Source organism: Perna viridis, chromosome 13, assembly GCF_037379345.1.
Source record: "Perna viridis isolate PV_CMFRI_1.1 ecotype Kerala chromosome 13, ASM3737934v1, whole genome shotgun sequence".
NCBI classification, from domain to species: domain Eukaryota; kingdom Metazoa; phylum Mollusca; class Bivalvia; order Mytilida; family Mytilidae; genus Perna; species Perna viridis.
In genome coordinates this window covers 15,378,541-15,522,719 of record NC_142457.1, presented here as the reverse complement: position 1 = coordinate 15,522,719, position 144,179 = coordinate 15,378,541, and the positions used below count along the sequence as shown (strand labels likewise).

The window sequence follows — 144,179 nt, the reverse complement described above, 5'->3', positions numbered from 1 at the left end:
TGTTGATCCTGTAGACGTATTTTTACTTTCTTGTTGTTGTCTTTCACTGTCATGAAGTATGGTTGGGTGTCTTCTTTGACAAATTTTACACGTAAGTCTATTTCTACAATTCGCTGTTCTGTGTCCTATTCTCAGACAACCAAAACAATGAGCTTTTGCTTTTAAGTGTTCATAACGGTCTTTGATGCTGAGCTTCAATATTCCTCTACAGTTTTCAAGACTATGATTTCTTTCACAATATGAACATTTCTGATCATTGACCTGTTTTTGTGTTTCCTGTTTTATTTTAGTAGCAAAACTACTCTTGACATATGTTGCCTCTTTCATTTTCGTTGCCTTAGATTTAGAAAACTTCGAGTGTTGTGAGTTTGAGTTCGTCATAGCAGGTTTTCCATAAACAGGATCATTCAGTTTCTTAGCCTCAGTTTTTATAAATTCCACAAAGGTTGAAAATTTCACTTGTTGTTTCTTGTCTCTGATATTCGACACAACGGTTCTCCAACGATCATGTAAATATAGTGGAAGTTTTTTCATTAACGACTTAATGTTTTCTGAGTACTCTAGGATTCTGATAGCATCTATACTTTCAATTGCGTTTAAACATTCTATCAAGAATAGAGAGAATTCATCTAGCCCCTTTGAATCGCCTGATGTAATGTCGGACCATCCTAATGCTTTTTTGATGAAAGCATTGGCTATTACTTCTTCATCTCCATATCGTTCTTGGAGTTGCCTCATTGCTGAGTTATATGCATTTTCTCCTATTAGCTGACCAAAACCAGATACTACTCTATGCGCTTCGCCGTAGGTAAATTGCTCCAGATATGTCATTTTCTCTTCTTCAGTGTCAGCATTGACTACAATTCTAGCTGTAAATTGTCTAATAAATTTCCTGAATTCTAGCGGGTCGCCACCGAATTTCGTTATATCTGGAACAGGCTTTCGTAATTACCTTACGATTGAAGACATTTCTGAATCGTAATGATTGTCGTTTCGATTTGTGTTAGCTTCTGGGTGTGGATGCAGCTGAAAATCCATGAATTTATCATCTCGATTTGGTTTTATTCGTCTGTCAATGTCATGATTGGGTGCTTGAGAACTCGCCTTATTAACTGATTTAACCACTTCAATTTCCGGTTCTATATGCCTATAAACTGGTTTAGATATCACTTCGACTATAGGTTCTATGTGTTTTCTCTCGTGTACATTGTCTACATTTAGCAAAGTTTGTTCATCTCTATCCTGTTGAGGTATATATGGGTTTGCGTACACATTCAGACTACTGCGTTTCATTTTGTTAACCCTATAAATACTTTCATCATGTTTTGAACTACTTTTTCCTGTGGATGCATTTTAAATACTTTCGTTTTTTCTAATTCGTATCTATCAAGTATTTTCTGTTTAGCATCAGATATTGCAATGTTTGTTTTCAATTCTAGCTCTTCTTCTTCTTCAAGTTTGAGTTTCATTTTCGAAAATTCTAACTCCTTTTTCTTATTCAAAGCTTCCATTTTTTGCATCAAGTTCAGCCCTAGTTTGTTATTAATCTCTTAGCATATATACTACTACGCATACCTTGACTTGACGCCTTACTTGATGAAGCACGTGTCCCATTGTGTCTGCTTGACCTTGAGCGTCTGTCATCTTTCTGTAACTCTTGGCTCATGGAACTGAAATACTGCATCATACGAGTTTTGAATAATTGACACATATGATTTCTTTCATCAAACTTTTCAATGTGTAAATCTTTATTATCATGAGTTATTCTTGGTAAAATGCGTTGGTGGTGTTCGATAAATTGTTCATATTTCTCCATCCATTGATAATGTTTTGATCTTGTTGAATCGAAAGAACGTTTTTCATCAATCATATTAATTATTGAATTCGCTAAAGTCTTCAATATAGTAAATTGCTTACTTGCATTGTTCATTTCTAATTGTTCTCTTTTCTCAGTGAAAGTTCTTGGACGTGTTCCTCTGTCCTCATAGCCATCTAACTTAATACCTTTATCTTCTGATCCTTTGTCGACGTTCGCATATGCTTTAGCCTCAGCTTCTGTCTCATGAGTAGAAATAGCTTCATGCATCTCAGTATTAGCAACAGCTTTGTCGTCATCCTCTTGTTGATCCATATCTTCTGGTCAATACGTTAATGATATAATGGTGGGCTTGAAGTCATATACTAATTCGTCTCATTCAAGTTTATTCAGTATCAATATGAGAACGATTAACTACAAAATATAAAAAAATAACATTCATAAGCATTTGTCAAAATACTTTCACAAAAATACAAATGTTACAATTCACATAAATAGTATTGCAAAAATACAAAATCCGATTCGTACTAGATACATAGTGGGAAAAGTGGAAATATCGAGTAGCACTTTGTGGACAGTGAAAATTGGAAAAATCGAACGCGACCCGTTTAAGAGAGAGTAACTTTAGAAATAAATATGTATTATTTGTGAGGAATGACAAAATATAAGTTTGGTGTTGTTATTGTCTCTGGACATTTAAACATTTACATGGAAAAGGACACCTCGGATAAATATAGCCACAAGTCAATATCTAGAACAATATATCAAAAACATTATGCATATATAAAATACACATATCAAATGGGTTTTCAAGAAACATAAATGTACATACCGTATTGGTAGACTCAATAAACCCTCAAAAGTGATCATTCTGATAATTCTTCATCGAAATAGATATGTGACCTTCATTGTTTTCATTTAAGAGTAAGCTTTTTTAAAGGGACATAAACCAATGTAACATATAATTCTATGCAAATTGTGTGAAATCAATCAATCACCAAAATCAAACACTTTGGTCTCAACACGCCTAATATAGTAAAGGCAATCCATTTACATGAAACCTAAATATCAGTAGCAAAATGTCACAACCCAGTAATTATTCCTTGCATTATAAAGAAGTCATCAGCCGTTTCAGGTGGTATTGCAGATATACAGTACTTATATGAGGAAAACTTCTCATTCGTTGGTATATGGGGCTGAGGAGGATGGGGACATTCGTTTTAAATGTAATTATTGACTTTAAAAAAGTTATATTAAATTTAAAAATACACTTTAAATGTTGAAGAATTTATAAATATAAACTTTATTTTGGTAATGTAAATATTTGATACGAAATGTGCAATGGGGATTAAACGGGGGGATGGAGATTTTTCTACAGGGGAAATCACAATGGGGAATGGGGATGGAGACAATGGGAGGGTGATATACGGTGTAAGTGGAAGTTTAAACCATCCAAGAGCTGTAACGGAGTGCTCCCGCAAACACCTTTGAAAAAAGAGTCCATATTAAGCTGATTAAATTACATAACAGACTCCTACAATGTCATCATCCATTTATAATTCATTGGTTTTCAAAACTCAATCCAGCATTTAAAAAGGGGGTGAGCGAGCAAAATGTACCATGAACGAACAGATGAAGAGAAGGACGAAAGGAAAAGACTAATAATATATTTCGTTTCTTCTCTTTTGATGTTCTTCTACGAAAGCAAAGGACACGTTTTGTAAACGTATTGATTTTAGAGTATACTTTTGTTTTATACTTATGACATGGAGTTCACTACCTTATACAGAATAACAGTTTATCATCACAAACTGTTAAGAATTAAACGCCTCTAATCATTAGCATCGGTCTTTTCCTTTTCTTTTGTCTATGTCAACAACATCTATCTGAAAAACCCAAAGGGTTCTTGATGAAACTACTATCGAGTAATAGTTTTGCATAACAAGTTTCATAAAGTCCTCCGAAGACATATAACTGTCCGGTTGCGAAAACAAAATCTTCATTTGTAATTTTCCTCAAATTCAGCTCAACTCAAACTTCAACCAATCAAATCATTTGAAATTGAAGATATGATGATACAATCAGATATTCTCAATTTGAGATTTTTTATATGGCATTTAAGTCGAGTCTACCATAATACAACCCGTGTAATTCCTACTTTGAGATATATTTGTTATAAAGCCTAGCTGGCCGATTGGTCTAGAGCGCTGGACTTTGTGCAGACGGTGTTGCCATAGATGTCAAAGTGGTAAGAGTTCGAGTCCCGCAGAGGGAAAGACCAAATATTTGCCTTGCAAATTTGACAATTCTAACATTTTTGGGGAATTTTCAGACCTTTATATGCTTACTTTATCTTCCCTGTATCAATTTGATCCGATGGAGCAGTGTAGCGAATAGAGTCGTCATATTCTGAGACGTTGTATTTATAAAGCATATACAATAAAACGAATATATACTTATATGGTATGTATTCGTTTTTAATCAATTATCCTTTTTTGTAACAGTAATGACCAGATCATAATTGTTTAAAAATATCTTTGGTTTTCCTCTCGACAAAGATCGTATCCTCTACTAAATTAAATGACATATAATTAAATGGAATCGAAGAGGCTGAGACTTGACACTTCCCTATTTAGCTGTTGAAGATAAAGTTGTAAAAATTTATTCACACCTTTTTAAAGCTGGAACATCAGAGTTTAGGACATGTCACGTGTTTGTCCATCTTAATTTACAATTCCAATAACAAGCCAGTCATATTTACAAACTCTCTAGTTGAGGAAAGTATACCACTGTTTACAGGTACGTTCTAATTTTTTTTTCTTATAGTCTTTATTCTAGATTTTATTTCTTTTTTATTTTTTTATTTTTTTATTTTTTTTTTCCTTTTTTTTGATAAAGCGAGAAAATTCTTTTAAAAGAATTTAGTAAAGAACTCTCTTTCGATCGGAATAAAAAAAATGTAGTAAAGGCAATGTAATTAGGGTCAAAGCAGTATTCAAAACTCGGCACCTAAGAGAAAAATCAAACTAGGCATTTCATGTTAGAGAAACAATAACAGATTTAGTAATTTAAACGCAAAATTAGAATATGAGAAGTACAGAGTAACATATAGACTTATCATTAAAGACTAAATTATTGCCATCTGCTTTAAATTTTCATACCTAATCATTTAATATTACAACACGTACATGCAACACTCTAAAAACACTGCATTTTTAGACTAAAATAGAGAAACTTCTACTTATTAGAGGTATATTGTAGTATTACCTTGCGATACACTAGCCAACAAATAGGTTACTTTTTGACAGACGAAAAAGGGGGAGGTAAATTGGTTCTGTCAGCCCAACCCACCAAAACGAAATATATAATTGCGTAATTAAAAAAATAACAGACATTTGATGAAGGGGTATATATCAGTAAATATTGTGATTGCATTAGCAAAGCTTTACTACAAACATGACTCCTCTTTTTGTATCTTGAACTTTACTTTCATTCATGGTAACATCCTGTGAGCTCCTGTGTACGGAGTTATCATATAACAATACATAATACCAAATATTGCATTTGATGAGTTTTTGTACCGTACTAGACTTTTGGAACAGGGTTATGTTACCACAAGATTTACGTCGTCACTTCAAATATTTTCATCATTGTTATGGTGTATCCATCTGCGGCATGAGAACCGATTTGTTCAGAGCTGACAACGCGGACTTGTTGTACATTACTAGACGTCTAACAATTGGGCTTCTGTGACAGGTTTTTGTTGGTACAAGACTGAAGTTTTTCTTCTTTTTTCAATGTCGGTGGTGCACACTTGAAAATAAACTGCTAAGCAAGTAACTTAGTGTGCACAACGTGATTGATGTTATTTTTTCATAGACCGAAAACTATAACAGTCATTCTGTAAAACTACATTAGCTGCCAAATTTGTTCAGTTTTGATTCTACTGAACTTTGATGATTCAGTGAAATAAGTTTGTAGTAATGCAATTGAAGCAATAAATGTCGATAATGCCCACAGAATATTGTGAAAACAACGTTCTTTTGTTTTAATCAGACAAGCTCGATAGCTCTGATCTAATTATTATTCGCCATTACTTCCGAAGATTGCCGACAGGACATTTACCTGGGTTCAAAATACTTTAACCTTTGTAAAAAATAACAATTCATTTCATTTCATCTACTTCTTGATTAGTTTTCAAATAAATAATGACCATATTTGAGCTACATTATATCACAATAGGTAAATTTCAAAAGAATCATTGCGTTATATTCGAACTTTTACGGCTTGAGTCCGTCGGTCTTCCTTACCGTTCAATAACCACTTTCACTTTGCAATCAGATTTGTTATTAAAGAAGCGACTCTTACAGCACATGCGCGGATTAAGGTTACCAGAAGTCGCATGCATACGAATTTATCTAAGTGGATTTTTTGTCTTGCAAGACAATGAATATATAGACACCTATTTCATGTAGTTAATGCATCAAAAAAGTTATACAGGTAAAGTACAATTTTGTAGATATGATTCAAAGAAAAAAAAATTATGAAAATGACAGCTAATGCAGCTTTAAATGTCCTTAATTTTACATGCCAAAATCTACATCAATTCGTGAACATCAAATTCTGTGGTTAGCTTAAATTTGTTGTTTTGTTGATGACTCCAGAGGACAATGATAGTATACAGTCCAAAATTATACCTTTTCGTCGTGATTTAGACCGTGATTTTTATTGTATATATATAGAATATTGTAACACATACTGCGCTGTAAACTTTTTAATTTTCGCAGATTCTGTCAAGTGAGCATATTCGCAGGTATCAATTTTCGCGATTAACAAAAATAATTTATATTATATAATGTTTGAAATCGATTTCGCGGGTACCATTGTTCGCGATTTCCTGTCCACCGCGAAAATAGCAAAAATAAGCACACCGCCAAAATTAGTAGGTTTGCGGTAATAATAAGAATATTTCTGGGGTTATGTTTGCAAGCATATAGAGGGTGTCTTAAATTTGCGGTAAGAGTCTTTACATCTTGAATTGAGGAGGTAGACAAACGGTAAGGGACACAACTTTTACAAATCATTGGAACGTTTGTATTTACCATTTTACTTCAATATCATGTAAGCATCAAAGTAACTTGGACTGATTTCATTCTATATCAAATAAAAGCTTGATAGGCTTTGGTGAAATTGAATATGATACAAGCATATCATTGATTTCACGAGTTATGTTCCTTGCACTAGGTTGTGTACGTCTGTTTTCCATGTCTAGTCTTTGTCCATGGATTACGTTCTTCTAATTCTAACCTTGGTTCCCTTGATTATTCTACCTCCTTAAATTTAAATAAAAGAAAGCTTCTACAATGAAAGCCAACGTGAATAAGAGAAATTTAACACAATGTGAAATATTTAGTTTTTACAGTAAAGTTAGAAATTAAAATTCAACTGAGTATTTCGTCCAGTTAATATATGCTGCATTTGGAAATAAGGGTCATGTTATATTTATTACAATGTAGGTCTTATATAGGATCAACAATATTCGTTTTATTTATAGGACAAATATACGTATATTTTGAGTTGATAATTGAGGGTATATGTAAAAGACAAAAGTTTGGTGTTGAGAAATCATAGATTAAAATCGATGAGATAATTATCATAAGTGTAATTACCAAATTACCAAATCCATGGTATAATGCATGTAATTGTCATTAGTGTATTTTCAAACGTTTACAAATTGGTAATAAATGTGATACATAAAATCTGAAATATTTCACGTTAAATATTTCATATTAATACATTTCGGGGATTGTCTTATTTTTTTATTAGGAGGTGGGGTTATATAGGTCATGTGATCCTAGTGTTATATAGGTCATGTGATCCTAGTGTTATATAGGTCATGTGATCCTAGTGTTTGTATTTGAAGGTTTAAATGGCGAAGCTGAAATTGACAAAAGTCTACGTTTAAAGCACAACTCAGATAATGTTCATTGGAGAAGGTACCGACATGAACTTCTACAAAGAGGTAAGAATTTGGTTAATTGAGTTCAAACTTATGAAACCCCCAGATATATTTCATGTTTTTTTTTTTCTATCCATGTTTGGGGTTATTATTTCTTCTTCAAGCAACTTTAAACTTTGAACCTTAATATTTCATTTTCACTTCATTTGAAACTATACATTGCTGAAAAAATAAACATTTCCCTCGTATTTTAAATCTCTGACAAAAAAAAATGTTCCCATAAGATGAAGTGACATATCTGCATTTTGATATGTGTTACTGAATTTCCTTACATGTAATACGTTAATTCAATATAAGGTTGATATACATTACAAATACTTGTAAAGCAAAACAATAAAGTTGTGAAACGATTCACATGACCTTGAAAAAAAGAAAGAATTAGAAAAAAAAAGGTTTGGCATTTTTTTTCATTTTTACGTAGCAATTTGAAATAACTATAAAAAATGAAAGTCTTAACATTCCATATTGTTTATTGTCTGATTAGAAGGAAACTTCTTATCCAATATTCCTCGTTTGTCTACCCCTATCCTGGTTCCCAGGACTACGTTCCAGGTATTAGCTACTAGCAATACTCTATATTTGTATATGTGTAACATACTGAATATTGCAATCGGGAACCAGTCTAGTCTACCCCGGACTTAACTTTTTTATGAGCCATTCGGCGGATGTTTCTAGAAAAGCAGAGGACGCTTTCCCAACCGGTGCACCTGGTCCATCCTCCCAGTTTTTAGTGGAGTCCAAGTTGCTCATTTGCTTGTGTTATGTATGTATGATTTTAGTTACTTTATGTTCTTTGTTGTGTATGTCTGTTTTCCATGTCTGGTCTTTGTCCCTGGGTTGCATTCTGTTGATTACCGCTATAACCTTGGTTCCGAAAATAAATCTAAACTGGAATGTCTGGGATGAATCTGTTATGCTGATTATCTGTTTGTTTTTGTATGTGTACCATGCCATACGTATGAATATGCATAATATATAATTTTGTTTACATTCTTGGAAACATATCCAAATACTGTTAGTCCATGGGCCATATATCAACACCCCAGAGAAATTTTTGTATACCTAAATAGATTGATAGATGATATATATCTGCCAGTGGCAAAAAAAAACATATTTTCTGCGTTGTCATTGAAGCCATAGTCTAAAAGTAAGTCCCAAGGTCATTTTTAGTATTATTTGAGTTCATGTTGCTTCCATACAAGTTAAACATATTATTTTCAATATAAAAATTCAAAGCCAATATACTCTTCTTTGCTATTTTGCTATACATATGTATGAAAAAGTTGCTAACTTTTAAAAAATTGAATAAAATACAAAATTCTAACTAGCCCCTCTTAAAAATCGCCTAGTTTATACTAAAACTTTTTTTTATTTGGGTTATATATACCCAAAAAGAACACAAATTATATTAATTATTAATGAGTGTGATACCAAAAATGTTATAATAGCAGAAAATGCTTCATTTCCCTTAACATATTTGTGACGACAAAAACCTGAAAAATAAGCAATTTTTTACACACACACACACACACACACACACAGATATATATATTTATATATATATATAGGAATGACCCGGTGAGCGAAAGCTATATTTTTATATAGCCTAGCTGGCCGAGTGATCTAGGGCGCTGAACTCTGTGCAGGCGGTGTTGCCATAGATGTCACAGCGGTACGAGTTCGAGTCGAACGAACAGAGGGAACGACCAAACATTTCCATCGCAAATTTGACAGTTCTTCCCTGTATCAATTTGATCCGATGGAGCAGTGTAGCGAATAGAGTCGTCACATTCTGAGACGTTTGTATATATATATATATATATATATATATATATATATATATATATATATATATATATATATATATATATATAAGATTTGCAATGGAACGGTCAAGTTTTGTTATGCGGCCAAATGTGTCTACTATTTCTTACAATGATCATATAGCACAAAATGCACTACAAAAAATGTATATGGAATAACATAACATATTTCATCAGTTTTTTTTTTTTTTTTTTTGTAAAATTTTTAACGATAAAATAATGTTTCCGACACAACATGATTGATTCGCACAAATGTACACGCCAATTTGATCTCCATTATTTAAGGTTTGTAGTGCATTCCTGTATAGCCATTTAACTCTGGAATTAACCAATAGGTACTTGATACTTTTCGGTGCTTCATAATCACCAGGCTCCAAACAAAATCATCTACAATGGATACTGAATACTTCAGGTCTTAAAACACTATGAGAATGACGAACTTGTGTCAATAGCCTATAATTAGTGAACATTTCTTTTTGTAACCATCTCAATAAATGATAATGAAGCGTATTAAAATCAACCAGTTTCATTCTTAATTTTTTCGACGCAATCGGTATAGTTTCGCTTTTTTTGCCCATTGACCTTAAGGACGCTCGTCTATGGAACACAAGTCACCTGATTGCAATTCTGTTTCACGATTGGCCAAATACTGATAACTTAGTGGCGTTCGAAAAACTGTATAGAAAATTTGAAATGACGTGCCATATGTATTATTTTCTTGACACTATGTAGAAACTTTGAAGTAATAGGAACAAAATTTTACTGCGTCGATTGTCTTCTTTTAAAGATAGTACTTGTTTACAACATACAGCTCAAGCCCTATTCTTTGGATATGAGTATTTCCGTTTATTTTTAATGTGACATATTTTAAAAATAAAATATTCACAAAATGATTTTGTCTTCGTCTACCGGAAGTAACTTGAGCTACTGTTTAGATGAACAAAATTCAAAAAAATAAATAAATGATATATATAATCAGGATGTATTGATTACTTTGTGTCATAATCAGTTTCACTCATTACAGAGATAAACACAAAATTAAAAAAAAAATTAAATATTAAGTAGCACTCCAGCTAAGAATCATGCAAAATGTGATTCATGGGTAAAAAGCCTACATATTTTTATTTTTGATATTTTGTTTGAAATGTCATAGTAAACAGAAAATAACATGTGGTTTTTTTCATATAATCCATGCTTATAGGAGATAAAAATTATATAGAATGCACTGTAGATTTCAAAATTAAGGGAGATAACTCTGTAAATGACGCTCAAATACAATAGAATCTACTGGATTTTCAATGTTGATTATCTCCTAAGAGCAGGCAGATTTGAATGAATAATTACTCATTTCATAGTGTAGACCCATAAAACAACTTAATTACAAAAATAAAAATATGTAGCCTTTTTTGGGGTGTATCACATTTTTCAGATTTTGCATGATTCTTACATAGACAGATGCTTAACAGTTCATGGATTTATCATAAGTTAATATCAAAATATCGAGAAATGATTGCAAAAAGTTTCCTTTTATATTTTTCATTGTAGCTACATGAAGTATTATTTAAGAATTTATTTTTCCCTAATTCTTAGAATTGCATACACCTAATCTTCATTTCTTTTCCCAAGGTAAATGCCATATTAGAATGTAATGTCCTCCTTTCTAGAGACAAACTTTTTTCATTAACAGAAAAATGTATTACTGCATTTGAAAAAAACGAATGACAATAAGTTTTAGTCAACCGTTCTCTAATTAAAGTGTACTGGAATATCTAATCATTCAAATGAAATAGTGAAGGATAAAAGTCCACCTGTCTCATTTTCGTCTGTATTCATGATCATAAATCGGTTTAAGTAGCAGTCTTATAAAATCAGACAGGAGGTGATTCTTCCGTGTCAAAAACCCGTTGACTTCACTTGTATTTCTTATCTAGATACATGAAATAAGCACTTTGTGTGAGTTATCGTTCTTGATTTCGTTCGATTTGGTTGATTTTAGTGGGAGATGTATGTAGGTTTTCTCAAAAGTACAGACCTAAATATGGAAAAGACAACTGTTTCGTAAAAAAGATAGGATATACATATTGAAAAAGCATTGTTTGTTCGGTGGGTTTTTCTTCATCATGAATCACTTTGATATGCACATTGTCTGAAATTTATATGGACTGGTACTTTAAATGTCTCATTACAAACAAACAACACAATGTATATCTCAGAAAAGAACTATCATAACCGATTCACTCCGTCTACAGAAACTATAGAGGATTGAAAAGTACAAACTGAAATTTCCCATTTTTCATCATCGGACCAAATTTCAAGTGAAATATAAGCTTTAGTTCATTCTGTAATTGTAGTATCACAGCAAATTCATCCTTATTATTATTATTATTATTATTCATGTTTGTACCAATGCAGTATAGTTATGGAAATGTGTAAGTCCTTAACTGTTATTGGGTGAAAAATGGAAGCCCGGCCTCAAGCCTTTAATTCTATAAATGTCTAGCATAACTTTTTTCTCGCAACAACTATAAGCCTCTTTGAACATTTACAAGTCATGTGTACCTTTGAAAGGAGTTTTATAGTCTTACCTCTAAATGAACCATGCTCTCAAAAGCTTAAAAACTTCGCCTTTTACTGGTATCTAACAATGTTTTAATGTTAAAAGGTCTCTGGATTTTCTGTTCAAAATATCATTTTAAAGAAGGCTTTTTATAAACTGAAGAGGATAGCTGCAACGGGTATTTAATTAAATTTCGGTGTTGTACGTAAGTTAACCAAAGCCGTCTATATGTATGAAGCGTCATCTTGCTACAACTCCTAGATGTCAAGGATGTACCAAGATGTTCGGAAAGAGAATGCTGGTCCGTGGTCTATATTAATTACATTGTTGGCATAAGGGTTACTAAATGTGCAAGTGGTACCAAAATAAACTGTTACCAAAAATTTAAAAGAACGTTCGTATAAATAACATAAGTGGCTTTACTTAAGGAGGTAGACCCACGGTAAGGGATACAACTCTTAAAAATCATTGGAACGTTTTTAATCGTCAATTTACATCAATCTCATGTAAGCATGAAAGAAACATGGATTGATTTCATTCTGATTCAAATGGAAGCTTAATAGGCATTGGTGAAATTAATTTGATACAAACATATCATTGATTTCAATAGTTATGTCCCCTACCCTATGTCTACCTCCTTAAATCACATTTCATTGCACTATATTTCCACTATTTAGTACCAGTTTTTTTTATAAATATCAGGCAGGAAGTAAATCATTCATGTCACAAAAACCCTGAATTCACTTTAATTTTTAATTCAAAAAAAGTTAAATATACATAACCAGTCTTAGTTTGTCGTTCGGTTGTTGCTTTTCTGGATATAAGTCATATAATGAAATTAGCACTAAGCAAGTCGTCTCATACCTTTTCTGTTCAATTTTCATTATTCCTTGGACATTAAATTCATTATTTTGAAAAATCTATATGGTTTGTTATCATATATGGCATGTTTCCATTTCGTGTCAGATATAAAAATGTTGTATTGAGTTCATTTGGAGCTCTTAGGAGATAATTCACATTGAAAATCCAACAGTTTCTATTGTATTTTAGTGTCATTTACAGAGTTATCTCCCTTAATTTTTAATTCTGCAGTATATTCTATATAATTTTATCTCCGATGTACAATGGCTATTTGAAAAGTCACCTGTTAATTTATGTTTACTATGAAAATTATAAACAAAATACAAAATACAATAGGCTTTCTAACCATAAATCACATTTCGCATGATTCTTATCTGAAGTGTTAATAGATAAACCGGTATTGGAACTTCCTGCTGATGCAATACTTCAGATATAGTGGATATACAACTGGATTGAAATTTACACTCTTGGTGTGATAAAGCACTTTAAGCATATTGTTAACCTTTTGCACTATTGACAAATGATAAATTGACACGTTGGCGTGTATATATAATTGAATTAGTTTTGTTTCCAATTCATAGTAATAATACGCTTTCTGATTGCATGAATACTCCGTCTATCATCTATAAAGACAGACAAATACTTTATCTTAGTCTCATCTCTCATATAAAAATATACAATAAAATATTTCATGATCATTAAAAGTAATAAAATTACATACAATCGAGAGCAACTCTTTAAAAAGTTATGAGAGACTAATATATTCACTGTACATCTTAATTATCTACATTATCTATAAAAAATTCTTTCATTCTTTCTTTGAATTAAAAATATCATGGCAGTTTTTGGCAGTGTAAAACATACACCATCATTTTTTAATAAAAGTCTATCATCTATTAGACCACCTTTTGTTAGGTGATTGTAACGTAATCAACCTTTTCCCGACGTAGTCTGTATCCTTGGACTTTAAAGATGCGTTTCCATAGAAGCGCAAATCTCCTGCTCGCAATTCTGTTTCCGGTTGGCCAAACGCAGATAACTTTAAGGCAGGCATTCGAAAAAAAAAATGTTTCGAAAATCGAAATTGCGTGCAACGTGTTATTTCCTGAATGGAATGTAGAAGATTACAAATACAAGGAACAAATTCCACTGCGCCGGCTATCTTTTTTTAAAGGTACTACTTGTTTCTTTTTAAAATGGCTAAATTCTGATACTAAAATTGAATTATACGAAAAAAAATAGTTTCAGAATTAACACGCTTTCTGATTGGATTACAATAGTTGTTCATCATCCTATACCTACATTTTGTATATGACTGACGTCATAAACCACTCGTTTATTCGTTGAATTGTGGTTCTAAAATTAAATTTTAAGGAGTGTAGTTGGGCAACCGGAAGTGCATTTTAGGCCTAAAATGTGATCTGTCCTAATCAGTGACCTTGCGCGACGTCACAACTATTTCGTGTCCTATGACTATCATAAAAATGACGTAAGAAGTGACTGTTTTTTATAAAGGTTACTGTGTCGAGTACAAAAGACTGAATTTAAGTAAATTTACAACACACAATCTTGGAATTAAATAACACTGTTTTATATATATATATATATATAATGTTAAGAGACAAAAACAAAAATTCGCGAATTTTTATTCGGGTTAAAAAATTCATGATTTGCCTTAAGGGTTCAGAGGGCCGTGGCAATTTAGGTACAAAAAATTGTTCCCTCATGGATTTTTTAATTTGGCATACCTATACATTAAAATCTTGGCTATCATTCTACATTGGACGTGATTTGACTCAAGAATGAACAAATAACATACCTTAGTTTAAACGAGTATGCTATTTTTTGTTAGTTTTTCAACAATTTGTTTAATTCTAATTTTACTAATCCCGTAAATTCACTTTCCCGCGTTTTAGGCTTTGAAAATTAAAAACTGTAAATGAAACATTTAAAAATATTGACAAATAGCAGCTATTGCCGTTTTTTTTAACGGCAAAATGTTCTTTCAATCAAGAGTCTTTTTTTTTTTTTGCTTAAGAAAATTGCAACGAACGAGTCCCATTCTGAGCGTCAAAAAAGAGTGCAAAAAAAGTCCCGCACGGGTTTTATTGAAATATGGCAAAATTAATCTTTAGAATTTGGTATTGGTTTTATGTTGAATCACGAATGAACACAAAGGGTAACTTATTTAATTTGGTATGGTGATTTTTTATTAAATTTTCCAGCAATTTACCACGATTTCACTTACCTTGTAAAACAATTTCTTTAAGCTTTGAAATCTGCCAACAGTAAGACAAACTTCTCAAATATTTTCTGCCCTAAATTTGTTAAGAGCAATTAAATTACTTTTATCTCGGTATGACCGCGTAGGTGAATGTTCTGCTTTCTACACAAATAAATAGTCTTCAAAATACTTTTCAAGATAGCCCTGTTTCTTAATATTATATTTTTGATATGAGCAACTCAACATTGAGACAACATTATCCCTTTAACCTTCAGCAACTTTCATAAAATTTTCACTCATTTCAATACACTTGTCATGACCAGGTTGGCCCAAGGGTAGTTTTATCAAAGTTGTCAAATTTGCCCAATCATTTACAGGGGTTCTAAAAAAGCATTATCAGAGCTATTGAATAAAACGCAATACAAACAAATCACTGCATTTTCTGACTCGGGATATCTTAACCAAGAATGTTTATCGAGCCATGTTCGATTAAAACCCCTTTTCACTCCACGAATGTCTGTAAGAGAAAAAACGAATCGGGAACAACCCATTTATTTTTCAGTAGAAAGAACCTTCGTCAACCTTCCCCTTCAATACTGTAATATCAAAGTTTTGTGGCTGTAATTATTTAGGCCCTAGCGTGTTGTTTATACATTCAGTGCTACATGGAGCAGGACGAGCAGACATATCTGGCAGCGATAAAACTTGAGGTTCTATAAACCTTTTTTTTGTATCTGTGGAAGCAGTTTTTTCCTGTTTTGAAAAGTATTATGATAATTTACTTTGTCCTTTGCTCAAAGTATGTTCTGATGAAGATGGATGACTTCTCTTCATTTTAATTTACACGTTACAATAACTTGAAGATGATAATGTTTTAATTTTAATTTAATTTTAAGAATCTTCTAAATCGTGTTTATCCAAGATGCATATTTGTCACGTCAACGTCAACGGCGTCCTTTTAGGCTTTAAGAAGTTCAAGATCAACACACGGACGCTTGTTTATTTGAACTGATCTTGAATAGAACTCGATCTTGAACCTATACAGTTCGAACTTAAACATCACAGTTGCATTTAAGTAGCACTCCAGCTAAGGATCATGCAAAATGTGATTCATGGGTAAAAAGCTTACATATTTTTATTTTTGATATTTTGTTTGAAATGTCATAGTAAACAGAAAATAACATGTGGTTTTTTTCATATAACCCGTGCTCTTAGGAGATAAAAATTATATAGAATGCATTGTAGATTTCAAAATTAAGGGAGATAAATCTGTAAATGACGCTCAAATACAATAGAATCTACTGGATTTTCAATGTTGATTATCTCCTAAGAGCAGGCAGATTTGAATGAATAATTACACATTTCATAGTATAGACCCATAAAACAACTTAATTACAAAAATAAAAATATGTAGCCTTTTTTGCATGATTCTTACAAAGACAGCTACTTAAATGCTCGAGTGTTTAATAGAGATCAATATTAATTGCAGATGTGATTGTTACAAGCAAATTAATGTAAATGTAAAGCCAAGGTTGTGAAAAACTAAAAAAAACAAAAAAAAAAACAAAATGTCAAAATAATTTGTAAGCACATGCTTACACTGCTTTAATGTTGCTACGCCAATGAATAGAGCATATTTTCACTTAATATGCTATATGGCAAATTGAATCTGTAAACCAATAATTTTCACATTACCCGTTGAATCTGGTTTTGGTTGGAATACTCCGTATATATTTGAAAAAAAAACAACTATAAGGGGAAAAGGCTCGTGCATTTGAATTCTCACATTGCCTAGCTGTATATATAAATCCAATTGATAGCTTTTCAGCTGTAAAATGCTGAGAATGTAACATTGTTTATAAATTTAAATATGTGCGCAAACTGTTTGATTAGTAGTCATTTATTATAAATATAAGGCAGGACAGAGGCGGATCCAGACACTTTGAAAAGGAGGGGGTGCCAGCCGGAGTTCCTCAGAAAAAGGAGATGCTTGGACATTTTTTACCATTTTTTCTTTTTTGTCAATTTTACGCATTGACAAATTTCCTACAAAAAGGAGGAGTGTCAACCCCCTACACCCCACCCCATCCCCATTTTAGATCCGCCAAAATAGGAATGCCAACCCCATGCACACCATCCCACCCCCTTTTTGAATCCGCCACAACAGGAAGTGATTCCTGCAAGTTAAAAATCCTGAACATTCAAATTGACGTTTATTTCTTGGTCAGAAACAGTAACTGACCACATACACATATACAACCTGTAAAAATGATGTGTGACCGTTGCATTGTTGCCAGAGGTGAGCTGCGCAGACGTGGCATCTGACGTCTTATCTCACGAAGAATGGAACCATCCAAAGATGATTAGCTACACGACACAAACAAGCAAAACGAATACAATAAATTTAAAGTTTGGGTGTATCCTATGTCAGTCTGGTCATAGACTGACATCCATTCAGATTACTCAGTTTAAAGCTGCATTAGCTGCCAAATTTGTTCAGTTTTGAGTCTACTGAATTTTGCAGATTCAATGAAACACGTTTTGCAATTGAAGAAATAAATGTCGATAATACGTACAGAATATTGTGAAAACAACGGTTTTTTTTATCAGAGAGAATCGATAGCTCTGATCTAATTATTTTTCGCCATTACTTCCGAAGATTGCCGACAGGCCATTCACCTGGTTTAAAAATACTGTAACCTTGGTTAAAAAATAACAAGAACGGACACACAGGTAAGCACGTGTCTTGTTTTCATATCATTTCATCTAGTTCTTGATTAATTTTCAAATAAATAAATAATGACCATATTTGTGCCACGTTATATCACAATACGTAATTTCAAAATGATCCTTGCGTTCTATTCGAACTTTTTTTTCATTTACGGCTTGAGTCCGTCGGTCTTCCTTGTCTTTGAATAACCACTTCCATGTGTTATTAAGTCTGGGCATGCGCGATTAAAATGGCAGTAAAATTTAAACAGAAAAAAAAATATCGCGAAAATTGTAAATAATTTATAGTGAAAGACATTGTTATGGATTAATATTTATATGAAGTGATGACCAAAAAGCGGAAGAAGAAGATACATAACGACAGAGGAAACATTACAAGCGGGAGCTCGAGTTCAGATCAACAAAAACCACCGGCTAAAACAAAGGAAAGTGTCAAGAAAACGATAAGGTACTTTTATCGGAGACAATTAGTGAAGCATTAGCCTGTGTAAACGGTGAAAACCGTTCACATTACGATCAATACACCATGAATTCAGGTTGTTTTCAGTGTACAAGTTCGCCCATACAATCGAATGTTTCATATCAACCGTATCCACAGTTTCCACAATTTCCAAGCACTCCCCCGCCGCCTCCCCCTCGACCACCAATATCGCTCGGGATCGAAACATTACTTTTAGAGATGAATGATAGATTGAAAGGGGTGGAAAATAAACTGACAAAACTCGATTCAATAGAGCAACGTATAAATAGTGTAGACACGAAATTCAAAAACGTTGAAAAAGAGTTGACTCAATGTAAGGACAAAATACGTACTCTAGAAGAGAGCGCCCAGTTTTTGTCAAATGTCCATGATGAGCAAAAATCGATCAAAAGTAAACTAGATAATCTAACGAAGGCAATAGAATCAAACAAATGCATGAATAAAGATGTTGAATATGTCAAAGATAGACTTGTCGACGTTGAAATGCAACATTTTAAGAACAATTTACTTTTTTTCGGTATAGTCGAAAAACCGATGACGAGCGACGTTATGGACACGAACGAGAGCGAGGAGAAAAGAGATGCCACGGAGATAGGTAACACACAAGCAGAAAGACCACAAACCGAAAATCGAATTCAAAAGGAAAAAAACGATGAAAACTGTGTTGAGCAAATTCTCGATTTTTGCGAAAATATGCTAAAGATTAAAAACGCGAGAAACGAGTTACGCATCGAAAGTGCCTTCCGACTAGGGAAGAAGAAAACGAATGCAGAAAGGCCCAGGCCAATTGTCGTGAAATTCGATTCATTAACTGATAGAGACTTAGTTAGGAAAGTGTCAAATCGTTTAAAAGGCTCTAAACTTGGGATCAGTCCGCAATATCCACCCGAGGTTCTAGAAAAAAGGAAAAAACTTCTTCCTATATTGTTTCAGAAGCGACGGGAAAAAATTAAGGCGTATCTTGTGGACGACAAGTTGTTCGTGGAAGGAAAGTTATGGGAGGGATAGGAAGTTGCGGAGGGTGACCAAAGTGAAATCTATAATTCAAAGATTAAAATTTGTTCATGGAATATTTCGAAGGGTCTGGTTAAAAAACTCGCTAGTGTGGAATTCATAGATATATTGCGCAATAATGATATAGTATGTTTTAATGAATGCTGGGTTAAATGTCCTAAAGAATTTGATATAGATGTTATGAAAAGAAATACGTGGCCAGACAAAAGTGCAACGGAGGTGGTGTTACTGTATTCTATAAAAAATGGTTAAATCCATATTTAAAATTCGAAAATTGCTGTGTTGATTGCATGATATGGTTTAGAATTGATCAAAATGTAATGTATGATGGTAAAGATTTATACTTTTGTGCAATTTATATGCCTCCTGACAAAAACATTTATTATAAGAAATACAAAATAGACGTTTTCGACGCTTTAAAAGAACAGATTGAACATTATTCAGCTCTAGGGAACATAGCCGTTATCGGTGATTTAAACGGACGAGTTGGTAACAAGCCGGACTTTATTGTGCAGGACAATCTGAATATAGATATAGTTAATAGGATCGAAGATCTAATTGATTACGATAATGATGAACCTTTAAATGATAGAACAACAGAGGACCTTAAACCACCCAATACATTCGGTCGCCGTGTATTAGATTTGTGTGTATCTACTGGATTAAGAATATGTAACGGACGATTTGGAGATCAAAGTTCAAAGTATACATTTCAAAACAAAAATGGATGTAGCATTATTGATTATATGTTATTATCTAATAATGCATTTTCTATTGTAGACAACTTTATTGTTGGAGATTTTAATACCTTTTCTTGTCATGCTCCGCTTTTGGTAGATTTGAAATTGAAAATTTTCGTTCCTAAACCAAAGTGTTCATGTAAAACGATAAATTATGATACGATACGATGGAATGACGAGTCGAGGGATGAAATAAACCATGATCTTTTGGCAAACGCTCACAAGTTTGATGAACTGTGTCAAAGTATATCTCCTGATCCTGATAAAGTCGATGACGCTGTATCGAATATGACTGAACTCTAATGTGATGTTTTTGAAAAATTTACAAAAACAAACGAATGGCGTACTGTTAAATGTGATAACTGTGCTAACGCTAACTCATCATGTAATATGAAACGTGATAAACCGTGGATAACAGACGAGTGTAAAGAACTCTATATAAACTATAAAAGTGCACTGAAAAGATTCAACGCAAATCGTTCAAATGAAAACAGACTTAAATTGAATTTAGAAAAACAAAAATATAAGACTATTGAGAATAAATTAAAACGACGTTATGAAAACGGACAAGGTGATATGTTTCAAAAGATGAAGAAGATCAACCCAAAACGATTCTACGGTAAATTTAAAAAACGGAAGAAGCGTATTAATAACGATTTATCAACAGATCAGTTTGTGAAACTTTTTAAAAAACTGATGACTTTAAGTGATGAAGATAATCCTGAAAGCGGTAACACTGATAATACATGTATTTATGAGGAATTGGACATGCCTTTCACCAGTAAGGAATTAGAAGAGAGTGTGAAAAGATTGAATACAAATAAAACTCCAGGTGTAGATAATATTTTGAATGAATACATTTTAAATAGTAAACCCGTATTATTACCAGTTTTGTGTAAACTATTTAACGCTATTCTTGAAACTAGACATTTTCCTGAACTTTGGGTAAAATGTGCAATAGTACCTATTTTTAGGAAGGGTGATGCTAATGACCCGGGAAATTACAGAGGCATATCGCTGGTGTCAAACTTAGGTAAACTGTTTACTTCTATAATAAATGCAAGACTTACTAAGTGGAGTGAAGAACATAGTGTACTCACTGATGTGCAGTTTGGATTTAGACCGGGGCATGGTACCCACGACGCAATATTTGCTCTACATTCCATCGTATCTAAATCTTTAAGAAACAAAAAAAAGGTTGTATTGTTGTTTCATTGACTACAAAAAAGCCTTTGATAGTGTTAACCATTCAAAATTATGGCTCAAATTATCTAGATCAGGTATAACTGGTAAATTGTTAGATTTAATCAAATCCATGTATGCAAAATTGAAGTCATGTGCTAAACATAACGGTACTTTTTCCGAATTCTTTGAGTGTAATGTTGGCTTAATGCAAGGGGAGTCTTTATCACCTTTTTATATGCACTGTATGTAAACGATATTGAAATAGAATTGATAAAACAAGATTGTATTCCATACGAGTTGCAAGCTCTTAGTCTATATCTACTAATGTATGCTGATGATACAGTGATTTTTAGCGAAAGTAAAGAAGAGTTGCAAAAAATGATTGATGTCATTAATACATGTTCAAACCAATACAACTTGTATGTTAATTTATTAAAGACTAAAATTGTTGTATTTAGACATCGAGGTATTGTCAAGACTGAAGAAAAATGGTTCATAGATAGAAAACCTATTGAAATCTGTGATGAATTTGTATATCTTAGAATTATGTTGAAATATAATGGTAATTTTACTGAAAGTCAAAAATTATTGTCTGATCAAGGACGGAAAGCTGTTTATCATTTATTCAGCAAGGTACACGATGACTATTTCAACACAGAGACAATGTTGTCCTTATTGATACATATGTAACACCTATTTTGAATTACGGTAGTGAGGTATGGGGTAATCATAAAGCTTTAGATATAGAAACACTCCATTTGCATTATTTGAAAAGAGTTTTAAACGTAAAGAAAAGTACTACGAATTATATGGTATATTTTGAATTGGGCAGAGTCCCTCTATATATAAGTAGATACTGTAAAATGATGAAATATTGGATAAAACTTTTAAAAACAGAAAATTGTGTGTTGAAAGGTTGTTATAATGAAATGTTAGCTTCCAGTTATGGAAAGCCAAATCATAAGATGAACTGGTCATGTAGAATAAGAGAGCTATTGTGTAAATATGGTTTTAATGATGTATGGATAGCACAAAATGTAACTATGGAAAAGGTTTTTATTGCTTTATTCAGGCAACGCCTTGTGGATGAGTTTATATGTCAAGCTACTGCTTTTTTTGACACTTCACCAAAATGTCGTTTTTATAGATATATTTATGATAGATTCAATTTACAATTTTATCTTGATAGACCAATTAACTACAGATATAAGTATGTTATAACCAAATATAGAATAAACGCACATAGTCTAGCTAGTGAAGTTGGAAGATATTATAATATCGATAGAAATGCAAGGATATGTAGAATGTGTCAACTAAATTGTTTTGAAGATGAGTATCATTTTGTTTTGGAATGTTCAAAGTATACTGATATACGTACAAAATATATCAAACCTTATTATTATAGACGCCCATCTTGTTATAAATTGATGCAGTTATTCTCTGTTAATAATATAAAAGAGTTAAATAATCTTGGAAAATACTTATTTTTAGCTGAAAAGATTAGAAATTCTAAAATATGTAATATGTTTGTCATGCTCCGCATTTTATTTTAATTTAATTGTATAGTATTGTATTATTATCCATGTTGTAGTCCTATAAGCTGTATTGCTTCTGGAATAAAGAATATATAAAGAAGCGGCCATTATAGCATATGCGCAGATCAAGGTCAACAGAAGTCACAAGCATACGAATTTAACTAGGTCGATTTTTTGTCTTTTAAGTCAATAAATATATAGACACCTATTTCATGTATTTAATGCATTTTATTTGTGGATATCGAATGAAATTATACAGTAAAAGTACAATTAGTAGAAATAATTCTAGGCTAAGGCGTATTTCAACAGAAACAAAAAATTACGAAAATGACAGCTTTTAACATCAGTTCAATGAACTAATTAGCTAATTATAATCTAAACATAACTGTAAACAAATAACAAAATGTATTTCAGGGTAGTAGAATTACCTTTGATTTAAATTTACCTAATCCCGTTTAAAAAAATCAACAAAATAAGTTTCAGAAACAAAATGAAACAGCCATTTCGAGGCAGCAATCGAAACATGCATGCCATGTATTTTTCTAATGTTTAGTGTAATACATAATCGTTTGTGAAAGGATTATTGAATTAATTATTACGGTGTCTTCTAGCTATTCCAACATTTTGAAATTATATATTCTACCTATTCCAACATGCAGAGAACAATAGATGTTATTATAGCCTAATATGTTGTTACAATAATTAGTAATTAATTAGTTTTACAGGTAAAATTTACCTGAGAATTAAATATGAAAAATTAGTGTTTATAAATTTTCCTACAAAATAAATTTTGAGTGGAAATGAGTAGAATGATGACACACATAATCTCGTTTCACACATACCAACTTTCCAGTCCTGTAAAGGCAGCCTATACAACGAGAGACACAAACTACTACCCGCACTACCAAACTCAGCAGCTGATATTAATATTGAGGGTGAATGGGCTGACACAACTGTTCGACAACAATTTCTTCTAGCAGATGACAACACACATGGCCGCATGTTGATATTTAGTACACCAACCAACCTTACTCACTTAGCTGCAGCTACTACTATTTATGCTGATGGTACATTTTACTCATGCCCTACCTACTTTTACCAGTTATATACTCTTCACGCTATGGTTGATGGAACTATGTTTCCACTGGTGTACAGTTTACTACCCGGTAAAGAACAACCAATGTATATTCGACTACTCAGTATACTCAAAGATCTATGTAACACCAACAACACTCCTCTTCACCCGACAACCATGTTTGTAGACTACGAAACAGCAGTACACAATGCCGCCTACGCAGTATTCCCTGGCATCAACATCAAAGGTTGTTTCTTCCACTACACCCAGTGTATATGGAGAAATGCACAGAAACATGGCCTTCAAACTGCATACAAAGATGATGAGTATGTCCACCAACTAGTTCGTAGAGCAGCTGTACTACCACTACTACCACCAAACACTGTTGAAGACGTATGGTTTAATGCACTTGAGGACATCAACGATGCTGACACCAACACTGACACTTTAGGTTTCACCGACTACGTCACCAGCTACTGGGTTGAAGGCCATCGCAACCTCTGGAACCACTACGCCACAGAGGGACCCAGAACTACAAATCACCTTGAAGGTTGGCATGGGGAGTTGAAGAAACTTGTAAAATCACAACACCCGAACATTTTCAACATGATTCGACTACTCAAACAAGAAGAAGCAATAAACGCATTGACTCTAATACAGTATTCAGCTGGTGGTAAAGGAGTACCAAAGAAAAGAAAATACAGAGAGATAGACAACAGACTCGCCAACCTGAAAACCAGACTTCAAAACCAGGAACTCACACCAGTCCAGTATGCTGATGCCGCATCTTACTTGTTACACATTGACTGAAATTTACTGTTTTATTTGTGTTTCAACAGTATATTTGTGCTTTTTGCCTTGAATTAACTTTTGCCATATTGCAGTATGATTTTAGTAGTTTGTTTATATTTGTGCTTCTTTCTTATCAAAGAATTTTGTTAGTGCTAAATAATTTAGTTGTTCAATATGTTGTTTATATATAATCAAATGTACAAAATAAAAAATGAATTTATTTAGTTTTAATTTCTTTTTCTCATGTTCAAATCATTTATTCCATGAAGATACCAGGAGGCATGATTCAGACAAAGTCATCACAAATATAACAGAATACAACAATACAATATCAGACAAAATCAGTTTTTATAGCAGAGTTTCCCAATAAACATTAAAAAAAATCAAAAGTAACTGTACTGAAGGTGGAGGAAAAAAATGGCGGATGAGTGAGTTGACAGAAGTATACACTGTACATAAAAAGACTATTCTTGTGTGTTTTATGAAGAGTTATAAGTGCTTAGAGTGATATTGATGTATTTTAAACATTTGAACATCAACTGAACATTTAAATGAGTACGAAAACTAACCAGAAGCGAAAGAAAAACGATCTTAGCCACTCAGGGGAGACACCACCATTCAAGTCAAATATGGCGGCCTCCATACAACAACAACAACAACAAAATGAGACCTCAAATGTTATAGCCCAAGCTCATGAGACCTTATATAAAGCTCCTAATTTGAACATAACAGGATCCCCTGTCCAGCCACAGCAACTTGTGTTTCAATCTACACCAGTCCAACCACATATTCAACATAGTACACCTGTACCAAATCAAAACATTATACAACCACCACAGTATAATTATACTCAACAGCCAGCGCCACCTCCTCCTCTAAACACTGTGAACAAAGAATACATCCCTCAAATGACATCACTGAATCCAAACAAAACATACTCTGTATGTGCACCACCAACTTTAGATAATATGCAATCTGTAAACATTGTTAAAGATATTCATATAATCTCACAAAAGATGCAACATCTTGAATCTATCCTACATGAAAAATCACAGAAGCTTGATGTTCTAGACTCAATCTCCAGGAGATTTGATGCACTGGAAGAAAATATCATCAACATGAGAGGTGAGATTGACAATATAAAGCAGGCTCAGAAAAATCAAGGTGAAATTACTACAAGACAGGAAAAGCATCATCATGAAATAGAAGACAGAACTCAAGAGCTGGAACGACAAAACCAATATCTTGAGGCTGGAAACTATAACTTGAGAGAAGACTTTTTGAAACTTCAAAGTCACTCTATGAAGTATAACCTGATATTTGGTGGAATTAGACAAACCAATGAAGATGAAAATACTAAGGTGGTAATTCGTGAGTTTCTAGAAAGACAACTTCATATTGAAAACGTGGAAGGCATACAATTCCAAAATGTTCATAGATTGGGTCAGCGAAACGATGACAAACCAAGGAACATCATAGCTAGATTTACAAAATATAGTGATCATGAACGAGTTTTAAGAGCTGTACCAAGGGCCCTTAAAGGAAAAAGAGGCTACACCGTAAATCAGCAGTACCCAACAGAAATTGCAAATAGACGCAAAGCGTTATTACCAGAACTCAAACAACTTAAAAGGCAAGGCATAAACGCTAAAATGGTGTATGACAAAATCTTGATAAATGGTAAACCATATGAAAGCGCAACCCCTGAGGGACCCCACGTCGACTTGAGTAAATAGGACAGTCACTCGGACACAATCAATACCAACGAAACATCTGTAAACAATAACACTGGACATTTAAATCCCAATGAATTAAACTGTTACGATAAAAAACTAAATGTTACATATCTTAATGTATGTGGATTAAAATCGAAATTGTTAAATCCTGACTTTTCAGAACTCATACTAAAATATGATGTACTTATTTTTGTTGAAACAAAACTAGACGAACTTGATACTATAGATTTACCAAACGATTATCTTTTTTATTGTAAAAATCGGAAAGGGTGTAAACGTAAATCTGGGGGTATTATTATTATTTACAAAAAGTGTTTATCTAACCTTATTAAGTTTATTGATTCAGAATCAGATGTTGTTCAATGGGTAGAATTAAATCTAAACCTGGAGAGTAAAGTTTATCTTGGTTGTGTTTATATACCTCCAGAAAATTCGGTCTATTCGTCTGAAAATTCTTTTATTGAACTAGAAAATGACATCATTAATTTTTCACAAAAATCGAAGTATGTGTCACTAGTTGGCGACTTTAATGCAAGAACCGCCCGACTTCCAGATTATGTTACACCTGATGAAAATTTGTTAGAAGAAATACTCCATATTGTAGATGATGATTTAACTGAAAACATGTATACTCACAAAATTTTAGAAAATATAGGTATTCCTCTTGAAAGATTTAACAAGGATGAAGGTAGAATTAATCCATATGGACACAAATTATTAGATCTTTGTAAACGGTGTTCTTTATTTATAGTTAATGGTAGATTACATGCTGATAAACTTTGTGGTAAAACAACTAGCAAAAACATTAGCACTGTTGATTATCTAATTATGTTTCCATTGTTAATCCAATATATTATAGAGTTTGAAATATGTGATTTTAATCCCATGTTCTCTGACATACACAATAGAATACACTTTACTATCTTGTCCAAAAATGACAAGCATGATAATCGTGCTAAAGTTAGTGAAGGGGAAAAATTATTAAATGGAATCAGGTGAAGAGTCAAGAGTTTGTGAATAATCTTAATTCAGATGAAAATGATTGCATTAGAGAATTAGATGAAAAGGTCAACTCCGTTTGTATAGAAACCATTACCAAAGGTGTTATAGATGATTTGTTTTTAGATCTTCAAAATATTTTTGTTGATAATGCAAAAAATACATTTGGGACACACACTCCTAAAAAGAGATTAAATGATCATAATAAGTCAAAACCATGGTTTAATAAAACTTGTGCTGAAAAACGCAAAGAATTTAATAAACTCAGAGATAAATATAAACATGATAAATCAGATCAAGTCAAAAATGAATTAAATCTAAAAGCAAAAGAGTTTCGAAATGCTATGAACAAAAGTTTTGAACTTTTTCAAGAGCAGAATGCAACAAAACTTAGACAAACCTCTAAGTCTGATCCCAAAGAAATGTGGAAAATACTTAATAATATGAACTTTTCAAATAAGACAGATGCTAATATTGATATTGATAAATTATATGAATACTTTAAGAAATTAAATGATACCAGTGAAGATGTTATTGATGAAGATGATTCGGACGCTTTCCTTGATAACATATGCGACAATGATCTTTATGATGTAATTATTAATGGGATGATCACTGAAGATGAAGTAAATGAAGCAATTAAAGGGTTAAAGAATGGAAAAGCTTCAGGTATCGACGAATTTGTAAATGAATATTTTAAATGTTCCCCGCCGCATCTCGTCTCTATTTTTTGTAAACTTTTTAATATTGTGTTTGATTCTGGTATTGTGCCAGATACCTGGTTAAATGGAATTATTCGTCCGATATACAAGAATAAAGGTGATCCAAATGATCCAGATAATTACCGAGCTATTACACTAATTAGCTGCTTAGGTAAATTATTTACATCAATTATCAACAGTAGATTAAACTTTCTTTCTAGTGAGTTTGATATTATTTCTAAATGTCAATCCGGCTTCAGGAAGGGTTACTCAACCACAGATAATATTTTTATTATGCATGCCCTGATTTCATTATATTTGACTTATGGTAAAAAATTATATTGCACATTTGTCGATTTTCGCAAAGCTTTCGACACTGTGTGGCGAGTTGGTCTTTGGAAAAAGTTACAAAATTATGGTATCAAGGGAAAGTGTTTCCGAATAATCTACAACATGTATGATAATATTAAATCTTGTGTGTCATTTAACAACCAGATTTCTGATTTTTTTCTGTGTCTGAATGGTGTTAGACAAGGTGAAAACCTTTCACCTTTTCTTTTTTCAATATTTCTAAATGACTTAGAAAAGTACTTTGATGATCTTAATGTTCTACTATTGACAGTCATTAAAGAGAAAATTGAAAACACACTTCACCATTTAATTAAAATTTTTGTATTGTTATATGCTGATGATACAGTTATTTTTTCTGAATCTGAAGAAGGAATGCAGAAAGCACTTGATATTTTTCAAGAATTTTGTACTAAATGGAAGCTTTCGGTAAATGTATCAAAAACTAAAGTTATTATTTTTAGCAAACGTAAATCCAGAAATAATCCTGTATTTAAACTAAATGGTATAGAGTTAGATATTGTTGATTCGCTGACATACCTTGGTATTGTTTTTAAATTTAACGGCAATTTTAGCGATGCAAGAAAAAAACTTGTCGAGCAATCACAAAAATCTTTGTTTTCTATATTCAAAAAAATTAGAAACCATAGTATACCTGTAGATGTGCAACTTAAGCTATTTGACTCCTTGGTTGAACCTATTTTACTCTATGGATCTGAGGTCTGGGGTTACGAGAATCTTGAGATAATTGAAAGAGTGCACCTACAGTTTTGTAAAAGGATACTCAATCTCAGACCTTCGACCCCAAACTTCATGGTGTATGGAGAACTTGGACGTCACCCATTACATGTTCGAGCAAATATGAGAATAGTCTCGTTCTGGTGTAGACTTTTAAAGAATGAGACAAAACTTAGTAGCATTCTTTACAAGTTGATGTTAGCTTTAAACATTAACGAAGGCATGAACTTTAGATGGATTGCCCACATCAGATCCTTATTTGACAATACTGGTCTTGGATACATATTTGCAAATCAACTACACATTGAATGGAATACTCTAAAGCCTGTTTTGCATAACCGCTTTAAGGATCAGCTTATTCAGAGTTGGTTTTCGAATATAGTGAATTCATCTAAAGGGGATTTTTATGAAACTTTTAAAACAGATTTTGGCATCGAGAATTACCTCTTACGGCTGCCGGAGTCAAAAAGAAAATATATTACGAAATTAAGAACATGTAATCTAAAACTACCAATCGAAACGGGTAGATGGAATAAGACCCCTCGACATGAGAGGATATGTCCTCTGTGTAGGAATGGTATAGGAGATGAGTACCACTATCTATTTATCTGTGATAATGAATCTATTGTTCAGCTTAGGCAAACATACATACCAAGGTACTATTATGTGAATCCCAGTGTTTATAAGATGAAAGGAATGTTAACTTTTTGTCATGTAAAATTGTTATCTTATATTGCAACTTTTGTAAGCAAACTTAACAAATATTTTCTATGATTATTGTATTACTTTCTGTCAACTTATTCTTCCTGTCATTGTGTATTTATATATTTATTATTGACCTCATGTTACCTTAATTGTGTCTGAGTGTATCAATAAAATCTATAGGAAGTAAGCAAAGGATACATTTACAAAACATATTAATTCCAACATTTTTACAAAAAATCACCTTTTTACCTGTAATTAACATCACCAATTAAATAATGTTTTTACAAGCTAATCCGATTGTTTGTCCAATGTTTACACAATAATTCCACCTATTCCAACATGAAATTTTTGTTTTTTTAACTTAAATTTCAAAATGTTGGAATAGGTGGAATGAACCATTAATTCATCAACAAGTAATTATACTTTATTGAATGAAAAAGTCATTTACATTAAGTAATTACAAACGTGACACTTAAATTTTTCAGATAAGAAAAAATAAACAACAATTCTAACCTAACACATTTTTGTAAAATCAGCTTAAACGTGCATTTTATTTTTTTACATTTATCCTTAACGTGAAACATTTAACTTTGATAAAGAAACGTAAGGGTATGATATAAAAATTGAGATGGTTTGGTGACAGCGAACGCAAATATTTTTTGTTAGGCCTCTGAAAAAAATGATTGAATAATACAAATTGAAAATTAATCTATTTGTAGATAAATGAATTTTAAAACGCCTCTGTAAGAAGCCGATACATTTCATAGATCACTGCACCCAACTAAATATTGTGGCGGATCCAGAGGTTTTGAAATGGGGTTCCAGGGTGACCTTACAAATAGGTTCACACAAAAACTACGGACACAATCAGCCTTGAGTAAGATGCGTGTAAAAGTTTAAAGATTGAATAAATTCAAAACACAACTATAAATCTAATGGTACCAATAAATGGAATTAACCACTTCAACTTTGTAGATGGTGAACCAGACAAGGACATATTTGTTTTAATATTTCATTAACATATATGAGACCGCAAGTAGTGTATCCGAAAGTGGGAACCAGGGGATCTTGTTATTAATGATGTCAGTATTTTCTTAAATTTAGATGGGTACTGGCTACATGTTTTACCTTGCTTAAGCCCTGAACTGAACATTGCTGAAAACAATTTCTTAAAAATTAAATCTTTATAACAACAGGAGAGGTTTTGACGTCGTAGTGACAAACTTAAAAAGTTGCTATTGGGCACGCGATTGATAAAAAGTTCATATAAAAAAAACTTTTCATATTTAAATGTTCATTACAAATGTAAAAGATGTAATGCTGAGTCTGCAAACTGTAAAGTTCTCATCTCACGGTTGGCATGTCGCTGTTTCAGGTTACAAATTCTGCTCTCAATTTCTCTGTACTTTCTCTTTCTGTTGACGCTTTTACCACTGGCGACGTACTGCTGCATTTGACATCTGGATGCAGCTTCCTGGCGTTGTAACAGCTCGGTCAGTTTGTAGATATTTGGGTGTGGAGTAAATAACAGACAATATATGCCCTTCAATTTTCAGCGTTTTTTCGTATTTTTTTATTCGTACATGATTCCACCTTCAACTGGTTTAGAAGACATGTATTTGATTCAGAGCGTTTGGGTTCCTTACAATCCCGAAAGTGATGCAATCGTAAAATTCAAGGCATCATTGGGGCCATTTGTGTCCGTAGTATTTTCAATCACTTTCACACATTGAATATGACTGTAAAAGTTTACTTGCGCAATCAATTAAAGTATTTATTGAAACATGAAACATATCACCAGGGGCGTAGCTGCCTATACGCAGATACACAGTTGCGTACTTTCGGAAAAAGTAACAAAAATAAAAACACAAATTTTAAAGATGAAATAAAGGTTATTTATCACATATGCATACCATGAATGTAGTATAGACTCTGAAAAACTGGCTCCAAAATCGTTAAAATTCAGGAGTTTCCCTCAGGGCTTTGCCTTGCCGGACTCACTGGGGGCCTTGAGCGACCCTCCCCCCCCCACCCCCTCCAAGACCCCTCGCCGTAATTTTGCGTACAACTAAAACTGGCTTAGCTATGCCCCTGATCACACAATTCAACGAATAAAATCTAAATCGGATTTAGTATTTTTACACTGACAAAGCGAGAAATGCGTCGGCTATCTTTCAATTCAAAGATAGCACTTGTTTCATATTCGGAGATTTTATTTGATCACGTTTGTGACTTAAGGAGGTGGACCTAGAGTAAGGGACATAACTCTTGAAATCAGTAATACGTATGTAACATTTTAATTTCACCTCAGCCTATCAAGCTTTCAATTAAAACAGAATGAAATCAATCCAAATTACTTTGATGCTTACATGAAATTGACATAAAATGTGAATACAAACGTTTCAATGATTTCTAAAAGTTGTATCCCTTATCCTAGGCCTACCACCCTAACTGGACTTATTCTACTTCAGCCATTGATGAATTTTTTATTTAAAAAAAATAATTCCCAGACGATTATGTAATTTACAAACCTTTATTAAACGGGATTTATATGGTCAGCGACTATGTAAAAACAGTCAACTTCCCTACCCTATTGCAAGCCAAAGTGAACAAAAATGAGTGTTTTCTAATATTAAAAATCATTTTTTAATATTACAAATATATTTTTTAATATTACAAATATATTTTTTAATATTACAAATATATTTTTTAATATTACAAATATATTTTTTTAATATTACAAATTTCAATTTCTAATATTAAAAAAATGTTTTAATTTTCAACATGTTTTGATATTTCAAAATTATTTTTTAATACTAAAACAGAAAAAAAAATCCCGTCCCGATTTGAACAAGCGATTATTTCACGGAACTCTATAATTATCAAGCCTATTTCAGGTTGTTTCTGGTGGTGAAAGAGTTTCATTAAAGGTCGAACATATCGATATTTTCAGGTTGCGGGTCCGTGCGAACATCATAAAATGTTTAAATCTCATTCATTACCCTATGATTTGTTTCAATTAAAATTCATTTACCTTTAATTGAGCCCACTTGAACGATCTAAAACAAAAACAAAACAGAATTTGGATTTTAAAGCTTTCACAAGACGCAAAAAAATCCAAATATTGCGTGTGCCGACTGGGGGTACAATTTTCGTTGAAGATAGGGGAGATGGAATATTTTTTGAATACGGTCTTTCTTATGAAATTCAGTTCTAAATCCGCATTTTTGATCAGTTGGTGGGATGTGCATACACTATAGAGAGGTCTCTTATATGCTAGATTTGTATTACCGTTACGATAATTCATTTTTGGTTTAGGATCACATGAATAAGAACATGGTTCGAAGAAATAGACGTTTATGGCCTCATGCTGCAAAAAGAGGAAACCTCACGAAACACGACGACATGAACTTATAAATCAATCTAATGTAGCTCAAAGTCCAGTGATTTGTTTGTTTGTTTGTTTGTTGGGGCTTAACGTCCGAGCAGCAATATTTCAGATATATTCAGACGATGAACATGAAATTGATGATAAAATGAACATGAAATGATGATGAAATGAAAAAGGGATGGAACACAAGGACAATGGGGTCGACAAATTTTGATTGCCACTGGAAATAGGGAGAGGTGGGTAGGGTTTGGCAATTTAGCCTCCTGTGGCGGAGCCCTATGGTTCCTACTCCGGGAAAATACCACAGTAGGGTTCTTTAATGTGCGAGGAACGTGGTATCTTTAACAACACGGTGCACCACTATGGTTTGCGGTCAGGTTTTCCGTATTATAGCCTGACAACCCCAGCATGTAACATGCCAGGGGTACCCCATTCCACCACCTGGAGCACACATCCCAGTTGCTCTGTGGGCAGAGCGCCCTGGCCCCCGGCTAGGGTTCTGAGCACTATTTAGTTGCCTTTTACGACAAGCTTAGCGCTGCTGCAGGCCTATTTTTTTTTTACACCCGGACCTGCACTGGGCCAAAGTCCAGCGATAAAGCGCATTCAAACACCAAAGCGTCACAGACAGTTAACACCCTTTTCGTTCAGCAAGATCTTGAGCCTTTTTCCAATGTCTTGCATCAAAAATCATGGTCCATATGGGACTTCTTGATTTATTGCCGATATCGTCATGTACATTGTAGAATAAACATCCATTAATGAATTTTATCCAATCTTATTACGATGAATGACTTACGAGGTTAAGCAACACAGGTCGAGCTCGTTATGAGACTTGTTAGGAGATATCATCATCGTAATACAGGTAACCTAGTCATTTTTCATGGCTGTGTTAAAAATGCTTTTAAAGGTATTTCCAGCATTTCATGCAGTAAACCAATTCAGTTCAAGTTTTCCATGAGCTTCTAACAAAGTTTTAGTAGATTGTCTTCACATAGTGAAAACATTAAGTATGCATAGTCCGTCCACCATTCTCTACATGTATCAGAAACTTATAGAGTGTCCATATTGGTTCGCAACCTATTTCGTGGCGAGGGGAAGGAAAGCTCGGCGTTGCTCTTGTTATTTCAGATTTGTTCAAAAGGGGAGAGAGATGCTTTGAATCCAAAGCATAGAGCTAGAAGTATAAAATATTTTTATTGTCTTGAGCCATCGTCCCTGAGTCTTCTATTATCATGGAATTTTGCAATTTCAACGATTAGCAAGATCTTTCGATTGGTCTTGTTTTATTGTATGTGTCCTATTATAAAACATACGTGCTGTACATGCATATGAGGGTGCAACCCTCCTTGAATACTCGTTACTTTGCCTGTTTGTAGGGACTACTCGGTACTCCGAACATTGAATACCGTAATCTGAAACTTAAAAAATAGTACTGAGTACTCCAAATATTTCGTATTTGGTACTCAATGCTTACATTCCAGAGGTAAAAATGCAAAACCAAAGGCGATAATTCAACAGTTTTACTGTTCATTTTAAAAGTAACTAGCATGTCTTAACGTTCAATTCTGCTCAAGTTAAAATTGTTCAACGTTATGTTGAAGTGTTGAAACAACGACCAACAACGATTAATGACAAAAATGTACACTGAGATACAAATAAAGACATGAAATAAGCCATCAAGCTAGGACACTGCACGGGTGCTTGCTGGTTAACAAAACAAGGATATGGAACCAATCGTGAAAAGTTCAGGCAGTTCATGGAAATAAATACTAGTAGTATATGACAAAATATTTCTTGGAAATAAGAGACTTTGCCCCCTCTAAAGTGTATGCACATTCCACCAACTGATCAGAAATGCCGATTTAGTATTGACTTTCTTATAAAAGGCTGTATTCAAAAAATATTCCTTCTCCCCTATCGTCACCCGAAAATTGTACCCCCAGTCGGCACACACAATATCTGGATTTTTTGCGTCTTGTGAAGGCTTTAAAATCCCAATTTTGTTTTGTTCTTGTTTTAAATCGTTCAAGTGAACTCAATAAAAGATAAATATTTTGTAATTGAAACAAGTCACAGGGAAATGAATGAAATTTAAACGTTTTATGATGTTCGCAAGGACCCCACCCTGAAATATCAATATGTTCGACCTATAATGAAACTCTTTTCCCACCAGAAACACAACGTAAAATACGCTTGATAATCTTGATAATAACTTTTTCATTTTTTTAACCAACACCTGAAAGTCGACTTAACTGCCACGGTACCGCCTCGATTTTGTATCCCCGGTATCCACGTATCTGTGTCTGTACACGGTGTCTTTTATTGACCTTCGTAGAGCATTGCTGTGACATATAGCTAATCATTTGGATGGTTCTATTAATCGTGAGGTACGATGTCAGATGCCACCTCTGAGCAGCTCACTTCACGCAACAATGCAACGGTCACACATATTTTTTACACAGGCGCGTAGCTGAGGCCAAATTGAAGTGTAGGCAAAATTACGGCAGGGGGTCTGAGGGGCCGCTTAAGGCCCCAAGCACGTCCAGGGCGGAGCCCTGTTAGGGGGTCCACAGGGCGAAGCCCCCCCCCCCCCCGGAGCTCCGCGGAGATAGCGTTTTAGAGCATCATTTATGCCTCTCCTGGATATATTTTATCTCAAAGAAAAAAAATTGGCAAAATTAAGTGCATGCAAAAGCTTTTTTGCCTAACGGCAGCTACGCGCCTGTTACAGGTTGTAACTATAGTCTCAAGTATTTTTTCATACAGTTATACAGTTGTTGCACTTTTGAAATAAAATTTATATAGACTGTACATGAACTTTTAATGAGCTTGTTTTTTGTTTGTGATTTGGTTAAATACCGTAAATAAAGATGTTTTGGTTGTAGTTTTATTTTGGTTTATTTTGCGCCTTCTTTATAAGTGCTAAAATTAAACACACCAGAACTTGATGTATGCCTGTATTCAGATTGCCTATATATGTATATATTGGTGTTTTATCATTGCTGAGCAAGCGACAAACAATGTATAAACAATATATAACGCTAACCTAAAGTGACCTCCGTTAACCTTATTAAAACAAATTATGAATGTATTTATCACTATCATTTATTTTATCTAGAAAAAAACTGAAGAATTAATCTGCTAGTGGTAGCTTTAGAACTAGGTGGATTGTTTTTAGTCTGATGTAATGGCCAATTTTCGGTACATGGTTTCCTCTAAAGATCAGTATGCATTACGTAAAATATGGCGTATTAAGATTGAAAAAAATGTTAACTTGGTTCGTTGGGATTTTTTTCAAATGGGGGAGGGTGAATAGGATTGATTGGGATATGAGGGTTAAGCAGTCCCTCCAATACGATCACCTCTATCATTAGCAGTGTCTGAATTTTATATGAGTTGGTACCTAATATGTAGTGCTCAATATTTATTTTATTCCTTGATTGTAAGTAAGTATATCCATATAAGAATCAGGCAGGTGGTGATGCACTTTTTAAAATATTTTGTGGAATGTTTTATTGCAAAGGGGAAATAAAGGAAATCAAGATTCGAACGGTAACCAAAATAATAAGATCCAAGGCTAACGACTAGACAGGGAAAATACATAATATGAAATAAGCAAAAATATCAGGTTTAAAGAAACAAATGTAAATTAGAAACTTGGACTCCACTTAAACGCTGTAGCAAGGACGGGTGCACCGACAGGAAGAAATAATTTCAAAATAAAAAGGAAATACTTCTGATAAAAATAAAATTGCTTAGATAGCCTAGCTGTTGTTCGGTATTTGGTCTCAGTGCGAATCAGGCAGTTAATTTGGGGAAAACGACACATTTGCTCGTTTGAGAATGCATTTGCACTATCTTTGTTTTTTTATAATGATAAGAAGCTGTTGTAGTTCTTTTTTATAAATGCGTTAAAAATTCAGTATTAAAGTTTCCAGCCTAAATACTTTTGAATAATTCAGGGCGGGCAAAATAGAAGATTTAATGGCAGGCTATTATAAAATACGATTGAATTTAAAAATCGTGGTGAAAAATCGTTATATAGGATAGAATTAAGTTAAAGAGTGAGCTTACGGCCAGAATTTCGGGTTTAGTGGCGTAATTAGAAGGAATTTAAGACCGAGCAAAGCGGGTTTAAAACAATATGGAGGAAGAATTTGTGAAAAAAAAATCATGCAAATCCCCCCAAATTTTACAGGTGTGTGTATATAGGCCTGGTATACTCCTATGAATCTGCGCCTGACTACATTGTATAGGTTTATCTATAGAAATTTAGAAATTCATGGGGTTCCATAAAAATGGGGTTTTGTGAGATAGGATATTGAGACCACTATATTTTTGTTTGTTTCAGGTGTCCCGGGATTTCCATAAAGTGTTTTCTGTGGATTTACTTGATACTATACCAGAAAACCAACACATCAACACTTACTCCGAAGGTATGTTAAGTACCAGTCCGCATAAAATTCATGCACTGCCAGTTGTAAAGTGATTCATGGGGTAGAAAAATCCACCAAACAAATGATGCTTTTTCAGTCTACAGGCTAAAAACCACTAATTCCACTTCCCATAGGCTTCTATGCTAATTTCACAATATTCAATGGCTTCTCTGGACTTTACCTTAACTTTAACCTGCAGAGGACTATATATCAGCATGATTCTACATATGTCAGCTCACAATCCTCAGAATGGCATGTGGGGTTAGCAGACTTGCAGTGCAGTTCTGGTCACCGGAAGTGAAGTGTCTATAAATAGCATGGGAAATCCCAATGTTTTCACAAGATAGGGGTATATTTAGAAATCATTATGGAGATTAGGCTTCACATCACAAGAAGCAAAATGCACCTATAAAATGTACAGAAATGTTTTTCCTTTCAGAAACTGTTTAATTTTTTTAAATGAGATGAGAACTTTTTTCACAGCACTATGAGGAACAGGGGTAATTTCTGTGTAGGACTATTTTTGCGTACGTTCCAAATGCTCATTGGTTGAATTGGTGGTCTGTAACCTACATATGTTATATTTTCACTTAACGATAATCATTTATGCATTCTGATCTGCACTTTTTAGAAAATCATATATCTACCACTAAAATCAACCAATTCAAACCAAATCGAAAAACATTAAATTTTGCAAAATGCTAATTCCATGTACAATCTATATAAATTTTATCTCAAAAGCGCAACTTCCATATGAAAAACGAAGACTGGTTAAGTAATCCATAACGGTTTCTGAACAAGAAATAAAACTGTATTTGGTGGGTTTTTTTTTTTTTTTGCTTTGACATGCATGCATAACCTCCTGTTTGATTTTTATAAAAGCTGCTACTTAAAGAATCGATATATGCATGCTTTTACAATCTGAATATCATACACTCGCACATCGAAATTTACAATAAATATGATTGGTATTTTTGTATTTCAAGAATGACCACTGGGTCGATGCCGCCCAAGGTCCCCGAGTGTATTCACCAAGTAGTCAGACTTGTCTGAACCCTGATTTTTTGGAATTTTTTGCAGTATTACAAATTTCAAAATACCTAAATTACTGAGACTTCATTCCTTGTATTGCACATGATAGAATCTATGATGGATTCGGCTTCCTAATTCGATAGTTTTGGATTTGACTACGTTTTGTTTACATCTAACGTTCGGATAATAATGATATACCTACATGTACACATATTCCTATCCTTTGTAATTTCTAAATACTGTGTGCATATTTACATGTATTGTTATCTGCGCATTAAGGTATGACAATAGTCACGTACAAGGACACTGAAGTAGAAATTCGCCATGGGTATGTTTTTGTCCTAGTCACCCACAAAATAATTTAAGATATTGTCTTTAAATATTGTGCATGCAATAAATGCAACTAATTTTATTGGTTTTTAATTTTTTTTTCTCCTTGGAGATATGAATTGTGGATAAGTGATGTATTTTGTATTAGAGTTATCCTTCTTTAGATGTAAAAGTGGGTATTGAACAGGGGTGGATCCTCATTATGGTCAAAAAGTTTGGTTGTATACAACAAAAATGAATATCACTGGGAAGAGTCCCTCAGGCCAGTCAGGTCCCTCATTTTGGAATCCCTCTGTTCGGTACTGGTGGTTTTCTACAACATAAACTATTCTTTTCACGCCCTCTCCAGAACGCAGGAAACCCACGACATCATGACTATGCTTCGTACCACCATCCCCGAAGCGTAGCTAGTCCTGGGTTTCCTTTATCCGTGTACATGTACATACTTTCGTATAAAAATATTTCAAGTAAGAAGTAAACTGATATGAAGTTTTTTTTTATGTACATGTACATTTGTACAATGATTAAACTATATTGTCGACAATTTAACTTGTCCTCCGACGTACAAGTACGTCGTGTGCCTCATTATCCTAAATTTGTCACCGATATATGTAGACATGTACAGATGAGATCAGTTCTAACCTCCCAAGGGAACTGTCAAAAGAACCGGATCTAGGGCATTCAGTTCTAAATGTGTCAGAGAACAGTTTTAGAGCCACCTCTTCTGACAGTTCTATTAGCAGAACCGGCTTTACGAGGACAGTTCTGCTACTAGAGCCAGCTCTTTTGATAGTTTTAGCAGAGTCGGCTCTACCAGATAAGTTCTAGTGGTATAGCCAGCTCAACGAGAACAGTTCTACTGGTAGAGCCGGTTCTGCTAGAACTGCCGGTAGAGCTGACTAGAACTGTCCGAGAACTGTTCTAAATCTGTCAAAGAACTGTTCTTCTGACAGTTAAAGAACAGTTTTGTGAGAGGTTAGAACTGATCTCGTCTAGAGGTGTGAAAGTACATTGGTATATCTGTTTGTTGTGTGATTATTAAATGAAAATGAACTTTCACAGTTTTAGATTATGAGCTATTGTTTTGGCTCCTTCCTACGTGTCTATACGTATTTTCAAAAAGTAGTCTGACGTCCTTAAAATTTCGAATGGATGTCACTGACTTATGTCTCCTCCCACTTTGGTAGGGAGACATATTGTTTTTGTTAACCGGGAATTACATGAAATTTTGCAGATAGCGAAGATCGATATGAAGTGGTGCATATTACGAAGATAATATCCATAGTCTGAAATTATTAAGAAGTGTTTATCCGTTTGAAATTTGACAGGGGATACGTACGTTTTAAAAAGCAAATACAAGCTTTCATTAAAGTTATTAGTTAGCATGAATGTCTAGATTCGAATTTAATTTTGCATAAATGACAATTCAATGCTATATCATGTTAAACATTTCATAGGTAGTCAAAACATGGTAATTACTATAAAGTAATTTGAAATCTGTCTAAATCAAACCCTGAATATCCTAAAACCTCCCTAAACGATACTTATTATATAATGTCCTTTTCTATCAGTTAAACACAACGACAATAGGTACGGTGTATGTGTCAAAGAAACAACAACCCCTCCGGGATACTTTGAACCTTGGTAAATCGAGCACCCATCTAAATCCACCAATCCTTACGATGTTCGGTTCAGACAAGTTTTACGTTTTCCATATGTTGTAAACTCAAATGAAAAACATATGAAGAAAAGGTGAAGAAAAACTCTCCCTCTCTCTCTCTCTCGAAAAAAAAAAAAACGAATTTGATAAAAAAAAGAAAATTAAAATATATGTGCTGCAATGTTTTCTGTGCATGAATATGACATAGTGGAAACAGGGACTTCGCACTCCCTGGCGGCAATATGTATTATCTATTCGTTAATTTCATATGATTAACAAATGGAAATTAAATTAAGGCGAAACGGGAACAAGGTTAAATAAAACTTAAAACCTTATCTTCAGCCACCCCCCCCCCCCCTAACTCAACCCCCATTTTCGCACTCTGGTTCCATGCCCACCTCCTTTTCAACAAATATATAAATTGTCAATACTTGCTTTCAAACACCTTTAAAATTAAAATTAAATAACTATCTTTTCATTTATTTATTCAACATTGTCTTCAAAAACACCCCCCTTAAAGTGCGTTCTTGTTTTGTTAGTCTCCCTGGCCCGTGTATCGAAGTTGACCTCTCAGCTGTTTTCGACTCGATTCAATGACGTGACATATATTCTATTTTTAGTTGTTTACTTCTTTCTCAGCATAGCCGCAAAGTGCGATGGGAAGCAAAAATTCCATTTGTAACGCTTGATTTGATTGGACATCACTCTTGACCCAAATTCTAGTTTACATCATTTATATTCTTTTTCTGGTGATATACTCGTACAAAAAGTAAGTTTTCGGGTTTTCAAACCTTTTCCATTGTAAATAGAGTAGAATCCGGCTTAATTTGTCATTTCTGTACCTGGCAGTAGACAAAAATATGTAATGGGTACACCATGTCATATATTCTACTCGACCAATCAAAATGGAGGTAATCGTAGGCGAAAAAGTGGGTCACGTTTCGTCTGGATGTGTGTCACTCTGTCATGAAGGGTTCACGGAACAGTGACGACTAAACCAAAAACAACCCCAAATTAATGGAATTTACTGATTCGGTCCAGCTTTAGAAACTTCAAAAAGGTAAAACTGTTGTATATATCGGTCTTCTGGTTCGGAAAAACCAGGTTTTAATGCAGAACCGGCGAGAAAACCTCAAGTTGTTTACTTCATATCGGCTCTTTTGTACTTTTTCACCCTAATTCTTTGCTTCAACCGATCAAACTGGTAACCCACATTCACCGGGGCAAAACTTGGTGGTGTAGATTTTGGCAAACTATATATCTGTTGTCGGATAAATTATTATTTAGTGCAGCTCACTGTGTGAAACGTGACATTGAACTGAATAACATGTAATTTGAGGGGTACCTGGGAGGGGTCAACCTCTTTCTTTTCAATGTACGCCTAACATGATTATGTGGTAATTCCCAGGGATCATTGCTCTCTGTCATTTTAGTGTTGTGAATTAAAATTGCTGCCTCCTTCATCCATCCCTTGGAAATAATGGCAATTTTGTGTTGCAAAGTTACATGTACAATATACATTGTACATGAACATACTTGTACAAAAAATTGTATATCATATACATGTATATATTGTAGGTGAAAAAATTTAATTCATTCCAGATAATTGTTCAATACTATTATATACATGTAACAGCTCTGAGACACCGTTCAATTAGACTTGAGTTTGTAGAGTAAAGCACTGTTGTTATTTTGAGTCATGACAGTCTAAATTCAGCCTGATTTTTTCATTGTCCAAAAATCCTATCTCAACAGAATTTACAGTACACCCAGTGATGGAGGATTCTCATACTTTTATTTTGGTGTGCAGTAGATCACAGAGTCAACTCCTAAAATCCTCCAAGTGGTTTCTCCCCATCTGGAGATCACTTCAGGATTTTTATGGCATTTTTTGGAATTTCCTGGAGTCACTCCGAAAAGTGACACCAAAATGTGAGTTTGAGAATCTGTACTCTCTGAGTGTACTGTACATGTAAATGTCTCTTTGTAAACTTCATTTTCAAATGCAGTGTTATTAATTTAGCATGACTTCTTTTTGTTCTAATTCTTGTCAATAATTTGTAAATGTTTTCATGTCTACATGATGTAGGACTGTCATGATTCTCAGATGCAAATTGGTGAGATTCGGCTAAAGTCAGAAAGATCAAAGAGAAAACACGATAGATCAATTAAAAGAAAATGCAGCCAAATCAGCTTTGAAATGTGTGTGTCTCATTTTTAATGCCTGAGAGTTGCACAATTTTTGCTGCATAATTTAATCAAAAACTTTCATTCTCTTTTTAGTGTATATGTACTCATCTCACTCCTTCAGGAATTGTAAATAAAAGATGTTGTATTATGTGTACACCATAACAATCCACGACTTTAACAATTTAAAAGAAGGAGTTATTACCCTGTGAAGTTGAAAGTTATCTGTAGCTTAGGACGTGTACATCAAAATGTTCAGTGTTAAATTGTATTTATATGCAATGAATGATTTATTATTTGTAGAATTCAGAAGAAAAACATGGCCCTATGAAACATCAAAACACTATCGTCGTCGAAGTATTATGAATAGTACGACCACTATGGGGAAAGAGGCAAGCTTGGAAGGACTTGGTAAGTCATTATGAATCTAAAATCTGAACCAGTGCAAGAAAGGGAAATCTCAGATTCCCAAGGGTAAGATTTAATTGTTCTCTATGGAGACTGTGCCAAGTTAGAGGACTATTTTATATTACCCAAAGGTGTCTGAGACTTTCCAATTTTGCATGAGTTAAGTGTGTTTTTGAATCTTTTTGTAACTTTTAGTTTGTTTTCAGCTTAAATGATTGAATTGAAATGATCTGCAATTGAGAGCTGTTGTGGCTAGTGGGACATGTACTTCGCAGCTAGATGTAAAATATAGGTTACTTTCAAGACAGTCACTGGATATAAACAACCTGCTACAAATAATCAATCACTGGTTATTCTCAATAAAATCTTTTTAAAAGAATTTTCAAACACATATTGGTAAACTCTATTTAATTGTGCCAAATATTTATGGGAAAATACATGTAGGTGATAAGGAAACTCGAAAAGCTGATAATTTTGTTCTCTTTAGAGACAACTTGTTCCAATTCCTCTTTATTGAAACTAGTTGTTTTGGGTGATGATGCTAAGCATGAAGAGCAAAATATTTTGTTGACAATGCTACGAGAAGATTCAAACATGTACATAAAAATGTTAAAATTACTGAAAACAAAATCTTACACTGCATATCCAGTCAAACTACATTTATGCACTCTAGATAGTGAAATTTTCAATTTTAAAATGCTCAACAAATTTGTACCTTTAAATTGAAGATTGAACTACATGTACATGTACATATATTTTGTGTGTAGAAATATCATTCAACCCTGGAAACACTGTGAGGTTCAATATATATATAGGTACATGTATCTTGCAATTTACTATAATGAGATTAGGTAAGGTGATTATGTCAAAGAGATGACAACCCCACCTGGATGAAAATGTCAGCCCAAGGCCACCTATTGGTTTTCATTGAACGACGAGGCAACCCTCACACCACAGGGCAGGCTGTAGCAAGCCCCAAAACATCATTATACACAGGCACAGCAGAGGAGTTGTCCCTATATACACCACAGGGAAGGCTGCAGCAAGTCCCAAAACGTTATAGACAGGTACAACCAAAGAGATGCCCTATATACACCACAGGGAAGGCTAAAACATCATTATACACTGGGACAGCAAAAGAATTACCCCTATATACATGTACATGTAATCAAGTAACATAAAAGTAGCACAGTTGAGTTTATGACAGTTTTTGAGGTAAGCCACCAGCCCAATGGCCCAGGCCAGTTCAACTGTTCTTGGGATTTTTGTATTTCTTAAAATTCTGGTGTTGCAAGCTAATTATATTCATGTACAATGTACATTGTGTAAAGGGAAAAACAGAATATTAACATGGTTAATCCAAAAAATTCATGGAGAAAACTAAAATCACAGATATAGAGATTCTCCTTTGATGAAGTAATGAGTGGTTGAAATTATTTCTCCAATGGAGATGGTAGAATTGAGATTTTCAACATACAAGCTTTTTTGAGAGTATGTTAAAATAGTTGAAACCATAAATTGACTGAAGGAGAATTTGTTTCTCCCATGAAATCTTTGATAATGTAAAATTGGTAGGAACTCTCACATAACTTTAAACACTGTCCCGTGGTGAAAAGTTAAGTGCTTTTTAATCACCTGCTTGGAATGGAAGAAAAAAACTGTTTAATAAAATAATAAGATGCAGACATGAAAGATTATTCAAGTTATTATTAGCGTCTTCGCTAGCCATGGACTACAATCTATCTGAAAATGTCATGAATATAAAAGGTACTGTAAACCTTTCCTATTGAAGATGGATAATAACAGGGAAAACAATGGAATATGTACAGATATACTTCAGGGTTGACATAAAAGGTTGACCTACATGTATATTGCTCCTAAATAGTAGAACTGACATGTGGGCCAGTAGAAGACAAAGACAACCACATTTTATGTATTTTCAACATGAGCAATGTTCTAGGATTCCTATTTCCCGTTACCCGGGGCAAGTGAAATTTGGATCTGGGAAAGTTAGGTACTTAGTTACACTTTCCCATGGCAAGTTGAAAAATTCATATGCTGTAAGGATTTGTTTTGTTAGGGAAGCAGTCATTGACTGTGGGAAAGTTGATTATGTATGGATTTTTCCGGAGGAAACCTCAATTTCTAAAAAATCCTAGAGCACTGCATGGGCTATTGTAACTAAAGAAACAACCTATTTTTTTTAGTTCATCAACTTGCCTGATACATGTATGACATAAAAAGTTGAAAGTCAGTCCCAGTACTTGTCACAATGTACCTTTATTTATCTTAAATCATGCTTATGGATGTGTAGAGAATCACAAGCTTTCTGCCATCAGCCCATAGCAATTTATTGAAAATCTCAACTTTCATGACCCTAAATCTAAGTATTAAGCTATCCAAAAAAAAATCTTACATTCTTATCCAACATTTCAAAAAATTTTCAGGGAAGGTGTAAAAATTGGTACGGGAGGGGATGAAAGTCTAGGATATTTTTTTATTTATATATATATTTTTTTTATATTCTTCATAATGTACTGTGTAGATACATGTATACATGATACTCACACCCTTTGTATACCAAAACATTTTTATTATTTTTAGCCATAGAATGCACATTATTTCTACCACACAAGATGCAGTAATAGTTTCTATCACTGCTTCAGTAGAGCTGAATTAGGAAGGCAGACATGATTTTCTTCCACTTTAAAGTTGAAGTCAGCTTTTTCAAAATTTGGATCTTACTGTTATTTTGTAACTTTTACATTAATTTTTTACTGTATATTTACTGTACATCCAGTTGTGCTTATTTCTACAAAATGTTTGTTTACTTGATAAAATCATGTCAGAGTAGGGTAGTGAGTATCAAATTGACTTAATGATGTACAAGTACTTTGCATACATACAAATGTACATATACATGTACATGTATATTGTAAATTTGTGTGAGGTCCTTTCAAATTCAATTGTCCCTTCAGGCTTCATGACAATTACATGTTTTCATTAAACATGAATTGGTTCTTATACAAGTACATGTATGTTGGTACAAATGTACCCTTTTAGACAGATTGAATTACTTAATATTATTCACTATTGTCTTCAAGGTAGAGGACCTATAGATATATGTACAATGCATTTTTCACACTCTTCTAAGTGTATTCAAAACCTACAGTTCTTGTGTAGTTGTCAGGCTGAGTGTTGTGTGAAGAGTTAAAATTACCAAACTGATCAACTCTTGGCAATTATCCAAAGGAATAGTCAAGAAGAAAGTCTGTATAACTTAAATGGCAATTATTGAGGTAAAAAACAGAAAATTTGAAATTACTGCAATGGGCCTGACTTGATACAGGCATTTCTGATATAAATAGTTGATAAAATAAGGTTTTATAGCGCTTAATTACTGGACATAAAGAGAAGTGCTTACCATGACAAGATTCCAACTGTCAAGTCACATTTGATATAAATCAGGTTAAAATTAAGTGGCTGTGCTGCAAAAATAGATGTTGAAATTTAGCATAATTCAAAACATCATTTCATGACTGTTTGTCGAGAAGACTTGTATCTATGCTACATGTACAAAAATGTGCATGCAAGTGGATTGAATATGGTTTCACTGGTTTCTACTGTATGAAAGTACTACATGTTCATGGATATACTTTTATTTAGAGGGTACAGTACCTGAACCGGGCCATGCAACAAAAATTGAGACCTGTGAAACCGATTCATTATACGGGTGATTGCATCACATGACCAAAGAGCAGTCATCATATTTTACAGATTGCATTGTTTTATTTGTCAATTTTACACATACATGTATTAACATAATGCAGTAGATTGAAACACCAATTAATACTCTTTATTAGCTAGATAGCAGTGATTTACTTATTGTTCCCAGTTTAATTTTTTTCGATAACTCACACTGTGAAATAAATTTGGTAATTTCACTCTCATGCTTTCTCCCACCAAAACTTCACAACACGAATATCAATCCACCATTCACAAAATTATAAATTTGTGTTGAAATTAACAATGAATAATGGAGGAAATCTATATAATAACTAGGATAATCAATTGGTTATCGTGAATAACCAAGATATGATCACTCGTGTCAAGAATGCATTAAGATTTAACTGGTGTGTGGAACAAGTTCCGCCAACTCGTTAAATCTAGGCGGTCTTCGACACTTGTGATCTTATTTGGGTTATTCACTCTTTCCAATTCATTATCCTATTATAATTTTTTGCATTTGTTTTATTTTTAACAGATCATCTGTCATTTTACATAACAAAATTGCAATCAGGTCAGTAACCAGTTATCGGTTATCAATTGTCAGCAGCGGTCATGCAATCAGTCAGTAGTCATTGATCTGTCAAATTGTTGCACGTATCGATTTAGGGACTGTATCCATGGAAGACCCAGGCAAAATGGGTGTGCATGCCAAATTTTGTTATACAAAAAAAAATCCTCCATTTAAGATCGCAAACTCGTGTTGTCTAAGGAATGAATGTCTATTTGTAATTTATCAAAATGGTAAGAATGAAATAAAATAATAGAACTCACTAGAAACTTCCAAATAAAGGGAAATAACTCCTTGATCTGATCATAATGTAGTTGATCTTTTATAGAACTTTAAACTAGTATCTGAGTCATCTGCTTTTGATGCATAAAAATAGTTATTCTTTTTGACATCATAATTGGTTTACATTCCAAATAAAAAGAAGAAAAAACAGTGAGGTATAATTTTTTCTATGTCCCCTATATCAAAAAGTCAGTCTGATTTCCAGGTTTCTACATAGACAGTCTATTAAATATTAAATCCATTTGATGTTTGTTTGTTTGTTAGGTTTTAACACCAGAGCAGCAATATTTCAGCTATATTCAGGCAATGAATATGAAGTGGATGATAAAATGAACATGAAATGATGATGAAATGAAAAATGGGATGGGACACAAGGACAATGGGGTCGACAAATTTTGATTGCCACTGGAAATAAGGAGAGGTGGGTAGGGCCGGGCAATTTAGCCTCCTGTGGCAGAGCCCTATGGTTCCTACTCCGGGAGAATACCACAGTAAGGTTTTTTAACGTGTGAGGAACGTGGCATCTTTCCCAACACGGTGCACCACTATGGTTTGCGGTCAGGTTTTCCGTATTATAGCCTAACAACCCCAGCATGTAACATACCAGGAGTACCCCATTTCACCACCTGGAGCACACAATCCAGTTCATCTGTGAGCAGGGCACCCTAGCCCCCGGCTAAGGTTCTGAGCACTATTTAGTCGCCTTTTACGACAAGCTTAGTGCTGCTGCAGGCCAATTCTTTTGACACCTGGACCTGCACAGGTCTTAAATCCATTTAAAATGGCAAAAGTCCTATATCTAGTCTTCTTTTCGAAGACCGGTATAGGCCGCTGGGTTACTCACATGGGTCAGGCATTGACTTTGTTTTTATATACATATATTTTCTACGGGTAATCAGATTACATGTACATGTCCAAAATTGTCGCCAGTGTTCTATACTTACTAAGTAGATTATTCCTTTGGGATTTAATTTCTTTCAATAGTTTACTAACCTTAATTGTATCTGTTGTGTAAGAAATCAAAACAGAATACATGTAGGAGAAAGGGAATGGGTTATGATACAATTTTCAAATGATAAACTCTAGCCAATAGTCAAAAGGAATAGTCATAAAGGAAAGACTGTATAACTGAGTAACTCTTAAATAGAATATGATAAAGGGAAGTAACTCGTCACAGGTCCTGTAGATACAGTGCAGTTGCTGTATGTTTGGTACATTTGAACATACAGATTTGTATATATACAATGTACATACATATATTTACTAGTATATGTAATGATGCATAAATGAGTGGGATAGATAGAAAATATTTTCTAGAGAAATACTCTCAAGTAACAAAATTCCTTGATTCTAACATGCACCCAATTTTCACACCTGCCTTGATTTTTGAAAAATCTTCAGAAATATTCTGTGTCTTGTCTGTATCCAATGTTTTATTAATCCTTTTCCAGTAACTTCCTGTATTTACCCTCCCCCCCAAAAAAAAACTAAACAAAAAAAAGCAAAGCAGAAGAAAACAAACAATATGGCTTGTACGGTTATTTCCTTGAAAAATGGTTCCAAATTAAATAAAAACTGGCATAAGAGACACACATACCTTGCACCATGCACACTTTAATAGAGCTGTTTCAAGACTTCAATGCTGGTAAAATTGCTAACCATTAGCACCCATAGATCAATACAATGCTGTTTTTTTTTTTTGGCACAAGTGACAGTTGCTATAGAAAAAAAAACCCTGAGTTAGAGTTAGAAAAGTTGGAAAGATTTACAGTGCAACCTGTTGAAATCAAACCCTAAATAAGATGAAAACCTGTCTAAACTAGATACTTTTTAAAGTCCTTACATGTATATATCAAATAAATGTATTTTTAACCTTTGTTTGTTTGTTTGTTTGTTTGTTGGGGTTTAACGTCCGAGCAGCAATATTTCAGCTATATTCAGACGATGAACATGAAATTGATGACAAAATGAACATGAAATGATGAAATGAAAAAGGGATGGGACACAAGGACAATGGGGTCGACAAATTTTGATTGCCACTGGAAATAGGGAGAGGTGGGTAGGGTCTGGCTATTTAGCCTCCTGTGGCGGAGCCCTGTGGTTCCTACTCCAGGAGAATATCACAGTAGGGTTCTTTAACGTGCGAGGAATGTGGCATCTTTCCCAACACGTTGCACCTCTATGGTTTGTGGTCAGGTTTTCCGTATTATAGCCTGACAACCCTAGCATGTAACACGCCAGGGGTACTTCATTCCACCACCTGGGGCACACATCCCAGTTGCTCTGTGGGCAGAGTGCCCTAGCCCCCGGCTAGGGTTCTGAGCACTATTTAGTCGCCTTTTACGACAAGCTTAGCACTGCTGCAGGCCTATTCTTTTAACACCCGGACCTGCACGGAGCTTCAACCTTGGTAAACAAACACCTGTTGTTACTGAACCATTTTCAAAGTTGCAAGTGAATTGTTGGACAAATTTATGTGTACCAGTCTTCAAAATTGGGACCAACCCACCAGCCAATGCTGGTAAAAGTAGTGGCAGGCTTGCAGAAAAATTTCTTCTATGTATCCTGTATAAAATTATTTCCAGAATAAGGGTAGGGGCTCGTCTGAAATTTAGACGGCAAAGACTGCTGTCCAATGAAATTGTCATCACTTGCAGGATACATGTACAAAAATATACGTGGCAGAAATTGGTACAAATTTGGATATGGACATGAAACTTTGACATCACCACTCCTTTTGAGCATGTTTAATGTACAATGTATGTTTTTTTTTCAAGGTTTATTTTTTTGATTAAAGGGTTCTAATGTTTATCATGATGTAAGAAGTTCAGTTTTCAAAAGTCATTAAGTAGAACTCTGTGGATTAAAGGGTTAAAGGAATATTTTTATTTCAGTTTATCCTGAAGTTCGTACATTTATTGACGTGTGTCTTGTGGTCTATATATACCAGTACATGTATTGATCACATGACTGAAAAGGCATGAATCATTTGATTTTTGGTTTACATCCATTTAGGGGTATTTTAGCCTTGATATTTGAAACATACAAAATTTATTAACAATTAATAAATCAGTGTTTTCTCCTCAAGAAATTTGGTTCAGAGGAAGTAAAATTAAGTCACAAGTCCCACCTTGAGGCCAAAATCAAAATTAAGTTAGTTTCCACTTACACATTTTACAGTCCCTGTACATATATATCAAATTAAATGTAATTTGAACCATGTTAAATCGAACACCTGTCATTACTGAACTTATTACAAAGTCATGGATTCAGTTATTTTTAATATTGAATAAAAAATAGAATCCATGACTTTAAGTAACCAATTTGCATCTAAATTTTAATCATTTAGTAAAAATTGAAAACCAAAAACAAACCAATCCGTAAAATATATTAACCGATCATCGGTCTTGTGATATGAAATGGAAGCGGTCACTGGTTTAAGTGATCAGTTTGACTGGGGAATGACAGATCAGTAACTAATCAATGATTGTTGAGTGATAGTGATTATAATTGCACAGATCGGTTCGAGTACTGTAATAGAGGAAACTAGAAAAAAACAGAAAAGTAACCCCATGGCTCGACACTCAAGTAATCATACCATGCATATGGTCAAAATATAAACAAAGTCTTTGAAACAGGAAGTTGACCTCCATGCCTATAATATGATATACTTATATAAAGCCTCTGTCAGAATGTAAATTAGACCCTTTTGTGCTAACTGTGGGATAGGTATGGAGCATGCTCAATATTCACTTTCACAAGGAAAATTCTTTTGTTCTACCAAAGCCCTAACTTATCGACTTAACACGAATGGGTATATTTGCTGTGAGAAGAAGTTGTACGGACAACTGAGGAAGGAAAAAGTTGTGGACAGATGGGGGCACACAGGGAAGGAAGAATGGACAGATGGACATGTACACCTCTAGCAACTATGTGCAGCATTGTACTTGTATTGTACATTATGTCCATGTCAGGCTGTACCCTTCTTCAAAAGTGAGGTATAAAACATTGTGAAGTCAACATTTAACCTTTTTTTAAGAAATCTACTTGTATGATTGATATCTGTTACAATTGGAGAGTCTGTAATTCTGCAGGGCTGCCAAGCTTTTAGGATGCAAATGCATGAGATTTTGTAATTAGTTTGAAGAATCAAGGGACAAACAACAGATCAAAGGAAAATGCCACTGAATTAAGCAGCTTCAAAATGGGTGAATCTGACAGGAAATGTTCAAGAGTTGGCACTATTGGTTCTGTCACAAGCCTTGATTTTGGACAGAGCAGTACACATGACCTTGTTGGTCAGTTTGACAATTGTTGACAGAATAGATAAAACAAATTTCTCATTGCTGTTTTCCATACAAATAGAAATTTTCATATCAAGAAAGTGTTTATCTAGTGTCTTTGCCAAGGTAAAAATTAAAGGTCCATGGCTTCCAAATTTTGTTTACCAAATGACTGGTCACATTGTATAAATGTGTATTGATTTTTATTAAATGTGTTCTAGTTTGTGACCACTGGTCAGATAAGTGGTCAGGGAGTTACACAGTGCTTGACATGGACTAAGAATGATTTAGAATAGATAATAATTGAGGTTAAAATTAAGATTTTGATAAATGAAGTCAAAACATCCCTAGTTTGAATAGAGTTCTAATCAGCTTAAAAAAATGTTCATTTTTCAGAGTTGGTTCAAGTGTCTCCACTTTCTTGTCACCCAGGGCAGTTATGGTTTTGGAAAGTTGTTAATTATGTTTCACTTTACCTATGACACACAGAGAACTTGATTTTCTGAATGGATAAAAAATGTTAGGTGCAGAAAGTGCAGACTTTAATTGTGTCATAGAAACAGGGAACTGTAAAAATCTTAGAACAAAGATGGTTTAAGAATTAGGTTGTCTGTATTAATTTTTTTCTTATTTGTATTAAGACAACAGCAAATCTGTTCAAAACAATTTGTCTGAGTCTTACAAAAGTCTTTGGTTTGGTGCTTCCGTGAGCTACATGAATAGCTTAATACAGATCCAGCTTAGCATGTCTGACTAATGCAGTGGATGGTCTAGCTGTTTGTTTGGTCAATTGTCCTGATCTGAAATGCATGAAATATCTACCATATAATGCTAAACCATAATTAATCAATCAGTCAAATACTAAATGTAGCTATGCTGAAATTGAATATATTGTTTCCTTATTGCAAAGACTGTCGGAACTTTTGAAAATATTTAACAATTTGTTTTCAAGGTGGGCACCTGGAGAGTGCCTTAATCCTCAAAAACTTTGGTTGATTTTATAGATAAACCTAAATTGTTTGAGTCATCCCTTAGGCCAGTCAGTGCTCCTTTCCTTTTTTGGGAATTTCTGGACCCTGGCCATTGTTTATAGGTTAAAAAAAATGAAATTTTCACCATTTTATCCAGAAGTTTTACCACCTTTTAGATACATTTGTATGTCAAGACTGTAAAATTTTGATAAATTCCGAAGACTATGACTTTCTTCTCATGGTAATAAAATATTGTCTTAAACAGTTCATATACATTTAAACTACAGAGCTGTTTACCTTTGTAGATCTCTGTAGAATCTTTGAATTTTGTTGCAAATTACACTTTTCAGGATGTGAATTGTCTTCATAGTATCATTGAATTCTTGTTGTATTTTTTTTCCTTTCCTCTTTTGTTTACCCTTGATTTGACATTTTATGAGCAACTGGTTTGGTGTTTCTAGAAAAGCAGTGGATGCTTCCCTACCGGTGCAACTGGTCCATTCTCCCAGTTTTTGGTGGATTCAGAGTTGCTCATTTATTATTGTTGCTTTGTACATATAATTTTTGTTATTTTATGTTCTTTGTTGTTTGTCTGTTTTTCATGTCTGGTCTTTGTCCCTGGATTGCATTCTTTTGATTTCCTCTAGAATCTTGGTTCCCTTGATTACTCTTGCATACATTATGGCCAAAAGTAGGAAATGTCTTAATTAAGGTAGCAAAAACAGGTTAAAAATTAATTTGTTTAGTATTTCATATGCAAAACAGTGTGTTGTTTTCAAAATTTTTCCACTCTATGACTTTTATTGGCCCACTGAATAAAATATGACTAAAAATAGATTGTTTACCACAAGATGGCCTCTAAAATACCTATCTATAAGGTCAATGCCACTGACTATATAAAAAATCTTAAATCCTAATTGTCAGAATTATGACATATACATGCACAGGTACATGTACATGTATATACAAATGTATATCTGACCAAATGTTTTCAGTGAGCATGCTATTCGCTATTTTATTAGGGGCATAATTAATTGTGAAGGCTTTGATGCAAAAACAATATCCCATGAATCATCTTTCTTGACCCAGTTTAATTGACTGTATGTATAAATAATAAATGGGCTATGGCCTTCAAGGATAGATTTGACCACTTAGGCAGCATTTTTAACATAATTCACATTATAGTTAAAAAAGTTGTAGAAGTAAATGGTTGCCTTACATGTAAGTTTCAAGAGAGAAAAAGGTGAGTATTTAGTGATGAAATCATACAACATGGATGAATTATGCAGTTGTTTTTGACAAGGAAACAGGGTTTCAAACAAGTGGTGGTCAAAGGTCCAGCCCAATCAAATTCTGCCCATTGGGGCTTTTGAAATTTCAATTAAACTAGATCCTGGACCTTAAACCCTTTTCATTATCACTTTAGACTTGAGAAATGGACCACTCATTTCAAATTTTGAACTAAGACTATTGAAATTAATTTGAACCCATGGTACCCACAATTTGTATCTCCAATATGAACATGTAAGTTTTGAAGTTCAAACAAGCCATCAACCTATTTGTAATCTAGGGGGGTACTGATACATTGTTAAGGATCCTAAAGCAAGACTATAGCTTTCTTAGACTTGAAGATGATGGCCTGTTAAATATTTATCATGTCAACTGTTTTCTATAGAAGCAGTTTTCTTCAAATACAAGTGGCGAATACAATAATCGATCATGAATTGCTTCCTGATTCCCACAACTCCATGTGCAGTTGTACAGTAATATAGACTTAAAAGATGAGGACATTGACTTTTATAATCTCATTTTATTGTGCATCATGGTGCATTGAGGCATATTCAAAAACATATATAATTATACCTCTCAGACATAGGTATTTCCCAGGTTGTTGAGTACAAGGATCATTATAGAAAAGTTAATGGTCTAGGGATGAATGGTTTTTTGAAAAAAAGGGGGTGCTGAAGATAGGATCTCGTAGATGCTTTGTTTAAAAATGGGGTCAGAGCTTTTATTTTTTACTTTTGTATACAGAGTTGTTAAAGTTCAGTAAGACTTGATTTTATGCTGATTTATTGTCTTGATATAGGGTACATGCTAATTATAAAAAATCTGAGTACAAACAGTAATCCCAAAAATAACACTTCAAACAGCTGTTCAGGATTTAATATTTTAAATTGGTCACCATGTCCTAATTTTAATCTGAAGTGAACCAACTCAAACTTTATACAAGTAGTGCAATAAGACTGGTCCTACTGCCTCAAGACCATGTAGGCAAGTACACGTACATGTATAAAGAGATGATTATCAGAGTTTCTCCTTTGTGTTTAATATCTGACCTAGAAAAAAAGTATAAATATATACATTATTGACTTAAAATAGCCTTGTTATTTGACCTATTTTTTTCTTTAGACAACAAAGACTGAAGAGGAAATTTTTTATCCTGTTTTCTTTGAATTATTTACTTTTTATCCTTTGATTAGTAGTGTGTTATATGAAAGCCATAGAACTCCACGTTTTTAATATAACTAGTTCTTTGAAATTCATTTTATGTTTTTATAATTGTTAGCAATGAGAATATGTTGTACTGATAATTCATATACTTTTACCAATGTATGTATATGTATATATACTGGTACTAAAAATGTATATATATATGTCCATGCAAGACCCAACAGGGTAGTCAAGGACGTTAAAAAAAAACCCTTAGTGATATATGTATAAAACGTCTCAGAATGTGACGTGTCTTTGCTACACTGCTCCATCGGATCATATTGATACAGGGAAGATAATGTAAACTTATAGAAGGGTCTGAAAAATTCCCAATGATGTTAGAACTGTCAAATTTGCTGTGACATCTATGGCAATGCTGCCTGCACTAAGTCTAGCGCCCTAGACCACTCGGCCAGCTAGGCTATAAAATGTACCTTTCGTCCTCATAGGATTAATCTAGGGGGTGTTGCCATAGATGTCACAGTGGTATGAGTTCGAGTCCTGCGGAATGAATGACCAAAGGTAATGACCAGCCTGATTCCTTACATTTTAAGCAAATCTTATGTGCTCAAACAGCAGATAAATCCATTTGTGATTGCGAAACAAAATTTTTAGCTGTCACTCTACTGAGTTTTTCTTTGGATTAAGCAGAGCGTGGTATCTGATCTGAATAGTAAAAAGGGTCCCAGTATTCATTTCCTGAATGTAAATTAAAATATTGTGATGCACTGATGTACCAGTGGGATCGTTACCTCCCCGTAAAACCAAAGCCATTTTGGAGATTAAAATATGTTTGATTTATTAGGTGTACAGTTTACCAATATTAAAAAACATCTAAATTGATCAAAGGAGACTTGATAAAGTGTTTGGTATAAACAGGTTTTCACATTATTCAAGGTTCAGTTTAGACAGGATTCACTCGCACTGTATTATTTAGTCACCCATGTAATAAGGAAATATTCCATTTTTATGGGGGGGTATTCATAGTCTACTATGTACAAGTACTAATAAGTATGGATTTGAAAAAAAAATGGTTAATGAAACTTCTTAATATACAAAAAAATATACTACAAGTATGAAAAGAAACTAATTATACATGTAATTTTTTTGCCTAATTTTTACAACACAAAAATGGTACATGTATGCAGCATTTCTGAAAGTGAAATCTTAAGGTGTATAGAGAATTGAATTGGTTGAAGTTGAATCGTAAACATGTATTAATGTACAAAACAGGGAAACGTTTTTCTCTCCAATACAGGAACCAATAGTGTTAGCTTATAACAGCTTTCTGATTGCCTTCAGAATGATCCATACTTAATTTAACCTTTTTACTTTTATCCCACAGTGACCTTGCCCTATGAACTCAATGAACCATTCAACAAGAATGAAAGGAATTTATATAGGATTCTATAACCGGCGGATCCAAAATGATTCGATACACAATATACACATGCATGTTTTGGAATGGTGTGTGTTGGTATTAGTGCTTCAGTGGCAGTAGTTGTAAGAATCATGCAAATTCTGCAATATGTGATAGATAAAAAAAATAGCTTCACATTTTGATTTTTATTTTTGTTATTAAGTTGTTTTGTGTGTCTTCATGATGAAATGTACTATCATTCATTCCATTCTGTCTGGCCTTAGGAGGTAATTCGCATTGAAAATTCTATAGTTTCTATTGTGCTTCAGCATCAATTACAGAGATATCTCCCTTAATTTTGAATTTTATAGTACATTCTTTATAAGTTATATCTCCTATGAACAGGGGTTATATGAAAAACCACATTTTAATTTCTGTTTACAATAACGTTTTAAAAAATATTAAAAAAAATGTTGTATAAATAGGCTTCCGAACAATGAATCACATTTTGCATGATTCTTATCTGCACTACTACTTAAAATCCCTGCTCTGATTGCCTTCTTTGAAGTGAGAAAGGGGATTGAATAAAAAGCACTAACTTCTAATGTGGAAAAATGAAAATTAAAGAATTGCTAGTCTTAAATCTAGGTCATTTTTTGATCTTTCCAGAAACAGGAACTAACCGATTTTAAAGTTCAAAACTAAGTCACCAATCAATAGGTATTAAAAAGGTTTTCTGCTGTTGTTGGCATGTAAGTAGGTTATTTATTGAGCAGAGCTGCAACACAAATGGTTCCTTTATTTTACTCATCTCCTGAAGAACTATTAAAGTAGCAGTCTTTATTAATATCAGTCAGAAGGTGATTTATGCATGTCAAAAGTACTCATACAGTACTGGTAGTCAACTTTTTTTCCATACAGAAACATTTTCAGATAACATAACCAGTCTTAGTTAGTCATTCAATTGTAGCACATCTGAGTTAAAAATTGATACATTGTATATGAAATTGGCACTTTGTAAGAGTTATTGTTCTTGATTTGATGCATGGATTCAAGTAGGAGACTTCCCAAATATCGATCTGTATGCAGAAAGGACTACAGTTATGTAAAGTAAGGCTTATGAAGATTGAAAAAGCAGTGTCTGTTGTTTTTATTTTTGCTCCATGAATCACCTCAACCATGGCATTGTCTTAATTTTATACTGACTGCTGCTTATTGAACAGTTATGGTTACAGATAATCTCATGGCTGAATTTGAATCTCTGCTTTCCTGGATTTAATAGTTTTCACCAAGCATGCAGACAGTCAAGTTTAAGTACCAATCCATATAAAATTTAGACACTGCCAATGGTAGAGATGATACTAGATGTACAATGCTTTTTCAGTCTGCATACCATATTTTTTGAATGTACCTGTAGTCCTTTCTGTATATTAATTGTATAATCTGATCTAAATTCAACCAATATAAAAAACACTATCTTGATCTTTCAGAGTACCAATTAATCCTTGTACATGTATACAGTCTGTAAATATTTTTTGCAACAACAGATTGTTGAACTAAGGCTGCTATTTTCTTTTGTAGCCGTTTCTGAGGTTGAAAAAAAAAGTGAAATTTGGGATGTTTGATATGCCTCCTGCCTGTTATTTACAAAGATTACTACCTAATCTTTGAAGCTTTTGTTTTGATACATTTACTACCAATACTCAATTTTTTCTTTAATAAATATGGTTTATTGTTAAGAACAGGATTTGTACAATATACAATATACATGTAATATAATAAAATGTTCTAGCTCTGAAATACACTGAGTACACATACATGTGTCTGCAAATTGTGATGTTAAACTTCTTTCATTCATTTAATCTTCAGATGCTTCTGACATATAATTTATTAACTTGTTATTGAATATTATTAAAAAAAAAAAAAAAAACTAAAATATATCTGTTGTAAATATAAATATGTTCTTGAAAATGGTCAGACTTAATTTTTCCATAATTGGGTAAAAATTGATGTCTATGCCTGCTTTAATCATGTGATAAACATCAAATTGAGCATTTAATTGTCAGTCTCTGTAAGAATCAGGCAGTGGGTGAAACAAATGTATCAAATAACTCTTGGTTTTGATATTTTAATTTGACTATCCAGTGTTTTCACTATTTTTTCTACTAAAAGCTCATATAAAAATTCAAAAAAAAATCTGTTAATTTTAAGTTGAATGATATGTAATTGAGTCCAAATGAACTGGCCGACAGATGTTGGAAGCATGCAAATTGGCCTCCAGTCCGTTCTTAATGAAAATACTGCCTATCCATACCATCAGAATCAAGGAATGAAAACATAATGAGATAATCTATTTCAATGTGGTAAAATGAGTTATTTACATGTATTTGAAATGTGTATAAGGGCATATTTTTCAAACATATCCTGGATGCAGAGGGGTCTTTCACATGCATTCAAATGTATCCAACTTTGCCAGATTCTTACTAAGACTTGCATCTAATGTTTTTTCACAAATGTCCTTTACAATAGAAAAAAACGTGATATGCCATGCCAGAGTTAGTGTTTGTTTTGACATTTAAAACCTCTATAAAGAGTTCTATGTAAGATAAAGAATGTCCAATAATCTACTTTTAGACATAGGTCATCAAGTTTATAGTGCTGTAGTTCATTAATTGTGTCAAATGTAAAAACAAAAATATAAAAGGAAAACTCATGAGTAGGCAAGGGAAGAATATAGTATAGTGTTTGATAGAGGTTATGGAATACCCCCTGAAAAGATGATGAATTTCCAATGCATCTGTTCCGCATATGTTCATGTACATGTTTGTGTAGAATTTTATGTCATCTGAGAGAATTAGCTTTCACAGAGGTAGAAACAATCAGATTTGAATTAAAAAAGAAGGATGTAATGTTATGGCTAACAAAATCCACTAATTACAAAACACTAACACTAAAAGAATGTTTGGGGTTGGGGTGGGTGGTAAAAAAAAAGCCAAGGCATTTCCTGAAAAGCACAATGATGTTGAAAGAGAGGGTACTGTAGATAACTGCATGTAGCTAACATTCGTTACTTTGTCCTACACACTTAAGGAGGTAGACCTAGGATAAGGGGCATAACTCTTGAAATCAGTGATATGTTTGTATCATATTCAATTTCACCAAAGCTTGTCAAGCTTTCATTTGAAACAGAATGAAATCAGTCCAAGTTACTTTGATGCTTACACAAGATTGATGTATAATGTTGAATATAAACATTCCAATGATTTGTAAGAGTTGTGTCCCTTACCCTAGGTCTACCTCCTTAATTAGAGCGTTAAGTTCTCATGAGATGAACTTGCACATCATGATACCATTGTAAAAAATGTTCTGTTTAAGAATTCCAGCTAAAACATTTAGAAAAGGGGGAGGAAATTATGTTTAAATTCTGAGGTCCTATTATGAAGTTTTGCTATTTTTTGGAAACTTGTATTCAATATACAAAGTTTGCTGCCTTTCACTTGATTAAGTTATCAAGGTATAAATGGTTATAAGATACTGGGTCTGACAAGTGATACACATACATGTAGGTGGGTAAACAGAGGTGGAAAAAGTCAATAAAACTGTTTCATTTTCAGTATTTGTGTTTCAACAATGCTACACAATTGATAGTAGTTACTTGTTGATCTTACAACAGTAATTTTATAGAGTTCACATTTCAATACCTAAAGAGGTAGACATAGGGTAAGGGACATAACTCTTACAAATCATTGGGACATTTGTTTTCAGTATTTTACATCAATCTCATGTAAGTATCAAGGTAACTTGGATTGATTTCATTCTGTTTCAAATGAAAGCTTGATAGGCTTTGGTGAAATTGAATATGATACAAACATATCACTGATTTCAAGATTTATTTCCCTTACCCTAGGTCTACCTCCTTAAGCCTCTGGAATTTAAAAAAAAATCAACATCATCCAAATCTTTTATCTCTGTTTGTATTGAGAAATTGTATTGTTTTTGGTCAGTTGAGCTTATGTCAATAATCTTATTCCACATTTCCCACCTGGAGCCTCAATTGTCTGTAATCCTGATCTCTCTTCAAGTGAGCTAGTTTAATAAGCATTTTTTTTATTAAACTATATTTGCATGATATGCATTTACTTTTATTAACCTGCAGTATTATTTTCCCCTTTAAAGCCTTTTTAATTTTTAATAGTTCATGTACTTTTTTAGAAAAACTGCAGTATCATAGTTTTCCTTTGGGACCTCTTTGGTGATGATACATGTTGTATATTAATAACCTGCATTATTGTATTTTCCCTCGGGAGCCTCTCTGGTGACAATAATCCTGATCTGTATATAGGTTAATGAATTTATAAACCTCCCACAATATATCGGTTTATAACTGAATGCTTTGGTTATGTTCAGGAAGAATTCAATATGTTTTTCTCCTATTACGGACTTCTACAATTAATTGCAGAGGGTAAGGAATAAACGATCTAATTAAGCAGCATGTTGTTAATTATAAAGAAAGTCATATAACTCAATCTAGAGACAAATTAATATTTGACCTAGCTTGTAAATTTTTTGTCCATAATTGGAGCTACAAGCAAGTTATCATTAAAATAGTGTATTAGTTTCAGTTACAAAGTTTATTGTTGAATATTTTACATTGTATATCAATTGCTATTTTGTTTTGTCCATGTAGATAATCTTACTTTTGCTTGAATTGTCAGACCTCTTTATCATCGTGTATTTTTTCTGTCTGTCTGCCTGTATGTCTACTTGTGAATGTCCTGTGATGCTAGGTTTATCAGCTGAATTTGTCTGTGGAAGGTTGATTCAACGTGCTATGGGTTATTGAGGCAATTTGGGCAAAGCAAATTCCTCCTTTGATTCGAAAGTTTAAACAGTTGTCAATGTTTCAGTAATGGGAAAAATAATATGATACAGAAGGTAATACACTTTCTTTACCATCAGTGCCATGCAGAAAGAGAAATGATTATTTATTATATATCCAGAGACTCTGATTCTTGTTCTTATTTCTATTTAGCAAGGTTATGAAAATTCTACACTAGTGTACTTTCCCAAATTAAAAAAAACAAGGTTGCCTATGAATTAATCCATGTTGAAAAAGACATAACATTAGGTTGTCCTTCAGGCAAGTATTATATAACTTGTTCCTGCAGGCAAAATTAGGACAAATTTCTTACCCTGATATTAACATTTTTTTTTGTTTTTGTGGCTTAATTTGATGTCGGAAGAAGTCTTAAACAAGTTCTTGTCTCTAAGGGGTGAATAGATTCAAGGAGAGGGCATGCAAACATGACATTCTTATTCTCCATTTTAATAAGTATAAAACTATTAAAGGAACTACTTTTCCCACATTCTTTTGATAATCCATGTGTGCACATCTATTACATAATATTAGTCTGGGCTGAGATTTTTTGATAAAAGAACTGTAAAGTACAAATACCTTGTTGCCTCATGATTGGGATTAAATAACAGAAAAGGAGTTGTTATGTAACCAATATTTGGTAATGTCACTAGTCTGAACTTGTTTGATGTGGACTTGAGATTATGTGTATCATTCTTTGTACAGTCAGACCTGCCTTAGCACCTACCTGTATTCAGCAATAAACTGTCTAAAAAGACCACCGTTAAACTATATATTCCTATGTAGGAAATATTCAATGTAAAATTATCCTGCATATAAAGACCACCTGTCTAAAGTGGCCATGATTTTGCTCTCCATTGCAGAGCAGGTTTAAGTTCGGTTTGTCTGTAATTGATTTTTGTCCCATTTTAATTCTTTTAATTCTTAAATCCATGTTTACTTGTAAAGGAATTTTCTGACTGTACTAGCTAACATTGTATTTGCTGTACAATAGCAGATTGAAGAAAAAATCTCACATTTTGTAATCTTAGCTCATTTTGGTATATCAATAAAATTTTACCACAAAAGATATCTACATTGCACCCACTCTAGAAAAATATTTCAAAAATTTAACCTCAAAACATTTTTCGCCACGCTCTGCTTGGCGAAATTTTTAATTTGCGCCCCCACCCCCTCAATCTTAAATCCTGGATCTGTCCCTGAGAATGTTGTCAATTAATTCACCACAATTTAAATTAAGATGTACATGTATATCAAGTACTTCGTCTGTTGTGTCCATAATTGTCTCATCTGTTTAGGATTGACTTCTGCAAGTGTATCAAGCTGTGCCCTGTGTAGCATTTTAATACTTGTGTTGACAGTTGACAGTTAATGAATTTTCCATGCTCCTAGTTTTTGTACATTTGTTATTAAAATAAACTTGCATTTGTACATGAAAGGATACAGAGGACTAATCAATATTATTAAAATACCTCAATAATTTAAATTCCATATATTAATTTAGTGATTTTATCTGCTTCCAGACTCTAATGGAGACATGTTTTATTTATCGTTTTGTACCTATATTTAAGAATGTGATGGTAAGCTTTATATGGACTTCTTATCTATTTTTAGAATTTGATGGAGACACAGTTTTATGTCGAGTTTGCGGAGATAAGGCCAGTGGCTTCCATTATGGAGTCCATGCATGTGAAGGATGTAAGGTACGATACACAGCTTCCTTAATATGTGGATTTTGTTAATTCCACTTGTCTCATTGAGGGTGGGTTTTAAAAGTTTGTAGTCAAATGACCTAGATGTACAATTTAAGTTGGGCAACCTCATAAATAGTGAGATTTCATATGCCTGAGCCTCAGGTAAAGTGAACATCATCTTGCCACATTAAAATCGGGCAACTAGTGAACTCAACAATGAACTTGCCCCAAAGACTGAATACCAAGGACCTAATTGAAATTTGGCAACCATTTGCTTATTATTTATAAGTTTGCCTCAAATAAAATGGACAGCCACTGTGGTAACTGAGAGTGGGTAGATTTGGGATCAGTTTTTTGGGTCTATTTAATGATTCAGATTTTTTACAGAACAGAACAAAATGGTAAAAATACAATCAAGTGATATAAACAAGATAATTGAGGATCAGTCTTTGTAAGAATCATGCAAGTTCAGTATTATATGATACATGCAAAAAAGGCTACACATTTTTGTTTATTAAGTTGCTTTAGGACTATATGATGAAATGTATACATGTATTAAAATATCAGAAATACAAATATATAGGCTTTCCAATCATGTATCACATTTTGCATGATTCTTAGCTCGAGTGCTGCTTAATTTGACAATGGGAATACCAAAAATGATGAAACTTTCAGAATTTGATACTACTTTTGCTAAAAAGAAGTGATATAAAAAAAAACTTTTAACTTGGCATTAAGACCTTATTAAAAAATGAATGGCAAATTTCAATTTCAATCTGAACAAATTTAATTAGAAAAACCACAAATAGTACAAAAAAAGCACTGTTGTCTCTTTGATCAATTAAATAATGCTGAATATGGGAGAGTGCTAATGTTTGCAGAACATGTCTCGTCAAAACAAGTTCAGCTGTTACCTGCGGGTTGATTTAAGGTGAATCAGATTGAAACAGGTTGACTATGTGTTTTTTACATGTACATCTTGATTAGATAATAATTTGGTTACCTGCTAAATACTATAGGCTGTTATAAACAAGTATTGTCTTTGCTGTCACTTGCACAATCTGGTACATGTACATGTATGTCTAGGCCTAAGTCATAAATGCATGTAGATGTGCAATGTCATCAGTTTTTGTGCAAAATATGTGGTTATAATGGCATTATGCTGTCATTGTCAACTGCATCATACAGCATCCGTATACAATAACCTAAGTTTAAGTTAATGGATCTTTATGAACTATACCACAAGGTGTTCTACCACAAAGTAAAGTTTAGGATTGATTTTTGGGATTGTCAATTGACCTGTTTAGGAATTAGCGGCCCAAGAAGGGCCAGAAACAAGCATTTTCATCATATTCAGACAGTAACTTTACTACTGGTGAATGGGTCTAATGGTACATTGTATAATGCTGTTGTCATTTGCATCCTCTTCTTGTATCTGAAGATTATTTGGTTAAGTGTATGGATCTTTCTGAAGTTGTACCATTAATAAAATGCTAGGCTTGATTTTAGGGGTAAATTCGTTTAAACCTTTAAGAATGAGGAACCAGAATCAAGCATTTTCATTATGTCTAAACAATAACTTGACAATGTCTCTTTGATATTGTACCACATGTTCAATGAGATACAGAAGGAAGACTAGGATTGATATGAGGGTTTGTAAGTTAAAATGCTTAGTAATTAGGGGTCACAAGGGAATTAGAAACAAGCATTTTCATTATCTGGACAATAACTTGATAGAAAGTGAATGAGTCTCTTTAAAATTGTGAGTCTGAATATAGCTGAAATATTGCTGCTCGGACGTTAAACCCCAACACACAAACAAACAAACTTTAAAATTGTACCGTGAAGTTCCATACCTCCAAATAAAGGCAGTTACCACTGGAACTATTTATGAATAAAAGGGGACATTTTGATTCTGTTCAAATATTTATCCTGTGTCAAATATTTAATCAGAATCCAAACTTAATGCTGTATTGAGCTCGAATGGCATGTTCATACTTGTCCCAGCTCACAGTTCAGGATTCAACCTTTTTGGTCATATCAAGCTGCATCCAGTGAAGCATTTTATTAAATGGTAGAATAAGGGAAATTCAAAACGCTGTGATGATGTTGAAAGAATAGCAGTTTTTCCAGCAGTGTTGTTACTAGCCAATGCTTAAAATTATAATACATATGTTACATGAGCAGAAATAAGTAACATACAGATCTTTGAGCGCAATTTTATTTTCTCCACTTGACAGGGTGAATCAAAATTGTGGTTCTAATGAAACTTCTCTGTGTCTCAATCAAATATAAAATTTGTAGACCTTGGGTAAGAGACAGAACTCTTGAAATCAGTGATATGTTTGTATCATGTTCAATTTCACCTAAGACTATCAAGTTTTCATTTGAGACAGATTGAAATCAGTCAAAGTTACTTTGATGCTTACATGAGATTGATGTCAAATGCTGAATGATTTGTAAGAGTTGTGTCCCTTACCCTAGGTCTACCTCCTTAATTCATAGAATTAGCAAATGTTTTCTTGTATATTTGCAAAAGAAGATAGTTTAAAATTGTAATTTCCAATGATGATTTTTGTCCGCTTTTAAGTGTCAGGCTCTGTAAGAGTCAAGCAGTGTTTGAAACATGGTATGTAATAAAAATATAGTTTGGAATGTGTAATTTGACTATTTGCACTATCAGAATCAAGGAGAAAAGACAAGGTTTTCCATATCATTAAAATGCACTGAAAATGAATTTTTCAGGAGATATTATTTTGTCAAAAACACAATTTCTCTATTATTCTATTCACAAATTCCTGATCAAATGCAGTGTTGCAGAGATCAAATGTTCTTTTCAAATAAAGGAAGTATTTATGTTGTCAGATCGGTGAGGTTCTGACATACATGTTTCTAATTTTTCCCATTTTGCCTGATTCATAAAAAAAAACTAACACTTTAAATTCATGCTTATTGATGTGGACCCTATTATTTCTCAATTTCTGAGAAAATTGCATGCTCAGGGATACCTGTATTTAACAGTGATTTCCATACTAAATTAAAAGTTTGCATCAATTAGCAAAGGGAACTTTTTTTATTGTTTGAATATGTTGATTTTGTAATTAAGTGTTTACATATTGAAATATGGAAAATCCATCAGTACAGTATTTACAATAAACAAGGTATACATGTACCCATGTATACATGTACATGTACATTTGACCCAGTTTTACACAACAGAAGTGAACTGGATTAGAAATATGTGTCATGTATGATTAAAGAACTTTTATAACTCCTCTGAGGCAATCAATTTACATTACCATAATTTGCAGATCACTTACATACTTGACATAATGGTATAACTTTTTCAATGTATTTAAAATGGATTTTTTTAAAGAATATTGTAAGAAATTTAAACATCATTTAAGTTATTGAGATAGATATATTACATGTACATGCATCTTGCTATGATGGTCATGGATTTATCATTAGAAGTAAGTTCATCTTTATTTGGTTTGTTAAGGTCTTAAGAGGCTGTCCATGTAAAAATCAGGCAGATCCTATAATATGGGTGGCACAGAGTAAATTTTATCCCTTTTCTTTTCTTTTTTTTTTTTTTTTTTTTTTTTTTGTCGCAATATAATGTATATATAATGTGTATGTCAAATAGGGCAAAGTTTGTATTTAATCGACAATGGATGGCTCTGAAAATGCATTCAAATTCTCAAACGAAGCAATAAAGTTTTTCTCAAATGAAAGAGTTATCTCCCTTTCTTCAATGCTTTTTCTTATGTAATTTAATTTTCTTTAATCATTGAAGTGAATCAAAAACCGACATTCAACTTTGAGATAGAGTACATTTATGATATGAAATGGGTGAACAAATTTTTTTAACAAAATTTGTCATGTGCCACCCACTGCCTGGTTTTTGCATTGCCATACTCTTAAACTTTGACTGTTTTTTATCTTCCTGCCTCAGCTACATGTATATTTGCTCCCATTACAGTGGAAGAGCTCTGGTGGATCATAAATTTTGAAAAGAGTAGGGAAATTAGGGGGTAACAAATAGCTTAAGGGTGACCTGCCCTAGTGATCTTCAGTTGGTTTTTAAGTGTAATCAACCATGGTTTTTGGAGCATAAGAGGGAGAGGGGTCCTGCAAACCCCATTGGATCTGCTTAGAATTATTGTGAGGATTGTCAAAACATGTACATCTTGATATCCTTTTTTGTTAAAATTCACTCTGAACAAAAGATCCGTAGATGGGATTTTTTGTAAAAAAATCACTCTGAACAAAAGATCTGTAGATGGGAGTGTTGAATGTGATGTTTCAGAATTTTGCAATCTATAACTTGTATTATTTTACCAAATATTTTGCTAAATTTATAATTTTTCATCAGAATGGGAAATGGGATTTTTTCCAATCACTGAAACCTAATTATTCTGGATCCAACAATAAATGTTTACATGTTTCTGAAAAAAAAGATTGGTTAACCTTGTCTAACACTTCCTCTATATTGCCAGTATAGTGGAAGACATTATATTTTTTTGAATGTCTGTATTATAAAACCACACAATGCAGCTGGTTTTTAGCCTGACCTTTTCTAAAATGCAAGAAATGCCAACAAAATACCTTATGCAACAATTAAAACCCTTGGTAAAACAGACCTGTTTCCTTGTAAAATATAAAGTATTCAACATTTATACATATATAACCACAAATAACAAAAATAATTTACATTTAGGTTGGCATTTCCGAGTAATTACACAATACCTAAACCTCAGACAAAACTTGAAGATACAGATTGATTTCGTCTTTTCTGTCTGTAAATACATTTCATGCAAATTTAAATTTTCTTCTGTGGCATGATGTAGATTGACTAATCATTTTGTTAGATTATATAACATTCTATTTAAAATACAGTGGGGGAAAAAATTTAAAAATTAGCAAGTTTTAATGTATCATGTAATCAAGAGATTTTTAAGCATTATAATGAAGTAGTAAAAACTTTGGAGTGGAACATGTATATGAAAAGAACAAGTGTTTTGATATACATGTATGTATTTATTATGTCATGGATGATTGGTTTTTGTCTACATGTACATATTATGCAATATTAACATATAGATATAAAAGGCTGTCATTTAAGATCAGACAGATGATGTTTAGTTTACTCTGTGTAATTTTTGAGTTCCAATGCACTAAGGGAATGCAGAAGACTAAGGGCCTTGCATAGTTTGACTCTGAGCAGGGTGGGCTAAAGGAATGTTATGAGCGTCACTTTAAAATTGAAACAGACATATTTTTATGTATGGAATTTTGTGCCCTACTTAACTAGCCTATTGATTTAGGCTCAATCCTGATCAAGGGTCGTGATTTGAAATTGTTTCTTTAATCTTTTTAAAAATTATCGTTCACTGCAGATGTACCATTTAGAGTTACTTCACTTACAATATTTGCATATACATGTTAACTTCAGGGTTAAACCTCTGCTCTCCTATCAAGCTGCGCCCTGTGAATTATTTTATTGTTCTTTCTTCCATTCTGCTTTCCTTCTGTCTTCACCCATGTAAATGCTTTGAAAGAATCATCCTTTGATAGATATTTACTGTGCTTCGAAAATATTATATAATTCTCACAGCACACTATTATGCTTTATCTCAATTGGTTAATAAGCTTAAAATAATTTGATTTTAGGGATTTTTCCGAAGGAGCATTCAACAGAAGATACAGTACAGACCCTGCTTAAAGAACCAGCAATGTAATATAATGAGAGTGAATCGAAACAGATGTCAGTACTGCAGGTAGGGGATTATGGGTAATGATACAGAAAAAAAGGGGGTGTTCCTGGTGTAACATGAAATACATTTTTGTACACTGACATATGTTTAATTATTGTGAACCCAAACATCTGCTAAAGTCCTTCTGGCTCTGTATCAGTACAGCATGTACAAGTATTATGAAAATGAACCAAAATATGTCAGTACTGCAGGTAGGGGATTATGGGTTATGATACAGGAAAAAGGAGGGGGTGCCTGATTTAACACAAGAAATACAGTGAAACCAGTCTATAATGAACCCAGAGTAGACCAGAATTGTGTCTTACCTAATCTCTATTTATCAATATAACATGTATAATGGGAGGGACCTTTAACAGAAGTTACTATTTTAAGGAGGTAGACCTAGGGTAAAGGACACAATTCTTACAAATCATTGGAACATTTGTATGCACCATTTTACATCAATCTCATGTAAGCATCTAAGTAACGTGGACTAATTTCATTCTGTTTAAAATGAAAGCTTGATAGGCTTTTTTGAAAATGAATATGATAAAGACATATCACTGATTTCAAGAGTTATGTCCCCTTACCCTAGGTCTTCCTCCTTAAGTAGGGGATTGTTGGTAATATATAAGAAGAATGTGGTAGGGAGTTTCTAGTATTACATGACGTATACTGAAACCTGTCTATAGTGAATCTTGTCTAACCGAATAATCTGCCATAGTCCCTTTATATGATGAGGGTGAACCTAAACAGATGTCAATACTGTAGGTAGGGGATTTTAGATAATTATATTGAAAGTGGATTTTCTGCTGTGAATCTAGAGTAGACCAGACTCCTGTCTAAACAATTAATCAAAACAAGTCCCTGTGTATCAGTTTGTAAAGAATTTAACCTGTGCGTATCAAATACATCCGAAACAGATCAAATGGAAAAAGGTTTCTAATTGGATAGTTTTCAATATATCATATTATTTCCTGTACATAGTAATTTTTTAGGAATTACAATGTTTCATAATGTGGGTTGTTTGCCTTCATTTCATTCATTCATTTTCCTTGTTAGGAAATTATGTGAGAACAGTGCATAAAGCAATTGACATTGTCACCTATCATCAGATCATAGCTCTATACTTATTTACAGTGTTTTGTTACAGCAGTACTTTTTGAATAAAGCTGCACTCATTTTCACTGTATGGACTGTAAACAAAAAAAACGTTCTGGAAAAAAAATGCCTGCTTTGATATTTTTCATGTTGTAAAACCTTTCATATTTTGTCATTTATTTTAAACATGGCTTATACTATCATTTTAGATTGAAGAAATGTATTAATGTTGGAATGTCAAGAGACGGTAAGGAGAATTTAGCACATCATATATAAGGCTTGTTTTCATCTGTTACTGGTAGTTACGAAGTTGGGCAGGGAATATTTGTCCTGTAAGGCCATCAAAAAAAAAAAAATTACATCCAACATTGTCAGTTTTAAGGGTGGGGCTGGAAAATTTTAGTATTTATTTTTTATCAATTTTTATAAGTGAAAAATGCTGTCAGTTTAAAAGAAATTGACCTGAATTGGAAAAAAAATCCAAATAAAATTTTTGGGAAGGGTGAGAAAAATTAAGGATGAGAATCTAGGATATTTTTTTTATTTTGTTCAACATTCACATAGAGGCATTTTACCCTCCCTTGGTAGAATCATCTTTTAATTCATAAAATTGTCTGCATGGAAATAGGTCAACTAATTATGTAATTTTAAGGCGATCATCACAAAATCCTAGTCATAAGTTCAGTGGTATCCTTATGAACTTTAATAAACAGGATTATGTTGAAGTTTGGTGACATATAGGTCAACAAATATTTATTAAAAAAACAGTATATTTTTACACAGAAACTCAAACCTAACAATGTTAATGGTTCTTTTTTTAGTTGTTTTTGGTGTTTTTTGGCCAAAATCAGTAAGAGAGAATGAACATTTGAACATACTGTAAAAGCACTATTGTTCAGGAGGTACCAATTTTTGTGGTTTTCATGGGTAGGCCAAACCACAAAATTTGGTTTCCAACGAAACAGAGATTTCCAAAGATGTGTTAATTGGAGACCTCAAATCCACTAATTCAAGAATCCGTGAACTTGTGGTTCTTCCCTAATTCCAGAAAATTCGTATTCCGGGAATTAAACTACTTTCACAGTATGTACATTGTGAATAGAGTGAATTGGTTCAGAATGGCAAAATTTATCTTCATGATAAACAGGAATGGGTAACCATGCCCAGTATATGAATTATTGACCATGAAATTTGGTTCCCAACAAACAACGGATTCCTATTGATGTGTGTACAGAAAACCTCAAAACCATAAATTCAAGAATCCATGAACTTGTGTTTTTTCTCAATCCATGAAAATTGGTATCCACGACCCAAAGTACTTTGGCAGTATTGTAATTCTTTCCTTGAAATAAACCACTTAACCATATTTAGACAGTTATCTTCAGACGTGTTATTTCTCTTCGATATTTATGTCAACATATAATGATGAGGGTCTAATTTCATTATCAATGATTTGGAAGGAAAACATGTAATATTTTACATGATACCGGGTTTGACCTACGATTCTGGTTACGTAATATTATAATAGGTAGGTATCAGGGTGTGTATGGTGGGAAATAATTTGATTTTCAACGTATTTAGCAGAATAATAAAGGAAGTGAGAAAGACTTGTTACATTTTCACATCCTGGGATCATCACCCTATCTTTACAAATTATCTTCTGTAGCTTTTATTAGTGGTTTGTTTGTTCCATTGCTAGATTATTTATTCGATTTAACTTCTTATGTTGGGGATGCATTTTACATCCATCTTTAGGTTTAAAATGTCATTCAGTAAACTTAATCAACCTTTCTCATAAGAAATGTAGCACTACATGAAAATAATTATTTTAAAAAAATATATTAATTATAATCAAGTACATGTATCTTCGCATTTGCTTATTGAGTTACTACACTTAATATACTAATTAAGTATAAGCATCTATGCTAGAATTATAGATTCATTGAAAAATAAGGCCACGCTTTATATTTGTATGTAAGATCAGGCATTTTGTTTATGTGGGTTCAGAACAATGATTTTTCATTTAAAGCCTTCTGGGAAATGATATTTGTTGTGAAAATTATTGTAGAAATGTGTTATCTCCCCTTAATAATATGCATTACATTGACTTTTTCCAGCCATAGGAAGACAGATTATTTAAAATCTAAGCTTAATTTCAATTTTCTGTATCATTCTTAACAGACATACAAAAAATGGAATTTTCTAGGTATTGTATGCATTGAAAGGTCAAAAAAAATACCAAACAAGTATCATCATGCCCACAAGTTTCTGTATCTTAGGGTTCAAGCTGCCCCTGAACTTTGGATTTTGGAGTATTGTTTTTTTTAAGGGTACAAAGAATCAGTTTGATTTATTTAATTTAATCAGAATATCTCACTTTTGTTTTTTGATGTAAATAAACCTTATTCTCTTATATTTAGGCATTTTGACAAAAAACGGAAGGGAAGATCATAAATTCAAAGATTATAATTATACTATTGTTACTGTATGTAAATTTTGTCTTGTAAAATTTTAAGGAATTTGATTTTTATTGCAGTACATGAATGGGCATGCTGAGTATACTTACAATAGTATAGACATGGAAGTTTTCACATGTGGTTTATAAATATGATACATTAACCATCACGAAATGTCAGTGAAAGTAACCTCCACGTGAAATTTCCCTTGTTTAATTTGTGGAGTTCTTTAAGATATCTTACTTGGAAACTTACTCCCACGGAAAATGTGTGACAAAGCAAATTTCAAAATTTACACCCAGCAAAATGTCAAAAATTATCATATTACCTGTACATATATTAATTTAAATTTTCAGCTGTTCGTTTTGGGAGAGTACCAAAGAAAGAGAAAGCCAGAATTATTGAACAGATGCATCGAGTCAACTGTCAGACGCAAGCAAACCAACTCCATACTTTACTCCAGAATCCTGAGGATCTCATACAGGCTGTAATCTTGGCTCACAAACAAACGAACACCCTCTCTCCTCAGAATGTGCAATGTATGAGGGAGGCTGCTAAGTGCAATAATGAATACATCAATGTACCTGCTCATATGGTAGGCTTAAAACCTAATGTACATGACTTGGAGATTTAGGTCCCCCCCATATATATAGGTTTCACTCTGTCTGTCTGTCTGTCTGTCCAATCTATTTTCTTAGTAGCTTGCTTGCATTTGTGGGATGTTCTGTTCAAACATGGAAATTGCATACTGTCAGAAATTTATGTTTGGAAAAAAAATTGTTCCTGTCTAGAAAGTATGAAATCAAAATTCATGCTGAATGAAGTGTAACACAGGTTTTCAGGTTATTCTGAGTTCAGTGTTTAATTAATAGGTAAGAGACAAGATAATTGAATTCTGACGATTGACTATTGATTAAACATGTTCCATTATTTGTAAACAAAACGATTGATGTTTAAAACACCACAGTTTGTGACACCTATTATGAATATTTGATGGTTAACACATTTGTTTTATTAACATCAATATTGTATATTACAATTGTCTATTTCTGACACTGTCTAATCCATATTTTCTTTTACGACATCAAACTCAGTATGAATTAATTAAAAGAATTTATGTGCATAGCATTGTGAATAAAACTATGCAGATTTATGAGTACAATATGTAGTTCAGTTTAATGTAGGGTGATAATTTAAAAGTACAGTGATAAAGATGAGGCCATAAAATTCCTAGATTTTCATCTCCACAGGAACCAATTTTCATCACACCCACCCTAATTTTTTTTATTTTCGAAATGATTTTTGAAAAATAATGCCCAACTCAAATTTCTGGAATATATTTTGTGTCTTGTCTAGACCTGATTTATAATTATTGTCATTTAGTAACTTCCAGTTTGTAAGTCTTAGTTTTTTTGCTACTATTTCTTTGAAAAATGGGTTCCAGATAGATCAGAACTGGTACAGATGTAGCAGTAGAGACACATGCACATTGATAGAGCTTTTTCGATACATATGTGCTGGTAAAATTGATCACCAAGAACATATAGATGATGAAACAACAGCGCCTGTTTTTCAGCACAAGTTTCAGTTACTTTACTATAAGTAAAAAATAAAAATTTGTCCCCCCCCCCCCTCCATTTTTTTCAAAAAAGTTGGATGATTATCTAGGAAATTCTTTCTTATGGCCTGAAGTACCTTTTCTATGCTAGTAAGGAACTGATAGCTTTTTAGTAACATGCTTGTTTCTTTAGTGGGATGACATTGGTTTGATCAAAGGTCAAATCACTCCTTCAGTTTCAAAATTAGTAGTCACTGTCTCAGCACAATGCACCCATCTTATGAGATAAAGGGACAGCTTTTTGATTTTCGACGTCAGAATAGTGTGGTGTGACTTGCCTTCCTGCTGGCTGTTACTTGTTTAAGTTTGCACAATTAAAGTCCTGCTCAGCATGTCAAACTAGTACAGTGCAGAGTCTGTTTGATCTGTCCAACACTCTTTTACCCAAATGCATGAAATATCAGCCACAGGAAGTAAAATTACTATGAAGCAACTTTATGTAGTGGTTGAAAATATGAGTAGTAATAAACATGAAATTTCCCTTAAAGATCCCTGTACGCAATCCTATTTTAGAATGGAGGTAGACAGTTACAGTGCACTATATATCTATACATAAACCATAAATGGTTTCCTGAGCAAATTTGGTATACTTAGACCTTTGGATCATTATTGATTTTTAGGGTAATAGGTCAAAGATTACATGAGGTCATAATGTCAAAGTTTATACATGTAATAGCATAGGGATTCTACCAGTTACTCCTGTTGAAACATACGTCCCAGGTATAGAAACAAATTTAATTATACTGCGGAAGAGAGAAAACAAGATCAAGTTATCCTTTACTTTTAGAGTTACTAGTCTGCAATATATATCGACTGGCCAATCAAAACTGAAATTACTGAATTTAGACCATACATACATGTATTTCACTTCCACAGAGACTGAAGCCTGGTATCATTTCCCAAATTGGACCTTTAGAGGGCAAAGGTCCAGTAAAATTGTGCTTAGACCAGTAAATCATGCCACTTCATTAGTCATATGTCCAGTACTGTCTTTTGTAACTTATCAGAGACTGCTATTTGAATAAAAGAGTCATGGGGCTAGAATGCTATACCCATAGTTTTTTCCTATATTTTTTTGCTTTAGTTCTGCCACATAAGGTGTAAAAATGATAATAGCTATTGAACTGGACCATCCACATAGTCGTCAGCTGGTATCATTTAATTATACCCCACACAATGAAGTTGTGAAGGGTATAATGTTTTTGACCCATCCATCCATCCGTCTGTCCATCATCAGTTTTCCGGACTTTTTTTCTAAATGCTTGCAGATATTGACATGATTTTTGGTATATAAGTTCACCATGATATGTTAAGGTCAAGTTTACATTTCATTCCTCTCTGATGATTTTTACCGAAATTACGGGCCTTGAACTTAGCAAAATTAACAGAAAAAATGTTTTCCAGACTTTTTTTTCTAAACGCTTGCAGATATTGATGTGATTTTTAGTACAGAAATTCAACATGATAAGTTACAGGACAAGTGTACGTTTTGTTCCCCTACGATGATATTTACTTAGGATTAACTATCACTCAAAGAAATCACAGTCTGGAGTTAGAAACTACCATACTGAGTAACAGAATTTAGTTAGAAGAAAAAGGTCTGAAGCCTAAAAAAACACTCTTATTCCTTTTTTATTGGGTTCTTCTACATGTTTTTCTCTTACAAACAAATTTACTTAAGTATCCAACATGGGGACACATGGGGTATGTGAGTGTGCTCACTAAGGTTCTTTAATTTTTCAGGCTTGCCCACTGAATGCTGCCCTTGCCCGAGACCCAAATGATAACAGTCCAGAATGGGAAGACTTCTATGACTTTTATACTCCAGCCATTATATCTGTTGTAAACTTTGCCAAGTCTGTACCAGGTTTTACTCTCCTAAATCAGGACGACCAAGTTACTCTTTTGAAGGTGAGTGCATTTCTATTATAAGTCTATGCACAGGCTTATGTACAATCAGTGTACTGCATATTTCATTTCAGGTCATATTGGGCAAGTAAAAAGATTATAAGGGAAAGTTAATTATTAAATATTTATTATCATTTCACTTTAATAAGTGGGAAACTAGGATTTCTTAAAGGATTTTTTTTTTAAATTCAGAAAGCAGACATTGTTGGATGTTTATTTTCATTTGTGACTTGATTCTATATATTTTTGATTAACAGTACTTTTAACTTAACATCTGATATTTTTTAATTTATTATCCCATAATGTTTTCTATTGGTACTTCCCCCATGGACAAGTTGAAATAGCATAGTCGACCAGTTCTGTAGTGTACATTCTTGACAATTGTTTTCTTTCAGGCAGCGACATTTGAAGTCTTACTTGTGAGGAATGCCTGCTTGTTTGACACAGAAAATGGTACAATGATGTTTACATGTGGAAAGCTTTTCAAAAGACCTCCTTCTGATGTGAGTTTACAATGTTTGGAATACGTAGTTAAAAGTCCTTGCATTGATTGACTTATGGTTACATGGACAAATTGCTCTCTGGCTCTCCCCATTGTCTGTCAGTCTGTCCTGACAAACATTGTTCCGTTATCTAATTTTTTAAATGAATTTTAAGTGTAATCTTATAAGATTGCATTAATATTTAAGAAATAAATCACGAAAACATAATTTTATCTTTTTTTTTTTACCACGGACTGGCCTTTAATGTCCCATTGTTTTACCCCGAGGGATAGTGAGGGGTTAAATTACAACATAAACAGCCTACCCATGGTAAAAGACAATAAAATGGTGTTCCCGTGATTTATTTCAATTCTATCAGAACTAGCTTCATCATATTTTTTAATAGATGCAGCTTACGCGTTGAACAAAATGTTGGTCATGTGTTATTACTTTGTTTTACCATGGCTGTGGTCTATACGGCTTTGAAACATGTCATATTAGAATGGTAAATATTAACCTGATCAGATACTATATTGCTAGAGCTTGTGAGTGCAATATAGTACTCTGTGTGGGATAGTATTCATCATTGTTCGTAACATTTTAAGAATTAAAGACATAAGAAAATCTGTGAAACATTGCCACTGACATTCAGAATGGACCAATTGTCAATGTTTTACTTCTCTGACTGCACTGTTACCTTAAGAAAAACAGTTGTTATTTTATGCATTTATCCTAACTGTTGCCTTTGGCTTTCAGGTTAGGACAAAAGATGTTATTTTTACCCTTTAACAAAACTTACCCTCAGCTTACAGGTCAGGACAACAGATGTTATTTAACCGTTGAACTAAATTATTGCCCTCAGCCTTCAGGTTAGGACAACTGATATTATTTTACCCCTTTAACTAACTGTTACCCTTGGCCTTCAGGTTAGGACAACATATGTTATTTTAACCTCTTTAACTATACTATTGCCCGAAGCCTTCATGTTAGGAAATGATATGGTTTTCTTTTAACCCTTTAGCTAAAATGTTGCCCGAAGCCTTCAGGTTAGGACAACAGATGTTATTTTAACCCTTTAACTAAACTTTTGCCCTCGGCCTATAGGTCAGGACAACAGATGTTATTTTACACATTCATTGGCCTTTAGGATAGCAAAACATCCATACATTAAACAGATGTTATCTGTAACTCTAAACTAATTCAGTATTTACATAGTGCTTGTCATGTTTGTGTTGACCAATGGTGTAGTACCGTCACGGCTAACTAGAATTAAGCTAACTAAATAATACACCCTACTGGCATTATGTAAATTCATTTGCAAGCATTTGTCAAAAACTATCTTACTTTATGTACATCTTTGTAAGTATTGGATGATTCTAAAATTCATGCATGTTCATAGGGTTTTATTCATTTCCTTCAAAGAGAATTGCTCTTACAAGAGCCATTGACAGACAGACATAAAACAAGGTGATTCATATTGCAGCCAGAAGTTTTTTTATGGGTTATATATTTAAAACATTTACAGGAACTCGTGGAAATGAAAGTTAATTGCAGGGTAAAAAAAATACAGCAAATAGAATTGGATGTTTCTGCTAAATGTTTCATTGGTAGTTATATTTCTCATATTTTTATTCGTATTAATTAAAATGATGTTTTATTTTCAGACAACAAATTCAGCTGGCTTTTTGTTGGACTCAATGTTTGACTTTGCAGAAAGATTCAATGCATTGAATTTGATGGAAGAAGAAATTGCTCTTTTCTCAGCAATAGTTTTATTATCTCCAGGTGAGTTTTGAGTTTAAGATACCATATGTTGGGTGTAAAATTTTGCAATTTTAAGCAAAAAGGTGTACTAAAACATTCAGCTTTTCTAATTTTGGCGAAGTATAAATGGTACATAGCCCAGAGCCCATAACTGGCGAAAAATATTTTTTTCATTTTTAGCACACCATGAAAATTGCAGACTATATGGTATATCTGTCTTAAAAGCAAATCAACAGAAAATATAATGGCCAATATGAATTTGTTTCTTCCTTTTTTTCCAATATTGCTGTATAATTCCTGAAAGAATGAACAAAATGATAAAAACATGTCACAGCCAAACAAATGTCTTTGATCTGTTGCTAGTCAGGGTGAAAGGAATTTTAGTGATAAGTTTTGTTTGTTTCTCCCTCTACCAATATATTACTAGTAGTCTGTTGGCACATGTATGCCTTTTCATTTGTCTGTCAGTCATTTGATGTTTCAGTCCATTGGTCTGTTAGTTAATTGGTGTGTCAGTCCATTATTCTGTCAATCCATCCAAATGTTAGTCAATAGGTGTGTCAGTCCATTCGTCTGTCAACCCATCCATGTGTTAGTCAATTAGTGTGTCAGTCCATTAATTTGTCAATCCATCAATCTGTTAGCTCATCATTTAGTTACCTGAAATTTTATGAAAGTTGATGAAATGTGGAAGTGTTAATATTTTTCAGACCGACCAGGGCTACGTAATGTTGAACAGATAGAGAAACTTCAGAACAAGTTAACAGAAAGTCTTCAGACTGTCATTAACACTAACCATAAAGATGATAACACACTGTTTGCCAAGTTACTGATGAAAACTACAGACTTACGGACACTAAATACTCTTCACTCTGAAAAATCAATAGGTAGGAACAACTTTAGCAACTCATTTTAATTCATCCATCTCTTGTTATAGCCAATTATCACTTGTGTGTAATTTGACAGTTTTTATATGATGAAAAAAATATGGGGGTTGAATAGTATGGTGCTGTCATCCTCATTGTCACCTGTGGTGCTCCTTGTGTATGTAGACATTTGGATTTTGTGCAATAAATTAAGTTTTAGTTGTTTAATCTGTATAAAAATTTATATCAAGGTTTAAAACCACCACAGGAAAGTTGGTATTGATTTTGGGGAATATTGCCCAAACCTTTTTCTGCAATTAGACTGCTTAAGGGCCACAAGGGGGTTAAAACAAATGTGTTATAGTGCTTAACTATATAACTCTAGTAAAAGCCTGTGGATGATAATGATATATATTGTTCCAATTTTCTATACCACTAAGGTCATACTCAAATTGATTTTTGGGGTTTAGATTTAAACTGTCTAGGAGTAAAGGGACATACTGGGGTCAGAAACGGGTGAAGTTTTTTATCCCGCTTCTTTGCATCGTTAGAGGCTAGGTATTTGCCTCATTTGTTTATGTTGTCTATTGATTTATAGGTAAATAGAACTAATTCAAAACCACTACCATGTTAACATTGATCCTTGGTTTAAAAATATCATGTGGATGGTTAATGAAACATTGATCCTTGGTTTATAAATATCATATGGTTAATAAAACATTGATCCTTGGTTTATTAATATGATATGGTTAATGAAACATTGATCCTTGGTTTATAAATATCATATGGTTAATGAAACATTGATCCTTGGTTTAAAAATATCATATGGCTAAAATTGACTTCCTTATGATGATTTAACTTCCCCAAATGTGATATATTAACCCTGTACAGCAAGTTGAAGAAAACAGGGGAGGTTAAAATATCATGGCAATGTTTGAAGGTACAGGTAGAATTCAGCCGTCTGTAAGACAGGGATGTATGTAGTATTTTAAATAGCAGGGAAATAAAAGTAAAAAATAGTAGGTAGACTAATGAAAATTTTACAAGAGTTTGAAAATAAAGTAGCCGTCAAAAGATGAGCAAGTAGCCAGCCAATTTTGCCAGATGATGGCTTCTGTTGACATCCCTGGTAAGCGGTATTTATATCATGGGGAGGGGATAAAAATAGCACAGTAGAGTAGTTGGGGGCAGAGTTACAATGTATCATAAGAGGAGGTTGAAATATTGCTGTAGGGAGATCATTGCTTTATTAAAAAACATCAAAAACTAATCAATGGAATCTGTTCAAATTTGTCATAACAATGTAGCATAGTGTGTAAAAGAGTGAGCGTTTTTACTAAAGAAATTTTTAGATCATTTGTTTTTAAGTAGCACTACAGCTAAAAATCATGCAAAATGTGATACATGGTTGGAAAGCCTACATATTTTTATTTTTGATATTTTGTTTAAAATGCTTTAGTAAACAGAAATTGATATTTGGTTTTTCATATAACCTGTGCTCATAGGAGTTAAATAAATTATATAGGATGCACTGTAGATTTCAAAATTATGGGCGATAGCTCGGTAAATGACACTCAAATACAATAGAATCTACTGGATTTTCAATGTTGATTATCTCCTAAGAGCAGACAGATCGGAATGAATAATTACTCATTTCATAATATACAATCTAATTACAAAAATAAAAATGTGTAGCCTTTTTTGGGGTGTATCACATTTTTCAGATTTTGCATGATTCTTACAAAGACAGCTACTTAAATATTTTTTGATATTTTTTACTGTAGCTTGCTGCATATTAATTTTGGGTTTGTATCAGTTTGTTGTTGTTTTGAAATCATGATTTATTCATTGACATTTTTTTTTTCAATTTTATCCATTTTTTAAAAATCAATTTTTACATTAGCACATTGGTACATTTGTTTCATTTGTGTGCCATGCTTTTGGTTTCCAAATGATTATTGAAAAGGGGTTGAAATAAGAAAATTTGTCTAACTGGTTAAGTGGGCAAATTTTGCCCAAGTTGAACTTGCCTGTAGTGATGTTTTCTCGACCCTATCATATGTTGAACAAAAAAAATATCCAAAATAGGCGGGCAAGCAGGCATATTTTTGCCTTATATGACTTTGATTTGCCCATCATGAAATTTGCTTACATTGGGTTACTAGTTGAGTCCTTATTTCAACCCCTGATTGAAGATCTACTCAACTAGATATTTTCAAATTTCACTGTGGTTTATGCTGAGCGTATTCAGGTCAAAGGTCCTTGGTCAGAAATTGAGGATCTTGGACCATAGACCTCTGTAAATTTGAACCCATGTTGAGTACCTGATGTTACAACAACTCAAATATGCCTGATAAATCTTTGGAATATTAAAAAATATATTCTATGACCGTAATTTTACTTGATACCAATACACACCTTTAAAAAATTTTATCATTTAGAATCCTATTCACATAAATGGGTACAATGTACACACGCAGTCTGCACAAATGATACAAACCGTGTGTGATGCATGTAAGTGGTTCTTTACTATAGATTTAAGAGATGTACAGTACTTAATTCAAGAGTATTTATATTTTTGGGACTTTTTGGATGCAACTCCTTGGAAAACACTTAACAGATTTTGTTCAAATTTTGCATAATTATTGGTAACAATAATGTGGTTGATCATATTGGGTGGCCATTATTTTACAGAAGTAATGGGACTTTGTTGAATTTGTACATGCTATACTTCAGAAGACTTTTGTGGAAGCAACTCCATGGAAACTGCTGTACAGATTTTGTTCAAATGTTGTTACTACTGTTAGGCACCAAATGTAGTTGATCTTATTGAGTCACTATTTGGCTTGATTCAACAAGTTTTATAGGATTCATGGGATTTTTGCACTCCAACTTTCTTTTTGTGCAGGGGACATTTTGAATTTCAAATGAATGTAAATAATCTGAATTCTACACACGTTGTGTGAATATAAAAACTAAAAAGGGTAAACAGTGTACAAATGTATTCATGTCTGTCAAGGAGCTTGAACGTGTTTGGCACAGTACACCCACATGGTTCCCATGAGAAACTAAAAAATGCAGTGGTGGATTCAAGATGGGGGTTGGGGAGTGAGCCGGGCCACCTTAGAAAAAAAATTGTTGAAAAATTGTGTGTGTTAAATCATGAAAAACACTCAATTCGTGATCCTGTCAAGAATTTTTTTTTTTGCCCCTTCCCCCCCTCTTATCTAAAACTCTGGATCTGCCACTGAAATGAGAATGTGAGGAGTTTTAGGAGGTGTATCACTCTTTGGCTTAATTGAGGACCTAATTTTCATAGTAAAGCCTCTGATGAAAATATATGATAGAGGGGTTGTGACAGTATTTTACATATCTGATCCAATATCATTCCTTGACTCATAGTAGTCCTCGGGTAAATGCCTCTGTCTATGTATGATTTGAGAACTGCTATGAAAAATTCTTTGTAATGGTTTATGAATAGTTCATATACTTCATAATGCTACTATAACATATTGACTTTGAGTATTTGGTCCATGTTTAATGCTGGTTTACATGATGGTGGGGGTGGTTTAACCTGGTATATGAAGACATGTGTCTCTTTTTTTTCAGGCATAAGAAAGGGATTATGTTATTTTTACACAACATTTGCATAATACAATGAAATAAACAAGATACGCTCAAATTGTCAACATGTTTACATGGTATAAAGGATTATTGTGTGACTTTTTTGAAAGAAAGCAGGAAGTCACAATAGAGGCCATTCCCCTAGCATATTCTTCAGTGGCAGTGTACCTCACAAATCTACTACAGTTAAACCTGTCTCAACTTACTCCTATTTGAAGCAATAACATGTTATAAAAGACTATGTTTAAAGTATCTTGATGTAGTGCATTTTATGTAAATTTAACCTGTATATAAAGACCACCTGTCTTATGTGGCCAAGATTTTGCTCTCCCTTGGAAGTTCATTGTAGGCAGGTTTGCCTGTATGTTAAAGATCAAAGTCTTTGCCAGAATTACCTAATAGCATTTGTACAATAGAAGCCAGAATTACCTAATAGTATTTGTACAATAGAAGAAATTTTTTCAACTAAAATGTATGTACAGTAAAACTTGTCTCAAGTTAAGTGTTCTCCCAAAGGAGAGGAAATTCTTGGTCACATACATTGTAAGGCAGGTGGTCTTTATTAGCGGGTTAATTTGATATAGACATATTTAAATCATAGACATAGTCTTTTAAGACAGGTTATTGCTGAATACAGTGATTGCTTTTACAGGTTTGACTGTAGTTTGAAAAGTTAGTTGTAACTTGTGTCCTAGTCAGGCATTGATGTTATTGAACTGACGGCATGACAGCTGACCTATTTGATGATTTTTCCTCTGATCAATATTTTGGTCATGTTTGGTTCAAGTAAAAATAGGATAATTATGGGTCAAATATTGGTCAGGGTAGGTCTAAAGTCATTTGTTCATGGATCTCTGTATTCGATTTTTTGACAGTGTATCTCGCTTAATTAATTTTCAACTGAGACATAGAATATGTTATACAAATATGATAGTTGTTGCATTTATTATATAATGAGAACGGATATGGTGGATATGTCAAAGAGATAACAACCTCACTGAGGTGAAAGATATAAGCTCAAGGCCTCAAGTGGGTCTTCTGTGAGTAAGTGAGTGAACAAGGAGGAAACCCTCACACCACAGGGCAGGCTGCCGCTGGCCTCAAAACAATAATATACATAGGTACAGTGAAATATTTGCTCCTTTATACTCCAGCAATATAAAAGTAAACTAAAAGTAAAAACAAATCAATACATACAGAGGCAAGAATGTCCTTACTTGGGGACAGGTGCAAAAAATATGGCAGGGTTAAAGTACTTTGGTGTGGTCACAACTCTCCATCATGTTATGTGCAAGTGTATAGTGTTTTGGTTGTATTTTGAATTCTTTTTTCTTTCTTTCTTTTTTCTTTTTTTTTTTTTGAGATTCACAATAATTGTGGTTTAAATAAATATTAATTAACGAAATATTGGACCTGAATTATATGATTTTTTCTTCTTTTCATATAGGCAAAAAAAATAATATGTTAACCTCTCCTACCAACCTACTCAGTATTTTTCTTGGTGCTTGTAGGAGATAATACTATCATTTTGTTGGGCCTTAGCACCAGTGCTTAATTAACCCCTTACATATATAGCTTTATAGCTTTAAAAAATAGCAAAGTCACTGGTTTTGATGACAGTTGAAGAATAACAGTGTTTCATTGTATTGTGTTGCAAGTGGTGAAAGGTGAACATGCAGTCAGTTTCATTGATGTGAATGCTCTAAAGATATACTGTCACATCTGTTCTTCAACTTTGCAGTGAAAGATGTAAAATTGAAAGAAAATATGAAAAAAAAATGTATAAAAAGGCAACTGAACTTTTCGCTGATTAAATTATGTATAGATTTCAAGGTCAGACAAAGAGGTTTCATTACTTAATATTGTTTCTTCTATCATCCTGATCATACAGGATTGTATTGACAAAAAATATGAAAAAGAGGTTTTTTTCATTTTGTATGAGTTGTAATAATCTAAGATTCAATGAAGTCGTGGAAGCCAAATATTTATCAGTTCTCTATTTCCCGTTTGAGATAGTATTGTAATAGTTTACAGAAGCTTATTTTTAATATATCTAATAGGAAATGAAAGAACAGTATTTTTATGATCTTGCTGTTGGAAATGTAGTAGAATGCAAAGTTTCTATAGACATTTGACCACAAAATTTACACATAAGCAAAATGATATACCCAGCAATGCACAAAAGGATCATCCAGCGAGATTATCAACAAGAAGATGCCACACGCCAAATCTGCTTAGTTTTCTTTTGCTATTAAGAGTGATGAAAATCAATAGGGTTATTAATTGTAAAGAGTGAATAACGTAGATATGATTACCAGTGTCAAAGAACGGATAGAGTGGGACTTTTTCTATGAAAATATAATTGTATTTTGGTTATTCACAATAACCAGTTGATTATTCTATAATGTAGATTTTCTTCATAATTTCATTGCTATTTTCAAAATTATCTTTAAATTTTGTGAAAGGCAGATCGATATTCATGTTTTGATGTTTTGGTGGGAGGAAGTCCAAGACTGAAATTACAGAATTTATTCATAGTTTGAATTATCAATTTTTTTTACACCAGGAACATTTGATAAATCACTGCTATCTTTATAATGAAATATTGTATTGATGTGGCATTTCACTTATTATTTTTTTTCCAGGGCAAAATGAAGGTGACTCAAGTGAAAACAAGATGGAAACAAATAAACACATATCTGATTCAAGGTATGATATATTCATCAGGTTTCATTAGTTTAATGTCGCATTAATTTAGTCTCGTCTCTGAGGTGATAGTTGCGGAGAGGTTGGACTTATGAATATTGCTTTTATGGCATCAGCGCCCTTGGAAAGATTTTAAGTTATGATTTCTGATAAGGTCAGTTTAATATGAACCACTTGTGCTGTGCTCATGACTTTTCTTCCACCTTTTAGTGGAATTCCGTTATTTCAAATCCGGATTTTACGTTACAATTCTTTTATTTACTGTATATTTACTTCTGATTTTGCCAATTTCCGCTTTGTTGATCTCTTAAAATCATGTCTGTGTGCTAAGTTAATCATATTTTAAAAGCAGTTGCATTAGAAACATTACATCACAATTCTGTATCTTGTTCCATGCATATGCCCTAGTGACACAATCTACTGACTCTGAATGAAAGTTCAAGTTTCATAAAATATTTATTTTTCAGGTCTGAAGGATCATCTCCTTCTGATCAGTCCGGTGCCACAGGTTATGATTCTGGTTGTGGATCTTATGATGGGAATAATGGAACTCATTTACGTTTTCCGAATGATCCCCATCAGGTTGTTTTGAAAACACCCTATGGAACATTTTACAAAGAAGAAAATGCTGGTTTTTATGGATTGGTTCCAGACCAGCCAAGGAGGAGATGTCATACTCTAGACAGGGAAACAGTCACTCGTCCACGTCTTCACACAATTGAGGAAGGAAACCGTAGACGCAATACATTGGATAGGGACTATTTAAACAAGATGGTTAACAAACTCAGTGATAAATTAGAAAAACGTGCAGCCATCCGAGGAGACAGTATGCCACCATCAATTTGTAATAGTGCTGCTAGTAGCCCAATTCCTGAGGAATTTCATGCCTATTTAAATCGTACACATCATGACTTCATACCAATTTCAATGGCAGACTCAACTAGTGCATGTAGTTCAAGGGCAAGTCCAGCATTCTCACGTGACTCCCTCTTGCCATTTGGTTCGTCCACTCCAAGTTCACCAAATCCAAGGTCAAGATCTGGTTCCATGGGTCAAGATGATTTTGGTCCAATGAGGCCACGTTGTTATAGTTTTCACATGAATAGTGAAGGTAGGGCATCGAGAGCACCAAGGAATCTCTCGACTTCACTTTATTCTGATGATCGAATCTCACCTGATGATCTCCAATATCGTTTAAATCCGGAACTTAGACGTGGAAGTGTCGGAGCCTCCTTTGGACCCTACGCTAGAAGGAAGTCACCCCTGGCAGACAGGTCAAGTGACTATTTACCGAAGTTCTCTGACAATTTTCTCTCACCTGAACATAAGGTATGAGAACTTAATTTCCATGTCCATTTTAAAAATTTCGAAAAATTTCAAAAATAGACTAGGTTTAAGTACAGGTCTTGTAAGAATCATTTGCCTCCTGTAGTAACTCTTTATATAGATATGAATTAAGTTATAGAGTATTACGCAGTGTCTGATTCTTTTACAGATCTGTACTTAATTTTGTAGTGTAAAACTGGATAAAGAATTAACATGTGATGTTAGATTTTGACTGAATTTAAGTAAGTCTTTTCAATGAATAATCCCTGTCTGTACCTGAATAGGGCAAATTCTCATTTAATGGGGTATGAAGCAAGTGGGGGGGGGGGCAAATGGCAAGGAGATGGCAATTAAACTTAAGCACAAAGTGTGAAAGTAGTTTTTTTCGTGGTTATCAATTTTCGTGGATTGCAGAAAAATTCTTGTTTTGTGGATTGTTAAATTCATGGTTTGACATTTCCCACAGTACAAATAAACAGAAGATATGTAATCTGTCAGGAATTGAACTTCGTGGTTTGAGTCTACCAAGAAATCCACGAAAATTGGTACCCCACAAATATAAGTACTTTCACAGTATCAATTGGGTAACTGCAATGTATTTCAAGAAGCCAAGGGTTCAGCATACTTGAAATAGAAATTAAATACATCCCACTTTCTGTGCTACGATAGGTTTCAATGTTGATTTGGCCATAGGTACATTAATGATAGTAACAAATTTTTTTAAGAATTTGCAATAATAAAAATTTTGTCTGTTGAAAAATAACATAAATGTTACATGTGCATATTGTTTATTGGGCGAAGTGCAATAAACAAAATATGCACATTGAAAATTTGTTATTTTTCAATAGACAAAATTTTTATCATAGCCAATTCTTACAAATTAATTTAAAAACATATTTTTATCTTTTAATATTAGAAAAGTAGCTCTGAATTTAACTGAATAGGGGCGTGTCAATATTTTTTTCCATTGAGATATAACAAAATTATTCTAACCAATCAGATTACAGTATTTATCTCAAATTAATTTATTTAAAAATATTAATGTGAAATATTTTACTGTAAACCTGCCTAAACAGAACACTAAATAATTCTCAAACCTTTCTTAACTAAACACTAAATTATCAAATTTGTCTAAACAAAACACTTAATAATTCAGGAATCTGTCTAGACCAGACACATTTTGAAGTCCCTTTACAGAACATCAGTTTCTATCTATTTTGGAAGTTTGTAAACCAAACACCTGCCTGAACAAAGGCAATTTAAAGACATTCACTTGTTCAACATACATTGTATGCATAGCACATTTCATTGGAACCCGAGTCAGTACTGTTTACTATGCAGAGTATGTTGTGAAGCTGCATACATTATTGTATCTACACTCTTATTGGATTTTTCTCACTTGCAATTTGACAGGTGCTGCTTGCAGAGCAAGACATCCTTACCCTTCCTGAACACTTGATGTCCCTTCCAGTTTTTTGTGGGAATTCATAAATGATAGGGCTTCAAATTTTTTGTGTGATGTCTTGTTTCCTAATTGTCATGCAGGTCCGGGTGTCAAAAAGAATAGGCCTGCAGCGGTGCTAAGCTTGTCATAAAAGGCGACTAAATAGTGCTCAGAACCTTAGCCTGGGGCTAGGGCGCTCTGCCCACAGAGCAACTGGGTTGTGTGCCCCAGGTGGTGGAATGGGGTACCCCTGGTGTGTTACGTGCTGGGGTTGTCAAGCTATAATACAGAAAACCTGACCGCAAACCATAGTGGTGCACCATTTTGGGAAAGATGCCACGTTCCTCACACGTTAAAAAAACACTACTGTGGTATTCTCCTGGAGTAGGAACCATAGGGCTCTGCCACAGGAGGCTAAATTGCCCGACCCTACCCATCTCTCCCTATTTCCAGTGGCAATCAAAATTTGTTGACCCCATTATCCTTTTGTCCCATCCCATTTTTCCATTTCATCATCATTTCATGTTCATTATATCATCCACTTCATGTTCATCGCCTAAATATAGCTGAAATATTGATGCTCGGACGTTAAACCCCAACAAACAAACAAACAAAACCTAATTGTCAGTTTTTAGGCCTTTAAAAAAAAAATGCTTAGATTCTCAGGCCACTTTTTAAAAAAATTAATGTGGGAGGGTTACTTTTTTTTTTTTTTTTTTTTTTTTTGATCAGAAGCATGTTTTCTTTTTTTTTTTGGAGAAATTTTATCGAACTGAACAATGCCGTAAACGTACAAGATGTTGAGAAGTTAGATAAAATACTCCATGGCATTAAAACTGTACTGGAATTTGAGATGTGGCAAGAAATAAGAGCTATCTCACTGCCACGAGACATACTGCAGTTTTTAATGATCAATGTAAAATAACAGCTTCACTTTCCTTTTTAATGATCAATGTAAAATAACAGCTTCATTCGCATCATGTTTTTTTTTACCATTCTTTCAAGTGTGCAGATAAATCTGCTAACTAATTAAAAAGTCAGTTTCAGAGTAGATGTGAAAATTTCTGAAACGGATATGAAATTTCCGGATTTTACCGTAATATATAGCACAGATGCGGGAGGGTTTTAGGAATGCAGTGGTGCCTGAGAACCTTGCATATTTTTTTTGAAGCCTGATATGTTTAATTTTCAGTTTGATCTTTTTCTTACATTGAGTATATAGATGGTCTCTGTTAGGTGCTATGCACTTGTACTTGGATTTTGATGTATATGTATCTGAATTGTTGCTTTAATTTTTTTTTTTTTTTTGCATACATACATTGTAGGTAATGCCCACTTGTTAAGATCTGCATTTTCTCCATTTAGGTTTGATAAGTTACATGTACATATAGTGATACCTTAAGATACAACAAAACAATTAGAGAATGTGTTTGTCTTGTCCAATTGCTGTTTTTTTCTGCTTGTTTGCAATCTGTTCTGTCCAAAGGGAAGTAACTCTAATTTGAAAGAAATAAAAACACTAAGAATTAAATGTTTTGCAGAGATGAATGAATTTATTGTTAAAAGACCTTTTCATAGGAAAGTAGTTCTCATGGTGATTAAAACAACTTATTAAAATTATCATTAAAATGTTCTGTGGGATTATAACATGAACTACATAAAGAGATAACCTGATTTGATATACATGTATCAAGGCAATTGATACCAATGAATAATGATACATGTACATGTATATACCACACTCACAGAGCATGTAAGCTGAAGTATTTACAACTTTTCATGTTTTTCAGCACCAAAGGCCATCGGAAAGTTCATATGATTCCCCATTGTTGAGAATCCCTGTTCCTATAGCTCCTGGGGGACAACTGTGGCAGAATAGGGCACCATCTGGACAGCTTAAAACATCATTTAAACCCATAACCCCTCGGGAAGAAAATATGGATGCTAAAGATCGAGCCAATGAACAGCCAGGATCTCCAATGGCTGTTGACGAAGACGAAGGTTCCCACAAAATGGGGGAATCAAAACTTGAAGAGGATGAAGTACCAATATTTCACAAAAAATTTGACAAATTAAGGCGACATAACAAAGCTAATAACGAAGGTGAAAAATCCAGGCCTAGTTCTCCTGAGAGGAAAGTACCCCAAGCTGAGAATATTGTGACAGAGGCTAAAAAGGTGGAAAAGCCTAAGAAATCTACTATTGAAGCCCATCCACAGTTATTTGCTCACCTAAATAGTCCAGTAACATTACCTAAGCCACCATATAACCCATTTATGGCACAGCAACCATTACCAGCATCTAATATATCATCACGTGACCCCATGTTGGTTAACACACCACGTGGAATGAAAAGTTCTGTTCAAAAATCTCCATTTGTTGACACTCTGATTTCTAAACATGCTGGCATTTCAAAGGAACAGGTTGAGCCTGGCGAAAAAGATGTTCATCAATCCACAATGCTCCATTTGAAGGACAAGTTATTGAGAAAATATGATAGCATGGAAAATCTTAACAAAATTGAGCCTGGTTCCACTGAAGAAGAAAATAGTGAAAATGGGCAGCGTAATCAAACAGAAAACAAGACAAACCCCGTACAATTCACACAGGTGGCTCGATTCCCAGGTCCCCACATGATAAATCCTATTGGACAGACCCCACAAGGACTTGTTTATCCCCAAATGTTTGCTGGAGGATTACACATGCATCCTGCTTTCATGGGTGCTGCCTATAACTCCATGCAGGCAATGAATATGTTGCCTGCCTACAATCAACATTTGGCAGGAATGCAACAGTTGGCTCAACTGTGTGTTGGGCAAGGACAAGCTCAGAACATCACCAGGTAAGCTATATCATTGTCTTTTCTTTCAAAGTACATCAACAACTTTGGTGGTCTTGTTGGTGGGTGGGTGGGGGTTTGATCCTGGGCAAAGTCACACCAAAAACTTAAAATTTGTAGTAACTTTACCAACCATCCAACTACATGTATGTGGTTTGTATGGGGACTGAGTGACCACGGGTTGACTCGATTCAGAACAGTGTGTCTGATTAGTGGCATGCCTACCAGTGTGCTGTAGATTTTATGAGGGAGAACAATAATGATCGGCTATCAGAGCATGTCGAACTAGTACAAAGCAGCAGACTTTGTTTGTTTGGGCAATCATTCTTGTCCAAAAATGCATCAAATATCTGCCATATGATGTTAGGTTTGTTCCATTTTAATCTTCATGGGAAGGGCATGCTGATTTTTTTTATTTTTCTCTTTGTGCTGGGAAAATTTTTTTTTTATGTTGGCAGGGGTACAATGTATGTTTGATAAATTGAATTATGTTGGTAAGGGTGAAATTGCAATTCTAAAATTCAATTCAATTGGGGGTTGGGAGATTTTAATGCCCTGATTTCCCAAAATTTAGTATTACACAAATGCGTTTTTCGAGAGATTGATCATTTTTTTATATTTTATTTTTTTTCTGGTAGTGGGAGGTATCTAAAGAATCTGTATTATGTTGGGGGGTGGGGGTTGGCATTGAACATGATATGTAGTGCTGCCATGTATTGCATATAATGCTTTCATCATGGATGCTTACAGGATGTCCTAATGTTGCATGTTTTCAAATTCAAAGTGGCACAAAACATGCATTAAAATCGTTTTTTTTTTTTTTTTACTTGAAAATTAAAGAGTGATGCATTGTATGAGGCTTTACTTTCTTTGTCTTATGATATTCCTGCTATCAAATTTGCAAATAATATTTAGATTTTGGAATAACACTTTGTTCACATTCATTTGTAGAACTGAAGGTGAAGGTCAACCACTGAACCTGTGCCATCCAGCACCAACAACAATGAATGAAGGACACGCTGTGACATTTGAAGAAATTTTGGATCAAAAGATAAAAGAAGAAATAAATTCGAGTTAAATAATGTCTTCTTTGAATATAGAAATTTAATCTTTTGAGGTTAAATTGAATTTGTAAGCACTTTTAGGTGCTGGTTATGAAACGAATTGATGATTAAGATTCAGTTGTAGAAATATGTCCTGAGAATGCTTAATTTGAACTGTTTTAGGCTGGTTTGTAACCCCATGCGTTCAAGGTTCATAATGTGGAGAATGTCATAAAGAGTTGAAGGTCATTTTGAATACAATGTCAAGGTCATTGAGCATGTAGTCAACAAGAATCTAATATCACCAAATCACTGCATGATGTTAGTTTTTATGTCATAAAGGTCATTAACAATTAAAGTTTGTATAAAATGCAATCTTAAGGTTTAAACAATGTCGTTACGTTATTTAATGTCATAAAGGTCATTTATTGATGTCATCAAGGTCATTAATGCAATGTCAGAATTAGGCATTTGCAGGCAATATGTAGAAAGAAGTAGGATTATTTATTTCTTATCATTAATATATTTTAAAAGATATCTCAAGACTTTATTGTATATTTTGAGTAACAAACTGTATATATTCAGTATGACCATTGCATTGTTGCATTGAATGAGCCTTGCAGACTGGAAACATACCCCCTACCTCACGATTAAAGGAGTCATTCACAAATCGAACGCAGTAGATATGCACCACAATGAACATCAGTCAAAGAAGCCAAGTGAATGCCAGGAATTTGTTGTGTTGTAATGAATATCTATTTGACAATCATCGTGTGGTGTGATATCTGTTTCCAGTCTACGCAGATTTAAATCGGGCAACAAGGCAGTGGTCATACTGAATTTTGACAGATTATGAGATTGTGTATGAGTGTTTGTTGAATGCAAAATCTGAAATGTTTTGTTGGTTGACAGAATTGATTTGTTTTCTGGGGAATATGATACTGTGTATGCTTTTTAAGGATTTGCTCATTGTGAATTTAAATTTTAAGTAGAAAGTGATAGAAAGAGAGTTTTAATTATCTATGTGGGCAAATATATTTCTGTAGAAAATCATTTGACTGAATTTAGAGTTTTAAATCTGTATTGATTTGATATAATATATTATATTTCCTTGTCTTAGTATTGTATAATTAGATGGGGACTGTTATGTTTGAAATTTAGATTATTAAGTGCCAATCTTTACGAGAACCAGGCAGTGGATAAAAGATGATTAGGCAGAGTGGCCAGCGGTTTAAATAAGTTTAGGTTAAAAGTTTGGTACCTGATTCCAGGCTTTCGTGCTATAAAACATGAAAAATTACTGAAGTCTGTTTAGGTATTGAGTACAGTGTATTGTAAGAATCAGACAATTTATAAAATCATGTAATCTGAACCATACATATAAAAAAACACAAACCCAATAGTAATAATCATATCCTCTACATGTAATTCTACTAGATACCTTTGGATGTTTTTTTTATTTGGAGAAATGTGAACATTTGTCAATGGGGTGTTAAAAAAAGTTCCACACCTAAATTAAAACTCATTTATTTATGAATCTGGCTTACACTGCAATTTGCTTGTAATGGTATTGAAAGCTAAACAGCAGGTTTTGGTTCTAACCATGTTTTATACTCTGCCCAATTCTTACTTGGGCTGATACTTAATAACAATATCATAGAGTGAATGATGGCATCTGTATAATAATAACATTAGTAGAGGCTGTATTTCATTTAATATTGCCATGAAAACATGGTACATGTTTTGCAAATTGTTTGTTTGTTTTTTTCTTACAATTTGTACTTGTTGACTTTCTTATATTTTTGAAGTTATGAAATATTGAATATAGGATTAATTTTTGTCTTGATTATTTGATATTTATTGAAATGTTTTATGTTTTGATTTCAATTTGCTGTAAGTGTTTCAGACAGCTGTAGCTATGTAGACATTTCAGACTGAAAAAAATAACTTTTCAATCCCCAAGATTTGTATTTTTTTCTCTCTCATTTTTGTTAAGATAATGATTTTTTTATTACCTTATATTACCTTTTGGAATATGCAGTCACCAATTCCAAGGATTTTTTTTAATGGCTGTTCACAGCTGGTTTTGTACTGAACAATCTTCTGTACAGCAACCATTTAAAAAAAATAAAAAAAACTGGCGAAGAGTTAGTTCTTCTGGCTGCGTTATGTTAACTAAATTCCTTATAAGAGGCATTTAGAAATAAAAAGGAAGTTATATTTTGTAAGGCACCTGCCATTTTGTTAGTCAGAGGTGGGAACAGGAATTTAAAAAATATATATAAATATATTCCACATATCAACAATGAACAGAGAAAAAAATAATGTTTCAATATTTCTACCATTTCTCATTTTCAAATGATTTTTTTTTTCATTTCAGCTACTGCTTGAAAAAAAAGATAATTATTATTAACATAAAATCCCAGCACCCCTCCCCCTGGTTTTGGTCTTCTGAGACTAAGCTGACTCAATGTCAAATTGTTAATAAGGTATGAATGGAAGCCTGTAAATTTGCTTCAGTTTTTTTTCTGTATTGTAAGAAGATGGACGAACAAAAAGCAAGATTACTGTATAGCATATTATTTAAGTGATATATCTATGTTATTTAGTATAAGGCCACATCAATTTCTTGATTCTAATCCACGCCTTCCCCGTCTCAGTCACACCAATTTTTTTTTTTTTTTTTTTTTCGGCTGTTCAAATCTCATGTATGTTTTCCATGTCCATAACCCACATGGCATTACTTTGATACAATGATTATTGACCTCTGATCTTAGACAAATTTGAAATTGTGACAAAATAGGGTGTGTGAACTTAAAATATGTTAATTTATTTGATGTGTAGTCATAATCCATGTATAATCATTGTATGCATCCTCCAACCCCACCCACTCCCCCCCATTTTTTAAGTTGCTGATGAATGATAATTTAAAACTTAGCTTGATGTGGTCTTATTAGAGCCTAGAGCATGGGGGGATTCTACCATTTCATTTCCTCATATGGGCATTAATTTGATGTAAGTCCTCTACTTCTAGCCTGAAAGTTACCAAAATTTTTTTTTTTAATTGTTCATATATTGCGGATTTGAGTTACAGTGATGAGCATTATTTGTACCTAACAACACTTTAACAAAAGCAAGCAAGTGTTCTGTACCCTGAACTACCATATTTTTGTTAGCTTTATTGGCGAAATACATGTACTTGTTAAAGAATAGTTCTCGCCAGTCGATTTTTGTCCTCTCCTGTGGAACAAAATCATAACCAAAATTTAAAGAAAAATGTCTTAACAGATTCGTGATATCTTGATATCTCGTTCTTAGAAATAAGCTATGATACAAAGATTTTCATTGAGAAATAAAATTTTGATGACCAGATCGGTTAGAATTGCTTTCGTCTTGAAAACAGCGAGATCTGCTCTCTGACAACTACATATATGTTTATATTATAAGAAAAAAACTTCTTGGATAGAAGATAGATCTATGTCAAACAAATATTTGACTCATTATTAAAATACTTATCTAAATAGACATAAAAAATTTCTTGTGGTTTTTAAGTGCACCAAAGAAGACCTTTTCTGCAATAAAAAGAAAAATTTGAAATGAACACTTAAGTATTCTGACCTACCTTCTCTATTTGTTGCCTGGTAGAGAAAACAAGGAATTTTTTTCCCTTAGCCTGAAAGAGTTGAAATGGTATCATCTATCCATGTTCTTGAGTTTGAATCCCATGTAAATATGCCCAATTCTAGAGAAATTGGCCTGTGTTTCATTTATATTTAAAGTTTGAGACTTTCCACAAATCCGCAGTCCCCCCTCCCCCGATACATGTATCTATTATTTCAAGCATACTGATTGGTTGAAATTGTATTTGAGGAAGGAATTGAGGAAAGTCTCAAATCGCGGTTTATGATGAATAGGTTCTAATTGTATTGTTATGACAGTGTGAATGGTGATTTTTGTGGAAAATATGTCCTTTATTATGGAACAAAAATGTTTTGTAATTAAATACTTTTATAGGATAAAACAAGACCTTTGTACCAATTATTTTTTTAAATCACTCCTTGTAAGGCTTTTCACAGAGATTGGTAATTATCTGTATGTTTAAATGTAACCTTTTTTTTATATCAAATTGGTATGTTAATGAAGTAGCTTTCTTAATTGTTACCTGGGAAAATATTTATAATATGTGTGAATACGTGCGAGTATAAATACAGGTAGAGTTTTTTTTTATTATATTATACTCGCCTATTTGATGGCAGTGAAAGTTTGTTTCCAAGAAAAATTATGATAGGAAATGAAAAAGAAAGCTTTTGGTCTTAACTTTTTTTTATCTTAATTTAGTTTTTTATGTTGTTTGGCTTTTTTTCTTTTCATTTTATTGATTATATGAAATATTAAGTAGTAGTCTTTGTAAGAATCATGCAAATTCTGTAATATGTGATACACCTCAAAAAAGGCTACACATTTTTTATTTTTTGATATTAAGTTGCTTTATAGGTCTATATGATGAAATGTGTAATTATTCATTCAAATCTGTCTGCTCTTAGGAGGTAATCAACATGGAAAATCCAACAGTTTCTATTGTATTTTAGTGTCATTTAAAGAGTTGTCTACCTTGATTTTGAATTCTACAGTGCATATTAAGAGCACAGGTTGTATGAAATGCCACATCTTAATTTTTATTTACTATAACATTTTGAAGAAAAATAAAAGTATGTCGGCTTTTCAACCATCAATCACATTTTGCATGATTCTTACCTGGAGTGCTACTTAAATCTTAGCAGTTTATTATAGTTTGATACTGTCGAGAATTGTCTTAGTTAAAGTTTATATCAGGTGTCTTCACAAGAATGGTTTCAACTTAAAAATGGTTCAATTTAGACAGGTAACTGTTAAACAATGGTTCAATATAACAAAAACTTTTATCAAGGACTTCAGTCTGGTTTAGACAAGGCTTCAGATTTTTAAAAGTTGTTTATAGCGATTTCACTGTACTTATAGTACACAGGCAAAATTATTTCACATAAATTTCACTTGAATTGAGAAAAATAAACTTTGTGATTGAGCCACATGAAATTCTGGTGAATCAAACCTTCAAGTGAAATTCAGGTAAATCGAGCCTTCACCTGAAATTTATGTGAATTGCTCACATGAAATTAATGTTGAGTGAATTTCACATGAAAATCATGTCAATTTCATATGAATTTGATATGAAGCTCGATTAACATACATTTCACTTTAAATATATTTGCTTGTGTACAATTCAATACTGAAATTAGAATTTGACAGGTTTTATGATAAGAACTGATGGTTTATCTTGTAAAGTAAGACTCAGTGGCCCTTTTCACAAAAATTCGTAAGTTACAACGTCACAATACTTTTATTTACTATGACGTCATAACTTAAGACTAATTTTACTCTTACGATTTTTTGTGAAAAGGATCTCTGGTTAACATGAAATGATTTGAATTATGAAGTGCCTTACACTAAACGGCTGTTATTGATTATCATGGGAATAAGCAAGGTTTGAATTATCTACACTGCAGATATACTCTTCTTCAATCTTCTTTTTTTTTATTAGAATTTTTCAATCACTGCCTTTCTTCTTGCAGAGTATTGTACTTAGAATAACAATAACACGTTGGTCTGTGAGAAGAGTCCGATATTTTCTCAAGCAGTAAAAATCAGTGTTTAAGTAAGCCATTGGCTTGTTGATATGTCAAATGTGTGATTAATCTTTTTGCTTATTTCGTAATTTATTTGTTAAGTGTAATTTAATAATTGTTAATAATTCACAAATTTCATTTTATAGATGTTGTTATGTTGTTGTTTTTGTAAGTTTTAATGTCAAATGAGAATTATGTTCTAAATATTGAAATTTTCATTGTTATGGACTACATTATGAAATGTAGCAGATGATGGCAACTTTTTCTCTGATTCCTGTTTTTTTACTTCAGCCCACGGGAGTAAATTTCTTTTACTAAATTTCTAAGCAAACTCTTGGTTATGATGTTAAACTAAGGAAAGACAATTGGAGCAAATCTTAATTTGATTATATTATATCATTTTATGTTGAAGTTGTTTAGCTATGTTTTTCTTCATGTCGGCTTCTTTGTTTTTAATTTTTCTTTTTGCCATCATTTGCAAACATACAGCAATTTTTTTTCAATACTGATAGAACGCCACACTTTCACTGGCTAATTGTTATTGAAAGCCACACCTATTGTGGAAAATAGCCACGCCCACTGTGATGGCATGCCTACTTGGTTTGTGATGTTGAAAGATGCAATATGGAAATTTATGGAATATTTGATGTGATATTATCCTAGTAAACAGTGCTGTGCTTGTCATATGTTTTGGTTTTATTGGCCTTCAGATTGTAAATAAGCCTATATGTCTTCATTTAACTGCTGGGCAGTGGATGAGCATGTGAGAGATATACTTTCTTTAGGTAGGGCTTTCGGTAGAACAAAAAAAAATCCCCCCACCCCAGTGATGTATATTGAGCATGCTAATCAACTACCCTGCAGTTAACAGTTCAGCCTATTTAATTCTCCTTTCCGAACATCAAGGCTTTTCCAGAATTAGGAAGTGTAACGAGATGATGCTTCGATGCTTCATAGATCCCTTTGGTTAACTTATGTAGAACCCTGAAAGCTAATTCCAAATCTATTTCAGCATCTGGGTGTCTTCTTTAAAATAAAAAGGATCTTTTAAACATACAATCCATTTTTGAATTTTAATTTCTATACTCAAAGATATTTGCGATTGAAAATTAAGGATTTTTCCATCTTGGCAGATGAAAGTGGTAGTTCCAAATGGCTTCTGGTCAATTCTAATTAATTCGCTTAACCAACCAAGTTATAGTGTGTTGTCACACCGAAACTCTTTTAACCAGGAAATGTTTGCAGTCATACAATTTTATGATAATGTCCATGTCATAGAACAGTATTGTCATCATTGATAATAAGAGTAATAAAGGGAACCAAGATTATAATAGAAATCAAAAGAATGTAATCCTTGGACAAAAACCTGACATGGAAAACAGACACACGCAACAAAGAAAATAAAATAACCAAAATAATACAAAGTTACAAAAGTAAATGACCAACTCGGACTGCACTGCAACCTGGGAGCATGGACCAGGTGCACCGGTAGGGTAAGCATATTCTGCTTTTGTAGAAACACCCACCGAGTTGAACATAAATAGTCAAGTCAAGGGTAGACGAAAGAGGAAAGGAAAACTATTACACGTTGTACAAATCAGTTTTCATGGTGCAGATGGATACACCATAACGATACACGAGTTCATGATGACGACCACAAAACTTCTGTAGTGTTGACTTCAATCTTGTAGCAACATAACCTTATTCCAGAAGCTGAACTAGATGAAGTCTAGCATGGAACAAAGTCTACATAGTTACGACAAGCTCTTGCATAACCAATTAGTTGTAATACGAAAACTCCATACGCAGGTGCTGAAGGGATGTTGCCACAGATGAAAGGAAAGTTGACAATACAGAATAAAAGATCATTGCCTTTATCGTATAGTTTGGTCAATAGTTTTCCTTTACCATCGTACCATTTTTAAATGTGTCACCAACGGTAAAATCTGGGAGGCTGTCCGTCTGTATAGGGGGAACCTATTTTGTGTAACCTGTAATTCTGAAAGTACCGAGTCAATATTTTTCAAACTTTGCACATATAAATTTTACACCTCGTTTATTAAGAAATTTGATAAATAATATGTTTCTACATTTTCATCATGTTGAAGGCTAGAAACCACTAACTCCACTTCCCATCGGCTTCTATGCTAATTTCACAATATTCAATGGCTTCTCTGGACTTGACCTTAACTTTAACCTGCAGAGGGCTATATATCAGTATTCTACATATGTCAGCTCACAATCCTCAGAGTGGCATGTGGGGTTAGCAGACTTGCAGTGCAGTACTGGTCACCGGAAGTGAAGGGTCTATAAATAGCATGGGAAATCCCAGTGTTTTCACAAGATAGGGGTATATTTAGAAATCATTATGGAGATTAGGCTTCACATCACAAGAAGCAAAATGCACCTATAAAATGTACAGAAATGTTTTTCCTTTCAGAAACTGTTTAAATTTTTTAAATAAGATGAGAACTTTTTTCACAGCACTATGAGGAACAGAGGTAATTTCTGCGTAGGACTGTTTTGTGTATGTTCCAAATGCTCATTGGTTGAATTGGTGGTCTGTAACCTAGAGTCACTTTCTGTCTTAGAAAAAATAAATAACTATACAAGTATCTTCCTATACACATACTGAATGCATTTGCAAAGTTTCAGTGAAATATGACAAGCACTTTTTTAAATATTTGATTTTTAAATATAGGGTAACCAAGTTGCACGAGCAAAAAAGTCACAATATTCTACCATACTTAAATGCATTAAATATTTGCAAAGAACTTTTTCGACTTTTCAAATAAAAAAAATCAATCACGACTTGTTTTTTAACAATATTAATAAAGAGATAGCCTTTAAAAGTAATTATTTCCTGAAAAATTGGTCTATTTTTTAAAAATTCATTTCTGATATGCCTCCCCCTTTTTCTTGATCACATGTCAAAAACCCTAAATCTTTCAATTTTCACAAAGGTGATATCTTTGGCTTCAATTTGTAAATACAGTGTTTTCACATTAAAACATGACCAGTAAAGGGCACCTAAAGCAAAAAAAATACTCAAAAATGGATTTTCCATGTTGCCATAGGGAAATACTTATATGTCCTTAACCGCAGTAATGAAAGTGAGTTTTTCCTCATTTCTAACCACATTTTTGCTCAAATCTATACAAAACTTGATTTCAAGTGCTGATTACCACCATATTTAGGTAAATATAGCCCTCAAAGTTTAATATTTGATATTTTTACTAAATTTTCTACACTTTTTACTAGATTTGACATAAAAATCAGCCAAAAAGACCAATTTTCCATAATTTGGACCTATAACTTAAAAAAAATGCATATTTTGAAGGATTTTTTTAGTGTATTCCTCTCATGGCAAAGTTTGCAAGATCTTCAAGTAGTTTAAAGCTATTCCAAGAAACTTTTCATTTTGCCATGGTTTCAGCCTAAGGCTAGAAACCACTAATTCCACTTCCCATAGGCTTCTATGCTAATTTCACAATATTCAATGGCATCTCTGGACTTTACCTAACTTTAACCTGCAGAGGACTATATATCAGCATGATTCTACATATGTCAGCCCACAATCCTCAGAGTGGCATGTGGGGTTAGCAGACTTGCAGTGCAGTACTGGTCACCGGAAGTGAAGGATCGTTTTCCTTTAAGGAACGCTATACTGACATTTTATGGATGCAACACCTCTGGATTGTTGTCAGATTATAAGGCACAGTAAGTAGTTGATCATACTACCCTCCCAGTTCGACAAGTTTTACGGAGTTATGCGACTTGGATCATTCCCTACATTGGACATTTAAGATTTAAATTCAGTGGACGCATATCTCTGAAACCACTTGATGCATTTTGTAGAAATTTTTGTTTTGTCACTCATTCAAACACAATGGAAGGACCTATGGTCTATTGTTAGTTACGGCGGCCATATTTTCGCCAGATAAAAATTTCCACACAAGATTGAACTGGTATTTTTTCACCTTCCGCGCCAAATGTTCTACGGATATTTACTTTGGATCGATGTTTTGGTGTTCCTGTATTTTCTTGAGTAACAACAGTTTGTAATATTGGTACATGTAACTGACCAATCTGGATGCCAATCTGATCATGATAAGGACGACATAAAAGGGGAAGGGCATCCTCCCAAGTCAGGGTTCTGAGTCCACCCTAGCTCCCTCAAACCCCTGACATTACTCATTCATATTTAGCGCCATCTAGTGTTACCTAAAGTTAACCCAGATCCAAAATCCAATCAAATTACTCGTAATAGAAGCTCTTCGATATAACTTACAAAATGGCTACATACACATAACGTCATTGTTATTTTTTTTTTTCGCTAAAGACTATAAACAGAGTCTACAGTTATCATTTTTTGGTCATATTGAATCATTTGTGACATCTTACAACTATCAGTTACCCGTATCATTGTTTACCGTACCACAGACATTTTATGTCAAATCAATTTTCATTGGTGCTTCGCACCCGGAGAAGCAACCAATCGGAATTGGCTGGACGATACACGCTAAATATGAATGAGTGATGTCAGGGGTTTGAGGGAGCGAGGGTGGACTCCAAAACCTGACTTGGGAGGATGGGGGAAGGGGGCAAATTGGTAGTATCCAATTTTTTTTTTTTTTTTTTTTTTTTTTGGTGCCTTTTATAGAAAATAAGTTTAAAGATCATTCATGGTTAAAAACCAAAAACAAAAAAAAAACAAAAAAAACCAAAAAAAACAAAAAAAACAGAATCAAAAACAAAACAACAGCAAAAAACTATGGAGCCAAAGTTACACTATCTTCATTTCAGAGGCAAAAGTGACAATTTTGCACCGAACTGGACTCTCATTATTTATTAATTGGGCACATTTAAACACTAAAATACTACGCTAATTTGTCATATAAAAGCGTATAAAATAACCACAACAGATAAAAAAAAATCTGAAATATTGAAAATTTCACATTTTACGATTAAAAAATAACTGTAAATTAAGTAACCCAATTAAACACACGTCTTAGACACATCGTTATCTTGGGCCACATAAAAACTTCAGCTTTTTTTGTATTTTGCACACTTTTTTCTGTGAATTTTACACTTTTTTTCTGTAAATTTTACACTTTTTTCTAAAGTTAACACTTTTTTTTCGGTAAAATTTATACCTTTTTTCTGTAAATTTTATACTTTTTTCTGTAAAATTTACACTTTTTGTACATTTTACACTATTACTGCGAAAACTAATGTTATTTCGAAATCATTGATTGCTAGACTATGCACCTAGACAATTTAATAAGAGAGTATTTCAAACTCAGATGTAGTGAAATAATCAAATGATTAACTACATGGACATAGCATTGGTTTCGTATACTTAAAAAAAATACGAAAAATTTAGAACTTTACCGTTGGAAATCAAAGTACTCATGTACTGAATCAATTTATATCGATCGTTTGAATTTGTACGCCTAAAATAATCGTCAAATTGCAAAAATATGAGATAAATGGATAGTTTGGGGATCACATTCAAACGTGACACATGCTTATTGTTATAAATGGTTAATATTGAACTCTTTCTTTTAATTTTAATTTCACCATTCTGATTTCGAAAAATATTTAAAAACCACACACACACCAAAATTCTTGATGCATCGTAGCAGTGCGCCAGTTTGCGCAATATTCAAGTTCGATATCGGTTTCCATGGAACACCTGGATGAATAAAGACAAAGCTCTCCGACACATTGCATATTTGAAGTACAAACTACTAGTTTGCCATTCCCAGTTCTTAAATTTTCAGGTCGATATTCAATTTATCTGCCCCTCATCTTTGATTTTCAGCTCAGATATTATTCATGGGTTAGTTATGTACTTTCAGTATTTCTACAATTCAGGTTATTCTAGACTTATTGTAAATCGCTGTATATGTAGTTGTGTTTTGCTGATGTCCTGGTGATACTTAGTTTTCGTCATTTTATAATAAATGGCCTTTTTCAATTCATATATTGTGTTGTGTCTTTTTAAGAAAATCAAACGAAGCAGAAGTTGTTCAAGGAGGAAAGGTGACACAAATTCAATTTATCGACCTCCAGATCGAAACTGTCTGTTAAATCAATCAAAATTAAGCCACAATCATTGAAATAAATCATATCCTTAAATACATGTTCCTCTAAACTAGCTACATTTCTCGGTTGATAAGCTTTATAGCTCAAGTGCTACAAGTTATTCCATAGACGCCTGTGTGTCATGTAAAAACGCTGGGCATCTTGTTCCAGTATCACATACTTTAACATTAACGGTAAAGTTTTAGAATATATTTCACCAATCGTGTCTGGTACAAGAAACATTTGCCATGCACTTTTAAGGTCATACATCTGTACTATAATAACATACACATGGCTAAAATAGCCAGATAGAATGTTTTTTTGCAAAAACCAGTGACACCAGACCAAAAAAAAAACAAATGACACAATTCCGGAGAAATGCACAATCGAAATTTCTATGACATCGTCTATGCAAAGTTTTATTTTCACTTGTCAGATCAGGGCTTCTGATGTCACGAGGCGGTAATCGTAATAAAATACGTCAGGATCGTTTCTGAGGTTATGCTACCTTTTTGAAAAGAAAGGACAAAAGATAAGTGGCAAATAATAACCTGAAACTCCATTCTTTATACTAGTTTCTTCATCGTAACCACCGCCCCTTTTATCCGCCAGGGCCTGCATGAAATACTTGAAGACAGCTCTTCCAATTGGTACTCAGCTCAGCATTGCTCTTTATATTTCCATTATATGATTGATAACTATTTACAATCTCGCAGGGTTTTAATTTCTAGCTAATCATAATATGTTTTTTTATGTTTCTGAAAATAAATAGGCAACTTGAATATATCAACACTGAACGACTGGTTTATTCGGGTAAATGCATAGAAATAAACAAGTACTGAAAAGAGAATAGAGGTCACCTATTTTTAATTGGGTCATGGTTAATACAAACCAAAGTAATCAGCATATTTAATTCGCAGATAAAGTTGTTTATTGTGTTTGTTTATTGGCGTAAATAACATAGAATTAAATTTTATGTATTAGAAATACCGATAAAGTGGGCCTAACTATCTGCATTTGAACTTAAGTTGGGTATGCCAATGGGACTATTTTCCTGCGGTAGTGTACGATAACTGAAGATGCTATCAGGCTTTACAAATCTAAAGGCTCTGGCGACTGCTATATCAATTCTGATCTTCGATCTAAATTGATAATAAAAAAGGGATATTTTGCAGATAGCAATACTTTGAACATTGTGAAATGCATGGACAAATGCATGGCTACTGTTAGATGCATTTAAAGAGTCTTGAAAAGGGATTTGTTGTCGACCGTTTAAGAAACTATTGAAACGTATTAGGGCCACATTAACACTTCAGTTTTTTTTTTTTTGGTTTTTTTTGGACATTTTTTGCTATAAAATTTACACTTTTTTCGGTAAAATTTACACTTTCTTCTGTAAAATTTACACTTTCGTCTGTAAATTTTACACTTTTTTCTGTAAAGTTAACTCTTGTATCTGTAAATTAGATATATTTTTTGTAAAATTTACATTTTTTACTGTAAAATTTACATCTTTTTCTGTAAATTTTACACTTTATAAAGTGTCTTTTGGCCTAGATTTCAACTAAAATTAATTATAAAGTGTTGAATGATATAATTGTGAATCTGGAGACTTGAATCCATTGCAAGTGGGAAAACATAAAGACTTCTGATAATGCTTGCTTTGAAAGGACAGAAAAATTGCTTAATATAAAGTACCAATATTCAGATATTCTGTCAAATTTTGTACTTTTTGGTCTTTTTCTGGTAATATATTTGGCAAAGAAATGGTGTCAACACACACGAAACAACTTCATATTTAGTGAATACATTCATTACTACATAGTTTATCATGTGTGAGGATATAAAGTTGTTACTTGGATGTAGACACAGTTTTCTGGATGTAAATATGTCTGAACAAAAAAACAACAACAAAATATCCAATTCTCCGCAGTTTTTGCTAATGACATAAAATTGTGGCATAATTATCATGACGCCATAACAATGAACGAATACCACACAATATTATTTTTTCCTATTCCCTACTTGCGGAGCTCGGGATGCAGCCATATTGTATCCTGTTTTTGCAGAGTTATCTCCCGTAAGACCAGATATAATTTCGAAGTCTCTCTAATCGATGTTCGGATTCGGGTGCAGAAAAAAGAGGTAACTCGAATTAAAATGGAATCCCCAGCAGACAAACACAACGGTGTTTCTAAAATTTACAGGGTGTTTCATTTTGTTGGTAGATTACATAAGGATGATTTTCATTTATATCCCGGGTAAAGAAAATTTATGGCAGGGTCAGTAGAACGAGAAATTCCCTTTTGACTTTAGAGATTTTCTAAAGTATGGTCGATATCGGATGGAAAACCTTACGTGTTCCGAATAGACACCTGCTCCAAAGGGAGATAAATGTTGACAAAATGTTGGTCCACAAGTCTCGAATATTTATATATTTTATTATGTTATGAACAAACATGTAAGTTATTATAACAAAGTTGATATTTTTTGGCAATATTCAAAGCTTAATGCCCCTACACTTTTGCTTAGCAAATTCTAATACAAAACATTTTTTTTGGCTTCATGATGTTAAACGATAAATTATCTCTCGAATGATACCAAACGTTTGGCGTTTTCGTGTATTGTGTCGAATTCATGCGCAATTTATATTTATAGTAAAGTTGAAATTTTTGATAAATTATGATTGTGCAAATCGCCACAAGCATTCAAACATCTCCAAAATAGTCAACTACGATATTTCTAAATATGACTTTTTTTTAAAATTAGCATACATACTGTTGGGTCTTTGATAGTTTCGGAAGATAAGGGTACACATTATGCATTTAACTCAACAACTGAAATGTATCCCACATTTATTGATTGCAGTATAGATTTACATGAAATTTGCATATATTGAATTCCCAACTATAAGAATTCTTGGCCCGGTTTCATAAAAATTTTCAAATTGAGATATTCCTCAAATCCTTGAGTTTTTTTTTTATCTTCAATTTCAAGCGATGTGATTGGTTGAAATTTTAGTTGAGGAAGGATTTATGTTCTATGTTGCAAGCGTTCTACATTTGTAGGTAACTTAGAGAAATAGTATAACAATATCCAATATCCGAAATTTACAAAACTAGATTAAAGTAATAAAACATCACCCTAAAACATTCGCCATTTGTTTTGTATAAACCGCATGAACTTGATACCACGAAGCAATAAATCATGTGATTAAAATGGAACCAGAAATTTGATTGAAGATTTCAAAAGAAAACAATGTACACTACTCTAAACGCACTAACACGATAATACGACGTTTCAAAATAATAGATAAAATTAGTTTAATTGATAAAACGTATAACGTTTATTTTAGTCGGACCTGCGTATGGATATTCGTGTACCTCGAACGAAGGGCATATTTTAAGAATATTTTATTTACTTAAGTAAAGACTGAACTTCAAAATGAAAAAAAAACATAAAATGTTTTGAAAATGCAAAGCCATAATCACTGACACAGGAATATTTAATTTATTTGGACTAATTGTAACAATTTAAAATGTTCAGAGACAATGCAAATTGCAGAGGTGATTTATCATGTAGAAAAAAAACTCACCGATCAAATAGTGCTTTTTGGTCTACACTTGCAAAAGATTTACGTAACAGACTTTTCTGAAACTGGATTCCTGGTATTTTTCCTAAAACCTGCATTTATCTCACAATATCACAATGTACCGACCATATCAAACAAAATCAGGAACGATGCATTTGGCAAAAGACAATTTCAAAGGCAATTTATAAATTTTTTTTCTCAAAAAAGCAAAAACGAAAAACAAAGACTCGTAATGTGGCTTCTAAATGATATATAAAAGCAATTTTTTTAATGCAGTCACACACCTTCTACCTGATCTGTATGAGGACTGGTACTATTTTTTGTGTCTTTGTTGATCCAATCTTTTCACAGGAGCATATCAGTTTGATTATGCATAATTTTTTTCATACCGAAATAGACTAGTGAGAAGAGTGTCAAATCGAATTCTTTGACGAGCACGAAGCTTTCCATTTTCTTTTAGTGTCAACTTTTCCTTTCTGTGTCGGCTACAGTGTAACGATATAAGGATTTCACGTCATACGTTTAACAACGAATTATAACCTTAATACTTTTTTCCTGAGAACGGCACACCAGCTTTCACCAACGATATTTTTAATATTTTTAAATTGCCTCCTTTCTATCGTCCTTATCATGAAAGTCAATATCAGTTGTATATTCATTGCGGATTTTGCCCCGTCCCTAAACCTAATACACACATACATGTTATACATGTATGTTATATGTTTACACAGAAGTATGTTCTGCGTACTTATCAAGACCATAAAAAAATTATCAATATGATAATATCGATTTACATAATTAAATTGCAACAGAATGCTTTTAAGACATGTGACATAGCTAACACAAGTATTGTAAATGTAATCAGAGGTATAGGGTTTGTAAGTCTTGTTCTAGTTTCAGTTTCCCTTCCGGTATTTCCGGTGTAGAACGTATTGAAATCCGGAGACCGATATGAATTTTAGTGTGTACCTCCGGGAAATTCAAACGCTGCTTCACAATGCAAAATCTTCTATTTTATGCAATTCTCTTAGAACTTGATAATTGTCATTTTTAATCCGTATTTTTACCCAGAAATGATACTTCGCTTTTAATATTGAACTCCATGCTATGTTAAACCCCAACAAACAAAGGACCCATTTTTACGAAACCACGGAGTCACGTGACGTGACTTACTATTGCTATCAACATGTATGCCTCTGCTGTATTGAATGTGTTTTGAAAACCCATAGAAAGTGTCAGGACCTACAGATCATTGATGATGTGGTAGCAAACGTCAAAACGTCGGATGCATTTTTCGACCTGGAAGCAATCATATCAGATGTTAATAAAAATTTATAAAACATAATTAAAAACCGCGAATACAACTCCGTGTCTCTCACAGAAGAGCGACGAAAGGCAGAGAAAAAGATTAAACCTACACGAGGGTAAACGCTTAATGATACTAAATGATTTGGAATAAAGAGGAAACAAGACAATTAACTATTTCATATCGGAATGTAAAGAAAAAGGTCAATGTCTAAACGATTTGTAATGAACGGTGATATAAATTGAGGCGTTTTAGGCAATGAAAGAAATTCAAGGCACCACAGGACTGGAGGATCAAATATCTAAATAATTTATACACCGAAAGTTTCTTAAATGACATATTGCTATCTTTTACTATAGATTTGAGAAATGTAGACATCTATATAAATTTTTGAACGAAACCTCATTCGATGAACTACCCGGTTAGAAATTCAAAACAAGCACAAGTTATTGTTCCAAAACGAACTGTTTCTGAAGACGATATAGGTCTTACTTTGTCGAAGTCAGTAATGGTGAATGCAAAACACAAATGCAGTATACTTTGCTCGATAACGGCAAACTTGCTGTTGGTTATAATAGTAAATTTGTGATCGTAATAAAACAAGACGAAATCGTAAAATTAATTGATAAGTGCAAGACCTTACCATATCATAGACATAGTTTTCATTCAATCTAATAACAGTATAGCAGCTACTTGTGGTTTCAATGGTGAGCACAAAGTGAATATCATAAAGATAAGAATAGTAAAATCTAATATACATGTAATTTATTGATTTGCAGAGGTTTTAAAATGCAATGATGTATTTGCACAATTGACTAACTTCTAAGAGGGGGCATGTTTGCTGCTACATCGGACGGGCTGGACTAGATTTTGAATATACTAGTACAGGAATAAGTAGCTCCAATTGAAACCAGAGGGGTTATCAAGTAAATAAAGAGTACAGAAAATAAAACACAGTGTGCGCTGTTCACGAATAAAACGCGAAACAGGCGGAATTTCATGTGGTCATCTAATGATTTCTATTATGCTTTAATTTACTCAGAATGTATACTCATACTAAATGAGGTATTTGTAGAAACCTTGTGTTGTTTATTTTGTTACAGCAGCAACATTACACAGGATATCCCTTCTGGAAATAAGATGAGTTTTGAGTCAGATCCTTGCATAAATACTATAACTGTGATGAATTTTTACAATAGAACAGAAGTTTACACAAGAAAACCTGAAATACTTTCAGAAAAGTAGAGAACCAGATGAGATACTCCATATTATGTGTTAGTCTGTGCCATTATAATGTGATTTTTCCCCTGAATTAATTCTTTTGCTCAGAATCATATTCATATAGTATGGAAATGTGTTGATGTGACCTGTACTAGAACCGAAATAAGAAAAAAAGCAAAATTCAATTCAAAACTCTTATTTTTTTCTCGTATGAGAAGCCTTATTTCCCTGATAACGACCAAAGCCAAGGTTGGTCAACATGGATTTCCTCCGATAAAGGAAGACAGATACAAGAAGACTCGACCCAATGGATCTGGTTATAACTGTCTTACAACGACGTTTGGAGCTATCGACCATTGATCAAACTTATGTGTCGTACAAAATAGTTAGCACAGTATACCAAGAGAAAGACGGCAATCCAGAGAGTCCCTGTGACAACTGTGAAAAAGCTGAAGTAAATTTTAAAGGAGAATGTACAACAGAAGACTTATGAAATTGCGGTATCGAAAAGGCAGGTATATTGTTTTGGCATAACTTTAAATGATACAATTCTTTTCCCATCCTGTAATACTTGCACTTAAATGGAGTGGAATTTAACGATTATAGCCGATGGTGGAAGGAACATGTCAATAGAGGTGCCAAGATGTAAGTTACGCATTATTAATTCGCAGAACTCCATAAGGGGCACTGTCCTTACTTATACATAGAAAAAACACCAATATATCAAGCTACAACAATTAATTCATCAATTATCAAATACGAGAAAAATATTAAAATGTTCAAAGGTGATCGAAGTAGTTGAGTTATATATGTGTACAAAAATATTCCTGAAACGGTCCTTATCCATGACAACAACTGGAGACCGAATACAAATACGATTGTAATGTAAGTGTTCTGTGGTTCACGTATGGACGAAGGTTTGTAATCGACCCTATCATAACATCTCTGTGTACTGATTTTACGTTTATGTGCATTGTTACGGATGGCAAGGTGATGCTCTGATTAATATTCTTCTGGTTCTCGTGCATCAACCGGATGTGCCTCTTTAAGCTGTCTTTCCGACTTAATATTTTACAACAGCGAGAACAAGTAAACCTTTGGTTTAGAGTCATATTGGATGTATTCACACATGAACACCATTTACTTGTTGAACGTTCGCCATGAATTTTGTCTTCATGTCGTTTTCTGTTATAATTGCGTGTAAATTCCATTCCGCATATACGACAGGAATACAATGGAAGGTCCTGGAAAATTCTGTGGTGATGGATAAAATTCTGTTGGTTTTCAAAGGTCTCTCCGCACACCTCACATAGGTATGACATTTCTGAAAAAGAAAGCAGGGTGATCTCCCCCCTTTTTTTTATATTACAAACACAAGTGTAAATATACCAAGCGTCACAAAAAAAAGTTTTGGTTCGATAATCACTGTTACTAAATGATGAAACTTATTTATATTCATAGAATTGCATCGGGTGTACAATACTTATTTGTCTAACAAGGACACTAAACCGAAACACTTAACTGGGCGGTAAAAAAAAAGATTATTAGAGATTAAAAAAAAATCTGTGCTATAACGTAAAGATGCTTTTATATTTCATTAAATTATTCCAAATGGAAAAACAATTGTAGCATACACGATTATATCAATCACTATATCTACGAGGTCAATGACCGATGTTTGCCCAAGTGCTCCAGAGATAGATTTATCGTGTAATATATGGTATGACTTGGCGTCGTGGAATAACAAAAAAGAAACAACAGTGGCATAATTGATCGAACTTTACTTAAAAGGGCCCCTGGTTGCAAGTAAGCAAAGTTGCTTCGAGGCTTGGGTTCAACACAAACAAACACTACAATGAACCCAGCCTCCGGAGGAAACCAGGTGCCAAAAGCTAACTTCGAGGTTAAGATTCATACCTTTTCTCTTCTGGAGGTCTGCAAGAGAATAACGATTTCAAAATTGTCCGGACTGTTTATCCTCCCTGCGACCGCACGCGATTGGATCTCACACATTTGAATTTCATTGGTCGCAATTAAAATCATTTGAATCCATAGGACGACGCTAATGAGGAAGCGGATCTAATCTTGAACTCGTCGGCGTCGGACTAATACACTTTAGCAAGGGGTGCAAAGGGTAAAAACGGTCAAAGTCCAAAGGGTCAGTGGCCACTTCCGATTATGGGTACCCAGATGTGTCTTGGAATAACATCGAGAACGTAGGACGATGAAATCGTAAATAAAATAGATAAAAATAGGTATAGTATAGTTGTATAGTACAACTACATTAAAGAAAAGAAAAAGAGACTCCCTCCTTACAAAAAGAGGGTGGGGGAGTACAAAAAACCGTTAGCGACAGCATAACAAACATATTTACTATCAGAGCCTCATAGCACGGTCAAAGTTCGGGTGTAAGTAACTTGAAAACATACTATAGCAGGAAAAAGTTCTATGGTTTACCCCCATAATGGGTCAAATAAAGTACACGCGACATGTCAACATGGAAAGTATTATAGCAGTAAAAAGTTCAATCTCCTTATAATAACAAAAGAAAAACAAACATTAAACAAGCACACAAGTCTCAAACAAAAACAAGGGCGTAGGAAACAAACTACGAATGAAAATATGGAGAGAAAAAAATCAACAAATCAATGGTTTACCCAATAAAACCCCATAACGGGTCAAATCAAGTACACGCGACATGTAAACATTGAGAGCATGAAAAAAAAAAGAATTTACCCGTTAGAGCCTCATAACACGTTCAAAGCAAGTTTGGGTGTACGCGACATGCAAATATCGAAAACACTATAGCAGTATTTAAGTTCAATCTCCTTATAAAAGACAAACATTAAGCGATCATATAATTATCAAACTTCAACAACATAAAAAAGGGCGCAGAAAACAAACGACAAATGAAAATTTGGAGAGAAATTTAAAATTCGTCAATGGTGTACCCAATAGATCCATAACGGGTCAAGTACACGCGACATGTAAACATTGAAAATATGAAAAAAGGAATTTACCCACTAGAGCCCCATAAAAGGTTGAGTGTGTCTGTAATAGGTGATGAATAAGTCGACTATACAAATCTGAAATGAAAGGCAATACTCCATTCAAACGCTCTGAACGTTAAACATCAATTGTAAACCTTACGATAGTCAGTATAATCATTAGACGTTAGTCAAAATAGAAACATTAATTATTCAAGCTGAATACAAAAAAAAAATATTAAAACAAAAATAATGATAAAAATGTATTTCTTAGTGGTAAACATTGCACAACACGTGCTTACATCTGTAATGTATTCATAAAGCACACTAAAAAAGCGGTTAAAAAATCAATACACGGCTTATTGAAATCACCAGTAAAATGGAAAGTTTCAAACATCTGTCTAATCCGTGAGACATCTATTCAAATTACACAATCCATTGAACACAAAGAAATTCAAATCAAAATTTAAAATCAATTCAAAGTGCTCATTCAATTATTACACAAAGACAATGAAATTACAATTAATTTACAAAAAAATTAACGATAATGTAAAAATAAGGAAAAAGCAATATAAACAAAGAAAGATTACTCTTGTCATAATACACCCCCTTTTTATACTTACCTGTTTATAGTATATAATGACACTAATTAGGACACTTAATGAGGATATGGAGGTAATTTCCTCCCAACCTTTAAGCCCCCCCCCTTTCTACATCAAAAGGTCCCCATGTTCCCTTTATGGGTCCCCCATCTAAGTCCACTTCCGGTCCCTTTCCCTCTACCGGTCACACCATAGGGTCACTTCCGGTCCTTACCAAAGGTCCACTTCCGGTCCCCACCCACTATCGGTCACTTCCAGTCACACCCAAGGGTCACTTCCGGTAATACTCAAGGTCCACTTCCGGTCCCCTCCCTGTACCGGTCACTTCCGGTCCACGGTCACCAGATGTGACGTCATGCGCATGCACATTGGGGTGCTCCTCGGCCCCCCCCCCGAGAAATGATAACCCAAACGTGCACATATACTACTCATTCGTTAGCTACCCGTTTTCAATGCGTTTAGATCGTTTATGATGCTTATACAGATCCGTTTTCGCTTTCGTGTTCGTTCTTCGTTGAAAATCGTTCTGAATACGCTATACTAGAGGCATATTCGTTTTTAGCGCGTTCAAAATAGTAACTCTTCATCTGATAGGTAATTGACAGCTGACCTTTCTATTTTTGTTAATCCTTTAGACGTTCGCTTGCTTAATTTGTTATAGTGTAAGGGAACCTTTACCTAATATAAACTCCATTAATACGATGTATATTTTGGTCGGGTTGCACTCGGGCAAAATGGCTTATAAAATGGTGAATGGCAATTTTCGGTAGAATATTTTCTTAACATTTTCCTTAGCAACTATTAATGATAGACACCAGATATTCGATTCGCATATCCTGGAATGCGAATCCAGGTCAGTCGTGCTTCTATTTCCTGTTTACCGACGATGTATTTTTTAACATTTCCGGTGAACCCGGTCATTTCTGTCATTGACCCATTTTTACATTATTTTGGAACACCCCATGCTCCTCTTCTGTATAAATCTGTGTCCGCCACATAGTTTTACATATGTACATTGTATTTATGATAATCATTGTCTCTGGTGTCAGAAATACATAGAAGGTTATATGTAGTCCAAAAAATCAAAAATCCCATTTTTTTGCAATTTTTGTTCAATTCTGACTTTACAAATCGACACACGTCATCAAAAGAACTCCAGAAATATTAATTGTGATAATACGAAATAAAAAATACTAAATAAGCCATTTTTGACTGAAGCATAATTACTTTAGAAAAAAATGTGTCAATTTAAGCGCTTTTTTGGTGGGGGTAGTGATACATATTTTTTTTTTAACTGCAACTTTTTGGTGCCAATGGAAAGCTAATATATTTGGCTTTCCGACAAAATGTACTTTGATATGAACAAAGTAGAAGTTAGAAGAATAAAAAAGAACAAAAACAATTTTTTTTTCAATTACAAAAAGTGCCCACAAAATACAAAAAAATGCTTCAGTTTATTTTATGGCGATAAAATGATTTGTTAATGGAAGGTATAAGGGTTCCTGAGAATCATATTAGGGTTAATTAGAGTGGGGTGCACGGAGGTTATCTCAGACCATGCACTATTAAAATATTTATAAACATGTAGGTAGCTTTTTATCACAGTTTATATCATCTAAGTCGGATTGGTCGAACGCACCTCCATCTCATGAATATTATTGAGAGATTGATTTCCTACGGGATAGTTCCAGTGTTGGACCATATTGAGTGATATCTTCACACTAATTATAAATTCAAAGCTGCATGTATTCAGCTTGAATTGTGTGTCCATATTTACCCCGTCTGTCATGCAGGGTTCTACCACTGCGGGTGTATCTAGCTGCATTTCATTTTCTATTTCTGTAAGAATTTCCTGTAACCTTTTACTTTAGCTATAGACTACAAAAGACAAAAATGCATTTTTTATTATGCATTGGAGTAAGTTCCAATGTTTCATTAACGCTGTCTTTAAATGTTTTAAAGCTGTGTTCGGTAAAAGGTTTTTATTGTTTTCTATTAATAATTTCACTGTCTTGTAATTAATACATCATTTTTTTCACTTTCGAGTCTCAGAAGTTTCAAGTATGATTTTTCAAATTTCAAATTTTGTCTGCATTTCGGTATCTATTTTTTGTAAGTTTTTGAATCACCTATAAGTCTACACGTTTAATTATGCAATTATGCTCCCTAAACGTAGCGGGGTAACAAGTTGTTTTTGTTCTAACTTCACTTGGCATAGCCTGTTACTTCTGTCCGCGGAAGTCCCCTGAAACGGCTGAATGAATTTAAACCAAACTTGGCACAGAAATAGGGACCATATATAAATGTTGCCAATCATTTTGAAATTTCAAACCTGGCCGCCGTTTAAAGACGGGGAAAAATCATAAAATATGGAGAGACTTGGTTTAAAAGAGCTCCCGATCAGCAAAATTTAAAATTTAAAAGATGGCCGCCTTTCCAAGACGGCTGCAGGTCGAGAATTTTTTAAAGAAAATAAAAAAAAACAAATAAACAAATTCCTTGAGCCGGAAAAAAAACTGATTTTGGGATCTCCTGCGGCAATAGGAATCTGTGTTGGTGTCCAACACAATATTAGTTTTCGTTTTGTTTCTGAACGTGGCAAATTATAGTCTCGACTTTTATAAAACCTTTGAATACAAAATACAAAAAAAAATGTATGGGTGTGAGCTTGACCTTTCAAGGTACTGGAAAGTCTCTTCTTTGTATATTGTATTACTGTATATCCAATACTTAGTTGAAGAAATCTGTCAACTCTAAAAACAAGGGTATCCGAGTACCACCAGTATAACTGACAAAAAAGATCAGTTTTAAATGAAACGATTGAAATAAATTTGGGACCTCTTGTAATTAGTCTTTGCAATAAGGTAAGTTAAATGCAAATGTTACTTGAAAATCAGGAATTCCAAAGAAGTAAAAGAGAATAAACTTAGGGCCATCTAACGGAGATAAACGAAATCCCGAGGTATAATAAAACCCTTTCTTTCTATTAGTTCAGCTAAATAGACTACATTTTTATGCATTAAATTATCTAACTGATCGAAAGTCAAAAGATTTAGTCCATGGGCTGGGAGGGTCCACCATGCACCCCCCCACTCATCAACTCATCATGGTGATTTTTAGGTACCTTTATACCTCCCATTACCGAATCAATTTGTCGCCAAAGCATATTCTCGGATTATTTTCAGTATAAGCCTGTATTTGTACCCCACTGGGTCAAAAAGCCAAGATTTTTGTGACTCAATTCTTTGAGCGTCTAAGCCTTCCTGGGATAGTATGTGTAAACAAACTAAACAAATTTAGATATATCGTGTAGTCCAATGTCTCAGCTTTACAATGGTACCAGGAAAGTTGCACTTAGGGTTATGGGGTAAAATGGAAAAAAAATGTACCCTTATCCCGCCGAAAAATCGCTTAAATTGACATATTTTTCAATGTCAAAACCCCTAGAGTATTTATGCTTTAGTTAAAAATGGATTATTTGGTATTTTCTGTTTAGTATTATCAGAAATTATACTTCTGTTGTTCCTTTGATGATTTTTGGCGATCTTCGTAGTCAGAATTTATCAAAAAATGCCAAATATGGGATTTTCGGTTTTTCGGTCAAAAGTCATATAAATTCGACTCAACAAGTTATTACTCGACTAAAACGTCTCAAATTTTGTATTAATCGATAGATATTAAAAGAAATTAAATTTAAATTTAAAAATTGAATTTTAAAAAAATATTAAAATATTACCCTATCCCAAGAAAATTGGTCTCAGTATCAAACAGAATTCTCATTCAAAGCATACTGACATTGTAAAACTTATGTTTTAGGCATTCATATTTAAGATAATGATGTTCCCGACATGTCTGATCAATTCATGCGCTTAGACTTTCCTTTTAAGGTGACAACAACTATAAAGTCGTAAAAAGGGGAATTTTCAGATTTCAGAATCTACTTCTACATCACACGATATTTTTTTTCTTCAGATTACCGTAGTTCAAAGAATTCAAAGAAGCATTTGTGTGATACGGTTCATTTATACAGTGTTTTAGCTTCAAAATGGGCCCAAGTAATAAATATTTGAACTTTTTCAAGTCAAGTTAGGTGAAAATTGCCACACAACCCATGAAAAAAAAATGCCTCAACATGAACTAAAGTGGGAAAATTCGGAGCTTCATATGTTCTTCTATTTGACCTATAATTGGCTATTTCTTTCGAATACCGTACTTCAAACAAGCTTTTGTATATTCAAATACAAGTATACAGCGTCTTAGCTTTCTAACGAGCCCGAGTAATAAATATTTGAATATTTCCAAGTCCAAATAGGTGAAAAATTGTCACCCCTACCCATAAAAAAGTACCTCAATATGAACCCAAATGTTAATATTTACTTCATAATCGATGAAAAAAAAACAAGTTGGGTTCTAATGTCTTCATTATAGATGTATTCAACAAACCTGTTAATTTCAGGCGGATATTTTTCAGTTTCAATATGACAATAATGAGTTTTTCATTAAAAAAAGAAATTTTCGGATTTTCATATTTTCTTCCATTTCAACGTTAATTTGCATTTTTAGTACCCTACTTCAAACAAGCTTTTGCATGTAAAAATACATCTATGTGGCATCAAAGCATCAAAGCATTCTAATGAGCCAAGTCAATGCATTCTTTAAGGTATTCCAAGGCATATTGGCGAAAGAATGGTACACCATACCCACTAAAATTTCCGTGTAAAACCAAGAATTCGTATGTGGTAGATTAGCATTTTTTAAATGGTGTTAAATACATGTATGCCAATCATTCATCGTAGTTGCTCCTTTGAACCCTAATATGTATAAAAATAATGATAGCATACAAAATCAAATCATGTTGTGATATTTATATATATATTTTTTTTCAAAATATCAAAATATCCGATATCACTGTTAGTGTAAATTCCGACGTGTTATTAATACAATTCGTTTATTTTAACAATTAACACATGCAATTTTAAATTAATTGAATAAACAAATCAAACCATAAAGAGTGTCAACAAATTAATTTTAATACACTCGCTAATTGTTTTTAAAACACACTTCAATTTTCAATTCTTTATTAACTTTAAACTTTACAGTTTATCAGTATAAGGTGAACAAAAAAATATATAATGACATATAGACGTCAGAAATTATTGTTACAATATTATATAGATGCGTTTCTTATTGTAAATGCATGACATAAATATTTACCTAAGTTACATAACTCTTTTCTGTTTTCAACAGCTAGTTGTTGAACAAGTTTAAAGGCGGAAGGCCTAGACCAATAATACTTTTTTTTATAAATCTTTTACGTAAATCAATATAACAATTACATTGTAAAATGAAGTGAAACTCATCCTCAATTACATTCATTTGACACATATTACAAAGTCTAGTATCTCTACTAGTATTATAATACCGCTCTGTTTCAATAAGCAGATTGTGCGCAGACAATCTGATTTTAGTGATATATTTACGATAAACAACAGGAATAACACATTTTTTCAAATAAAATTGAAGTTCAACATTAGAAACTACGTATTTATAAATTCTACCTTTTGAAGTAGCATCTAATACAGAGTAAAGATCTTGTTGAGCATGAACAAACAAACGTTTTTTGATATCATATAAACAAAACTTGTCTAAAGTAATATCAAATTGATTGTCCCACTGGTAATATAAACCTATACGATATAATATTTGCTTAATACATCGTGCCCAGTTGTTATGATTGGCACAATTATCTACCAATTCTTTGTAGCAAGACTGCAAAATACAGTTATCACTTTTCAAAATTTTATACCACAATTTTATCATTCTAAAATAACGTTCATATTGTAAAGGATATCTTCCAAGTTTATAATAAATCATGACGTTACATGTTGTCCTTTTCACTCCAAGTATGATCTTACAATAATCAAAATGTACTTTTTCAACCATTGGGGCTTTATGTGTACCCCATATTTCACAACCATACAATAATACACTAACTACGTAAGTGTCAAATTGATTCAGCATAGTAAAAACATTCAAAAATAAAGATGATGTAGTTTTTCGGAAGCCAAACATGGATTTTCTACCCTGTTCAGCACAATGCCTTTGTGTTATAAGAAATTTACAATTGTAATGCAGCAATACACCCAAATAACAGAATTTGTCTACAATATCCAATCTGTTACCATTATAAAACCTCTTGAGCTCTAACAGCTCCACCTCTACGAAATATAACTATCTTAGTTTTCCTTATGTTAACAGTAAGACCCCATTTTTCTGTATAGTTCGACAAAGTGTTAACCATACTTTGCAACCCATTAATTGATTCAGACATTAAAATCATATCATCAGCATACATTAATAAGAAAAGTGTAATATTTTGAAATCATGGTTTGTAATAAAGCAATCAGTTTTCCGACTAAATAGTTGACTTCGAGATATCAAGGTTAATTAACCTCGAAGTCCTATCGAGGGGACTGATTGATTACTTCGAGTTATCTGAGATTTCGATTCATCCGAGGTAAAATTGTATTGGAGTAAGGGGAGTTTGGCTGGGACTTTGTAATTAATTCGAGTTATCCGAGATTTCGACTAATCCGAGTTCGACACATCGAGGTTCAACTGTACAATTTACGTGCTAAAATGCGTGATAATGTGTTTTATTCTTACACTTCCCTTTTTGAATATTTTGTCGTCTTCGAGACAATAAAACATTGACACAAGAATATCTCAATAATAAATGCCAGATAGACATTGCAGTTCGTGTATGCTATAAACTATCATTTTCTTTCACATAGGGGCAGATTTTAGTGGGTAGGAATACCATTCTTTCGCCCAAATGACCTGGAATACGTTTAATTGTGCATTGCCTTGACTCATTAGAAAGATAAAATGCTACATAAATGTGTTTGAATATACAAAAGCTTATTTGAAGTAGGGTAAGCGAAAAACATTGCTCATTACAGGTAAAATGGAAGAAAATATGAAAATCCGAAAATTCACAATTTTATGAAAAACTCATTATTGTCATATTGAAACTGAAAATAACTCGCCTGAAATGAGTAGATATGTTAAATACATCGTTAAGTAAAAACAATAGTGCCCAACATGTCCTTTTTACATAAATTACGTGCTAAAAATTAATATTTTGGTTCATGTTTAGGTATTCTTTTCATGGTGGTGGTGGCAATATTTCACCTAATTGGAATTTGAAAAGTTCAAATATGTATTACTTGGGTTCATTACAAAGCTAAGACACTATATAACTGTATTTGAATATACAAAGTTTATTTGAAGTACGGTATATGAAAATAATTGCCAATTACAGGTGAAATGGAAGGAAAAATGAATGTCTGAAAGTTCCCCTTTTTATGAAATACTCATTATTGTCACATTGAAACTGAAAATAACTCGCCTGAAATGATAAGATATGTTGGATATATCGAACATTAAAACAATAGTGCCCACCATATCTATTGTACACCGTTTATATATCAATAATTAACTTATGGTTCATGTTAAGGTATTTTTTTTCATGGGTGGGGATGGCAATTTTTCACCTCACATGACTTAGAAAAGTTCAAATATTTATTACTTGGGCTCATTTTAAAGCTTAAATATTATATTAATGTACTGTATCACACAAAAGCTTGATTAAACTACGGCATTCTGTAAAAATGAAATAACTGGTGATATAGAAGAAATTCTGAAATTCTGAAAATTCCCCTTTTTACGATTTTATAGTTACTGTAACCAAAAAAAGAAAATCTAAACGCCTTAATTGATCAGATACATTGGGAACATCATTATCTTTATTATGAATGCCTAAAATATGAGTTTTACGGTGTCAGTATGCTGTGAATAAGAATTATGTTTGATACTGAGACCAGTCATCTAGTAGTGGCGGTAATATTTTCAACATTTGTTTTTGAATTCTTGCTTGAAAAGTAGTTTTTCGTGGTTTACTTCTGTAGGAAATTAAATTATCTATCGAGTGATACCAAATTTGAGACGTTTTAGTTGAGTAATAACTTGTAGAGTCGAATTTATGTGACTTTTGACCGAAAAATCGAAAATCCCATTTTTTGCATTCTTTGATGTATTTTGACTACGAAAATGACCAAAATCATCAAAAGAACCCCAGAAGTATAAATTGTGGTAAAACTAAACATAAAATACCAAATAATCCATTTTTAATTAAAGCATAAATACTCTATGGGGTTTTGACAATGAAAAATGTCAATTTAAGCGATTTTTCAGCGGGGTTAGGGTACATTTTTTCCATTTTACCCCATAACCCTTCGTGTTACCGTAACTTTCCTGGTATAATTGTAAAGCTGAGACATTGGGCTACATGATGATTAATATATATATATATATATATAGAAAAGAAAAGGTGCGTCAAAAATGAGGACGATCAAGAAATCGTTTTTTGTTAATCATTACTTTATTCGATTAACGTAGGTATATCACTATTCCTTTGGTTTGTTGCATTAATATTTGTTAGCTAATGTTCAAAAGAATAGGACCACAGCAGCGCTAAGTTTGAAAAGTTATCCACTGGCTTATATCAAGTCTGCTTACATAATACTTAGTATGTATAATTATATTGATGAACAAGTTTAATTTCTTAAAATCATATTCAAGTAGAATCTTTCGATAAAAATGTAATGAAACCAAAATTTACTGTTGTCAACGAAGTATGCACCAGACTCGTATCAGAATTACAAATTATCACCTTTTAGTAAGTTCTTATCCATTATATTTTAGAACGGTTTAATTTCTATATTAACGGGAATTTGATTGGCTGACAGATTTGCACAGCTTAAAAAGTATCGGCTTACTTTTGAAAGTAAGCCGATACTTTTTACTGTATGCATAAAGTTATTTCTGTCGGCTTACTTTTCAAAAGTAAGCCGATACTTTTGAAAAGTAAGCCGATACTTATTCAGAGTAAGCCGATAGAAATATCCCTGTTATGACATGATCCGCCACTCATACATATGTACTCTAGCAGTGCTAGAATTTGTCTGCCAAACTATTTTCTGACTTGGTGATTTGGAAGAACGGAATTCCAACCTCTTACATTGCAGGAGTACATGTATAAAATGTACCATAACAGGCACCCAACGTTATAAATGATGTACATGTACAACGTTGGCCCAATGTAGTAGTCCGTAGTTATGGAAATGTTTCTTCTTGATCTATTTTTAACCGAAATGGTTTTTACTTGACAACCAAATGATTAAACACGACATTTTGAAATTTTAAATACTTTCATATCATAAAAAGGTTCTACGTTGGCCCATTTCAGTGATAAACTGAGGGGAAATGGGAGCCCTTTATCTGTAGGAGTACACAGCATCAACACTCTGTGGCATGACAAAGAAATACATAATAAAATTATGGTCTAATATCTTAAGGAATACAATCGTCTGGGCATATGGGTGGGTTAACGTTGGACTTATGTGGGGCCAACATTGGGGATTCGTTGGGTCAGTGTTGGCATTTCGTTGGGCCAACGTTGGCCCAACTATTGTTTGCCTCCGTTGGGCCAACGTTGGCTCTCTTTTCACTTACAATTTTGGGCCAACATTGGGTACCATACGTTGGCCCAACGTAAATTACTCCGTTCAACCAACGTTGGCCCAACGTAGGAATGCTGTCTGGGTGTACATATTGTAACATTGAGTGTCTGTTACGAACGCTGTTTCGGAGCACGAAAACATATTTTGGAGGAGTTTCTGGTCATTCGCACAAAACACGGCGAATAACAGAAGGGGGACGAAAAAGGCTCAATTAGATACATTGTACATGTAAACCTTTAATTGGTGTCTCGGGCCTAACAGTAAATATTAGCTTTTCATTTCATGTAGGAATGTTGGGTCAGATTGGTATTTTGAATTCGCATATTTTTTATAAATATGTAGAAAATGTGGACTTAAAAATAAATCAAGAAAGATCTAAAACTGGTATTACCAATTTAATATTATCACTGGTTAACCATCATATATCACGTGGGTTAGGTGGCATTTTCTGATTGGTTAAAGTAAACTTTTTTTTTATAAATATATATGCAATAATCACATTTATAGAACGAAAAATACTAAAGCTCGGGTGTCTAAATAAAAAACTGTGAAAAAATATTTTGTTTTACACCGACTTAATTCTTAATTAACTATTTTAACAATTTTTATTGTAAAACTGTATTTTTTAAGGACGTAAGCCACATTTTTTATACATTTCGTAAGCGGCTAAATTAACCGACTTTCTGAAATCTGTGTCGGGCAACAATAACAAAATGTCGAGATTTGCCAATAGAAGAGACAACGATAACCTTTTTCCAGAGGCAGTCTTTAAGTTCGACCATTTGTAAGTACTTTTAAATTATTTCATTTACGATAGAGCTTTGACTTTTTCGACACGAATGGCGAATATTATGTCATGTTATCTGTCACGTCATAAGTTTGAAATCGAAACTTGAGGAAGAGGAAACATTCTTTGCATTTGAATTCTATTTAGAAAATGATAGCCACAATTTCATTAATTCCACTGAGCATACACAATTCAAACTGAATCTTAATAGTGATATAAGTGATTATAAAAATTAGATGTGCCAGTGACACTGACAGTGTCATATGGCTATTTTATACAAGAGGCTTGACACATGTAGGGTCCCAGTAATCATAGCTGCTGACAATATGGTTGAACCAATTTCTTAATTCAAAATATTCCTGTATTGTATACATGTACACTTGTATGCCAGTATGGTCAAAAACATTAATTTATTAATAGAAAGTTTTATGTCCTCATGAAATTGCCTGATATTATTTTCATGTTACAAAAATAGTTAACAAGTCAAATCGGCACTTGGTTTAATTGGCACATGTTCTTATGGTTAATCCGGCATCTTAAAAAAAATACTCGTATCAGGACCTGGTCAAATCGACAACTTAACATTATCATTGTACTTTAGTTTGATTTATCTTATAAAATATTTGAATTAAATATCATTGTACATGTATATTATGTGTTTTATCTGTAATTTATTGTTGTGTATGATGTTAAAATACTGAAAATGTATTAATTGGAAAGAGAAACAGAACAGAACTTGTCATTATATAAGCTAAGATACAATGCAAGATAATATAGCTTTATTCACCAATCATGGACCCTCTTCAGTGGAAAAAATTAATACAATGATTACAATTATTTTAGAAAAATGTACCAATACACAATATAATCATGAATAACCCTCAAAGTAGGTGGGAATGTAGTCTAAAAATGTGATTGTACTATTATGTTTATTCCGAGAGATCGTCGCTGTCGAACATAATAAACTACATGTATTAGTAAATAAGTATGTGTAATTTGTCAATTAGTTTTTTGTTTTTTCTACATGTATATGTATGTATTCAGTTGTTTGACTCTTTCCCAACTAGAGTGACTTCAGCTTTTGCAATATCAGTCCTTTTAGTTCATAAATTGAAAGTCCTTGAAATAAGATTCTGAATTTAAAAGAGGAGTACCAAGTATAAATATTATTTTCATGCATATTCTTACAACATACATGTATACATGTATGAATGCTTCTTTTAATAATTCTGAGCTACAGTGATACATTCTTTGTAGATAACATAACATTGATGATACAATATCAAAATATAAAGGAAGCCTGCCTATCCCAGATAGTACAGCAATATTTGATATACAGTAGTTACAGTTGTTTCATTCTGCTATTTCAGTCATTCTCAGGTCTTTCCTTAATACTATCCAAAGGTTGTTCTTCCTCTGCCAATCTTTTGTTGGTTGCCAATTTAACCAGACTGGGTGACGATTTGACTATGCATGGTTCCAGTTTAACCAAGTGCCATATAGCTGAAATTCCAAAACTATACATGTACAAATGTACATTTGTACATGTTGTATTGTCATAACAGTTGTATGACACAGATGTACACAACATAAAATTAAATATTATTATGAATAAAGAAAGAAATGGATGAATGAGTGACAGAGTCTATTGATTACATGGCTTGAATTGTTCAGTATTAAGGGTGAAATGGTTCTTTACCATATCAATTGATGTATCATGACACAATAGCATTTTATGATTCATTTGACTGAAGTTTTGATTCAACAGAATACAGGTCAAAATACTTTTTAAAAAAAATGAATTTATGAAATTACTATGCAAATAGTAAAGTATGACTTGATGAAAATATATAGGACAGCATGCTGTTGTATATCATAACGAAATGTATCATATTGTCACCCTTGTATCACGATATGCATCGTACATTTGTACATGTATTGTGACTGTGAGGTACATTTTGTAGGTGTATTGTTACAGCCCTATTAAATGTGTACACATTGAATCATAGATTTATTTTTGTAGACAACCCAATGTACAATCACACTTGAAGAAAGTTTATGGCACACTTTCTATCTCCATGATTGCTGCAGCAGTTGGAGCCTATGTCCACCTCTTTACTGGTTTGATGAGGGTAAGTCAGCATGCTTTGGTTCTCAAAATATATGCAGAATAACAAATTTTCAAGTCCAGACAAAAAATATCAACGAGTCTGACTTGTGCCAGATGTGATGTTCTGTCCTGACATTCAAAACTAATTTTATTCTTTATATCTTTACTTCCAGAGTCATTTTTACTTGACATTGTCGTTGATAATTGCCTTATCTCTTAGTATCATGAAATTGTACTGCAAGGTTCCATACTGTAAAAGAAAGGCTTGGATTGATTATTGGGGTTGTGACTCAAACCATTTAGCCTAAATTTTAGGGGTTAAAAACAAGAATTTTACATTCATGATGTTCAGGAATTAGGGGTAAAAAGGAGGCCAGAAACAAGGATTTTAATGACATCTGGCAATAACTATAAATGAATAGATCTCTTTGAAAATTAGTACAACAGCATGCCATACACCAAAGTTTGGATTTATCTTTATAATTTAACAAAACTTTTAAAATGTGACCTTTTAACAGATAAACGTTTTGTTTTGTTTTGGTTAAAGATACAAAACTAGGAAAGCTCCTTACCTGCTAAATATATTACAGGTTGGCCTCCTGTCAGATTGAATTCAGGCTATCAGTAATCCAAAGCTCAAATTCTGTCTTTTTTTTCCAAAATTCTCAATGACTAGCCCGAATAATTGAGAACTGTATAGGATTCAACTAGCCCAAAACAAAAATGTGCACATCATTTCACTGAACCAATTTTTACTAGCCACGGGCTTCAGGCTAGTGGCTAAAGGTGAGCACTGAAATTTATATTAAACACCACTATCGTCCTCTATCCAGCTTAAATGATGTGTCCATATTTACCCCAACTGTTTAAGGTTGGACCTCTGCGGTTGTGTTCAGCTGTGCCCAGCATTTTATTACTTACTGATGAAATTGCTACCTGAAATTGTAGGCTGGGTTTTTGACAGCTATTGGCTCCATTGGGCTACTGATCTGGTTGGCATCAACTCACCATTCTAAAGAGAACGAGATGAAGAGATTGGGTATCCTGACAGGGTTTGCTTTCTTGTCAGGTCTTTCTCTGGGACCAGTCATGGATTTTGCCATTGATGTTGACCCAAGGTATATTGTATGATTGGCCTATTAAAAATTGTTATTGAAATACATATGTACACACACTGCACTAAAATTGAAGTAATCAATGTGTACATTTTGTACTACATGTATGCATAATGAAGCATCACAAAGTTCTGACAAATTAAACATTTGTTAACTCAAGAATAATGTACTTGTTCTGTACATGTACATGTAACTTACAAAAAGCATGGATCAAAATCTTTATTTTCCAAGGGGCAATGATACATGTACATGTACATGTACATTTATGATTTAAACAATAATACACAACAACAGAACGGATCTTTAAATACATGTATATGTATGTTACATAATGATAACCATCACATGTCAGATGAAGGATCCTTTACTTAATACATTTTGTATTATCTATATATAGTTATTTGTGTTAAATTGAGGCTACATATGAACACCTACACGTATTAGTAATGTATAGCAAACATGTACATGTATATTTTTTTTTTATTTTATTTTTTTTTAATGTTCATTGTTCGATTTCCAGCAGTACTGATAAGGTGTTATTGTAGAGACAATATATACAAGTTAATTGCTTTACTAAAAAAAAATTAAAAACATAAACAAACTCTATGTGTTTTCTGAAGTCAGTTCCTCGAAAAGGTGGAATTGTTATATCTTTTGTATGTTTTGAAATTGCCGCATATATTCCTTGGATCTTTCATATTCAATTTTACACTTGCCACTTTTTGTGAAATATTTATAGATTTCATAATGAGTGAAAGTGGTATATCAGAAAATATCAACTCAAACTATTTAATTTCGACATCGTAACAACCAACTTTCCCAAGTTTGTTAGTATGTTGAAATTTAATAACACAAGTTGATATTTTTGCCATATTCAACGTTCACAAGTTATAAACCTTTTTCTGTATGATCCTTGTGAAATATTTTGCCCATTTGACATTTGTCATCTGGTATGGCAGAAATTCTAGCAATCCTTCCTGTATTGTGTCACCTATAGTGTCTGGAGAGCAAGGTTAGAAATCTCACAACACCACTTTTGACCAATCAGATTTATGAAAAAATAGTACACAACCACACAACCGATCAAAATGGAGAATTTTCATCTCGCTCTTTAGTTCATATCTCATTAGCCATCGTTGACGTTGTGATATCAAAAAGAAGTAGAGGAACTAACCAAATCACAGATAACTTAAAAGTATAAAACACTCTATGAACTTAAAATATCCATACCAAAGATGAGTGCTTGACATGGAAGAAAAATAATACGAGGCAGGTTAAACCTGCAAGAGGACAAAGTTTTAAGCTAGAGTGTCCTTAGCGATGATGACTTAAGTTCTGCTAGACTTGGGATTACTTGTTTTTGAGTCCATAAGTTGTTCCATATGTTCAGATTCAAACTAGCTTACTCTGTATTCAGTTTGTTTTGTTCAGAACTATTTGGTTATTTTTCCTGCATTAAATCCATAAATCCTGTAGTTCCACTGTATAGTAATTTCCTGTAAGACTGAAATCAGGCTCTTCAGTGCTTTTAATGTTACAGTGTATATTATGAGTTATGAGAACTTGGTCCTCTATAATATTATATGCAGCCAATGATGGAATTTTGAAATTTGTAAAACTTTTTTGGAGTAAGCATACATGTACACGTACATATACATATTATGATGTAAAGATGTAAATCACTGTTTTATGGTTAAGATGTAAAATTGTTTATGACAGACCTACTTGTAATTGATATTGTAAGCAATAATCTACATGTATTTACTTTTTCTTTTAGCATTATTTCAACAGCTTTCATGGCATCAGTTGTGATTTTTGTCAGTTTCTCCTTGGCAGCCCTTTACAACACAAATAGATCATTCCTTTATATGGGAGGCAAGTATACCTCTGTGCAAGGACTCAGTACATGTTAATAAATACTGAAATGTTTCTGGCAAAAGTAGGGTAAGATGTTCTGTGAAATATTTTACTTACTTACTGCCGTTTACGCCACTGGCATGTGAAATATTTGGTTATACAAAAACTGCAGTATAATAGTCTGCTTGTTGTTACTATTTTAAAAGTAAGCTCTAAGTAAGCTAACAGTTACAAGTTGGACTTTACTTTTGCCAAATCTTTTTTTAACTTGACAGCTATGCTATCATATTGGGAATCAATCAGGGTTGACATTAACAGTGGTCTGGTAGTTTTGTGCTTACCTAATTTTAAAGTTTCAATTGGTACACTAGTACTTTGGGCTACTTAAATTAATTTTTAAAATTGTATTAGTCCTACAGACAGGAACACAAAATACTGTTGAGAATTACCTAATATTTCTCTCATAATGTAGCCAGAAAAGTGGTTGTCAAACACTGCCAGTACTTGAATGCATTGACTTTTTCCCAAAATTATAATACTTTAACTTCCCAGAAAATACTATGATTTATTGCACAGTTGTTTTCTCTGACTTTTCTATTGAAATATACAGGTACATGTAGATATTTATTACAGTATAATATTAAAGATCATATCATAAAGATATGTATTTATAATTTATTTAAAGATTTTTAGACATCAAGACGTGATTGATGCCCTGGGCCTAATCTAGAGGGAGAAATGAGCACTTCAGGGATGATTTTTTTCCGCTTTTTAGCAGCATTCCGTTATTTCAAATCTGGATTTTACCGTTACAGTTCTTTTTTACTGTATATTTACTTCCTATTTCCAATTTCCGCTTTGTTTGTTGACCTCTTAAAATCACCCCTGGCACTTGTACCCACTTCTCCCATTTGTCTTTGATGGGGACAAAGTTTTTTAGTATGTTACATAGACAAAAATGTCATTTTTCAAACAGTTGTAACTTGAATTTCTCCTTCATTGTCATCGATGTCTGGATTAGATTCTGGATTATTCCTACACAAATTCTGAAAAAGTTCAGTTAATTCCATTCTGTTATAATTAATCTATGCATAATGTTGCTTTAAAACTAGCTAGATACAAAGTTAATTGAATGTTGCTTTTGAATTTACAAGACTACATGTATCAAATATAATTCAAAATTCATGAATGATGCTATAGAATTTACAATGTTGTCAAATGAAATTCAACATTTTTATGACAATTTACCATGAATGTTGCTCTATAATGAGGCTTAAGGACTTAGTACACATAGGGGTGTTTTTAGTCCCCCCCCCCACACTAGGTTGAGTTTTTTTTTTTCCAAAATAGCTAAAATTTGTGCAAAATTGATCATTTTGTCAAATTAGTGATACTTGCCCCAACATAAACCAACCAAATTTTCTTCAAGGTACAACAAAGATCTATTTTGACACAGATATTTGTATTTCACAATGAATTGATAATTTATTTTCTGGTTGTGTAAACAAAATTATTTCCTACCTACAGTGCATGCATCTACCCACAATAAACATTATGAGCCGTGAAAGGTCAAACAAACATTACTTTAGTAAAAGATTGATTATTTTCTACCACTTCAAGGCAGACTCCTGCTGTTTCAAATCTCGATTTACTCTATGTTTACTTCCTATTTTAACAATTTCTGCTTTTTTGGTTGTCTGTAAAATATCATGTCTGTTTAATTCAGGCCTGATGTTAGAATTTCTGTTTTTACAGGTACTCTGATGTCTGGCCTCAGTTGGATGCTCCTGTTGGGATTGATGAACATTTTCTTCAGATCAGAACTTATCTTTGATGTAAGTGTTGTAGTTTTCAGTGCAGTTTTTGAAGGGATAGGGTAAGGCCTAAAAAAATGTATTTCCAGTTACCAGTCAGACCCCCTACTTACTTTTTTATTCCAACCTCAAAAAACAAAGAAAGTATATCCAACTGTTTCCTCCCATACTCATTTGCAAGCTTATTCAGATGACTCAATGTTTTCAGTATATGAACAGATTATTTTTTATAGGAGCTTTTTGTTAAACTGTGTCAGAAAACATAGCAATATGGGTACCGGTAATAATATACAAAGATCAGAAATAATGAAATGCCATTTCTGAACTAATTTCGATAAAAAAAAATATTTCAGATGGCTTTCATGTTTGGAAAAGAAAATTATTTAAAAAAAAATAAAAATCTAATCTACCAAGCCTATCAAATCTTGGTTATATATATGGGAAACATAGCACTTTAAAAGCAATTTTGATGAACACACATTATGCGAGAATTATAATCTATTAAAACCAGGTTGCAAAAGGGTCAGGGTACCTTTAAGAGCCGTCAAAAAGGGCAGGGCACACACACCTTCCTGAGATATTCTATATAGAGTACTATGCTGTAGGTTTTACTCCAACTTAACAAGTGGCTGGTACACTGAAATTACCTTGTCCATCTTTCCATCCATCTGAATATTGTCACAGTTACCTTGCCTCTTAATGGATGGATTGATTTTAAATTTTTGTGTTGGCCTTCGTATAGATTGGGCATATGCAATTTCAGTTGCTTTTCGATATCAACTTTTAGTACCAGTAGGGGTTATACCTAGCGCGAAAATGTATGCAACTTCATGTTTTATCTGTGTGACTGGGACAAAGTAGCAATTGTCAGTTACATTTGTACATGTACATTGTACATTATTCATTACAGGATGACATTTTGCAACTTCTGAAAAGGGTATACTTTATGTCCTTGGCTTTTAATAATACATCTTTCCCATACAATTTTGACAGCTAAGTTACATTTGTATAAGAACTCTCAATTAGAGTTATTAGAAATTTTGTATTCAGTTGATAATTGGCTGCACTTTAAGATTTTCTTTGTTCAGCCACAAAAATTGCAAATTTATGTATGAGAAAAAATTGCTACCTTTTTAAATGTAGCTTTTCAGCCCATCAAAACCCAAGTATATGATTAGGATTAATTTTATCTAATCTTGTATTATAAAATTTTTCTAAATGATAAATAATTACTTGTTCCAAAGTACGGCTTTGAAATAGTAATAAATATTGAGTTATCCTTCTTGGAATATTAGAAAACAATATATATTATTCCCAGCCCTAAAAAAGAAGGAATACAAATAAAATATTTAACAAAGTAGAGGTACATTGTACAATGAATCCTGTAAGATTTCAAGGTTTGATTTAGTTATAGTATAAATTAGCATAACATACAAATGTACTACCCCAAGTAATAATGGTAGCAAAATAGGTGAGGTTATTGACTAGACAATTCAAAACAACCACACAACCAATCACAATGAAAAATTTTGTATATAGCTTGTTCCTATCACATTGTCCAATGGTGTGATATTGCAAAATATTAACCTGTTCAAGAAGTGAATAAAACAACTACAAAATTTGTAGGGAATGACCCATTAATTATTAGGTGATATTCAAATTCTACTATAACAGTCCACAGATGAAATTTGTGCCCTTATTTGTGCCCCCTCGACATATCACCATCTTTGTGACCAGGCCAAATTTTGGCGATATGCAAGGGTGGCGATAGATCAAGGAAATGTTTATATATAGAAACTATAGTAATTTTGTAAAAAAAGGACCTTGAAAAAGTGTGACAAGTGAGGGACCACCATTGAAGAGGGATGGTATAACAAGGGTGCACTAGTAAATGTTCACATGTTACACCAAAGGCAGAAACATACTCACTTGTTGTTTATTCTTTTGAAGGTGTACCTCCACATTACTCTGCTGATTTTCTGTGGCTTTGTTCTGTACGACACACAGCTGATTGTTGAGAAGAGAAAGATGGGTGATGATGATTATATCTGGTATGTACCAGAAACAGTAAACTTGAATTGCATAGTCAAGTGATTGTCCATTAGGGGAAATAGTAAGCTTGAATAAAGTAGAATTGTTCACTCATTATGTGAAATAGTAAGCTTGAATAAATTAGAATTAATCATCCATTGGGGGAAATGGTAAGCTTGAATAAAGTAGAATTAATCATCCATTGGGGGAAATGGTAAGCTTGAATAAGGTAGAATTAACCATCCATTGGGGGAAATGGTAAGCTTGAATAAGGAAGAATTAATCATCCATTGGGGAAATGGTAAGTTGAATAAGGTAGAATTAATCATCCATTGGGGGAAATAGTAAGCTTGAATAAGGAAGAATTAATCATCCATTAGGGGAAATGGTAAGCTTGAATAAGTAGAATTAACATCCATTTGTGGAAATAGTAAGTTGAATAAGGTAGAATTAATCATCCATTGGGGGAAATAGTAAGCTTGAATAAGGAAAAATTAATCATCCATTGGGGGAAATAGTAAGTTGAATAAGGTAGAATTAATCATCCATTGGGGGAAATAGTAAGTTGAATAAGGTAGAATTAATCATCCATTGGGGGAAATAGTAAGTTGAATAAGGAAGAATTGACCATCCATTGGGGGAAATAGTAATCTTGAATAAGGTAGAATTAATCATCCATTGGGGGAAATGGTAAGCTTGAATAAAGCAGAATTAATCATCCATTGGGGGAAATAGTAAGCTTGAATAAGGAAGAATTAATCATCCATTGGGGGAAATGGTAAACTTGAATAAGGTAGAATTAACCATCCATTAGAGGAAATGGTAAGCTTGAATAAGGAAGAATTAATCATTCATTGGGGAAAATAGTAAGTTGAATAAGGAAGAATTAATCATCCATTGGGGAAATGGTAAGTTGAATAAGGTAGAATTAATCATCCATTGGGGGAAATAGTAAGCTTGAATAAGGAAGAATTAATCATTCATTGGGGGAAATAGTAAGTTGAATAAGGAAGAATTAATCATCCATTGGGGAAATGGTAAGTTGAATAAGGTAGAATTAATCATCCATTGGGGGAAATAGTAAGTTGAATAAGGTAGAATTAATCATCCATTGGGGAAATGGTAAGTTGAATGAGGTAGAATTAATCATTCATTGGGGGAAATAGTAAGTTGAATAAGGTAGAATTAATCATCCATTGGGGGAAATAGTAAGTTGAATAAGGTAGAATTAATCATCCATTGGGGGAAATAGTAAGCATGAATAAGGTAGAATTAATCATCCTTTGGGGGAAATAGTAAGCTTGAATAAGGAAGAATTAATCATTCATTGGGGGAAATAGTAAGTTGAATAAGGAAGAATTAACCATCCATTTGTGGAAATAGTAAGCTTTAGTGAAGTAGAATTAATTATTCATTCTGAAGTTACGCAGGGCTTAGAAAAGGCTCTGTCTTCTGCCCAGAGTACCAAGTAGACATAATTGTAAGCTCTAAGATGTCTTTGAATTATTGAAAATTTTGTAGAGTTGTTTGGCACAGTTGTCACAATGCTTTTTTCTGTTGTGACATGTCAATTTTACACTTGGACTTTGTGTAAAGTTGACCCCTGGTTATGAGAGTTGGGCCAGAAATAGTTAATTTCATAGTAATATGTAATGAAACAATTGACAAGAAATAAGAGGCGTCTATTTGTTTCTATTTATAGGCACAGTGTTGACTTGTTCCTTGACTTCATTAACATTTTCCGCAAACTGATGATCATTCTGTCAAAAAAGGTAAGTAGTGCTGCATGTATTACAGTGTACTAGAAATTTAGAAAATTCTCACTTTCCCTGGGAAAGTTCCACATGAAAATCGGCTTTCCATTCATCAAAATCTGCTTTCCAAGGGAACATAGCAGTTGAAAAATAACTTTCCGTGACCGAAATTATACTTGCCTCAGGTGACGGGAAAGGTGAATCCTAGAACACTGTAACAGTACAGATATGATCATGTGACAAATACAGTCAAACCTGTATTAGCGACCACCTGTTTTCAGTATTGTACAGTCTTAGTGATCACCTGTATTCAGCAATGACCTGTCTTAGCGACCACCTATATTCAGCAATGACCTGTTTTAGTGACCACCTTTATTCAGTAATGACATGTCTAATAGTGAATACTTGTATTCAGTAATGACCTGTCTTAGTGAATACCTGTATACAGTTATGACCTGTCTGAGCGATCACCTGTATTCAGTAATGACCTGTCATAAGAGACTATTATTATAATATCCCTATGTACATGATGTAGTGCATTTTATGTAAAACTAACATTAATATCCTTCATTTTGCTTAAATGGTATCTCCTGCACCTTTCTTTGAAAGGTTGTTTGATTTGTTCAACGGCTATTCAAAGTAAAATTTCTGGCTCCTTCGAGCTTCTATTTTTATCTTCTTTATACCAGCGGTTTGCACTCTGTCCAGCAAATCAGTTTTCTACCATTTTTTTTTTGTCATGCTTGCAGATTTAAATTTGATGTCCTGTTCTTGGAAAGTTACAATCAAGCAGTCATGGTGAAATTGATTTTTGATGCACTTGACTGAATGACAATTTTTGACTTTTTTCCTTATATGTTCAGCTAAAAAATCTGAAATTTTTTGCCAGACAGAGGAGAAAAAACACCGGACATTGCCTTCAGTCTGACGAATTTTGCCATAACTGAATAAAGTTTGAATTTTGGTCTAGACTATTGATATTTTGCTTAGTTTTGGCCTTGGACTTAGAAAATTAATGCACACTAGGTTTTTCACATTTTTCTTGTTTACAGATAATGCATGACGTTTGCATTCTGTTCTCTTCAACAGAAATTTCTTCCAGTAGGAGTCTTTATTACCATGCAGTACTCTCAGATAGACCTAGAGTAAGGGACATAACTCATGAAATCAGTGATATGTTTGTATCATATTCAATTTCAATAAGCCTCTCAAGCTTCCATTTTAAGTAGAATAAAATGAATCCAAGTTAATAAGATGCTTACTTAAGATTGATGTAAAATGCTGAATACAAACATTCCAATGATTTTTAAGAGTTGTGTCCCTTACCCTAGGTCTACCTATTTTAAACCAGTCTGATAATGTTTTAACGATTTAAAAAAATATTTTAAAAAAATATATCTACGTATCATAATCTCAAATTATACCCTTTAAAAGTGTCTAAAACATCAATTTCCAACTACTAAAAATCAATTAGAACTGATCACTTAAATCTTTCCTAAAATATATAATAAGCTGCATTAAAAGTTAGTTATCAAAATTAAAAAAAAAATAAGTAAATAAATAAAAAATAGATAAATATATATATCATTTACCACTGATATGAATAACTATAACAAAGAAAATTGGTTAATAATGTTTCAATTATAAAATAAATTTCGCCTCTGAAAATTAACCCTTGGTAATTTAAGGACGTTGTGATATCTGAAATTTAAATGTTTTTAGTTTTGTTTGTAAATAAATGTCTCGTAAGTCTACTAAGGCTGGATATTTGATCTTTTATATATGCAATGTTTTATTGTAAATATTTCTTTGTATGATCAAGTATGTGACACTATGATAAACTAATTATTTATTATTATTATTATCATTCCAAATAGCATCCTGAGGTTCTTAAATTGATTAGCAATCTGCAGATCTTATTAAAAACCATGTTTCAGAAAGATACATATTAAGCTTATACAGTGAAACTTGTCTATAGTGAACCCCTTATTGATTGTATGTTTCTGGTTTAGACAGATGTTTGGTTTACTGAGGTTGAAAATAAATTTAAATTGATATTAATAATAGGATAATTAATTGGAAAGAGTGAAGAACCAAAAAATGATCACGAGTGCCGAAGAACGCCTATAGATTAAATGAGTGTGCAGAACTTGTTCAGCATACAAGTTAAATCTTTATGCGTTCTTGACACGAGTGATCATATTTTGGTTATTCACGATAACCAATTGATTATCCTATTTATTATATAGATTTCTGCCATTATTCATTGTTATTTTGGTCAATATGAATTTTATATTTTGTGAACGGCAGATTGATTTTTCGTGAAGTTTTGGCGGGAGAAAGTGTGAGGGTGAAATAACTGAATTTATTTCAGTGTGAATTATTGATTTTTTTTTTCACAGGGAACAATCCATAAATCACTGCTATCTATATAATAAAAGATTGTAAAGTGTGTCTGATTAAGATTCTACTGAATATCCCGAAACAAGAAAATACACATCATTTCACCAGCCCAAATCAATCTTTACTAGCCTCTGGCTAATGGCTTAAGGTGAGCGCTGTTACTACCGATCCACGTTGGCTGGATAGAAAATGATTTGGAGAAAAAAGCATTTGATATTAAATTTAATATTGAGATGTGTTACTTGTACATGTATTGTTGTGAAAAAGATATTATGTTCCTTATCATATTGTTTTATTATTTTACCTCCAATTGTTTGTTTCAGGAAAAGAAGAAGAATTAAAGAGAAGCAGAAATATATGGACTGATGTGCTTTACAGAGTAACTGCATAAAAAACATTTATAAGTAACTGTATTGAGAATTTCAAGAGGAAAACGTCCAACACGTAAAAACTGTATTCATTATTTTTTTTTAGATTTTTTGTTTGTTAAGTAAAACTTGTAATCGGCAGTTTTCTTTTGTGTTTTGGTTTGTTAAGTTCCTAAAATGATTTTGCTAAAAGACCAGATAAAACAAGCTACAGAATTGGCCTTGGACTGTTTAATGCAACACTAATTATTTCTTCTTTTTTTGCTAGTTTAATAATTATTTTTTTCTCAAAATTACTACATTAATATATTATTCTATAAAGCAGTTTTCTATGATTTAAAAAAAGAAATTAGGTTTCCACAGGAAAACTCCAAATGAAGATTAAATTTAAATCTGCTTTCAGAAATTCAATATGATGGAACAATGTTGAGGCCTTGTTATGCTCCCATTTGCATACTAAATATGATATATTATTCATGGTAATGGTTAAATCATTCTTATTATCAGTTATGTTTTGAGTTGTGGGATGCTTTTGAAAATATTAGATATTTAAATTCATTATTTCTATTCCCTTTCTCACTCTGTTTTCTTCTATCTATAAAGTTTTCACTACGCAGTTGATTAATTTTTTTCCAAGGATTCTTGTGTTTTTGGTCCAGTGTCCAAATTTCTGATTTTTAATTTTGCATTACATGTAGTAAAATTCCAAAATAATTTAGCTTTTGGACCCTACACTTCTTAGTCAATAGTGGAAAGTTTACCTAACAAGTGCACCCAGAACCCTGACCTGCTGACCTACATGTACATTTTTCAACAGTGTCAGCTGTATTGATTTATTTTCCATGCAAATCATATTCTTGGTTCTTTTGAACATCTGGAACCTATGACATTTTTTTCAATAATATGATGTAAAGTTATGATAGAATATTCCTTAAGGGCATATTAAAAGATTTTACACCATACCTACTCTCATTATATTAATCAAACTTTATTCATTGAAGAAAACTGCTTCATTTTAATGAATTGTTTTGTATGTAGCACAATATACCCACTTCAGTTGCACAGTTAACTGTAGGAATGTCTGTAACAATTTATCCTGAAAGATTATATTACTATTATTGTTGTGCTGTATTTTCTATGAGCACATTATTGCCATAATTGCCTAAATTGGAATTCAATACACAAAGCCTAAGATTAAAAAACAAATCTCAAGTTGAGTTCTTACTTAAATTTTCAAATTCAAGTTATTTGATATTAAGAGATTATGCTAGGAAAATTTCACTTCGAAATTCTATATGAAACTTTGTACAGTATTTGGATGGTAACATTATGCTACACTGTCATAATGGTATTCTTACTCTGGATTCCTTTGAGAACTCCAATAACATTTAGATAGATTTAAATAATGCTTTTTTGTACATTTTGTTTTCTTAGAAGAACCTAGGTTATTTAATCTCGTGCTTTAAATAGGTATCGCCTGGCTGGTTTGACACTTTAAAAATACATTATTGTTTCAAAAATGTGCTCAATGAAAATTACTTGTTTTTCATTATTATTGTTTATTCTGGTAATAAAAAAATGTTTGATAAAAGTTTGTACATCCTTTTTTGCCACCTGTCAATTGAAAAACTAATGTTTAAGTGTAAGTATTTGTAAGAATCGGGCAAAAGCCAAAACGGGAAAAATCAGAAGCATGCATGTCAAAAATCGATCTGACAATATGATATCACTCAAGGGTGGTTTTTCTATTTAGAAAGACCTTCATTTGACCTCTGCATCACTGGATTTTTCAGAATTTGTTCAATAGAATGATAGAGAAATGAGGTTTTGACAGAGTTAGTTGCCCTTGAAATGTTGTTTTCAGTGCATGTCAGTGAAATTATCTCTCCATTTATCAAAATGATATTGAAATTTTTTTCCTTTATTCTGATGGTGCAAATAGTCGAACTAAACTTTCAAAATGGTTTGTTTTTTCATACCGCCTGATTCTTACAGAGACTGACACTTAAATAATGTCTCTGGTTGAACTTTTAATGTCGCATATTTTGTTCTTTATGGTGACATTTTCGATGATATAACGCTGAGTCATCTTTGTTGTAGTGTCAAAAAAACTCTGGTCATGGTCTTAAGATATGGCTTGCCACCCACCTATTGTTCCTTATATCTTGCAGTGAATATTTTGGCCTCACAAATCTAGTTTGCATATGTGAATTCAATTAAAAATGGCTAAGTTATGCAAATTCTTGGTCAGTCTTGCTTTTAGCTGTAAAAAGCGAGCCTTCCATTATATGCTGTTGGCTTTTTATCTTAAGTTGTGGGTTGATGTCCATACAGATTCTGCACTGTAGTAGTCTAAGTTAAAGGTCATAGGCATAAGCCATTTTCTTTGGGGGCTGGGATTTTTATACATGTACAATTGTAAAAAAAAATTGCAGTCATGTAATGGTATGCTGTCGTCGCCCAAAGACACTTCACCTCTAGACAATAACTTCAATATAAGTGTTTAGATCTATGACATTATACCACAAGGTCCCATAACATAAACGGAAGCATGGGGTTGATTTTGGGGATAGTGATATGAACCATTTTGAAATTAGGCATTAGAAAGCATCATTTTTATTATGTCTTTACAATAACTTGAATATAAATGAATGAATCTCTGAAAGTACTATTGGGTGCCATACACACAACATGAAGGCCTGGGTTGATTTTGAAGGTTATTTTATAACTTTAACCTTTTATAAATAAGTGGACAAAACACGCATTTTTATTATCGTGATGTCTGGACTCGAATCTCTGAAATAGTAGTACATGGTGTCATACCACAAAGGAAGACCGGGATTGATTTTTGGGGTTGTGACTCAAATCGTTTAGGAGTTAGGGGTCAAATTAACAAGCATTTTCATGATGTACAAATAATAACTTGAGTAAAAGTGAATGGATCTCTATGAGGTTGGTTGATTGATTGAATGATTCTCTTTATTTCCTCTATAAAAGGAGAGTTCTATATATGATATATACAAACATTTACATCTCACAAAAGCACAGAAAAAAAATTAAAGTAAAATATACAGTTAACGTCAAAAATAAATCACGACTGATTACACACCATGCCAAGATTTGATATACTACGAAAAATTAGATATGGGACAGTATAAATCATGTTTAAAAACGGCGTACAATTAGTGAATGTGCTATATGACACATAAGCTGTGACCATAAATCTGACGACACTGTCCACGTAGTGTTGGTCATACCACTAAGGGTCGCTATAGATCATAAGTTCACTGTCAAAGAAAGAGATCGACTTTTTTGTAGGTAGTATGTCTACTATTTAATGTTTTAACATATCTTTTCGTATTTTGAGAAGATTCGTACAGCTCAGAATATGGTGCTGAAGAATGTCATTAGAGTGAAACTTACTCAGTGATCAGTTTCCGGCTTTAATAGGTATTGAACCTAGCTTTATGAGGAGCAAAGATTGTTCGTTTAGTTTCGGATAATACACAAGCTTCAGCAGTCAATGTTCGGTTACATAAATTGGGTTAGAGTGACATGAATGTTTTAGTAACAGAGTAAATCAGACCTCTATTCCAATGCATTTTTCCGATGAGTTTCTTCATATATTTCTATCGACTTGTTGGCATTTTTCTTCTACGAAGGTTTATTAGGAAAATACATGTAGTTATCTGTTAAGTATCCTTCGAGCAATTACGCCAGTTGATATTTTACCAATAGTTCTAAAAATTCATACATGATCGAATTTTTACTGCATTCATTTGTCAACAATTGACTAATGTGCAAGATCTTTTGGAGACATTCAGTTCAAGACTATTATCTGAATATAATAACATTTAAACCTATGATTTTTCAACACTGTATACTTCTATTCCCCATACTCAGTTAAAATCCTGACTTAAAAACATTAGACATCGTTGTTTTTCCAAAAAAGATGGTATACCTAAATACAAATATATAGTTCTTGGTAGAGATTCCTCATACTTTGTAAGAAATAGTTAGATGACGTATTATCTTTAAACAATCCTAATTTCGGAGATTTGATACCACGCGTCTACTCAAAAGAACTTGAGATAAAGGATACTACAGACACTGTGAAGTCAACCTCATATCTTGACCTACACTTAGAAATCGTTGGTAAAGGAAAACTTTTGACCAAACTTTACGACAAACGTGATGACATTTCATTCAGAATTGTCAACTTTCCTTTCATCTGTGGCAACATCCCTTCAGCACCTGCGTATGGAGTGTTCATATCACAACTCATACATTATGCCAGAGCTTGTCGAAACTACGCAGACTTTTTGTATCGCGCTAGAACTCTAACAAATAGGCTTCTGAAACAGAGTTTTGTTGCTACAAGATTAAAGTCATCACCTTCAGTGCGGTCAAATGTTTTTTGGTGGTTATTAATTTCTTTTCCGGCAAATGAATCTTGCACTTCCATTCAATTGTCACATCATCCAGATTAAGCGTAGTTCAATCTGTTTAGGGGTCAAAAGTATTTTCTTAATGTACAGATAATTGAATGGATCTCTTTGAGGTTGTGCCAAAAGTTACATTACCCCCCCCCCTTCCAAATTAATGGAAGGATAGGATTGATTTTGAGGGTAGTTTTTATTGAGGAAAATATGGCCCCTGCGATTCTGGTCAATTCTCTTGCCGCAACTGTCAGGGTTCGACCTCTGCGCTCGTATCAATGTAATGGGAAAAAGTGACTGTTTTCCAAACAACCGAAGTGATTTGGACTAAATGAGGTTCCCAGCATTAGAACCCGGTCCACCTCTTTTAGGCAAAATCGAGCATATGACAGCCTGTAACCTATGTATATATCTGGTTTTAACCTCCGTTTTCAAATTTCTGCATCTGGCCCAGAAAGTCTTTATTGTCATATAACAATGTGTCTATGTAAACGAAGAACAGATTGGTGTCTCATAGAGAATCTATGCGGATGTTAACATGCACTAGGTTAAATAAAAGAGGCCAATGAGTTCTATATTATGTACAGGCCATTTTGTTTAAACAATGTCTTCTTTCTGAACTACTGTGATACGGTCGAATTTATCTCTTTTCTTCAGGTGACATTTTCGATAATTTTGTGCTGAGTTGTCATGTTAAACAGCCTTGTCTTACAGTCAACAACTCAGATCGTCCTGATAACATTAACACATGTAAACTACATGTAGTGTATGCCTAAACATCAAGGGGCTCATCTAGGATGCAAGGCATGGAGAATGTGTGACGGACTATAAACGGAATTCCTCGGAAACGAATCCAAGATTTCAGGTTGGGATGGGGCGTAAATAATAAAATTAAATGCCGAACAAAGCGAGTAGAGTATTACTGGGCGTAGGATTTTAAAAAATCAAGATTTTATGCAAAAAAAATGCCCCATCCCCATTTAAGGGTGGTCGCATAGCAGAGACAGAACCAATGGAAAATTTCGGTTCAGGATCCCTTTTTGATTGAAAAAATATTTGGTTATACAGAAGACATTAAAAATCAACGGAGCTCCCCTTTTCGGAATTTATGGATCCACTGCAGCATGCATGGTTATCAAAACAGAAAACCGTTTTGATTTTTTTAAGGTCAGTTTTACTTTAAAGCAACAAACAATAGATGCGTGTATGAAATAGAAGTCAGAATCGGGACTGTTCCCCTGCTCGATTCTAATCCGATTTGTTCATCATGACGGAATTGTCTCTTGTGGAGTCCCACTTGCAGTACAGACGAGACTGCCAACCAGTCTCCAAAAAAGAGAAAAATGGCCCTGTCACCTCCCTCCCGGATGCGTCTACTGCAAATTTATACCAAAGCTCAAACTACTTCGGTATCCGCGTCAAAGGGGATGTCAAATTGAAAGAGTAATTAAGGTAACCAAGGTTATAGAGATAATCAAAAGAATGTAATCCATGGACAAAGACCCGACATGGAAAACAGACATACACAACAAAGAACATAAAGTAACTAAAATCATACATACAAAGTAACAAAAGCAAATGAGCAACTCGGACTCCACTAAAAACTGGGAGCATGGACAAGGTGCACCGGTAGGGTAAGCGTCTGCATTTCTAGAAACACCCGCCGAGTTGCTCATAAAAAGTCAAGTCCGGGGTAGACAAACGAGGAAAGGAAAACTATGACCCGTTGAATAAATCA

General features: G+C 33.3%; 4 protein-coding genes across 4 annotated transcripts in view; 3 read left to right on the top strand and 1 right to left on the bottom strand.

The window, feature by feature from the left end:
* LOC148599725 (uncharacterized) overlaps positions 1-831 on the bottom strand; it is a 1,788-nt gene extending 957 nt beyond the window's left edge. The window contains exon 1 of the mRNA XM_088557352.1: positions 1-831. This exon is cut by the window's left edge and continues 957 nt beyond it. Coding sequence (XP_088413478.1) covers positions 1-831 — 831 coding nt within the window.
* A 23,100-nt stretch (positions 832-23,931) lies between these two features.
* On the top strand, positions 23,932-24,870 carry LOC148599724 (uncharacterized). Its single transcript, XM_088559173.1, has one exon. It carries the CDS (start codon positions 23,986-23,988, stop codon positions 24,868-24,870), a length of 885 nt encoding a protein of 294 aa, XP_088415299.1. The 5' UTR covers positions 23,932-23,985.
* A 16,994-nt stretch (positions 24,871-41,864) lies between these two features.
* On the top strand, positions 41,865-94,472 carry LOC148599723 (uncharacterized). Its single transcript, XM_088559446.1, has 14 exons — positions 41,865-41,991; positions 43,422-43,529; positions 63,703-63,791; positions 69,459-69,565; positions 70,852-70,889; positions 73,455-73,693; positions 76,460-76,627; positions 77,020-77,127; positions 78,771-78,891; positions 79,581-79,757; positions 86,006-86,069; positions 86,534-87,395; positions 90,627-91,678; positions 92,627-94,472. Exons 2-14 carry the CDS (start codon positions 43,481-43,483, stop codon positions 92,751-92,753), a joined length of 3,201 nt encoding a protein of 1,066 aa, XP_088415572.1. The 5' UTR covers positions 41,865-41,991; positions 43,422-43,480; the 3' UTR covers positions 92,754-94,472.
* A 29,949-nt stretch (positions 94,473-124,421) lies between these two features.
* LOC148599722 (bax inhibitor 1-like) lies at positions 124,422-139,593 on the top strand. Its single transcript, XM_088557344.1, has 8 exons — positions 124,422-124,547; positions 126,574-126,682; positions 127,609-127,778; positions 129,553-129,650; positions 131,388-131,467; positions 133,397-133,497; positions 135,180-135,249; positions 137,958-139,593. The coding sequence occupies exons 1-8, from the start codon at positions 124,477-124,479 to the stop codon at positions 137,973-137,975; spliced, it is 717 nt and encodes a 238-aa protein (XP_088413470.1). The 5' UTR covers positions 124,422-124,476; the 3' UTR covers positions 137,976-139,593.
* The last annotated feature ends 4,586 nt before the right edge of the window (positions 139,594-144,179 follow it).

What these genes read in the sequence shown, in the direction of transcription:
- LOC148599722 (XM_088557344.1), top strand. Translation starts at nt 124,477, where the DNA reads ATGTCGAGATTTGCCAATAGAAGAGACAACGATAACCTTTTTCCAGAG. An exon ending in TCTTTACTGGTTTGATGAGG is followed by an intron (nt 126,683 to 127,608) that starts GTAAGTCAGCAT and finishes CTGAAATTGTAG; the next exon opens with GCTGGGTTTTTGACAGCTAT. An exon ending in GCCATTGATGTTGACCCAAG is followed by an intron (nt 127,779 to 129,552) that starts GTATATTGTATG and finishes TTTTTCTTTTAG; the next exon opens with CATTATTTCAACAGCTTTCA.
- LOC148599723 (XM_088559446.1), top strand. Translation starts at nt 43,481, where the DNA reads ATGAATAGTACGACCACTATGGGGAAAGAGGCAAGCTTGGAAGGACTT. An exon ending in TCAAAAGACCTCCTTCTGAT is followed by an intron (nt 77,128 to 78,770) that starts GTGAGTTTACAA and finishes TTTTATTTTCAG; the next exon opens with ACAACAAATTCAGCTGGCTT. An exon ending in CAAGCTCAGAACATCACCAG is followed by an intron (nt 91,679 to 92,626) that starts GTAAGCTATATC and finishes ATTCATTTGTAG; the next exon opens with AACTGAAGGTGAAGGTCAAC.
- LOC148599724 (XM_088559173.1), top strand. Translation starts at nt 23,986, where the DNA reads ATGTTGATATTTAGTACACCAACCAACCTTACTCACTTAGCTGCAGCT.